Source organism: Paramormyrops kingsleyae, chromosome 6 (genome assembly GCF_048594095.1).
Source record: "Paramormyrops kingsleyae isolate MSU_618 chromosome 6, PKINGS_0.4, whole genome shotgun sequence".
Taxonomy (NCBI): domain Eukaryota; kingdom Metazoa; phylum Chordata; class Actinopteri; order Osteoglossiformes; family Mormyridae; genus Paramormyrops; species Paramormyrops kingsleyae.
Genome location: NC_132802.1, coordinates 29,655,509 through 29,784,044, shown reverse-complemented (window position 1 = coordinate 29,784,044; position 128,536 = coordinate 29,655,509). Strand labels below are relative to the sequence as shown.

Genomic DNA, 128,536 nt, shown 5'->3' with positions numbered 1-128,536 from the left:
TGACCTATATTGTACAATCAGTCCTCAAGTAGCTACGCAAGCAGCATTTGCACCTCCTGGGCTGTGAATTTGATTGAAGGTTGGGAAGTTGTCATGTTCTTTCCACATCTATATGGATCTGCATGGGTGCCCTGTGATGGCCTCCAATCTAGGGTTCGACAATGGGGGTGCACCCCTGCCACATACACTATATTGCCAAAAGTATTGGGACACCTGCCTTTACACACACATGAACTTTAATGACATCCCATTTTTAATACATAGGCTTTAATATGGAGTTGGCCCATCCTTTGCAGCTACTGTATAATGGCTTCAACTCTTTTGGGAAGGCTATCCACAAGGTTTAGGAGTGTGTTTATGGGAATTTTATGACCATTCTTCTTGGAGAGTGTTTGCGAGGTCAGCCACTGATGTTGGAACCTGTTCTATTGGGTTGAAGTCAGGGCTCTGTGAAGGCCAGTCAAGTTCCTCCACACCAGACTCGCTCATCCATGTCCTTATGGACTGGTGCACTGTTGCGCAGTCATGTTGCAACAGGAAGGGGTCATCCCCAAACTGTTCCCACAAAATTGGGAGCATGAAATTGACCAAAATGGCTTAGAATGCTGCAGCATTAAGTTTTCCTTACACTGGAACTAAGGGGCCAAGCACAACACTTGGCACAATCCAGTCAGGCAAGTGTCGTTCTCCTGGTAACCACCAAACCCAGACTCTTCCATCAGATTACCAGACAGAGGAATGTGACTTGTCACTCCAGAGAACACGTCTTCACTACTCTAGAGTCCAGTGGCGGTGTGATTTACACCACTGCATCCAAGACTTTGCATTGCACTTAGGGACGTAAGGCTTGAATGCAGCTGCTTGGCCATGGAAACCCATTCCATTAGGTTCTCTGTACACTGTTCTTGAGCTAATCTGAAGGCCAAACAAAGTTTGGAAGTCTGCAGCTATTGACTGCACACAGTTGGTGACTTCTGCACACTGTGCACCTCAGCATGCATTGTCCCTGCTCTGTGTTTTTACATGACCTACCACTTCGTGCTTGAGTTGTGGTTGTTCCCAATTGCTTCCACTTTGTTATAATACCACTAACAGTTGACTGTGAAATATTTAGTAGTGAGGAAATTTCATGAATAGACTTATTGCACAGGTGGCATCCTGTCACGGTACCACACTTGAATTCACTGAGCTCCTGAGAGTGACCCATTCTTTCGCAGATGTTTGTAGAAGCAGTCTGCATGCATAGGTGCTTGATATTATACACCTGCGGCAATGGAAGTGATTAGAACACCTGAATTTAATGATTTAGATGGGCATCTCAATACTTTTGGCATTATAGTGTATATTATACTGGGTATCACTGATGGTACCATAATTTGAGAACCACTACTTTAATTATTTTAACATATGTGGATTTTTATGTTGACAGGGTTACTGTGAGGGACCAAGCAGTAAGACAACACAAACACAGGAACTTAAAGAAATAGGGCTTTATTAACCCCCAAAATACAAACAATAACAAACTCAAGATCTTAATAACTGGGCCCATAAAAGAGGTCAACAAAAAATAAACAAAACTTAACATTACAAAGCAAAGTCTTAACTGAAACAAACTTACCTTCTAATAAAGAGACGAGGGAACATATATAGTGGTTTGGCCAAACCAATTGACACACAAAGGGGTAAACCAAATAATGACTACATATAATTAAACAAAGCAAAACACAACTAAACCCCAACTCCCCCCTCTTGCCATGGCAGCACATGGTTTGCTCCTGCTCCAGGGGTTGTCCTTTTGAGAGATCTCCGCCCTCAGCCGTACCTTTATGCTGCATAGAACAGACCATTCCCCCAACCAAAGTAACTGCAAACCAAATGATTGTCTAAATTAATCATTGCACACAACCCTACAATATCAAAATATACTACCAGAGCCACAAAAGGCAAGAATGAATCACTGTAAATAAAGCAAAAACATACATGCTTGCATCCTTAGTTGATTTATATTGTAGCCGTCACACACGCCCCCCCCCCCCCCCCCCCCCCTCCCACCTTCAGAACTCTCACTGGCACAGCGGGAGAGATAGTCTGCTATAATGTTATCCTTGCCTGGAATATGCTGAACATTGAAACAAAACGGTTGCAGTGCTAGATACCACCGGGTGATCCTTCCGTTGGTGTCCTTCATCTTATCCATCCACTGCAATGCTCTATGATCCGTTTCCAGGGTAAATTCTCTACCCAGGAGATAGTATCTGAAGGAGTCCAGGGCCCATTTTATGGCCAATGCCTCCTTCTCCACCGTCGAATATCGAACCTCCCTGGGGAACAACTTCCGGCTGATGTACCCCAAGGCTTTCTAATCCAGTTGGCCGGCATGACACTTCTGTGGAAGGTGATTTGGCAGAGATGTATGTATTCCTCAAACATCTGGATGGCTTCTTACATAAACTTTTCAGATGGTGGTTCGTTTCGGACAGTGTCTGGGGTCAGAGTTCTACTTCTAGCTTCTTGCAATGCCTTTCTGACTAGAATGGCACCCTAGTATTTAGCACTCGACTCCATCATGCCAAGTTAATTCTTGTCAGCACAGTTTGTTTTTGCAGTGATGTTGGTAAAAGCTTTCCTAAACTTCTTTGCCATCTCTGGGAAGAGTGCAGACACTAATTTCTCTTGCTCCTCTGTAAGTGTATACCTTCTCATACTTGATTTTCCTGCTTTGCCTGCTTTACTCCTATTAGAGTCTCCTCTCAGGCAAAGAAAGAAATGGTGGTCGGCAGAGCTCCCTTTCCTACAGTCCTGGTTCCTACACAGGTAAGTATCTTTACATTAATCATCTTCTCCATGGCATACTAACCTCTTGCATGCTCCTAGCTTTTCCACAGCATTCAGCTTTTCACCAGGATTAAAATCTTTGAATATCTTGCAAAAGAAAATCTTCTCTCTGTGCTTTTCGTCTCCACAGACAACACATCCACCTTTCCTTGTGGATCCTGTTGAGGCATATTTCTCTTCCAAATAAGCAGGCTTCTTGTCAGGCTATCCACTCACTCTAAGCTGCTCTAATTTCTCTAGAATTTCTTCTTGTGTTTTCAGGAACCCAAGAAGGCTATCAAAATGATTGTCTGGTGTAACACCATTTTCTGGATTGACCATAAATACAAGCTAATCTCTCTTCATGTTGTCTGGTAACTAGATTTGATCACCAGAGGATTCTTGATGTCTCCTGTGTTTCCAAGCTCTGTTAGATCACCCAGGGCTGTTCATACAGTTTGGGTCAAGTCAACGACATTCCTTGGCTGATTTGACTTTAAGGCAGGAATTTTCTCCAGATCCTTGATTATCTCCAGGGCGAATATAGACCTGTTTCCATATTTGTTCTCAAGCACTCTGAACGTGTCTTCAGCAGCGGGCCCGGACATAGGCATGGGCAAGGTGGGGCAATGCCCCCCTAAATGCTGTGACTGCCCCCCCAAACGTGAAGGCATGCAAAATTCCGAATTTCATAAAAACTTTAAGTAAAATGGTCAGAGCGCTCTCTGCTCGCTTTCAAACTAGCTACTGATTGGTAGATGTAGGGAGGGTGTGGCTACTCACTTCATTTGCTTGCTCGTCTCACTTGCTCACAGTCACGGCACGACAGAGCTCAAAACTCAAAAAAAAAAAAGACATCGTTCTAAATAACTTTTCTTTCGCGGTCTCTCACCGGAATTATTTAATTGCTATAACTCTGTTCTTCTTCTCTATCTTCTCTCTCTTTCTCCTCACTCATTTACAATTTGTTGAAGTGAATCAAGTAACGAGTCGACGATGCACAGATTTCTGGTTGCTAAAGCTAAACCTAGCAGTAGCAGCGGAGCTGCCAGCAGCAGTGGAGACAGAATCATTACCCGGTCCCGGCTCATCGGGTGGTACTGCTTGTGGACTCGCCACAAACCATTGTGCCCGGTCCAGTACCAGTACAAGTTTTTCTAGCTGCACAAGCACCACAGCCCCCGCTGCCCCCACCGTTCGCAGTCCAGTGGCCGCTGCGGATAATGTAGACATAGGCTTGAACACCATAGCACCGTCACAACCCATAGCTCTTGTTTTCCCCAAGCGTAATTTTGGTAAAAACGCACGCTCATTCTGCCCAGGCTGGTATCGCGGGAGACCATGGCTCGAATATTCAGCAAAGCTTGATGCGTGCTTTTGTTTCCCATGTCGTAAATTTGGCGGGAACAATGACAGGGATTTGGTTTTTACAAAACAAGGATTTAATAATTGGAAAACGGCATTGGAAAAGGACAAGGGACTCACAAAGCACGCATCAAGTCAATGCCACATAAAAAATGCAAAAGCCTGGTCTGAAATGTCCCAAAGAGAGGCCACAGGGGAAACTATTGGTAATTTATTAGGGCCAACACAAATGGAAAAAAATAGATATTATATAAAAACAATTGGAGAAGTAGTTCAGTTCCTAGCAGTAAATGAACTTCCACTTCGTGGCAGTGTGGAGAGCTCAAATGAAGATGATTTCTCTGCAGGACTGTTCTTAAAAATGGTTGACTACACACTAGCAAAGGACCCCAAATAAACAAACACATCCCACTAAATGCAAAATACACCTCTCACAACATACAAAACGAAATTATTGATACTCTGGCCAAAATGGTATTTAAAAAGATCAAAGATAATTATGACAAAGCAGATTACGCTGGGTTTTGCATTAAAAGTGATGGAACTAGGGACAGATGCAATGTGGAGAATCTGTCCGTCATGGTTAGATTTGTCTCTAAAGGCATTCCAGAGGAACACCTGATTGGTCTGCTTGACCTCAGTCAGTTAAATGCTGAATTTATTACCACCCAAATTCTTGAGCATCTTTCTGACTCAGGCTATAGAGCAGCTGAAATTAACAGTCAGTGCTATGATGGAGCTGCTGTCATGAGTGGAGTCAGGGGTGGGGTTCAGGCCTTATTGCAAAAGAAGGTAGGAAAGGATATTCCTTATATCCACTGCTATAACCACCAGCTGCACTTGGCAGTGGTCCATGCAATGCAAGCAGAGCCATGTGCAAAAACCTTTTTTGATCTATCAGGATCACTGCACTCATTTTTTCACCGTCATTATGTGTCACAGAACTATAATGTTCCCTCCCTTAAACGACTGTTGGAGATCAGGTGGACAAGCCATCATGATGTGACCAAGTGCCTTGTGGAGAATCAGGATGCTATTATGAGTATCCTGTCAGAAGTTGCAGAGGACAGAGCCGCTGCTATTGATATCTGTACAGAGGCATCAGGGTTATTGATAATGTTAAGGAGGCATAATTTCTTTGAAATAGGAAAATTTCTCCTAAAAGTTCTGGGTTCGTTGACGTCTGCAAATGTTATGCTGCAGGCTCATTCTGTTGACCTGTGCTGTGCTTCAGAAGTAGTCAGTGCATCTCTGCGGGCTTTGAAGCAGATGAGAGATGAGGAGAGCGAGGCATTAACCAGCATGCCTGCACCAGGTGCTAAAAGAAAGAGAACAATGAGCTCACTGCTCACAGATAGTGTCACTATGTCCACTGTAGGCCATGCAGACGACTCCATGACTCCTTGCCAGGCTCTGAAGAGAGCTCTTCTCAACATTTTGGACATAGCCATTGTAGAGATGGAGACAAGATTCTCCAAAAGTAATCTTGATCTCATGAAAGCAGTTAATTGCCTTCAACCTCAATCTCCCTCTTTTCTGGATGTTGCCATGTTAAGTCCTCTGCAAAAAATGGCGGGAAGTGACAGTGACAAACTTTCCAATGAGATTCTTGTAGCAAAAATAATGTTGGAAAAAGAATTTAAAAAGACTGATGATTATGGCAATGTAGAGTTTGTAGACCTCTCCACCGTTTGCAAATATCTACACGGTTATAAGAATGCCTTTCCTCAGCTCCATCGCATGTATGTGACCTCCCTTGTGATTGGAATATCATCTGCATCATGCGAGAGCTCTTTCTCCACTTTGTCTCGTGTTCTTACTCCCTTCCGCCGCACTATGCTACATGAAAGAAAAAGAAATTTAGTTATTCTGGCTCACGAGAAGGCCATAACCACAGGCCTAGATATGGATGCATTTGTTAGTCTTTTTGCACAGAAAAGCAGACGACTGATGCTTTAATGATTGTTATAAGCCATGCTGTGTACAGAACTAAGAAATAAAAACGACAAAAAATACACAAAAAAAGAAATAAAAAAATATATAAATTAAATAAAAGACAAAAAAATGAAAGGGTAGATAGATAGACAGACAGACAATCAGACAAAAGCAGACAGACAGACACATTTAAAAAGTAAAAAAAAAAAAAAAAAAAAAAAGAAAACATAAATGCAGCCTCAAAAGGGTGCAATGATTGCACCCTTTTGAGGCTGCATTTATGTTTTTTTTGTTTGTTTGTTTGTTTTTTTGCAATCCAGTGTCCTATTTGTGCCGGTCCCAAGCCTGGTTAAATGCAGAGGGTAGAGCATCAAACATAAAACCTGTAAGGCAAATCAAATGGATCAAATGAGAAGATAGAGATATGGATAGGGGGACTGATATGACGACAGCATAGTTAGTATAGTTTTCTTTGCATAGATGATTAGAGAAGCTCACCCACACTCGCCCCCCCCCCCCAATATTCTACATGCACCCCCTACTGGGGCTGGCTAAATCCGGCCCTGTTCAGCAGTATTGTAAGTAGACAACTGCAAGTCACTGTGTATTCTCTCATCAACAGTGTCCAGGAGCTGAAACTTTTTCTCCGTTCGGCTTCCCTGCCTTCCTAGACTCTCCCAATCTCTCTTACATCAATGGAAGTTCCTTTTCAATTCAGCAAACTTGGGTAGGCTGGTTAGTTTTACTCTCAGTATTGGCTGTAGATCTGGCACAGGCATCTCTGGCACTTTTCCTCTGCTTTCCTCTTCTGCAAGTCTTTGTGCTATAAGAAATTCTGCTCTTCTGGCTTCAAGGTTATTGCTGAGTGTTTTTAAATCCTTCACTCTACCACCTAGACTTGCCTTTTGTGCTACTGGAATCCATCTCCCAAACTGTTAGGCTTGCCAGCGCTTCTTGGATTAGTCTCTTCACACTATCCAACTGTAGCTCATAGCCATCTCTATGCACAGCAGAAATCGGTATTACACTAACTCTTTCACAGGCTGCCTCTGTTTCTTGAATCGCAGACTTCATCTCACCTTCCCCATATCTAGACCAGAGATTGGACTGGACTGTTTTCTGACTTCTTCCAGCCTTGCATCGCACTCAGCCATTGTTTTCTCAAGGTCCGCCTGCTGCTGCCTTGTCAGTTTAGCTTCCTCACCATCTTTTGTGTCAGTTTCAGTGTTTGCTAGTTGGCCAGTCCTGCATTCATCATTTGTTTTGCTGACATTTCTCACTAGAGAAATGAGCTTCCTGAACTCTTGTAGTTCACTCATGGTCATGTTTCCAGCGGCCCTTCTCAGGAAGTTGGCTTGCTTGGTGAAGGCGCTTTTAGCTAAGGTCCTTTCTTGCTTCAGCTGCTTCACTGTCTGTCCAAGAGTTTCCTCCTTCATTGTTACCTGTCACTTCTCCCTCTACGACAGTTTATCGACCTCTGCCACTGCCACGTTGGTTATCAGCTGTCCCGTTATGTTAGGTTTCAACAAGTCAGCTCTTGCCCAAACTTGAAAAACTGCCTGCTCAAGACTGAAGGACGCAAGGAACAACTCAATTATCTTCTTCAATTGGAATAGGTTAGGCTGAGATCCTTCAAAGATAAACAACAACAATATTGCTTCATTTTAAATGAACATTTTTTTAACTAAACATCTATTTTATTCATCAATATCCTGGTCGTCAATGTCACAAATAAAGTAAAAGTAGACTAATAAAGTCTAAGTAGTAAAAATTAGGAAGACACATTAAGTTTACTTATATACAGAAGCGACACAATATATTATGCCACTTCATTGAAATGAGCTATACTAACAATGCAAACAGTAGATGCTTTTCTACAACATAAACTGTGGTTTTTTTTAACACAATAATACAATGCAAATTGAGCCAATGGTCAATGCCCATAAGACTGTTACACTTTCATTCATAACACCATCAAACTAAACATCAAACTAAACAGTCATGTAGTTCAACATGAACAAGTAAACAAATGACAGTTGCCCTTTGATTCCAGGGGCAGTCCCCAGGGTTAGAGCCTCACTGCAACCTATGTGCTACATTAACCAGAATGGAAGACAGATGGTGGTTCTGATATCTCAAAGAATTCTGTTCCCTGTTGGTTCAGACTGTCATTGCGCTGCTGGATTTTGTTAATAGTAAATGGCAGTCGCATCTGAGCTGGATAAAAACAAAATGTGAACAACTTCCAACAAAATCCTACTCCGGCTGCAAGTATGGCAGGTTTATTTAAAAAAAGTACACTTTTTTTTTTTTAATTGTTTAATACATATTTTTATGTACATTGTTTTGAGTATTACATAAAGCTGAGAAATGTTTTGCAAATTACAGATATAAAAGTGCATGAAAGAAAGTAATTCTCCATTTACAGTATCCTACCAAAAGTATCATAGAGTATCAGGTCTGTTTTAGAAAATAACAGCATATTAAACACGTACAGCCCTGTTGGCATTTCTTTGGAGGTACTGACTGCTTCAATGAGCTATAGATAAGCTTCTACTCATTTCTGCAAGAAAGCCAATGACCCATTTCTTAAGGCATTAATAAATTTTAATAGTGAACATGGCAGAATAATTGTGCAATAATTGTGCTTTTATGAATTGCAAACATGAGCCTTTGGGCCAAGATTGGTGGCTTCCTCTTGGCCACTGTTACTGTTATCAGCAGAAAATATATTTACATATTTCATAGTCACATAGTTTTTGTACAGTTAGGGTGATGTTTTGATGCTCACAGTAGGATTTTGTAAATGTCCCATTTGTTTGTAATCTTTGGCTAATTTCTGTGGTTTTCCATGGCAAAAAAACCTGAATTATATGGCACTTTATAATTTGTTTATATAGATATGTGAACAATATAAAAGAAGCTGTGTGCTTTGGATGGCATTTCTATGAGCGAATCAGCAGCAGCCTGATTTTTTATTCGGCTGCTCCTTGCGCAATATCAATGGTGCTTCTTCCTTCTGATCCGTCTGCTGTTTGAGCATCCTGGAGGCACAGAAACACGAAGCGTGAGAGCAGAAAGTCCTTCCATATATGCTAACAGTCCTGCTGTAGCAGTATGCAAAATGCAAATAGACATTAGTCGTGGGGACACATTTGAATGCAAGAAAATTAAGTAGCATTCACATTCCAATCTCTATGGTGCAATAACAGTGACGCTGTAAGTAAAATTAGTGACGGTCATTTACAGTAATTATGGTTCCTAATCATAGATTTAGAGGGACATACCGGGCCAAAGTTTCCATCGAGAGCGCCACATTCTCTCCAGTGGCAACGCTACACTCCATGAACTTAATTCTGTGCTCCTTTAAAAGAAATAGATACCCAGTAAACAATGTCAGGACCTCATATTGCTCAATACACTGCAACGATATCATGAGACAACCCGACCAAAGAATGCGTGCTGCAGTCTGCCTTGCACAAGTACTTAGATCAGAAATAGTGTCCAAAATTAGCATTCATATGGTTACTATGGACAGTTCTGTGGGTTATTTGCTATGTGGTAATAAGATCTGTTATTTTCAGTGTGGCCTACAACCAATATTGGTTTCTGTTTCTCTTATGAAGAAGAAAAACTCAACAGTAAACAGCTTTCTGTCTGTAGTTCAGAGTCAGTTTTTTAATTAACACCATAACTGTTATTTTGTTGATATTTACTTAACGTACATAAAATATATTCAAAGTGCATATGTTAGGCACTTGTTATGGTGAGACTCAAAAGTGTGACATTTGAACTTATTTTACTGAAAAATGTAACCACCACAGAGGCAGAAGATACTCAAGTAGAACCAGCTAGCTCACGTAGGATAGGTTATGACTGTAAATATCCTCCTGAGACCCAAGGGAAAAAGTGTCCTTCAATTGTAGGTTATCTGTCTTTGGAGGAAATAAGACATCTTACAATTTAGATTTTTTCAAATTTATTCTTATTTTAATTTCACAGCATGTCCTCTTTAGTGCACAACAAGAATAAATATGTTTCCCAACATCAGCGAAAAAATAAATGTAAAAATACAATGTCCACTACAATGGACATAAATGAATAGGTCGGGTCTCAGGAGGATATGCTTAAAATGTAAATAACTCTCCAACACTTCTACTGCCCTTATTTTAGTAGTTCCTTGGTCAGTTCAATGGAAAATCAGTGGTCTGTCATCAGTCCTAATGACTAACCAAAAAAATAATTTTAAGTGTTTCTGGAAATACCCTACTGAATTTATATTGTTTAGGGAACAACGGGGCAGAAACTAATGAAATCACCTGTAAGCTTCTGTAAAAATAAAATAACCTTATTAAAAGTTTAGCAATAGTGATAATACTATGTAATATTCAGACATTAACCAAAGACTCTGTATACATGCTATGGTCTACAAAATCCAATAGCTGAAGTTGCCAGATGTTGAAAGATGTTAGTATGTCATCATACTAACCTTGGCTAATCTTTCCCCCTCATGGAGAGGGACTTCTCGTTTGAAGCTGTCATTTTTGTTGCCCAGCAACATAATGATGACATCATCTGTGGCTCCTTCCTGTTAGAGGCAAGATCGCCATAGATAAAAATATCACGCGAAAAAGCCTTTCTCACTTACTGTATACGTTTAAAGAGTCAGACCTGTTTACATGGTTTCAATTAACCTACATAAGAACATAATGTTCTTATGTTCTTAATTAACCTAAGGCATAAAAAGCTGAGGCTAAAACTGTCCTAAAAGACTTACTTTGTTACCCTGACCTTAGTTTGAAATGACTTTGCAAGATGAGTCATTTTAATCTTAATCAGAAATCATGCTGTATCAATTCCATTATGTACAATTTGCACATACATTGTTTTGCCAAAAGTATTGGGACACCTGCCTTTACACACAAACTTTAATGACATCCCATTCTTAATATATACATAATAAGGAGTTGGCCCACTCTTTGCAGCTATAACAGCTTCAACTCTTCTGGGAAGGCTGTCCACAAGGTTGAGGAGTGTGTTTATGGGGATTGTTGACCATTCTTCCAGGAGAGCATTTATGGGGTCAGGTACTGATGTTGGATGAGAAGGCCTGGCTCGCAGTCTCTGCTCTAATTCATCCCAAAGGTGTTCTATTGGGTTGAGGTCAAAGCTCTGTGCAGGCCAGTTAAGGGGCCAAGCCCAACCCCTAAAAAACAACCCCACACCATAATCTCCCCTCCTCCAAACTTTACACTTGGCACAATCTAGTCAGGCAAGTGTCGTTCTCCTAGAAACCGCCAAACCAAGTGATTTGTCACTCCAGAGAACATGTCTCCACTGCTCTAGAGTCCAGTGCTGGCGTGCTTTACACCACTGCATCTGACACTGTGCATTGCACTTGGTGATGTAAGGCTTGGATGGAGCTGCTCGGTCATGGAAACCCATTCTATGAAGTTCTCTAGGTTCCATTCTTTTGCAAATGTTTGTAGAAGCAGTCTGCATGCTTAGGTGCTTGATTTTATATACTTGTTGCTATGGAAGTGATAGGAGCATCTGAATTCATTTCAGATTTGGAGGGGTGTCCCAATACTTTTGGCAATATATTGTGTGTGTATACAAAACTTTTCTGATGCAGTTTAGGAAAAAAATGTATGTTTTTCAATGCAGAATAGCAGGATTCCTACTGGACTTTAAAACCTAGCAGCATTTTGATCAGTGTTCCGCTGTTTAATCATTATAGCTCCTGCTGAGAGCAGCTGTGTCCGGCTTCTGAAGAGATTAAGAGGGTCTGACAGAATGGCAGATACACTGGTATAAGGACACTACCTGAATGCAGGATATCCAGTATTGGACACTGTTGAAACTATCAATGCAAGTTATGTCGTACATGAGCAGCAGTCCCTGGGCTTTGCGTAAGATCTGTTTAGTGATGCTGTGGTACCTGAGGAGAACAACACATTGTAGCTGAAAGCATATATACACAAACACACAGTCGCCCCAACAGATGAAGTTATTCATGACTTGGCCTTGGATAATGGAATGGGAATACATTTGGAGTTCTCTGAAAGATTACAGAAATGCCCAGATAATGTGTAAGCCAAAAATATGGAAATGATTTGGATTGCATAAAATCATTTATATATATATGTATGTTGGACTATGGGATTTACATATCTTCGCTTGAGTGTGCCACACATCTTTGTCTCTGCAACCAGCCTCGCTCATGTGTCAGACCCATCTCTGTGACCGTGGAACCTCACATTTGTCACACTTGCTTTTCAACTTTTCAGTGCCATTAATTTCGCATTTTTAATAATGGGCCCAAGTATCATTTGCAAACCTTCTCATTCGTGTGGATCGTCTACCCCAGACCCTTGTGAATGTGAAGGGGTGGCTGTAATCTACCAAAATTATTAATACTGTATATGCAATTGATATTATGAACTTAAGTAGAAACTCTTACCTCTCCTGTCCAGCAGTGTCCCACAGCTGTAGAAGGACACGTCTACCATCCACCGCCAGAGACTGGATACAGCTGTCAAGACCTGACATGTACATACAAACACACTATATGGACAAAAGTACTGGGACACCTGGCTATTATAATTACAGATTCAAGAGGTTGGTTCTAAATGTCCTGGGTATGATATTAAACTGCATTCAACCCTGCAAGCGGGTGTCTTGTCTGGTGTCTCAGCGTATGCTCTGACCACGGTGAGTGATGTCTTGGGAAGGGAGACATTTTGCTTGCATCTTTGCTCAGTGGTTGATGGGTGCCCATAAGTGACACTCCCCTGGTCATCGGTGACTTTAATGCAACCACTGGCACTGACAGGGCTGGATATGAGGATTGTGTCGGTCCCCATGGGTCTGGTGACCGGGGTGGGAGTGGCTCCAATCATCTATGACCCATCACACCCTGAACTCCTCTCCTCTGGCAGATGATTCAGAAGTCTCCAGACCAGGACCAGTCCCCACAGGAAAAGTTCCTTCCCTCAAGCTATCACCCTTACAAACATCTAACCTGCAACATCAACCTACACCTGATTCCCTGACTGCTACACCCTGCTCCACTCACAACACACCATCAAACTGAATCTAAGACATCCCATACACTTTGCACTCTGTATGTCATTTGCACTTTATGTACACTGTCTGTCTGTAAATAAGACGTAAGGAGCATGTACTGATTACAATATTTTTAATACCTAATATTTTTGTCCATATGGTGCACGTACCAAAAAAGAAAAGCTACACACAAACAAGTATATATATGCAAACAGAGATAAACAAATTGGATACAGCTGAAATGACCATGAAATATTCGGTAATGCTTTGCATTAACTGTGCCTTCATAATGCTTTTATATTGCATTCATAAAACTTTCAGTGCACCTTTATAATGTATTCATGAAGTATTCATAAAACATTCATAAACATCATGTATGTATACCATAACATCCTAACATCCCTTAACAGCTGTAAAATACATTAATAACAAACATTATAATTGTATAATCATGTAATGTTTGTTATTAATGTATATTAAAGCTGTTAAGGGATGTTAGGATGTTAAGGTGTACTTGCATGCTGCTTATGAATGTTCTATGAATGCATTATGAAGGTGAACTGAATGTTCTATGAATGCATAATGAATGCATTATGAAGGTGCACTTAATGTAAAGTGTTATCAAATGTTCTATTATAATAAGTTACATTAGTACTTCTGATGGTACTTTTGGTCAGTGTTTTATCTTGAATTTATCTTTTAATTTTCCTAGATATTGGACTGTTGCAAAAATATTCAATCCAAACGTTCCTAGATCACAGAAACCTCAAGGTAGAGACCTACAGAGTGGTATCTTGTGACACTGGAGAATGCTACTCACCAATCGTGGCACAGTGGTCCAGGGTGAAATCCCCACTCTGGATGCGTTTCATGAAGGAGGTCTTGCCTACACTGCTGCTGCCAACCAGAACTATGTTGTATAGTAGGTCCGGGCCTGATATTGGTGGACTCCAGCTGCCTGTGGGGAGACAGCCAATAGCAAGCTGTCCGTTGTCCTCCGGCGTCACAACAATTCCTCCACCCATGGCCCTGAATCCCTCTTTCCCTTTATCTTCTCTATTTTTCTGTTCCTTTGCTTCCACCTCCCTTTCAGCCATCACATCTCCACTCATCTCCTGCTCTGCCTCCTCATAAATTCGTATGGCTTCCATTCTCAGCTCCTCTTCTCCACATACTTCCTCTGGTGTCATACTGTATCTTTCTGCCCCTTGCTCTCGTTTCGTCACTCCCTGTTTCTCCTTGTCCTCGCTATTCACATGTTGTATTAATGATATACCTTGTTTATTGCTAGATCTGGATGTATCATCTACTCCTGTCACGTCTGACCCTCTTTTGCCATATTCCACTAATTCTGTCAGCAATTGGTTATTATCTTTGCAAGCCTCATCTCTCCTTTCATTGTCTTTCTCTCCCTGTTCTGCAAGAAGCTCCCACTCCATAACATTCATGTCGCACTTGAGTTTCTCTTTCAAACTTTCACTATCCTCTGAGGAACCTGTACATGCTTGTTCACATTCTATTACATCACTGCCTTTGTCCTTTTGCTGCCCAACCTTTGTTTCTTTGGCCTTAATTGTCCCCTGAGCTGGTCCAACATGTAAACGTTCAGTCTTCATCTCTAACTCATCACCATGATATGCTAACAACTTTTCCTCATCTGTTGATATTTTTTGTTCTAGCTCCTCAAAACCATGACATTGGATGAACACAGGTGTCTCGTCCCATTTGTCATGGGGGCAGTCATTATTGTAATCTTCTAAACCCCTATCAATGTGAAGGCTTTCCTTTTCACTAAGCTTTAGTGCTATATCTCCCTGCGCTGACCCTCCTTCAAATGTGTCCCAATTCTTCCCATCACCTTTGTGCTGTCCTGCGGTACCACCTCTATGTTCTGTTTCCTCTTGAGTTATTGCTTCACTTAGCTTTTTGAACCCTGCTCCTTCATAATTATTCTGCCTTTCAGTCTTTTCTTTGTATTTCATCTCCATTGCTATCGTGTCCCTGCCCTGACTAGTCCCTCCATCCCATTCCGTGTCACTTTCCATACTTAACTGCACATGTTCTATAACAATATCCCTGCCTTTTTCACAACTTCCCTGCATTTGTATTCTATCTCCATCCATTTGAAATTCAGCATTCTGAATAACTTCAGGTCCCACAGCTGTCTCTGCCATAGCTTGACGACCTCTCATTTCACCCATTTCACGGACTATTGAATCTGTTTGTATTTCCATCCCTGTGCAAATTGTCTCATCATCATTATTCAGTATCTCAGGCACCCGGCTAGAGTCTTTGTTTGCTCCTCCCAGTACATCACTTCTGACCAGAACACTGTCATGACTTTGCTTTATAACATTTGCTTCTTGTTTTTCTCCATCCAGAATGACACATTCACTTAACTCATTGCTGTCTTTTTGATTTACAGCATTTGCTAAAGTGGATGGACATTGTCTGTTTTCCATGGTATTTCCAGTTGTTCCCTCTATAGTTTCTACATCTTGATGTTCTTTGTTATTTTCAAAAGTGTTTAAGTCTTCAGTTTCTTCCCTCAACTCTATTAGTCTAACTATATTCCTTTGCTCATCAGACTCTGTAACATCACCGTCTGACAAAATGCATTTCTTTTCTTGAATTTCCTTTAACTCATGATTATCTATGATAAAGTCAATGATTGTGTTTCCTTGGTCAGCAGCTTGTGGCATCTCTTGAATCTTTGCTATTTCCTGTGTTATTTCTACATTGTTATATTCTATATTATTTTCAGTTTCATCCTCCTCTGGTATGGGGTAAAGGTCATTAGCTAATTTCTGGCTGGTGTCCTTGTTTATTCCAAACTCGTCTGTCCTCCATCCTTTCCAATAAATAACATTGTCTATCTGGCTCCCCAGTTCACTTATTTCTCTGCACACTGTTGACCCCAGTTCAGCTTCATTTGTTTCATCCCAGATATCCCAACTCTCCTTCTTCTCATTACACCCAGAATAGAACTGCGGCTCCTTTAGCAGCTCACAGTCCCAGATCCACTCATTGTCCTCCACAACTGCCCTGGACGTGTGGGGGTCACATTCATTTTCAGATCCCTCCACCTCTCGAAGGTCATCAAATGTATCTCTTAGATGAGTCTTGTACCTGTATTGCAAGGTACATGGTAACATGCTGCATGGTAACTCTACCCCCACATACTCCTGGTTACGATCCAGCATCTCTAGCTCCTTGTCCAATTGTACCTCCTCATTGTCTTGGTCCATATCCAGCATCACTACCTCCACATACTCCTCGTCCTTTGATATTATCATTGCCTCCTCTCTCTGCTTGTCCTTGTATGTTATGTTTGCCTTTTCCCTCTCCAGGCATTTACCTAGGTTCTCTGCATCATTACTGTTCTGGTCCTCATGTTGTATATAGTCTTTATTCAATAACTCTGCCTCATAAAAGTCCTGACCTGGATTTATTATCACTGCCTCCTCAGTCTCCAGGTCCCTGTCTGGTATCACTATTTCCTCCCCATCTTGTTCCTCATCCAATACCCCCATGTCCTCTCCCTCCTGGTGCTTGCTCAGTATCTCTGCCTCCTCACCCTTCTGGTTGCTACTCTGTATCTGTACCTCATTACTGTTCCAGTCCTTATTCAGTAGATAAACCTCCGCACTGTCCTGGTCTGTATTCATTACGACTGCCTCCTCACTCTCCTGATCTTGAATTTGAATCGCTGCCTCCTCACTCTGCTGAGCCTGAATTAGTGACTCTGCCTCCTCACTCTGCTGAGCCTGAATTAGTGACTCTGCCTCCTCACTCTGCTGAGCCTGAATTAGTGACTCTGCCTCCTCACTCTGCTGAGCCTGAATTAGTGACTCTGCCTCCTCATTGCCCTGATCCGTTTTCAGCATCTCTGTCTCCTCACCCAGTGTGTCTGCGCTCAGTAAGCCTGTCACCTCTCTCTGCTTGTCCTTGTATGTTATGTTTGCCTTTTCCCTCTCCAGGCATTTACCTAGGTTCTCTGCATCATTACTGTTCTGGTCCTCATGTTGTATATAGTCTTTATTCAATAACTCTGCCTCATAAAAGTCCTGACCTGGATTTATTATCACTGCCTCCTCAGTCTCCAGGTCCCTGTCTGGTATCACTATTTCCTCCCCATCTTGTTCCTCATCCAATACCCCCATGTCCTCTCCCTCCTGGTGCTTGCTCAGTATCTCTGCCTCCTCACCCTTCTGGTTGCTACTCTGTATCTGTACCTCATTACTGTTCCAGTCCTTATTCAGTAGATAAACCTCCGCACTGTCCTGGTCTGTATTCATTACGACTGCCTCCTCACTCTCCTGATCTTGAATTTGAATCGCTGCCTCCTCACTCTGCTGAGCCTGAATTAGTGACTCTGCCTCCTCACTCTGCTGAGCCTGAATTAGTGACTCTGCCTCCTCACTCTGCTGAGCCTGAATTAGTGACTCTGCCTCCTCATTGCCCTGATCCGTTTTCAGCATCTCTGTCTCCTCACCCAGTGTGTCTGCGCTCAGTAAGCCTGTCACCTCTCTCTGCTTGTCCTTGTATGTTATGTTTGCCTTTTCCCTCTCCAGGTATTTACCTAGGTTCTCTGCATCATTACTGTTCTGGTCCTCATGTACCTCCACAGTCTCCTGTTCCTCATTTAGTACCTCTGCCCCCTCACTCTCTAGCTCCTTGTCCAGTTGTACCTCCTCATTGTCTTGGTCCATATCCAGCATCACTACCTCCACGTACTCCTGGTCCTTTGGTATTATCATTGCCTCCTCACTCTGCAAGTACCTCACCTCTATCTCTGATTCCTCACCACCCTTATCTGTATTCAGTGGCTCAAACTCGTTACCTTCTTGGTGCTTTTTCAGTATCTCTGCCTTCTCATTGTTCTGGTCTTTATTCAGTAACTCTACCTCCACACACTCCTGGTTGTCATTCAGTATCTCTGCATCTTCATTCTCCTTGTCTTTAAACTGTACCTCAGTCTCCATGTTTATGCATACTAAATCAGTCTCCTCTCTTACTTGATCCTTATGTATCTCTGCCTGCTTATTCTTCTGATCCAGAAACTCTGCCTCCTCATTGTCCTGGTCCTTGTTTAGCAGCTGTACCTCCACATGCTCCTCATCATATTTTAATCTGTCTGTCTCCTCACTCTCTGGGCCCTTGTCCAGTATGTCTCGCTTCTCACTGTCTTGTTCCTGATCCAGCATCTCTGCCTCCTCACCCTCCTGGTCCTGTTTTATTATCTCTAACTTCTTATTCATCTGGTCCATATTTAATAACTCTGCCTCATAAAAGTCCTGACCTGGATTTATTATCACTGCCTCCTCAGTCTCCAGGTCCCTGTCTGGTATCACTATTTCCTCACCATCTTGTTCCTCATCCAATACCCCCATGTCCTCTCCCTCCTGGTGCTTGCTCAGTATCTCTGCCTCCTCACCCTTCTGGTTGTTACTCTGTATCTGTACCTCATTACTGTTCCAGTCCTTATTCAGTAGATAAACCTCCGCACTGTCCTGGTCTGTATTCATTACCTCTGCCTCCTCACTCTCCTGATCTTGAATTAGAATTGCTGCCTCCTCACTCTGCTGAGCCTGAATTAGTGACTCTGCCTCCTCACTCTGCTGAGCCTGAATTAGTGACTCTGTCTCCTCACTCTGCTGAGCCTGAATTAGTGACTCTGCCTCCTCACTCTGCTGAGCCTGAATTAGTGACTCTGCCTCCTCACTCTGCTGAGCCTGAATTAGTGACTCTGTCTCCTCACTCTGCTGAGCCTGAATTAGTGACTCTGCCTCCTCATTGCCCTGATCCTTTTTCAGCATCTCTGTCTCCTCACCCAGTGTGTCTGCGCTCAGTAAGCCTGTCACCTCTCTCTGCTTTTCCTTGTATGATATGTTTGCCTTTTCCCTCTCCAGGTATTTACCTAGGTTCTCTCCATCATTACTGTTCTGGTCCTCATGTACCTCCACAGTCTCCTGTTCCTCATTTAGTACCTCTGCCCCCTCACTCTCTAGCTCCTTGTCCAGTTGTACCTCCTCATTGTCTTGGTCCATATCCAGCATTTCTGCCTCCTCACCCTCCTGGTCCTGTTTTATTATCTCTAACTTCTTACTCATCTGGTCCATATTCAATAACTCTGCCTCATAAAAGTCCTGACCTGGATTTATTATCACTGCCTCCTCAGTCTCCAGGTCCCTGTCTGGTATCACTTTTTCCTCACCATTTTGTTCCTCATCCAATACCCCCATGTCCTCTCCCTCCTGGTGCTTGCTCAATATCTCTGCCTCCTCACCCTGCTGGTTGTTACTCTGTATCTGTACCTCATTACTGTTCCAGTCCTTATTCAGTAGATAAACCTCCGCAATGTCCTGGTCTGTATTCATTACCTCTGCCTCCTCACTCTCCTGATCTTGAATTAGTGACTCTGCCTCCTCACTCTGCTGAGCCTGAATTAGTGACTCTGTCTCCTCACTCTGCTGAGCCTGAATTAGTGACTCTGCCTCCTCATTGCCCTGGTCCTTTTTCAGCATCTCTGTCTCCTCACCCAGTGTGTCTGCGCTCAGTAAGCCTGTCACCTCTCTCTGCTTGTCCTTGTATGTTATGTTTGCCTTTTCCCTCTCCAGGTATTTACCTAGGTTCTCTGCATCATTACTGTTCTGGTCCTCATGTACCTCCACAGACTCCTGTTCCTCATTTAGTAACTCTGCCCCCTCACTCTCTAGCTCCTTTTCCAATTGTACCTCCTCATTGTCTTGGTCCATATCCAGCATCACTACCTCCACGTACTCCTGGTCCTTTGGTATTATCATTGCCTCCTCACTCTGCAAGTACCTCACCTCTATCTCTGCTTCTTCACCATCCTTATCTGTATTCAGTGGCTCAAACTCATCACCTTCTTGGTGCTTTTTCAGTATCTCTGCCTTCTCATTGTTCTGGTCTTTATTCAGTAACTCTACCTCCACACACTCCTGGTTGTCATTCAGTGTTTCTGCCTCCTCACTCTCTATGTCTATGCTTGGTAAGGCAGTCTCCTCTCTTTCCTTATGTGTTATTTCTCCCTCTTTATTTTCCTGGTCCAGTATCTCTGCCTCCTCATTGTCCTCATCCTGTAGTCTCTCAGTTTCCTCACTCTCCTCTAGTTCCTCATTGTTTTGATCCTTATCCAGGATCTCTGCTTCTTCACTCTCCTTAACCAGATTAATTATCACTGCCTCATCATGATCCTGGTGCTTATTCAGTATCTCTGCCTCCTCACTGTCCTTGTGCATCACCTGTAGCTCACTCTCTATGTGTTTGTTCAGCAAATCTGTCTTTTTTCTATCCTGACCCAGGTTCTCTAGGTCATTACTGTTCTGGCTTTCATTCAGTATATGTACCTCCACATTTTGCTTATTCTGATTTATTACCTCTGCCTCCTCACTAGTCTGGTCTTTATCATTCTGCGTCATATTCATGATATGGGCTGCCACAGTCTCATTGTATTTACCCAGCACCTCTGTCTCCTTATTATACTGATCGTCGTACAATAACTGCACCTCCTCACCCTTCTGGCATTGATTCAGTATCTTGGCCTTCTCACCCTGCTGCTGCTTATTCAGCAACTGGCTCTCCATGTCACAGCCCAGTAAGCCTGTCTCTTCTCTGACCTGATCCTTACTCATTGTCTCTGTTGTGTCATTGTCCTCATCTTTATTCAGCAGCTTTACCTCCACACACTCTTGATCTTGATTTAGTATCTCTGCCTCCCCACTTGCCTGGTCCTTACTTACCATCCCTTCCTCATTATTGTTCTGGGTCATTGCCATGATACCTGCCTGCATAGCCCCATTGTATCTACTCGGTATCTCCCTTTCCTCCTTGCCCTGGTCTTTACACATCAGCTTTGCCTCTCCACTTTCCTGGTACATACTCAGTAGCTCTGCCTTCCTGTTCTGCTGGTCTTTACTTAATAACTCTGCATCCACACCATTTTGTTTTCTCTCTTCCTGGATGCTTGATACATTGTCCACTAACTGTTTGACTGACATAACTATTTCTTTTCCATGTGTCATTTCTCCTGATAGGTTTATAGTCATCCCCATATCCCGGTTTTGATTTGCTGAATCTTTTACCACACTCTCCTCATGCTCATTAAGTGGTTCTACCTCCTCACAGTATGTATCTTGATTCCCTTGCTCCTTATTGTCAAGTTCCTCACTCAGAATCTCTGCCTCCACTCCTTTCTCTTCCTTACTTAATAACTCTTCCTGCTTGCTTCCCTGGCTTTTAATCAATAGCTCCACCATAATATTTTCTTCATTTTCATTCAGTACCTTTATATGGTCATTGTCCTGGTTTTTATTTGCTAACTCTGCCCTCTCTATATCTCTGTCCTTATGCAGTAGACCTGCTTTCCCACTATCGTGGTCCTCATTCATTATCTCTGCCTCCTTACTTCCCTGACACTTCCTCAGTCCCTCTGCTTCATCACTGACCTGCTCCTCATCCAGTTCCTTGGACCACTCATTCTGCTGCTCCTGATTTAGAAACTGTGTGTCCTTCCTCTCCTGATCTTTATTCAACAGCTCTCCTTCCTCATTCATTAAATGGGTATTCTCAGGTTCATGACCGGTACTCAGCAATTCTTCCTTCTTAGCCTGGTAATCTTCACTTTTGGATTTTGCATTCGGACTTTCATTTTTTTTATGCCATGATTCTGCCTCTTCCCTCTCCTGCACCTTACTACCTGCCTCATTGGTTTTTTCCTCTTTTTCCCCTGCCTCTTCCCTCTCCTGCTCCTTACTCCCTGCTTCATCGGTTTCTTCTTGTTTTTCCCCTGCCATTTCCCTCTCCTGCTCCTTACTGCCTACCTCATTGGTTTCTTCCTCTTTTTCCCCTGCCATTTCCCTCTCTTGTTCCTTACTCCCTGCCTCATCGGTTTCTTCCTCTTTTTCCCCTGCTATTTCCCTCTCCTGCTCCTTACTCCCTACCTCATTGGTTTTTTCCTCTTTTTCCCCTGCCTCTTCCCTCTCCTGTTCTTTACTCCCTGCCTTATCAGTTTCTTCCTCTTTTCCCCCTGCCTCTTCCCTCTCCTGCTCCTTACTCCCTGCCTCATCGGTTTCTTCTTCTTTTTCCCCTGCCATTTCCCTCTCCTGTTCCTTACTCCCTGCCTCATCGGTTTCTTCCTCTTTTTCCCCTGCTATTTCCCTCTCCTGCTCCTTACTCCCTACCTCATTGGTTTTTTCCTCTTTTTCCCCTGCCTCTTCCCTCTCCTGCTCCTTACTCCCTGCCTCATCAGTTTCTTCCCCTGCCTCTTCCCTCTCCTGCTCCTTACTCCTTGCCTCATCGGTTTCTTCCTCTTTTCCCCCTGCCTCTTCCCTCTCCTGCTCCTTACTCCCTGCCAAATCGATTTCTTCCTCTTTTTCCCATGCCTCCTCACTCTCCTGTGTCTTACTCATTGACCCTGTATCCTCACTCCTGGCCTGGGTTCCCTTCTTCTCCCAGAGTGCCTGCCCCTCTCTCAAGTGGAGGTCGGCCTGACCAAGACCTGACCCAGTCAGGAGCTTCTCATTTATGGATGGTCTGACCCCAAAATCTGCTTTGCCTTGGACACCCGAGGTACTGCAGAGAGAAAGACAAGCATAAGTTTTGACTCCATTGGGAAATAGAAATATCCATCCATCCATTCATTAATCTATCCATCCATCTTCCCACCGCTTATCCAACTTATCCCAAGCAGCATAGGACACAAAACAAGGGTAAAGCCTTGGCTGGAATTCCAATGAGAAGCTGGTCATGGTGTGTTTGTGTGTGTGTGTGTGTGTGTGTGTGTGGGTTTGCATAGATCACATTTGAGGACCAAATTGTTCCCAAATTGTAGTAAAACCTGAAATTTCCCTACTTTTGGGGACATCTTTTGAGGTCCTCATTTGGATAACCTCAGTTTTATAAAAATCTGTGCAATCAAAAAAAGTAAAAATGCCAAAAGTCTTGTATTTGGGCTGGCTGTCACGCCCAGCTCGTCCGATCCTCGTGTGTGCCACGCCCCCCTCGTTACCTCGTGTTAATTCCCGATTGTGATCACCTGTGTCCTGTTCCTTTTGGCTAGTCTTGTGTATATTATTAGTCCACGTCTTCCTTTGTTTCCCAGATCCGTCATTGATGTTGTCTGCCATATTGTCCTGTCTGCTCCCCATTTAGATAGGAAGACCAACTTGTGTGTGTGGTACTCATTGGTATTCCAGCCTATTCAGACATCTGATTGGTTGGCCCCACCTTCTGTAGTTGCTTGAACCCACTTCATTTACTATCTGATTGGTTATCATTTTTTCTTCTGCCCTCAGAACATTTTTGTGTAAGTGCAGCTCCCATGAGCTTACATTAATCATTGCAGGTATGAACACAACCAATATTTCCTTTACTTATTTGTGAAAATATCATAATTAGAAACTAGACACAAATTCAAATTGTGCTGTAAATGAGCAAAACCGAAAATAGACCATTAATAAGCATGTAATATAAACATGCAAAAGTTAAAATGCAACCTTGTTTCATTTCCCTGCTTCATAAAAAGGATTGCCAGGGGCACGCATGAATTGTAATCCTTCTCTCTACTGTTAGCCACTTTGGATAAAAGCATCAGATGAATTAGTAAAATGTAAATGTAAATAAAAACAATGAATCAGCTGTAACATATCTGAATGTTAAATTCAGTCATGTCAGGGGATTTAAAGATGCATGAATGGGATATTTTTTGTATTCACATAATAAAACTATGATTTGTTGAAAGCTATACAAATATGTTAACACTATAATATTATGTATAGGACTTTTTAAACAAGGCCAATGACAATTTTACAAAATGTACCGCTAGCACCTTACACATGTCTAACCCACCCCCACCACAACACCCCCTTACCCCAAGCTGTGGGTTCCAGAATATTCCCTCTTGAATTGGAAATACTGTTCTTGCTTGCAGGATTCTGTTTTGTGCACAGAAGGGTGAAAGAACTGGCCTTTAGGTGCTGGGTCTCTATACTGTACTGGATTAAATAAATCAAGTTTCTCAAAGGTCACATACAAGTCCAAACAATGAGGGGTCTTACTTAATTAACCTTTGGGGGGGGGGGGGGTCTTAGGACCTGCATTGGATATGAAGGTGAACTATCTATGATGCTGTACAATAGTCTTAGGAAGTCAGCACAAAACACACATACAATATTGTGCAATAGTCTTAAGCAGTCAGCACACAACACACATACAGTATTGTGCAATAGTCTTAAGCAATTCATTAATTGAGCTGGTAGTGGATAGCAAATACTTTAAATTGCTGGGGTGCCTCTAGGGATAGGTATTGGAACCAAAGCAGTTTTTATCCATCTAACCAACAAGATATCTGTAATTTTTTGGAGAGCATTTCATGCTTATTTTATGTTGCGTATGACCATTTTTATGTAGCATTATGTGAGGGTGCTTAGGGGGATTAAACATAAGGAATATATGTGTGATTTTTGGAAGCTGTTCTTTTGTTTTTCACACGTGGCAAAGTGGCTCAGTGGGGAGCTTCACAGCTCGGTGGATTGGGCTTGGCGATCTCTACCAGGGCCAGCAGTACGAACTTTGTTTCATTTTTAATACTGGGGAAGGTGCCATTTTACCTTTTGTTAGCAACAAAGATTTCATTCATTGTTTTATGTTTGACTTACAAAACAAAAGGGAACTGAAGAAGCCAGAGGAAATTCTACGACAACACGGGGAGAACACTCAACACACATGGAACCATGGCAGAGACTCAAACCCAGTCCTTGAGGTGTGAGGGAACAGTGCTAACCACTGGACTACAGGAATGTATTTGGTAAATTGAAATAGACTTTTCCTAGTATGCTTGGACTGAAATTTCCAGGAACAGCAGGCTGTAGTGTATATTTTTCCAAATATTCTATTCTTATTTGGCACATATAATGGTGTTCATAAGCTCAGTATAGGTTTATCACTTGCCCACTGTTTTTCTAGCAATTGAGCAAATTGTACCATTTGCTACTCTGACACACTGAAGTTCCTGCTGCTAATCACTAGTGACTACCTGGGCATATGTCCACCACATTGATTAATAAAATGGTGAAGACTCACCGAGGCTTTCAGTGAGGTCCTGGTGAGTCACCAGGCCATCCTGGTCCCCATCCAGCTGCTGGAACACCTGGTGAACTTCCTCAATGCTGAGACCAAGCTCATGGCTCAGGCCCTGAAAGACAGCAGCTAATCATAAATCTAGAAGTGCTTGTTATAATATAATGTGCAATTAATAAAGATTTTTCCCCCGGTGATGCATGTTGTGAATGCCAAAGATGCCAAAGATGCATTTTACCATCTTTACACTGGCATAGCTCACACATATATAACCATAACTTTCATTTACGTGATTTACGTGAATATCAATGGTGCTCCATTTTAAGTACTGCAAGTAGCCTGCTATGAATTAAGCTGAGGCAATAGTTACAACACTGCAGCTGGAGTATATAGAACGATAAGATATGGTTGTACTGATGTGGGTTACTTATCGAAAGAGTTTTTATCGAGCTGTCTCATATATCAAAGTGAGTGAAATGATACAAAAAATAACCAGTTTGTAAAAGTTCCATTAGTCAAATAACAATACTAAAGCATCTTATACATAAAGCAATATCTAAACAATAATATTTTTCAGGTTTGTATCTAATTTTTGGTTTGTTCATCCATCCATCCATTAATCCATCTTCAAACTGCTTACATAGATCAAGCTTGAGGGGGTTCTTAGGTTTGTGCATCTTTCAAAGCATGATCAAAGATCAAAAAGTAATCATGGTTTCACAGCTGGTAGATAATTTAATGCTACATTAATAACAAATTATGCCTGTTTAGGTCCGAGGAGGACCTTTAGTGTTGGGTTCACGAGCAAAGTCCAAACTGATTCATTAAAAATATAAAAGAGAACAAACGGGTCAATAATAAAACAGTAATTAATGTACGTTTTCTAATGTAATCGATGTGTTTCCTAATGAGTAATATTCCATTACAATAATTCATTAAGTTTAAAAACACTGATGGTCAAAAACCCAATCAAGTTGTTATATATTAGCCTACTAGATCAGTACCTGCACATTTTCCCATGTGATGCAGCCCTTCTCCTCAACATCAGGCTGATGGAAAATTTCCTGCATCCTCTGCAGAAGGGCAGCAGTATTTATATGTGCCTCTGCAGTTCTGCCCTCAGGCTGCTCCAGGCCCAGGTCTCGCTTCCTCAGACTATCCTGTCCCTGGCGTCTGGATCCCATTTTTCTCCTCCTTGCTGCTGGCAGAAATGTGTCTTGCGACCCTGAACATTCCTGTTGTGTGGTAATGGCTAAGTTCTCGGGCCGCTGCAAATTTGGGATGACGCCCATGGAAGTAAGTGATTTGTCACTGCCACTTCCACTCTTCCTTTCTGCTTTCTCATTCCCACATTCTCTCTCTTCATTCTGCAATGATTTCATCACTTCATCAGTAGCAGATTCCTTATTGTCCATAGACATTGTTTCCACTTCAGTCTCTGCCATTTCCTGTATCTCCTTCTCTTTAAGCCTTTCCCTGCCTCTCCTGTGAGAGGTACCAAACTTTCTTCTTTTCTCACTCCTGCTGGATGCTCTGTCTGAGTAGTCCTCATGCTGTTCAAAGCCCTTTACAACATTAGTTGCTGTAGGATCCTCAGTTACACTCTGTTGGCTTTCAAAGTCTTCAGCTCCGCTGTTATCGTTTGTGATCTTGACTTCGTGCTTGCTTTTTGATGTCACCTCCGCCATACTGATTTTTGTTTCCTCTTTTGTCATCTCCATCACCACATTTATAACATTTTGCTTTACCTCTGTTGCCTTTTCCTCTTCTCTTTCCCCTTGTTGCTCACTGACTTCTAACCCATCTATGTTGCTGAACCCTGCACTCTTTTCTGTCTCCTTGTGTAGGCCCCTGACTCCCTTGCGAGAAGAGCCCATTTTTTTCCTTTTCTGCATACGGGTGGAATCTTTCTGAGAGCTCTCATCAGATTTTTGATTCATCTCCAATGACAGGGTATTGGTGGCAGTCCTGTCAGTTACTATTGGATCTACTGACACGTTATTGAAAGGATCATAAACGTAGCTAGAATCATCCTTATTGCAGTCTGTGGTTTCTGTTTTGGAGAATTCCTGAGAGACCGCTACACTTTCTTCCATTGCAATATTTGTCCCTTTCATTTTTATGTCTCCCTCTTCTGCTAACTTCCATTTATTCTCCTTGATTCCTCCTGCCATATTTACCTCTGGTTCTCCTTTGACCTCCTCTACTACCAGGGGAATTTGCTTCTCCTCTGCCATGCTTTTATCACCTTCCTGTATATCAAGTTCCTTTAATACCCCTGTGTCCCTCAGGATGGTGTTCAGTTTCTCAGTGATGGTCTCTTTCTCCTCTCTCTCCAGCTTCACATCTATCTTTTCCGCTCTTATTTCTTCTAATTCACTTCGATCATCACCTGCCCCTTTACTTCTGTTCTCCATTTTATTTTTTGTTGCATTCCCATGAGTCGATTCTGTCTTAATTTTTTTGCCTAAGTGTTCCCATTCTTGGGGTGCTATAAAATTTTGTAGAACTTCTGTAGATGGTGCTTCCATATGGGTTGAGTTGTAGAATGGGCTATTCTTGCAGGGTTCCAGCAGATCCTCAAATGGAGTGAACTTTACTTGTTCCTCTGGAATAAAGGTTTTGGATTCATCTTGAAATGAAAAACTCTCCACTGAGGGGTTCTCTAATGGTGAATTCCTCTCTCTTTCTGAGGCTGTAACTTCTTGCTCATACTTTTCCAAAGAAAATGACTCTAACATATTTAAGTCAATCTGCATCATCTGTGTTTGCCTCCAATTCTCTCCTGTTGCCTGTGCACCATCTCCTTCTTCCTCTTTTGTACTCTCTTTCTCATTGCTTGCACCTTCATACTTCATCACATTTACCTCCAGAATGACATCTGTTACACTCTCTTTCTCTGCCTCATCTCTTTGTCCTCCATCTGTTCCTTGGTTCTCTTGTGCCACATTGTCTTCTAATATGTGTGTTTCTCTAAGTCTGTGAGTCTCGTTGAATTCAAGAATTCTAGTTCCTGTTGTCTCCTCTGTCTCTCTGTCAAACATGCCGGTTCCCCCTAATCCTGGAGCTCTAATTTCTGTGACCACATCTGTTTCTCTTACCTCTGGTTTCATATTTTCCTCAGCTATGCCTGTGCCTCTTGATCTATCTATCTCCCTCCCTTCCGTGTCTACCGAAATGTCCTCAACAATATCTGTTGCTGTTGCTTCCTGTGTCTCCCTGTTGTCAACCATATCTGTGCCCAACAACCCTGATTTTGTATATTTCTCATTTGTTTCTCTTGTGCTTTTGTGTTTCTCCTGTTCTTTATCTCTACTGGTTCCCGTTAACGCCTCTGCCTCCTTGTTCTCCTCCATCTCCAGCGAACCTTCCTTTTTTACTTGTTCCATGTTAATATACTGTATCACATCAGGTCTGCTTTTCTCTTGTGAATCTTTGCCCTGTAGCACACATACGTCCACAGAGTCTCCAGGGCTTCTTAACATCTCCTCAGGTAAAATATCAATCTCTTGTTCCCTGTCACTTTTTATTTGTAAGGCATGCCCCCCCTTACGTGTAGAACCCATCTTCCTCTTTTTATGCTCAAAATGAGCCATTTCATGTTTGCTGTCCTCATGTAGAGTGCTTCTTTCTGATTTTGGCAGCTGTAGAGCAGCATCAACATGGCCCAGTTGACCACTGTCTGTTGATTGAAGTTGTCTGAGAAGCAGGTCCCTCTCATAGGTGTCCTCATCAGTAAGCTTCCCTTCTGATTGGTCTAAATTTATAATCAAGTTGCTTTCATTGGTTATGTGTGATTGTTTATTCTTTTGAGCTTCTTCACTGTACATACTTTGAGGGTAAAACTGAGAATCAGCTGATTTGTTCTCAATAGTGGATATGTCTAAAAAGTGGAATGCATGCTGTTTTCCTGTGATGGTAGATTCTTCCCTTCCTTCCAGACACTCACTTGCCTTTTGTGGCTCTGTGTGTAACTCTCCTAATGGTTGGGCTGTCGTGCTTACAGCCTGGTCATCCACTACATGCTTACCACCCTCATGCCATTCCTCTTTCTCTGCACCATCCCACCCTTCCCTTCTGTGTTCTTCCAAATCTGTGGGAAGCTTTCTGCGAGTGGACCCCATTTTCTTTTTTTTCTCCATCTTCTTAGATTCCAGGTGAGGTGTGCCAGCAGAGTAAGGGTCATGTGATGGGGCGAGTGCCAACAAAGATGCTGTTCTCTCCGACAGGGAACTTTCTTCTAGTTTATAGTCCACCTCTCGTTTCTCCCCTGTGGTCCTAGAGTTTTTCTCCATGGACCATGATGCTACCCCGATGGCCATTGATTCCTCCTCTGTAGACTTTGGTTCTTCCCCAGTGGTCTGTAATTCTTCTCTCATGGGTCTTGATTGCTCCTCCATAGGCTTTGGTTCTCCCCCTGTGGTCCATGATTCTTCTCCCATGGGTCTTGATTGCTCCTCCATAGGCTTTGGTTCTCCCCCTGTGGTTGCTGATTCATGTTCCAAGGTCCTTGATTCCTCCAGCAGGGTGGCAAAGACGTCTGCCTCTTTGTCCCTCATCTGGCTGCCCAGACCACGCAAATCTTTGCGGGTGGAGCCAATTCTCCGGGCTTTTCCTGACTTCTTGCTTGACATTGTAATTCACAGAAATTCCTGAAATTGGACACATTTGATCAGTTTCATTCAGATCTCCCACTTTAGTGTACCAAAGCAACTAATTACAAAGATTACTATTTTTACTATTCTGAATGACAAACAGGACAGATTAATCCTAGAGTTTTCTGTGGGTACAAATTCCATCCATCCATCAATTCAGCCACCTTCTAACTACATATCCAGATCATGGTCACTGGGGGTGGGAACCTGTCCCAGGCAGAATAGAACACAAAGCATGGTTGTACCTGAGATGAGATTGTTACATTTAAATGTAGCTTTTCCAAGTGTTGAAATTACAGAATTATTTTTCTTGTTAATACCTATACTCTGAAAGTTCATTTTAAATTAATAGTTAATATCTTTATATTTTCAAAGAAGATTAAGTCTCTTTCTGATAACCAGTCAGCTTTCTTGCATTATTTCCTGTATGGCTGAAAAAAAAAGTAGGCCAAAGTGGTTTCATATTAGCATATATCATCTTTCTGACAAGTGAGAAGTCTGCATAAGCATTGTTTTATCAACAAGTGTGCAAACATTCACTATGCTTACTTTTTTGTTTCCCAAATGCATGACCGTGTGAAGCAAATTTTGTGTCAGAATGTTAGGTTTGATGGTTTGCACTCGTTCATTTACCACAATATCCAGTTAGCAGTTTGCTTGTACAAACTGCAAAACAAGATTATTTACATGCACATAAGTGACAAATGCTGCCTGATGTTGCTGATAGTGTTAACCACATAATTTACTACATGGTGTATAATTTTTTTGCAAAGTGAAAAGATTTCCCAGCTAAACATCTATATTATAAATGTACTAAAACACTGTTTCTCACATCAAATTGCTTTTTTATGTCCAGTTCTATAAGTCACATGATATACCACACAGAGCTGGACAACAATGAAGTGTGCAAGGCTTCCTGGTGATATACTGTACCAGAAAAAGCTAGTTTCTGTTTGCATGCCTATCATCAGGCCCTCGGCATGGTTGACACACACTGCAGCAAAGGGTTTTTAGCTTATCGCCCGCGATCTGACAATCAAGAATACCTCATTAAAGAGCAGGGTGCCTATCCAAGTAAAATTAAGCTTCAGCAGTACTGAAGTAATCTTTTATTTTTAAATTATTATTATTTTAAAAGGTAAAAATAAATTATGTGACCTGGGACATGATTCGCCCTAGAAAAAAAGATGAAAACTGTAGCAAATTTTCCATGGCCATCATTTTAATGAAGTGGAGCACAGTAGCTTACAGTTGATGTTATCTGCACAATGATCACTACAAAATGAGACTGGACAAGGCCAGTGTCTTTAAACACAGGTCTCACAATATATTTAGAGACCTGTTAATAACAAAAGGTCTAGTTTGTCATTTTTTACTTTTACCAAATAGATAAATAGATTTGTCACATTATAGATGACCAACAATATGATGGTACTGTCTATAGACAATGTGAAAATGTGCTACAGAAATTCAGGCATCTTGTGTATGTGGTTGGATTTCTGCAGTGTTTCTGCAGTTTTTCACAGTTGGTAAGAAATGTGTAAAATAAATCTTATTTCATAACATCTTAATAATACGGTAGTACCAAGATGTATTTAGGTTGCACGGATTTCTTGGGCAGCCATGACAATTCTATAGATATTTCAGTTATCAAAAATAGAAGCCCAGTGCATTATTCATTAATTAACCTGAACAGTTCTGCATTACTCCTTACTAGATTTAATCAGTTACTAGTACAGTACAGATAAAATTAGACATAAAATAATACACCAGTTCAGCTGTTCAAAAATGGATATATGACCTATGCTTTTTGCATCTGAAAATGTTTGAGCCATATTAAAAATTGATTTCCAAGACATAATATTACTAATTTAGGAGCGTCGTGGGACAATTCTTGAATAGTTTTATTTTTATAAAATGTAGAAGAACAACGGAAAAATATTTTTCCTTCCAAAGAAAAGTTGTGCTAGTTTGCTAAACACCAATAGTATTTGGGGGAAGCTTAATTATGCTGGAAGATTAATGCTTCCTTTAGAACGACTGACCCCGTTCAACAAATTGTCCTGTCTCTCCGGTTGCTACAGAATATCCATTAAAGAATATGCAGTAAATACCCGAGATTATACATAATTTCCATGACTATTAAAAATCTTTACAAATAATTTAATCTTAATTAAATTTTACTTTAAATCATAACAGAAAAAGCCACCTGTCTATCTTGTATTGTACAGTCTTCAGCAGTACAACTGTAAGACATGCTTTGACATGCAGTTTTCAGTGTCCCTGCAACGTGCAGGTGTTCTGTGAAAGTCAGAAGCTTTTAAAGAAGCATCTGTAGGCTTCTTTAAAATCTTCGTACACAGCTGAATTTTCACTGTGATAATACTTTGCTATCCACACCTACTCTCACACACATACAGCAGAAAAAAAATGTCATTATGAATCGAACAATTCTGATATAGTGCCTTTCTGAAAATGATTGCCACAAAACACTTATCAATGTGTAACAGTATGGTATTTCGCATAAACATTAAACTTTGAATTACATCACGCCACTGCCAGACGTGTTTCAGTTGTGACCTAAGTTGACTGCAAATATTAAAAGATGAGACTGAGATAGACTCTTACCTTAAGTCGCGCAACCATTATGCATTCTGAAAAATTAAACCTTAATCGATTGTTGGCAGAACGTTCAGCACCCTGAACCTTCCTATTACTTCATGGCCTGCTTCATGACTTTTTTTCACCATACAAAAGTTTCCTTTGCCCATTACTATGACAACAGCTCAAGACTTCCTCCATGAACTCGTCAAAAAAAAAACTGTCAAAAAAGAACCGAGTTTATTAACTTCCTGTTTCTTGTAAACCAGCCACCAAACTGCACACTTGCTTAAAGTGATCAGAATTTTGACTGCTGAATTTAAGACAGCCACTGTTACCGAATATCTTTAATATGATCAGTCAAACGCAATGTCTTGTTTTGCAATCTAAAAGAAGACAACTAAACAGAAGATTTGCTCAGCTCTCCACAGGAAATGGAATGGCAGTTTAACACCTCAGTATGAAACACTCAGTATGAAAATAGGATTGTCTGTGCATGTGTAGGCCGATGGTTCTGCTTACTGCTGTACAATTTATCTTTAATCACCATATACAAATATCCCTTTACAGTTAATCTAACTACTGGTGTGCATATATTCTGGCATTATTGCTGCTTTGTAGCTAACGTGGTATTTACACGAAGCAGTTACGCAGTAGCAGTAAGAAACTAGTGTGCTCTCTAACTGTATCATCTCTGCCTGTTTAACCTAAACTACCATCTGAAAGGGGGGCCTGTGTTATATAATCTATGAGACTAGTTCTTAGTTTCTAGAAGGGCTTCTTTTGTTTACATTACAGGGCCCTGGTAGCAACAAATGTTCTGCTCTCTCGACATGATTACAAATTTTTACATTTATGGTAAATCGATACTTTTCAGTCCAGATATGCAAATTATTTGTAATTTAAAGATATTAGTGAGTGAATGGTACTTACATGACAAAACCTAAGCTTATTCTAGATATTATCTTCTGGATATCTTCCTTGCCATTGATGATACTGAGTTTTGTCACAGAAATTGCATAATTTTTCCTGTTATAATGGAACTGTGTAACTCAAACGAGTCTTTAATTGTCTTGGTTTAGATTGCAGAAAAAGATCATTTATAAGGCTATACCATGATTTCAAAGAAGAGATTTTGAATAAAACTGACTAAACTGTTTCAGTGTTACTCGGGACTTTCTGTTAGGAATTAAAATGTGGGAAATGAGGTAAACAATCATCAGTTTCTTTGAGTGTTGTACAAATCTGAACATATGCAGAAAATTACATTCCCGCCTCACAGATGAGAAAGGTTAATGGGGTCATTCAAACACTCATAGGAAACTGAATGGGTTATGTCTAAAGTGGGCATTTTGCATCACTGCAGTTCCTTTAAGGTGTATGACAAGGTTATTCTATTGTGATACTTAAAACAGGGGCATCTTATATGTTGACCACTAAGTGTCGTGCGTATTGCATGGATCTCTCTGTATAAGTTACCCAGTGCTATGCCGTTTATCTGTTGTGTAACTGCCCTGTACTACTGCCAGTATTGTTGTGTAACTGACATGAAATGTTGCAGTTTTGTACATTCCTCTTCAAGGATCGGTCATATTCACCTTTCAGCATGTTTCCCCACATTGCCTTTATGGTACAGAACCATTTGTTGCTAATTAAGGAGATTAATTTTGAGAAGTGTTAGGCACCTACACTTATGCTGAATACAGAGAAACACATTTCACTTGTTTTGGTGCTAGTACTGGAAAGAGTTTGGATAAGTAAGACACGGGTTATTTGTTTAATCTGTGGTGCTTTACCTTGTCATAGTGGCATGATGTGTGTTTTCTAGTGTTATGTGAGAAAAATTTTACTGGACCTAGATAGGGATCCCTTGTAGGAAAACCACAGAGATACTTACATGTAGTATACTATATTATACATGTTACTTCTTTAAGCAAACACAAAATACAATGACAAAGAAAAAAGCACATTTGAGACAATAGAAATATTTTAATTGCAATTTGCACAAACAGTGCTTAATAAATAATACATTTCATGATTTTGACATGAGCAAGTTTTATGTGCAAAATAATTGTATTTACATAGCAAGCTATAAGTGCAAAACGGAGTTACTTTTTTACGGGGAAATTGCATTACCAACTTCCTCTGATATGATCCTCTGCACTTCCTAAGACAGCAGGTGGCATCGCTCCCATCTAGCTGTATGTCAGATGTCTACAACTCCATTAATCAGGGCAGATACGGAGAATCCTTCTCAATGACCAAGCAGAGGGAAAATTATATTGGCACAATACAGGGGCATCAGAAGCATTTTGAATGTGGGTGGGGGGGACACTGGCATAAAACTAATAGTTTATGTTAAATGAGGGGGGGTCCAAACGCATAATTGTGAAATATGATTATGAAATTATGAAATTTGTCCCTCAAATTTAATGGTGGCGACGCCCATGGCGCAATAGGAATAAATAATGATTAAACAAAACATAAACAATGCATATTACGTTAATTGTGGAATCCTTCAAATAAACGATAAAGGAATAACGTGGATTACAGATAAACCATGATATATATATATATAGTTTGACAAATAGTCATCACAAAGTGTAATGCTGACAATATGGGCTTCAATGTAGCTACATTCAGTTTAACCCACCCTGAAGGTTGATCATCAGTGGTCAGAAACAGGGACAGAGCCTTTGGAGGGGCTAAAGCACTTTCGACGAAAAACTGAACTTGCCTTCTTTCTAGAATTGCATATACTGTATGTAGAACTGATATACAGCTACAGCTCAGACAGACCGAAAGGCTAAGTGCTACTCCAGGAATATACCCTATCTGTACTGAGACAACAAAAAGCCTGGTCAGTCCGACTTAGTAATGAACGGAGGTCCTTTTTGGCAAGGCAGACCCAGAGAAGAGGTGCCAGGACATCCTCTGCTAAAGCTGGGAAGAGATGTCAAAGGCTGAAATTGCTATTCAGTTTTCAGCAGCATCTGCAGGAAAATGACATTTCTGTAGTACCTACATGCCACTGTAAAATTCAGTGGAAGTTCTGTATATACCTTTGTGGTCACTGAATCTTTAACTGTTTTTTATGGAAATTCAGTTAAATAAATAGTTATAATTCAAGCAGCAATAACAAAATGATCCATCAAAAAAGGACTGATTGAGTCGGCCACTGTTTCAGTAGAATGACAGAGATACAAGTATACCACAACTGTAACTGCATATTAGAGTTTGTCTTGCAGGCTTTAGGAAATTGGACCTATAGTACCATCAGTGCTATACGGACAGCGTTTAAGGTCTGAATTATGACACTGCCATGAACCTGAAACACCATGTATCCTATTTAAACCCCAATTTAGAAAGTTGCCAAAGACAGATGTTTGTCCTTGATGGAGAGATCCATTTGTACTTTAAGCAAATATAAAGAGGTCTTTACAATTGGTGTGTACTTGAATAATTCAGTTAGCTTCCTGATTGTGTTAGTATGGACCCTGGCATGGTTGTCGCTGAGGCAGGAAGCGCTGCTTCTCCAGAAACATCCCGCTCTGCTCACTGCCCTGACTTCCTGGGCGTGGCCACCATACGGCGCTTAGACTTGTAGAAATCTAACGGAAACAGAAAGGAGTAGAGTTAATGCGCATGGCATTCTGAGACTGGGCCAGGACTTGAAGAGTACACCCATGACTTTAATAGTACATTTCAATACATTTCACAGAATTTAATTATCTAGAATTTTCAAATTGTGTGACCAGCAAATTTACAAATTTTTGTATCATCTACATGGTGATTTCAGTTACTACCAGGACTTAAAATGTCCATCTAATAAATGGGAAGTCAGCTTCCTCCACTGCTACATTCCTACACACCACGTCTCCATCCCAGTACAGCACCCACTCACATTGACCCTTCATCTGGCTGGATCACTTCTCCAAATGACGACACCACCTTCTTGACTGACTACACCCCACTCACATTATCCATCCGCTACACACCTGTAATGCTGCTCTGCTTCCTCTTCGTCTTGCCAGCCTGGTTCTTCTCGGGTGTCTGTTCCAGGGCCAGGGTCAGGGAGATGTACCTCTCTGGAGTGCGAGGTATGTTTTTCTTGCTGTTCAAGCCAGTTTCTTGGGGAATCTTGGATGGGCGGTACAGTAAGGGAAGCTTTGACCCTGAGACCCCCTCCCAGATGAAGTCACTCCCCTCCAAAGGAGTCTCAGTAAGGAAGTCAAAACCCCAGCGGTATCTAGCATCCTCCAGTTCCCTATTCAGGGCGTTCTGGTACTCCACTTGGAGCAGTTCATGGTCTACAGGCCCGAAAAGCCGCCGCCGTGCCCGTCCCTTCCCGTGAGCCACTGGGAAATTCTTCTCGTTCGACATGGATCTACACGAACATGAGAGAGAGAGCATTTTATTGTCATAAAACAAACAGTTTCGCTCTACAATGAAATTCTTACTTTGCACATCCTCCTTTCACCACAGAAAATAGAATAAGAATATAAATTTACATAAATACATAGCAAAGTCTACAGGCGGCAGCAGTAATATAAATTAAAAAAAATATAAGTAGAATAAAGTAAAAATAAAGCACAACAAAAACTAGACGGTTGAGTCAGACAAAGATCAAATAAACATCATAATTGTATGCAAAATACATTGTGGCTAAATATAATTATAACACAAGAGGACAAAAAATGTTAGGCAAGCTCAGTAAAGGTGTTTCAGATATTGTAATGTGTAGCTCAGAATATAGCCCACACCATATAAGCTACCATACGTTTCAATGTCTTTAATTTCTTTTTAATTAATTGATTAAATGCAATTTGATTTTAAATTGATCTGCTTTATTATGTTCATGTAAAGCACTTTAAATTAGCTCCCTGTATGAAATGTGCTGTACAAATAAGCTTGCCTAAGTCATTTCAGTTGTGTCCTAACCAAAGACCCTCTGTCCAGCAGTCCCAGCTGGAAATAAATGTAACATTCTCAGCCCAGAATCAATCTGAGCATGTCTGGGCAAGTACTTAACAGAATACATAAAAAACAGCCTCACTGACTCATAAGGCATACATAGGTACTAGGTGTAATGTTATGGCGACCACTAGTGGTGGATTTTTTTCTTCCATTTAGAACGTAAACATTTTGCACATTTATTGCTTTCATATTTAATAATTATAATAAATAAATTAAGTCCATTGACAAGAAGTTTAAACATATCTGCACATAACTTACTATAGACATCTTTTTTATTAAGTCTAATTTTTTTGACTGACTCATTCAGTTCCATTCTTGCAATTTTGCTGTTAATTGCAATTGTAGTCACTGGCTACCAAAGGGATGTTAAACACAAATGTTTGGTGTTTCGTGTTATTGCAAAGGTGTTACTAATTAAAAATCACCCAGTGAGACTGTTTGTCAATGAAGTCAGAACAGCTCTGTTAGAACTATAATTTGGCTTTCAATTACTACATGTTTTTTTTACTATGTTTACGTAAAACTATGTGATATATATGTATGTATATTTGTAAACAAATTAAGTAATAATGTTTCTTATTTAACCAATACATGTGCAATATTTTCACTGAATTAAGCAAAGCATCCCAAGAATTTCTGTGAACACTGTATATCTGACCATCAACCTATGGTATTTTTCCTCAATATGGTAACATAATTCTACATATTAAGATGCCATTGCTAAATATACTAGGAATTCATAACGCTGGTTGTCTCAAAACATAAAATATTCACATATAATTAAATGTATCAGTTAGTAACTCCTATATATAGGAGAGAGGTAAGGGATCATGTACTGATTATAGTGCATTGCTGCACCCACCACATGACAGACCACCTCAGGGAGGATAACCTGAATGCAGCCATGCAGTGGGTGATGCATCAACACTATAATAGCCCAAATACAACAGCATGAGTTTTTCCTGGTGGCCGGAGTGCCAGTCCTGCCACCAACCCCCAAGTTTCCCTGCAAGTTGGAGGATCTGCTTGCAAAGCTGGATGTAGATTAACATCATACCCAGGGTGAAGCAATTGCAGGTTAAAGGCCTTGCTCAAGGGCCCAACGGGATAGAATCACCCCAGATATTCACAAGATTTGAACCAGCAACCTTCTGAGTACTGGCACAGATCCTAAGCCTCAGCACCACCACTCCACCCTATGTCAATTCCTATATAGACATTTCAATATTTGCAAAACATAAAGTAAAATATCTCGATCAAATTGAGAACACTTTTATAGGCCTAATATTTGATGCAGATGTTTCATATTTTTCACACTGAGGTGTAAAAGGATTATATTAAAATCCTAGGTGTATTTTCAAACTTTACGATTCATATTGTTTAATTTCCTTTTTGTCGACATTGTTTCAGAGTACTGCAATGGGCTGCCCCCCCGTCCTGGGTTGTTGCCCGCCTCGTGCCCTCAGCTTCCGGGATAGGTGCTGGAACCCCCACGACCCAGAAGGATAATCGGTATGGCAAATGGATGGATGGATGTTTCAGAGTATGCTGGCAGATATCAGAAGACAGCCCAGGTCGCAACATTAAAGCTACGGCACATTTATGTAATTCAGCAAGCCCGGATAAACTACTTCAAGCTTAATGGAAAAGCTGACAAATTCACTGGCAGTCGGTGATGTAAAAATAATGGTGCAGAGTATGAGTGAAATATTTCAATAACTCCATAAAAGGAGTCAAATATAAGTGTTATTAAATATGCCGACAAAAATATACAGGTAATGGGAACAATACTCAGAATGTTGTATCTAACTGGACAGCGATGACATTCGTGAACATGTCTATGTAACATATTCATTATTCGTCCCATACATTAATTATTAATTAGATATTCAGTAGTCAGTGGTTTAGTATTGAGACATAACATATAAAGTCGATAGAATTAATAAATATGGATCAGTTAAACCACCACATTCAGGAAAATAATGTACGGTGTTTAATATTCTCCATCTCAATACCGATAAAGTAAAACAAAACTAAAGGGGCGTGGCAATGACACAAGCCGAAGCGGAGGGGCGGGTACGAATGCGGTGACGTATTCGGAACAGAGCACGTGAATACAGAGCTCGTGTCTGATAGAGAAGCACACAAACAAAATGCTATAAAGCCAAATAACATGCCAAGAAATGACTATTCCATTCATAATGAACAGTCCATAGTTATTTGTACTAACTTGTAAGTGTGATATAAGAAGCAGTTAATTACAAAGCATCTGGTCCTTACAAACCAATTTATATAAACACACATTAAAAAACAAATCATTGAAACCTGCCCACCAACAACAAAATCTTTACAGATTATACAAAACTCAAAAGTTTCAAAGAAAATAAACCGGCAAACTTACGTGCCCTGATCCAGTGAAGTCATCGACTGGTTATAGATTAATTAGTTTTGCTGGAAAAGAAGACCGGGTCTTCTATTATTACGTTGTACTTAGAAATATAGCAATGTATCTTAGAAGAAAACGGTCATATATATGTAATATGCGCAAACCAAGAGCGCCAATTAGCACCCAGTCTCAATATAAGACTAGGTTCTGTCGTTCGCGAAAAAATATGATGAACGTTTGCCGGCGCCGAGGAATTATAATGTCGGTGGGCGGGATGCCACGCGGCTCCTGCACGGGCGGAGCCTGAGCCGCAGATACGTGTGCTGGAGACCCAAGAAACACATGTGAATTTTCTTCCACGTTTTTCCCGCAGTCACCGAACCCGGGAAAGTTAAATATAGAACACCTATAAGTTTGTATAATTTATTGGTACATTAAATATATATTTATCTACATTATTTATTAAATAAAATATTTAATTAAGAATCACACACATACACCCCAAGTAGGCCTACTCTGCTGTTAAAATCATCATTAGCGGTGTATGGTGTTCATTCGCAAATTATTTTCTTACAAGTAGAACGTTTTATATATTTCTTCTCATAAATACATTCCGTATAATTCTCGCTATCGTGGTCGCAGGCGGCATTTGTAACCCTAATCTTACACACTACAGCGATTTACAGCATTGCTGTACCCGGAATGTCTAATGTTTCGGCGTGAAATTAAGATCTCAGCACTGCCAACTGACAAGTACTGTGACGTCGCACCTTTCTGTGCTCAATGCGGCGCCAAATTCTGAGATGGTTGCGTACTATAGGCGCACCGATTTGTACTTGGTAGCTATAGAAACAATCCCTCCACCCCCAGCAACTACGTCAATCGCTAAATTTCAGCAAAAAAGTGAGAAGCAGATCTGTGGTTCAGTTCTGTTACTATGTACCCATAGATATGCTATGTACCTATGAATTACTTACATCACTGATAGCCACAGACCACTCACAATCCGAGTTTGGCTCTCCAGTTAGGGGTGGTGCGAATTCACATTGGACATGGGGGCGGGAAGGTGCATATGATTGGATAAAATGAGCGGGTTGGTTAAGATGAGGAGGATTCAGGCGCGTAGTGGACACGGATTGGCTGTTTAGAGGGGGTGACCCAGCATTCCAAGCAGGTTCGGCGAAGCATGCGCGGAATTTGTATAAATTGGAGATGGAAATCCTCCCTTTCATTGTATCTGTTTTCGAGATTGATTGGTTTATCTCGGGGGTCTTTGGATATTTTCCATCGAGGGTTTAACTAGTCCCTTCTACGGTTTAAAATTTCTGTGTATGAATGAAAACTGCATCGGAAATACATATTTCATATTTGATGTAGTGTGAAATCATAGAAACGATATACGATGCATCCGTGGAATATACGAACATAGAACAATAACCCGTTTTAAACTGGCCAGCTATGAGCCCCGATCTCAATCGGTTCGAATAGCTTTGAATATTACTGAAATCTGGCATTACGAAAAGGAATTCTGCAGTTTCTGGCGGATTTAGGCATGGATAACATTGGCAGCCACCCAGAATGTTGCCGGGGCGGGACAGGCAGCCCGCACAAAAAAAAACGGTTGTGACATTTGCACGTCTCGCACGTCACACCGTGTGAGCTAATTAACCTTGACGGAGTGGGCGCCCTGATTTTAGTTCGTACGCCAGGCACCGGGCGGGACCGTGCTGACCTCGGGTCGCCCTACCGATGGCTTAGCAAGCAAGAGTGTGGGAAATCTCAGGAGTGCAGTTCTAACCTGGTAATACCAATGCAATTAATAAAATTAGTCTCAAAATAGTATGAGTTCTAAGTATCTTAATAAAAATGATGGTTCCTTGAAAACACAAGTTGTTGTTTTGTGGGGGAGGGTGTTTGTTGGCTTATATGGTGCCTTGACAAACATTCAAAACTTGGGAGAGAAATGCAACTGAAGAATGAGAATAACTACTAGCAGACAGTGACGAGAAAAATGTGGAGGCTATATAGGTTATTGCCAAGGATTATACAAATATTATGGAAGGGTGAAATCAATGATGCCGAAGATGCAACTTTATGAATGACCTAGTGATAAAGTCTGTGCATCATTCCTGAAGCTAACTGCAGTCACAGTAAGTGGACCATACCTAGAAATGCTGCCCCACTGACATCCCTGAATCAAACACCCAGCTAACGAACCCATAAAAATTAGAACTACCCGAAGGCGACAGGTCAGCAGCACATAAAATCTGGGAAGCATGAGATACATCTTGATGTACTTCTACATCAATATACACACACACACTTCGTAAAGGGAGATGCTGCACCCTCAAAAACACCAGATTTCTACAAACAAATTTAATTCAAAAGACAGGTGGAAAAGGGGAAAAAAATAAAAAAGGGGGGCATTTCACATCACACATGGCAATCCAAACATGCCAACAGTATCACCCTCCTTCAGGCATTTTACAGATCTCAATGTCCAGATGGGCACAGTGCTCATTGGACTATACAAGAACTAACACATTTGTACAAATCGGCATATTACTATCTTGCATACACTGTTGGAATTGGTCGCCTTGCACGTCACAGGAAAAACTGCTGAAAAGGGACATTTTAAAGAGCTCAAAGTCCATATAAATCTTAAAGTATGATCAAGCAAGTTCTTCAGACAATGCTTTCAGGTTCTTCTTACTCTGTCATTAGACCTGGAACGACTAAGAAAAAAAATTGATAGGTTAGTTCAGTACTGAAACTTACACACCGATTACCAGTTTATATGCACCACAAGTGAGATGCCATATCTCATGAATGATAGGTCTTAATTGGAACTGTGGTGGCATGGCTGATTAGCTTACAGCCAGCTAAATCTAACAGGAAAATCATAACAAGACTGCCTAATTCACGACACATCACTGCTAAAAGGACAGAACCAATGGAGCAAACCATTACCTGCGAGATCTGGAGAATGAGCGTGAAGGTTTGTGGTTCCTGTCACGAGAGAAGGACCTATCCCTCCTCCTGTCTCTGGAGAGAGATCTGCACAACAAATCCAAAATGCCTTAATGTAGGTGCAAATCCCGCCAAGCATAAGTTAAATTAAAGGCAAATTCTAAAAGCTTTAATAGGACGCATGGCTAAGCCAATGGGAACAAAACATGACTTACCGGCTGCGACTGCGACTGCCGCTCCTCCTACGTGGAGATCTGGGTGCAGGGAGAACAGAGGATGGAGAGAGATAGAGAGAGTATGTCAGAAATCACTGAAAACTTAGGGAAGGTTCTGAAAGGCAAGTGCTACTTCTGCAGACACCCCACAGGAGCTATCGCTTTTCCCCCCATCACCTGGGGAGGGTCCCTAGCGTCCCCATTAGGAGGCAGATGGTGGGGGGAAGCTCAAGCCCACACTTGGACAGAGGTGTTGCACGTCTCTGTAGAGAGACAATGCAAGGACAAGAACATGCTAAGGCACCAAGAGGAAGCCTGGACTCAACTGCTGTGGGGGAGGAGAGGGAATTTTATTGGAACTGCACGCATTTAATAAAAATGCAAATGCAGGCACACACTACCGAGGTGACTGGTGCTACTGAGGACCAGGCTCATACACCACTACACACATCCAGGTCCAGTCATACTAAATCATGGCCCAGACATTCTATTGGGCAACGAACATTAATTTTTCATCCATTTCTGTTCTAGGAGTTTAAAGGTGACAGCTCTCCAATGACATACCTACAATGATCTTTTCAACCGACTTGAATGTCATATCCTACAACGGGACCTGTTCACCTTTAAACTGACACACCTTCGAAGGTTTAAGCAAAAATCGGTTAACCTCATGAAGCAGCTTTTAAAATGAACCAGGAGTAAACTGTATGAAGCAGGGAAAAACTTACTAGTTTTTCTGGTTCTCAACAAGCTAGAAATGGCGAAGGAAAAGCAGACTGGAGGCCGGGAAGGCAGAGTATGCTGAAAGGATTTGCCAGATGTTGCAAGGTGTTTAGATGGTTGGCTGTTGGGGGCTGGCTGCGGATTTTTCCTGCTTTTATTGGTTAGCCGAGGGCTGCTGCTTGTAGGTTGTGTTGACATTGGGAACGTAAATAGCTGACTGGTCGGAAATATGAGGTAGGCCGCTGCCGATTTAAGGTTGGAGAGGACGCTGAGAACAGCATGGTCAGGAACCAATGGGCGGTGCAACCTGACGACTGGCCAGGCCTGGGTCATGTGACATGACACCAGCCAAGTTGATGGGGCACGCTGGTCACATGATGCTGAAAGAGGACTAGTTGACCAACTCAGAGGGTGCTGAGAAGAGGCATGGTGATGACTCTGCAACGGGGTTCGTTTTTATTAATATAGATTAAAAAGCAAACTTCATAATGAAACAAAGGCTAACAAGACATCCAGTGCACATTCTGAAAGAATCTGCCCCAAAGCAATAAATCTAGGCTCCAAGAAACGCAAACTAGCAACATACCGAATGGCCACAAGTTTTGATTCATTAGTTTAGGACTGCAGTGTATCCTGCAGTACCATCAGCAACAGCTCTAACCTGCTGCTTTTATAATGAGGGATGGGAGCAAAAAAGCTAATCCAAAACAAAAAGCACCACATCTGGTGTACGTGCAATGCCACAACTTTGCTAGCTGACAGTCAATACTACACATCATAAATGCAATAAAACCAGCACTATTCTGCAGCTATTCTTCACTTCCCAAAATATTCTGTGGATTCAGTAAAACCAGGCCTGTGGCTTAACAGGAAATGTGATCGCGGAACTCCACCTTGATTTTTTTAAAACTGCCAGGGAAAGTGACTAACAAGGACAAGATTTCAAAGCCACTTCTTACAAGTGGAAAAGACAAGGGCAGGTTTACCTCCTGCGTGCGGGGGGGCTGCGCCGACGGTAGTCATCCCGAGGTCGGCGGCTCCATGAAGGGGGCGGCCCCCTGTTCCAAGAACGTTTCTCTCCAGTGGACAGTTCCACCCGGACACGGCACCCGCAGAGCGTTCTGTGATTAAGACGACAGCCAACAAAGCACAGAACTTAGACTCCCTTTAAACCTACGCTGCACAACAATGGAAGCACTGGAAGAAGCAAACCATTTAAATGTACTTGAAACACCCAAGCTGAGAGCTACTAAACAATAACCAACGCCACAAGCAGCAATATGCGATTGCTCCATACCTTCCATTGAGCTCACGTACAGCATCTGTCGCATCACGGGGGTCCTCAAACTCCACAAAGGCAAAACCAGGGGGGTTCCTGGCTACCCACACACTGCGCAAGGGGCCATAGTACCCAAACGAACGCTCCAATTCAGTCTTGTTACCGCTGCTTCCCAAATTGCCTACATAGACTTTGCAGTCAAGAGGACAGTCCCTGTGCACACTGGGATCTGGAGGGCAGAGCAACACAGTGGAGGTTAATCTTAATACATTACAGTTAGAGAATAATAATAATAATAATAATAATAATAATAATAATAAATAATAATAATAATAATAATAATTAATAATAATAATTTATTAATAGGCACATCAAGGTCCGCGTTTGAGCCCCTACTGAAAGCCAGTAGCCGGATCACAATTAAGATGATAATTACCTCCCATTTCAACTGTCCGCAATGTCTTGAAGTTGGACCAACTGTAAGAGTGGAAGAAAACACATTGATTCATCACATATTTCAACAGACAAAACAAAGCACTTAGAAGAGAAAATCGTCAAATATTCTGAACAATCCAGACCGTACCAGCTGCACAACCACACTGTTTATCATTCAAAGAGCAGTGATTCAGTCTGGTAGGGTTAAAGCAACTAGACGTCACATGGAACACTGTTTTTAACACCTAACCTGATTGAGACAAACCGTTTTAGGCCAAGCAGTCCATTACTAATGTTGGTCCAATTACTAAATTCGAGTAGGAAAACAATGCAACTCGTGAGGATAGGCTCGGTGATAATTATACGCAAGCAAGACATCCAGTAGTCGGAGAAACCGTACTAGGATCTGTGACCTACGCATGCGTGCAGCTAAATTTGGGAGAATGGGGACCCAACGTGCTTAATAAACACCGCATATACGGAAAATGAAACGAAGCATGAAACATTACGGGATGGAAATGTAAAATCGGTTACGAGAGCCCTCAAACAGATGAATGTCCAATCCATGCTAATATTGCAATTACCCCCACAAACCATTAAGAAAATCGATCGGGGCCTTCACACAGATTTCTTGCTTGCATCCGTGCAGAGTATAAAAGTGTGATTTGCGACACAAGATGTTTACATGCAACTGATTGGTTACAATTTCAGCTACATCCGCTCTATTGAAAGACCCTGGACCAAAACGTCCACTAAGACACAGCCTTACTTAGCAGCCATCGCGAAACTCAAAATGGCGAAAGCATGCGAATGAGAACGATGTGCGGCGAGTGAGCTACCGCCATTTCTAAGCGACGCAATCCAGAATTCCACATAAATGTTTGGGGCTTATGTGAAAAGCCTAACGACAGAGATCAAGTCCAAATGCATTTGGATTAAATACCAATATCCACGTCATGGACAGCATGTGGAAACAACGGCTGCCGATCTCAAAACAATGAGTTTGTCCGATTCCCACCCCTATAAATATACCAACCTAAAAACAAAAAAATGCGTATGTACTCCTGATTATATAAATAGGGCCGTGCCTATTGGGAAATAAATGTAAAAATACCTTAAAGATTTTATTCGTGTAATAACGAAAACGTGTCCTTGCCTCGTCACCGCCTCCTTCGGTCTTCTCTCAGAAACGCAAAATGGCGTGATGCCGGACACCAGCTTTATACCAAGAGGAGCTGCCACTGCACGCTCTGCCTCTGACGTCACGGGCACGCTCCGCCACGACGGGAAATGTATCCGTGGAATCGGTTCCTGATTGCAACCTGAAATTATATTCTTACTTTTAAGACGTGTACACAACTAAAATACTGCAACTTACAAATGGAAGTCAAATAAATTACAGTTCTATACCATACTATTTAATACTTGTTTCAAATAAACAGACAGACCTGACGCTAGCCAGCTCTGCTGCGCAATATTCACGCCGTATCCCAGGGAAATTACCTTGTTACAGTCACAAGAAGTGTTTCATCCCCAAGAAGACCAAAATTACAGATTAAATGCTACTGCCTCAGAAGGCTCGCCTATTGAATGAGGGGAGTCAAATGTAATAAATTGTAATTGTGATTTAAAAAATTATGTTAAGTTTGCAGTGTGGTAAACGCATAGAACGGAGAATGTAAAAGAAATATACGCTTGGATATATAGCCCATCAACTCACGAAGGCGTATGCACACGTGCAAACATCTACGTTGGTTATTGATCATTCATTAGGCAAGATTAAATATTCCCGACAGCTGAGCTGGTTTTTGTTACGGCACTCTCGAGCCATGCTAAACGTTAAAAAATGTGCAGGCTACTTGCAGTTCATTTGAGTTTTACAATATTTTCCTACACGGAAGAGGCTGTCCCGGACCTGCCAGTTAACGCACTTGGCGCTGGAAGATTAAATGTTTTATTCATTGTAAAGTTTGACAATTTGCTGATGACTATTTACATAAGTCATGAAGCGTTTGCACTTGAAAAAAGATAAAGCATTTCTAATTTCTACAGCATTTCTGTATAGGTATTTGGTGAGGGACACGCATCCATTCTGAATAACAATTTTTTCCTATCGTTAACGGTAGGCGATTAATGAAAAAAACCCGAAATGGATATCCCTAGTTAAATGTAATATTTTTTGAGAATATCATTTCATATCGCAATCAGGAAACGATTACACGGACACATTTCCCGCTGCGCAAAAGCGCGCAACCACACCCTCCTCTACACGTACTTTTCCATACGTGCCATACGTACATGACGCAAACGTACCTTGACGTATGCTGCCTTTACTCGGAAGATCGGACTAGAGAGTTGGGAAAGTGGTTTAGTCAGAACCAGATGGAAGCGAATAGAAAGCTATATATTTTTTGTTTTACTGTTTTTTTTTTCGTTCCTCTAACGCCAAAACGCATTCATGGCATTAATTGAACTTTTCGTAATCCCTTGCTCAAACACCAGGTAGCTGACCAGCTACATATCAAATAATGAGACAAAAACCTAGCATTTTTCTCCACGGTACACCATTCAATAACAATCTCCTGAACATTAAAAACAATAAAGTGTTTTGCAATGACACGCTTCATAAAACGTACTGCTTTAAAAATTAAATAAATTTTAAAATTTCAATTTTAAATTTAAAAATAATTTGCCTTTCATAGTGGAGCTATCCATTGCCCCGGCCATGATTGTTGTAATGACACGCCACAAAGTCAGGACTTAAAGAAAATCCCGAGTTTCCCACTGGTAAATACGACTTTGTGGTGGCGTTCATCTCTTATCTCGTATTTACGATTTTTCCGACATGACTTGAAGAACACCAACAACAAAATCTTTACAGATTATACAAAACTTGCATACTTGCAATGTAACTTGTGAGATGGGGGAACATTTTACAAACATAATTATTCAAATAACTATACAGAAGGAATGAATTAAAATGCGCATTGCCCATTTTGGTCAGTGAATAAATAATGAAAAAATACCATTATTGTCCAAAATGACCCACGGGTCCGTGGTTATTTCCTGCCTTACAAACGTAGTTTTCGGGATAGGCCACCCTGTATAGGACAATAAAAAAAATGGATTGATGGATGGATGGACGGTTAATTAAGAATTTACAGATAACAGTGAGTGCAGTAGAAAAATTACACGATGTCAGGGTTGAATTTTAATTGGAAAAGAGGGTTTGTGCCGTTTCTTTAAAACGGGTCTGGCCATCGTGAATTAATTTCCTGTGTGTTCCAGGTGAGCCAATTTCTTTGTACAATCCAAAAACAAGTGGTTATATTAATTGTTCTCTCAACTATGTGTAATAGTGTTTCTTGCAATAATTGGAATCCTGCCAATGGTATCCCATCTTAGACCTTTTCCTGGGATATACTCAAAACAAGCCTGTGCAGCACAAGTGGTACTGGAAAATTAAAAGATGGATTCAGGTTTGCCAGCTCTCATGCATTTGGCGTGACACTGTTTTAGCTCACACAAGAAATCTTACAGCAAATCTATATTATTCCATTATAAACCTAATACAAGCTATGTACATCACTTCGAATTGAAAATCTCATGCCAGCCAGCTAACCAAAGTTGGCAACCTTGTGGATTACTGATTCTTGAAAGGAATCAGCCATATCTTCCTATGCTGTTAAATCAGTATCTACCTACAGACTTAAAGGTGCTGTTGTTTCTAGATGATACGTTAAGTGATCAGGGGCAATCTTATTAGGAAGACCCCATTATAAAAATTAATTGAAATAAATTATTTGATCTGGTTGGAAGAAAATGACTTTGACCTATAAAAATGTCCAAGAATAATCTCAAGTGGATGAACGGCCTACTTTCTGTACATGTTACCTTTCTGTAAAACAGAGGACAGATTACTACAATCACAGGAATCCCTGGAACAATCACATAAATGGGTCTCAGTAGTCATGATTACCCAGTGAAAGACACAGATCTGTATGGTGAATTTGGCATAGTGTAGCATCAGTATGAAAATCCATCCATATGACTTATCCAGTTAAATGACCAACATGACATATTTATTAAATGACTACAAAACTAGCTTGTTCTATGTTACTTTTCAAACACTGACATAGATTCAAGAGCTGGATGAACCAATTCATTCCTATCAATTCCAGATTCTTATGACAGGGCAGGGATCCCCAAATATTTTTCTCTGAGGGCCAAATTCCCATCAGCAACAGAAAGCTAAGCACCATGAAGAGATCTGTTATTTTCCCTCAAGGAAGACATTTCACATGATCCATTTCTACATTATTACTAATGGTATAAATGGAAGAAGTAAATTTGGATTTCTAGGCCAAATGATTCATCCATCCATTTTCTATACCCGCTTGTCCTATGCAGGGTTGTGGGGACCAGAACCTATCCCAGAAGCAAAGGGCTTAAGACCAATCCAAAACAGGACACCAATCCAAAACAGGACAGATCAAATAATATAATCCATCCATTTTATAACTACTTATTATGGTCTAGATCATGAGGGGGACTGGTGCATATTGCAGGAAATTGAAATTGTAATATACAAATTTGGGGTGGCATGGTGGTGCAGTGGTTAGCACTGTTGCCTCACACCTCTGGGACCAGCGTTTGAGTCTCCACCTGCGTTACATGTGTGTGGAGTTTGCACGTTCTCCCCATGTCGTTGTGGGGTTTCCTCCCGGTTCTCCGGTTTCCACCCAAAGACATGCTGAGGCTAATTGGAGTTACTAAATTGCCCATAGGTGTGCATGTGTAAGTGAATGGTGTGAGAGTGTGCCCTGCAATGGGCTAGCCCTCTGTCCTGGGTTGGGATAGGCTCCAGACCCGCCGCAACCCAGAAGGATAAGCGATTTGGAAAATGGATGGATGGATATACAAATTTGGATATTAAATTTTATATTTTCTCTTTTGTTTTCATATATGTCTAATGTGATACTTCACAAAGGTTTCCACAGTGACATAATATGCTGGAATAATATGATCCAGGAATCTTCATAGGCTGCTGGCTGAGGGACTAGAATACACCACAATTCAGGCAGATAGGTAAATCTTTGGAATGAGATCATTTACATACAGAGAAACTTGTTCTTACATTGTGGCTGGTGGATAAAAGCCTGGAAGGCATTGCCTGAATGGTTTGAAAATGTGGGCACGTTATCATTTGAATTATCTTAGGAGATTACCTTAGGCGTTGTATGTATGACAATACTAATGCAAATTTCCCTGAGACTGGATTTCATGGGAATTGAGACAGACTTTTTGTCTGAGGTGAGGGGCAACAGCCTCAAGTACTCTACAGCCAGAGTTAGAACTGTAATGTAGTTTAAACGAATTACTAAACAAAATTACAACACTGAGGGAACAGGGAGTAAGTACCATATTTAACAGTGCTGGGGGAATTTATAAAGCAACTTACTTAAGTAAAAATAAAAATCAACAGGCAAAAATTATTCTACAAATTTAAGTATTCCATTGGCCTTTCTACTTTTTAAAAGTAAGTATGCATAAGTACTGGCATAGAAATAGAATATTAAGTAAAATACTTGAACTTGTAGTCCCTGATGCAACTGTATAATATGGCATTAGGTGTCCACAGGGACGGATTATGGGTTGTGTGGGCCCCTGGGCAAAACGTTCGCGAGGCCCCCCCACCACAATTCAAGGACCCTTGGCAGCCAAACGCCCTCCCTCCATGTTTCCATCAGAGGCCCTATAGGGTCGGGGGCCCTTGTAGGCAGAGGATCAAAGAATGTAGGCCTTCTAAAATAGACAAATGAAAATACATTGTTGATAAGCGTTGCAAATTGTTTTAGGCTAGGGGCCCCACGGGCCCCCTGCACCCCAAGGGCCCCTGGGCAGCGGCCCCGCTGGCCCGGTCCGTAATCCGTCCCTGGGTGTCCATTTAACAAAATATTTTGTTAAATACAAAAGTCCAGGAATGATGGTGTTGTATTTTCCTATCTAAACATTTAAAACATGAAATCCTAATTTATAATAGTTCTTCGTTTCATATTATACCTATAGTTTATTTTTTTGTGTTGCAAATCACACTCGTATACATGGCAGGGATGCAAGCAGGAAATTTGCATGAAGGCCCAAATTATCACTGCCCAATCTACGGCTGTGCACCAGGTTTCATGCAGGTGTACAGTATGCAGCATTTCACAGTTAATGGCTTTCTGTATAGCTTTTTGTATTTTATACGTTAATGTCTTATATTTTGTTATATGCTTAATTGGAAAGGTTCTAAATAAAAGGAAAAAAAATGAAATATGAGTAAGCTCCTTTTATTTTTTGATTAAATAATTAAAAATGCAACAATGTGTCTTTCCATGTGGTCATTTTATATAAAACATTTATTCATTGAATTTGCAGACAATGTGCATGATATCATGATATGTATTGTCATCGAGATATGAGATTTTGGTCATAACGTAAAACCCTATATATGTGTGTCATTAAAACATCTGAGGATCACCACTTGCCATTTCCAGAGCCACTTTCCTTATTGAATCAAATGGTGTTGTACGTAGTACAAATCTTTTAACAATCTCTCCAATCAGAAACACGACGCCCAAAGGTTTCATCTTGCTTTTAAAAATGTTTCTAAGGGCTGACAGAATACGAAACCTCTGACGTCTACTCCCTGCTTCAAGTTGCTGGGCTTTAACCAAAAAAGCTCAGGAATCTCAGCATTATCTGTCCCATCAATACGTTTCTTTGTAGTCATCACATTAAAAAAAAAAAAATGTCATTGTAAAATGTAACTGTCAGCTTCGGGATGGAACGCGAGCACGGAAGCAGGCGAATGAAGCCAAAAGGTCCAGTGAAGGGTTTATTCGAGGCAAAAGGACAGGTGCAGACAACGACGGACCATACAACGGACACTACACAATGACAGATCTCGGGAATACAGACTGAGACTCGGACTAAATACACAAGACTAGGTAACAGAGAACGAGCTACAGGTGGGAACACTTAGGGCGAAACAGGAGGTAATGAGGTGGGCGTGGCACACATCGGGAGCGGACGGAGCGGGGCGTGACATAACCCCCCCCCAAAGGCACGCACACCGGGCGCGCCAGGGAGGAGGCGACGGACGGGACGAGGGAACAGGACCTGAAAGACAAAACAGAACGTCAACCAAACCCAGGGAACAGGACGGAGACGCAAAAGACGAACAGGGACGAAACGAAGGACAGGACCTGACAGAGAACAGGGAAGGCGGAGAGACAGACCCAGAAGGGAGACACAGGGGGAACACCCACAGGCGACACGAAAGGGCCAGGGGTGCCAAAAGGAGGGACAAAGGGACCAGAGGGAGAAACAGGCGGGACGAACGGCAAGGGAGGAGGAACAAGGGGAGCACGAAAAGGCCCAGGCGGGCGACGGGCAGCGGCCGGAAGGGCCGCAGGGGAGAGGGAGAAGGGAGCAGGAGGGGACCACCCAGGGACCAAGGGGACGGGACGAGGGAGTGACGGAGGGGACCAGGAGGGAGCAGGAGGGAACACCAGGGAAGGCAGGCAGGAGGGGGAAGCCGCGGCAGGCGGAGGCGCAGCCGCAGCCGGCGAAGGCGCCGTCCGACGCCAAGCCGGAGCAGGGGGGCCCGGAGGCGGCCGACCGGGAGCCGGAGGCGGGACCGAGGACCGGCACCCAGGGACCAGGGGGGGGCCCGGCGGCGACCGCCGACCCCGAGGCGCAGGACCCGCAGGCAGCCACCGAGCCAGAGCTAGGGGCCGAACGGGCGAGCCAGGGGGCATGGCGGGCGGGACCCAGGCCCGACGCCTGTGTCCCCGTCCCTTACGGGACACTGACAGGCGGGGTCCTGGGCGGTGCTGGTCTGGCCGGGGTAAGGGCGAGGGAGTCTCAAGGGAGGTCAGGTCTGGACAAACAAGTGTCTTGGCCTCTAAAGAGGCAACAGGCGGGGCAGCCGGAGCCTCAGGTGTGGCCGCAGGCAGAGCGGCGGCCTCAGGCGGGGCCACGGGCAGGACCGGAACGGCGGCCTCAGGCGGCGCCGTGGGCAGGACTGGAACGAAGGCCGGCTGGACAGGCGAGCAGGGCTGGGCCGGCTGGACAGGCGAGACGAGCAGGTCAGGTGAATCGGGCTCGGGTGTGCGGCCCGCAGGGGGCGCTTCATTGCGCGCCACCAGCACGCGGGCAGCAGGGGGCGTAACCGCGGCAACCTGAGGCAGTTCAGGTGCCGGTAGGACAGGTAGGTCAGATGCCGGCAGGACAGGCAGTTCAGGTGCCGGCAGGACAAACAATTCAGATGCCGGCAGGACAGGCAGTTCAGATGCTGGCAGGTTGGGCGCTGCCCTCCCGTGGCCAGCAGGGGGCGCTGCCGCGGGGCAGAACCCCCCCCCAAAGGCGCGCACTCCGGGCGCGCCAGACAGGGACACCCCGGCGGGCGCCACCAGCACGCGGCCAGCAGGGGGCGCCTCGGCGGACGCCACCGGCACGCGGCCAGCAGGGGGCGCCTCGGCGGGCGCAGCCTCCACGCGGCCAGCAGGGGGCGCCTCGGCGGGCGCTGTCACCCCGTGGCTAGCCACCGGGACTGTAGGCAAGCCAGGCAGGGCAAGCGGGTCCAATGGGACAGACGGGTCAGGCAGGTCAGGAGGTGCCGCTGACAAGGCGGCGGAAGCTGCAACAGGCGGTGCCGCAGGCAGAGCGGCGGTAGCCGCAGCAGGGTAGACAGGCAGGACGGGCGGTGCCGCTGACGAAGCGGCGGAAGCTGCAACAGGCGGTGCCGCAGGCAGAGCGGCGGCAGCTGCAGCAGGGAAGACAGGCAGGACTGGCGGGTCGAGCGGTGCTGCCGGCATCGCGGCGGCTGCAGCAGGCGGGGCTGTAGGCAGCTCAGCCGCGGGCAGATCGGCGGCGGCAGCAGGCAGCGCAGCCGTGGGCAGATCCGGAGCGGCGGCAGGCAGCGCAGCCGCGGGCAGATCGGCGGCGGCAGCAGGCAGCGCAGCCGCGGGCGGATCGGCGGCGGCAGCAGGCAGCGCAGCCGCAGGCGGATCGGCGGCGGCAGCAGGCAGCGCAGCCGCAGGCGGATCGGCGGAGGCAGCAGGCAGCGCAGCCGCAGGCGGATCGGCGGAGGCAGCAGGCAGGAGAGGCAAAGCCGCTGGCAGATCAGCGGCATCAGCAGCCGGCGGTGCCGCGGGCAGAGCAGCGGCATCAACAGCCGGCAGGTCCGGAGCGGCGGCAGGCAGCGCAGCCGCGGGCAAATCCGAAGCGGCGGCAGGCAGCGCAGCCGCAGGCGGATCGGCGGAGGCAGCAGGCAGGAAAGGCAGTGCTGCTGGCCGATCGGCGGAAGCTGCAGCAGGCGGTGCCGCAGTCAGAGCGGCGACATCAGCAGCCGGCGGTGCCGCGGGCAGAGCGGCGGCATCAACAGCCGGCAGGTCCGGATCGCACCGGTCCGGTGCAGGAAGGAGGGGTGCTGAGCGCGTATGCGCCCTCCCTTTCCGCGCTTCAGGAACCCGGGGACTGGCAGCGCTGCTCCATCTCCCGGAATAGCGCTCTGGCCAGGCATCCCCAGTCTCTAAAGGGGGCAGGTCCTCCGCGTCTTGGGGCCCACCTATCACCCAGGCGTCCTCCAAGGCGGGGAGAAGGGAGCACGCTCCCAAGAAGAGAGTCGGGGCGGCTTCTGCTGCCTTTCCCTTTCGCCTCTTCTTTTTCCTTCCGGATCCGGTAGGCAGCAGCGGGGTCGCATCAGCGGGTGGCGAGCGGCGCATCAGCCCGCTGTCTAGTTCCACCTGCCTTTGCAGGGCTGCAGCCGCTACCTCTCGAAGCTGATGGAGGTTTTCGCGCACCACGTCCGCTTGGTGCGCGTCGCCGGGGACAGATATCCCCTCCAGGATATCCCGGCTTCGGTGAGCTAACCGGAGAGCTGCGGGATCCTCTCGGATCTCGGGTTGGGTCAGCCAGTATAGGACCTCGTCTACCAAGCCGAGGTACTCTTCCTCGGCTAGGGGGGATCCTTTCTTCCGGAGATCTGTCATTCTGTCAGCTTCGGGATGGAACGCGAGCACGGAAGCAGGCGAATGAAGCCAAAAGGTCCAGTGAAGGGTTTATTCGAGGCAAAAGGACAGGTGCAGACAACGACGGACCATACAACGGACACTACACAATGACAGATCTCGGGAATACAGACTGAGACTCGGACTAAATACACAAGACTAGGTAACAGAGAACGAGCTACAGGTGGGAACACTTAGGGCGAAACAGGAGGTAATGAGGTGGGCGTGGCACACATCGGGAGCGGACGGAGCGGGGCGTGACAGTAACAGTGCTATGTTGAATATAAAGTAATGTTTGCTGTAAAATGTAGTAGATAAAAGTATCCACAGATACACCATATGGACAAAAGCATTGGCACCCCTGGCCATTACACCCACAGGAACCATTATAACATCCCATTATAAATCCATAGGCATCAGTATGGAGTTGGTCCCCCTTTGCAGCTATAACAGCTGCCACTCTTCTGGGGAGGCTTTCCACAGGATTTTGGATTGTGTCTGTGGGAGGTTCTGCCCATTCGTGCAGAAGAGCATTTGTGAGGTCTGGCACTGATGTTGGATGTGAAGGCCTGGCTCACAATCTCTGTCCCAAAGGTGTTTGGTGGGGTTGAGGTATGTGCTCTGTACGGGCCATTCAAGTTCATCCATACTAAACTCACCCAACCATGTCTCTATGGACCTTGTTTTGTGCACTGGGACACAGTCATACTGGAACAGAAAAGGGCCTTCCCCAACCCGTTCCCACAAAGTTGGAAAGCATATGTCTACACTGAAGCACAAAGAGTTCCCTGCACTGGAACTAAGGGGCCTAGCCCAACCCCTGAAAAACAACCCCATACCATTATCCCTCCTCCACCAAACTTTACAGTTGGCACAATGCAGCCAGGCAGGTAACGTTCTCCTGGCATCAGCCAAACCCATAGTAATCTATCAGACTGTCAGACAGAGAAACGTGCTTCATCGCCCCACAGACCATGTTTCCTCTGCTCCAGAGACCAGTGGTGGCTCGCTTTACAGCACTCCATCCAATTCTTAGCATTGTGCTTGGTGACGTGAGCTTTGTATGCAGATGCTCAGTCATTCTTCAGTCACAGCCAGCAAGTCTTCTCGTCCTTCGCTACGCACGCGATTTCAAGATCTGCCCGTCGCTATAGTATTTTAAAACAATGATGCTTAAAGGTATCAACATAATATGTAAAAATTAATTTGGTTAGAACAGAAATATTAATGTCTATCAATAGTCAAAGTAATTTATTTTCATGATTTAGGTGTAAGCAATATGCCTGTGCCGTCCGTATTAATCCAGTTGCGTGATTTTGATTAAAGTCGTGAGTTTAACACAAAGAAGCGAGTGCAAAATATAAATAAAAGCCTTTTTTCAGAGAAATAATATAAACATATAAAAGCAGTAAAGCAATTACTTTATTGGGAATTCCCCGAGGACTTAACACCATATAAGAACAAGCACAGCATAAAGTTAAAAAGCATGTAGGCCTATTATTTCTCATACCCTTTCGGGAAAACATGTGGACTGCAACACATTGCCATTGAAATATGTTATTAATGATTTGTTTTCATAAGTTAAAAGAACTTGTTTGTGGTCCTACCTAGTTTTATAGGCCTAATGCCTGATTCTAAACAATAGCTTGCTTTTGTTTGTTAAAATTGCAATCTGCTGAGTGCAATAGTTTTTTACTCTAAAAAGTGGTTGGTTTGCTATTTTCCATTACTGTTAGAAAAAGAAGAAACGTTGCCCATGATTTCGTCGTAAAATAAGCAACATAATACACCAGGGGAAAATACAGGTTCAAAAGAAATGCACATTATACCGAAACTGCTGTACATGGCTAAGCCTATTTTTTTAAAAACGTTTTGATACGAAAGGCGTGGTAAACAACCTGTGCTGATGGAAGTCGTTAACATCGTCAGTCATCTCTTAGCATTTCAATGAGTCTCGGTAGTTAACAGTTAACAATCTTCCCCATACATATGGGATTTAGGGTGTATAAGAGTGGTACGTGGAGTAGGGGATTTTTTTCTATGTAAGAAACTTGTTCTGTGATTAAAGAAAGGTTATTTTGACAGTTATTATGTTGTTTTGAAAATATTTCATGTCAAATGAATGTCAAAAACCTGTTGATTTTAGCCGATTTTAATCTACCGACATACAGGTTCGGCTCATTAATGCTATATTCTGCGTCTATTTGAAATCGATTATAACATGGCGTGTATGATGAGACTAACAAAGATATGACATTTGTAGAAAAAATAAAGCTTTCACTATTTAAAATGATTTATCGTTTGAACAGATAACGTTTCATGTGTTGAATTCGGTTGTGAACTGTCATGTCGTTCACACTTAATTACATTTCCTCAAAGCCTATTGCTTTTTATTACAATGAAAACTACTATAAGTACAATACACCTACTTGTGTGTAAATCCTAGATATAGAAGGACTCGGCTGCTGAGAAAAAACAAAACAACAAAACTTAAAACACATTTCAAAGTCCGTTGTGAAAACGTGTTTTCGATATGCGATTATGACGGATTTGTGTGATTTGTACGTGCTCATCGATTCCTAAATTATACTTGAAAACCCTCAAAAAAAGAATGGTGATGTAGGGTTTAGGCCCATTTATCAGTCAACATCGATCAAGATCGAAATATTTGGAGGGTTTCAATTATGAAAAATTAACTTAGTGTTGTTCAGACACTACATTGTATCAATTATGATTTCCTTTTGGTGAGAGGAATTTTTGTCACCATGTGTGTCGATAATCGCAAAGAAATTACAGAGTGAACCCTGGGCATTTCACCAAAAGAAACAGTACAAACCAATCTAACCTGTAATCATGTATTTCCCTTTCACAATAGTAGCCAGTGCTGCATAACTAAAAATAAAACGGCACACTGAGATCAGGAAAATTCATATTTTATTTAGAAAAATTAATAGCTGTTAAAATGCATAATTTGTGTGGGCAACTAAAAATAAACTACAGTAAAACTGAGTACTGTACACAAGGAAGTCTGCCCCAATAAGTTTACATAGGCCTACTATAGCAGAAAAACCACAGGATGTATGCTGTAAACTTCATTACTATAATTATACCTATAACAGACAACAAAATAAAACGCAGATTTCAAATTTATGGCAAAATACAAACTGTACCACAGAGATTCTATTCACGTATAAAATAAGCAAGATGAAGAAATTAATGACTTAAAGACTTTCGCGTAAATTAAGGGAAAGCTATACACAAATTACCGCTTTAACTACTTAAGAGTTAAAACAAGCGTGACACTAAAATCTGAGGCGCCTAAGATTACAAACATTATTTAACAGTAAGAGATGTACACCAGGCTCTGCTCAGCCGGTATTCTTAACTTCACACCGATAACTAAATTGAGACACAAGCGAACACCACTTTTTATTGTGTTTCCAACAGTTTCTGACTGGAACAGATTCAATTAGCACATTACTGGATTAATTAACGGTATCCGCAGTAGCAGACAGTCGCTGGCGTGACTGCCCAGGCACCCTTACCCGGAAGTGAGTAATTCGACGTGCCTGTTCTTAACTACGGAAACCGAGATAACCCAAGCCAGGCGCTGTTTCACTCCTTGTCATAAATGGAACAAATATTAAAATATGTTCGAAAAAATAGTTTGATAATACTACAGCGACGACTGCTCACTGCTGGGGAGCTATAGAGCTTCCAGTAGAGCCTTTCAATTGTCATTAATAGCCAGATTTTTTGGAAATTATCAAAAGAGGTGATGTTAAAAGCAAGACCGGCAGTAAAAGATCTCGTGCGTTTTTTGTCTTAACTGTAACAATTATATTAAGAAAGCATAAGTTTTAAATACTGACAAGGACACTTCTACAGTTAAGTATTTTTATTTCATGTATAGGTTTACATAAAATGTAATAGGCAGTATCATTATTAGCATTTATTATTTAATTATATAGACATCACAGTTTCCTTGTATTGATAACCAGTGACGGATTAACAAGTTTAGGGGCCTCTAGGCTACACCTTCTATAGGCCTTATTAAGTATTCTTAACTATAAAATCATTTCTACAAAGTCAAAGAAAATGTGACGCTATCAAACAAGAGCAATCACATCAGAAAAACAACCGGCAAACTTACACTTTCACATCAGTCATATATGCAGCAACCAGAAAAAGTGCAACTGAAACACATTGAATAAATGCATCTCAATAGCAGTAACCTTAAAACATTACACGCTGATCCAGTGCATGTCAACTGCATCCACAATGTGTACTCAAGTCACACTTGCCACAGATAGTATAGACCAGGGGTCTCCAACTCCGGTCCTGGAGAGCTACTATCCAGCCACACCTGTTCTCAGGTAAATACTAGGAGCAGGTTTGGCTCATGAGAAGTCAGGTAGGATAGAAAACCTACTGGATAGTAGCTCTCCAGGACCGGAGTTGGAGACCACTGGTATAGACCATAGACAACTTTTCAGAGAGGGGCAAATTCAAAAAGAATATGAAAAGAGCGCAACAAAAGAGATACATTTTGAATTGATCTCCCCATTAAGATTTAAGCAATCAACAACTTGTGAATAAATAACGGACCAGTAAAGGATAATTTCTAAAAAATAATTAAAAAAAAAAGCAAACTAGATGGCCAATAGGGGACTCCTGATCACTCCAGGCCCCTAGGCTGCAGCCTAGGCACGCCTGTTCATTAATCCGCCTCGGGTGCTACTTTTTGGTTTTGTAAATTAAGCACTTAAATTATAATTAATGAAATTGACAGTAAATAATAAAAATGGTCAATGAAGATGCATATAAGAGCTAAAGTAAACTACATGTAGCGGATCCTTCCTGTATCAACTACCCATTAGCTTCTTGCACATGGTTGAAAGTGTTTGGAGAAATTGAGGCCTGCTATTATTGGCACATATGCCCTTTACTCCATCATTTTTCAAGATAGGTTTGCTACTGAGATATTTTTATTTTTCCTTTTCTGTTTCACCTAATTCAGGGAAGTGGTGTTTTCATCTCGACCGCAGTCCTATTTGAGCTTTACTTGAGTCAGACTTTTTGTTTTATTTGAAGCTCCTGAAACAAACCATCACCCTACTCTCACAGTGGAGGCTGTTTTTTTCTGATCAGATTAGTACAGCACATTCTGTTCTGTTTCACTTCCTGATGGCTGCATAGCCCCACATGAACCCGCCCTCCTGTGCTGCTCTTCTCTCTCTCTCTCTCTCTCTCTCTCTCTCTCTCTCTCTAACCATGAACCAGAGGGAGACCACAGGAATAAATAAAAAGAGTTAATTTCTTGACTATATGTGGTGCAACAGCACCATGAATTGTGTGAATTACATTTGTATTCAGTGCTATACAATACTTTGCAGTGTAATTTTTTTATATATATATTTTGGTCTTTAGGTATATCTATCCCAGTCGTCTTTGCCCCTTGGGCGCCGAGAAAACTGAGATGTGATCCTTTGGCCCCAGTTAAATTTACAAGGTGGTCGCCTCTCCATCATCTGGATGACAGGCCAGCAAAGGGTTAGGGTTAGTTGTGAGTTGTGACTTTGGGAGATTTCGGCTACCCATCTGACCCCCAGGGTCGTACATTTAAAAATACATATAAATAAATGAAATGGTATATAAATAAATAAATGAAATGGCACTCACTAAAAGAAAGCAAAAGAAAAAAAAACATCAGATCCCCTGATGGCTCTGAGCAGGAGGCAGGGCCAGAGTTGCTTAATGACATAATTACGACAGTGACAGGGCGGATAAGCTGTGCCGGTTAGTTCCATAGATAGACGTAGTAAAGGAACACAATGTAACCAAGGTGAAATCTCATCTGCCTACACTAATCTGCGGGGAATGTGACTGGCCCACCCGAGAGGCTGCAGCAAACACCAGAAACTTGCTGGATGCACCAGCACAGGGCCACTTGTGTGCTCTTTCACAGTTTAACACACACTTGTACAAAATGTTCCTGCCTCTTTTTTTATCTTTCACAGGGCCGTCAGTATCTTTGATAGGTGTCCTGCTATGGCTAGAACAGCTGGGGTCCTTATGTTGGCTCAGTCATATATTTACATTATTGTAATAATACACTTTTTACAGTCCAGTATAATGCTATACATTGCTGGCACACTGGCACTATACTGTTAATATTCTTCTGTTCACTACTACAAACTAGTGCTACAATGCTGGTATTATTCTGGTATGTTACTGCTCTAATACTGTTACACATTGCAGCTTCATTGATACAAATGTTAAAATAAGTCTTTTAAACTGAACTGTCTGTTCTAGATATCTATGCATTTTGTCATTGATAAACAATACTGAATACATTTAAAAATAAAACTGAATTATTTTCAGCAAGCTGACAGTTATTTTTTTTTGCACATTTTTCACTTTACACATTTATTTTTAAACCCCAGATAAAATGATCTTCTTTCCTGCTTTTGTCATTAAGGAGAGGGAAAACAATTCAGTATGGTATAAATGGAGGCTTGTGTGAGTGTCCTGAAAGACACCAAATTATGTTTTTCCCACAGGATTATAACACGTAGGCTCAGAAATTGAAGGGGATATTGACACTAACTTATTCTTATCAAGTCTGTTAATGTGACTATAAGTCCTATAGCTGCTTTCATCCTACCGCCTTCTCAAGTGAAATTTTGGAACAATCAGCATCTGTAACCATTTATTCAATGCCGGGGTGCTGCCAGACCGGAAGCCTGAAAGAGCTTGTTGGACTGAAGGTCTTCAGCTTTCAAACTGGACCTCAGGCCATCATGGGTGCACATACACATAAGGGCAATTTAGAGTCATCAGTTTACTCAAACTGCATGTTTTCAGCCAGAGAGAACAGGGAAACTTGATATATATGGAGCCAGGATAGGACTCAATCCCACAAGCCTGGAGGAGTAAGGCCACAGTGTTACCAAGTGCCATGTTAGTCACATCTATACATGGACAAGTAGGTTTTAGATCAAACTGATTATGTAGCACTGCCATCATTCTTGCATGAGGTTCATTACACAGTTGTGAATGTAATGTAAGTTTTACAATTAATTTACTCAGCAGACACTTCCACCCAAAGCAGCATATAACTGAAAGCAGGGTCAGCCAGTCCCTGGAGCAACTGGGGAGTAAAGGTCGTGTCCGGGGGCCCAATGGTGAAACTACTCTGCTGATTGTGGGATTTCAGCCAGCAGCCTTCTGATCATGTACACTGTGGCCTAACCCACTGAGTCCCCCCCCCCAGTATCTTAACCCACTGAGCCCCCCCCCCCCCCCAGTATCCTAACCCACTGAGCCCCCCCCCCAGCATCCTAACCCACTGAGCCCCCCCCCAGCATCCTAACCCACTGAGCCCCCCCCCAGCATCCTAACCCACTGAGCCCCCCCCTAGCATCCTAACCCACTGAGCCCCCCCCAGCATCCTAACCCACTGAGCCCCCCCCAGCATCCTAACCCCCTGAGCCCCCCCCCCCCAGCATCCTAACCCACTGAGCCCCCCCCCAGCATCCTAACCCACTGAGCCCCCCCCCTAGCATCCTAACCCACTGAGCCCCCCCCAGCATCCTAACCCACTGAGCCCCCCCCAGCATCCTAACCCACTGAGCCCCCCCCCCAGCATCCTAACCCACTGAGCCCCCCCCAGCATCCTAACCCACTGAACCCCCCCCCCAGCATCCTAACCCACTGAGCCCCCCCCAGCATCCTAACCCACTGAGCCCCCCCCAGCATCCTAACCCACTGAGCCCCCCCCTAGCATCCTAACCCACTGAGCCCCCCCCCCAGCATTCTAACCCACTGAGCCCCCCACCATCCTAACCCACTGAGCCCCCCCCAGTATCCTAACCCACTGAGCCCCCCCCACCATCCTAACCCACTGAGCCCCCCCCCAGCATCCTAACCCACTGAGCCCCCCCCAGCATCCTAACCCACTGAGCCCCCCCTAGCATCCTAACCCACTGAGCCCCCAGCATCCTAACCCACTGAGCCCCCCACCATCCTAACCCACTGAGCCCCCCAGCATCCTAACCCACTGAGCCCCCCCAGCATCCTAACCCACTCAGCCTCACCCCCCCCCAGCATCCTAACAAACTGAGCCACACACTACACCCAAATTTTAAACCAGAATAAAAAAATATACCATACATTAATGAAATGTATCAGTAAAGTCTCACCAAGATGGAGAACAGCACCAAGTGATGGTATGAGGGAATGGAGACTGGAGTGCAAACAGGTTCAACAAATGTAAGAGGGTGTAATGGTAACACTCCTTCACTGGCCACGAGAGAAAACAATGCTATATAGTGTTTGGTAGAGTATTAAACTGAGTGTTATTGTAGCCAGACTTCTCTGTGTTCCCCCAATCTCGCAGGTATCTTTATGATTGTCTTTCCATTAACATATTTGTAATGGAATGCTTCAGGTTTGGTGACTTTGCTTACCTAGGGAAGGCATGCTATTGTATGATCTTCTGGGTAATTTTCCCAAAACTTGCATGGCTTTCAGTTTCTGTGGGATATTTCTGGCCTCAAAGTCTATCCCCGACTGGCCCCTTTGCTTAATCATAGCCTTCTCCAATTAATGTGTGTGTGTGTGTGTGTGTGGATTAAGTTTATAATACTTTGTGGGGACCAAATGTCTCCCACAGTGTAATAAAAACCCGTTTTTTGACAATGTGGGGACCATTTTTAGGCTCCCCACAAAGATCTTTGAAAAAAATAAAATAACAAAAAAATAAATATGCCAAAAGTCTCGTATTTTGTTAGGCTAGGACTGGGTACAGGTTAAGGTTGTCATGTTGTGATTAGAGTTTTCCCCAAAGAAATTAATGGAGAGTCCCCACAAAACATGTAATTATAAACCTGTGTGTATGTGTGTGTGTGTATGTGTCATTTCAGCCCATTCCCACAACTAAGCATAAGGTTCTCTGGGCTTTCCTCCTGCCAGGTGGAACCACACCAAGTAGAAATGTACTTCCACGTCTGTGGGTGGCCTTGCATTTCCCCAGATTGTCATTACCAGCTCCCAGATAAAACCTATACACCGATAAAACAAAGGAGTGCACATGTTTACCCGAAAAGCTGCTGTCCCTTTTGAAAGCTGAAGAGGTGCATGAGCATGAGTCAATGTGAAATCACATTATCAGGTTACACAGTCTTTTCATATGTTAGCTGCCCAATTGGTAAACACACAAGTGATGTAAGTATATTTCCTGCATCTGAATGCCTGTAAAAGCAATACGTTTGGTGTTAGTCAGAAAGCTCTCATTGTGTATTCAGGTGTCAGGTGTGTGCGCACAGACGTTGCTGTTGTTCACTCTCTTGTACCAGATAAGGTACTTCTGCCTCTATTGTATTTATTGTTATGTTTCAAGTGTTTCCAATAAACTATGCCTCTGAAAAATGACATATTTGGACTGCAGGAAACAAAGTCGAGTGATGTGAACTGTACAGTATATACAGGCACCATGTGTACTGTGTGTAATAGGAGAAAGATGTGTACTTTTTGTAGAGGAGGAATGGGGGATGATGAAGTTAAGATGTCCAGTGTAGTTCTTTCAACCTCTTATACTTGTCAGGGTTGAGGGAGAACCTGAGGCCTCTCCCAGCCAGAAAGATTACACCCTGCACAGGATGCAGCACCATAATTCCCATGTGAAATCCACATGTATTACCCCATGTGGTACATTCCACCAAAAAAAAATGTACATTTTCCAGTTATATTTTGAGTGAAGTGTTTCTCAATGGTTTCCCTATTGGGATTTTGTACACATCTCATTATTAGATTCTGTCAAAAATGGTTTCCAGGAGGTTTTTACCCAAAGCTACTGCCAAAGGACAGTTATTGTTTATTGTTTATAATCAGCTGCATAGAGGACAGATCAGACCTTCAATTTATGTCACTGAAGGCTGATTAGGTTTCTCAAGGTTGTGATGGAACAGTGTGACAATTTGCATTTCCATTTATATCTCAAGACCTCAAGAGAGCTGAATACATCTGGACAGAACATAACCAACCAGTTACCACCTCTAAAGGTATCATAAATGTGCCATGTTCTTATAACACCATATAAATACCAAAATTAAGTGACCTGCTTGCAGGTATTCAGATAGTTTGATAGCAGCTGTTGTGAGTTGTAGGCTAAATGGTAACTGGATTCAAGCTGACTGACCATGCTACATGTAGCAATAGCTGAATATAAATGGGTTAGGTTTTGGTTTAAACACATTAATGTCTGTATTGTTATTTTCAATTTTATTAGAAAAAATACAAAATGACAACGCAAGCCAAGCACAAGCTTGTCCTTCTTCGTTGTGAGTGCTGCATCAAAGCAGTGTGAAAAGTGCGTGAAAACACACACTGAAGCTGCAGGTTCTGTCTCACTATAAAATCAGAATGAGTCATATCTGAGACTTTACCTTTCCTCATTATTAAATTACCTATCCGAGGGACTTCATGCTGGGCAGCGAGGTAGCTAAGTGGTTTAATACCTGCTCCCAGCTGTATTTGTGCAAAAATGTATGGTCAGATGAACTGCTATCTCTAAATTACCTATAGTGTCATTGTGTGTGTTCCATGCATAGCGTGCCTTGTCTTGAGCCCTGCCGTTTCTGGATTTGGTTCCAAGCCCACTTCAGCTTCGTTCTGTGTAAGTGGTTGTACAAAATGGATGTATGATTAAATATCCAGTTAGTTTAACCCAGGGCTCATAAAATAACCTGTAGCAAACAGGAAGTCACTTTGTTTTGTTACTTAAAAGTAGATTGTTATCATGGACTGTGAAATTTGCCTTGTCAGTTTCTGACATTATCTTGTACATGTGGTCTGCTGTCACATGCCCCTTATCTAAACAGTACAGCTCTGATTATATGTTTATTAATTTAGCAGGGACATTTTTTTCCAAAGCAACATACAACTGAGAAAGCAGGGTCAGTCAGTCCCTACAGCAACTGGGGTTAAGGATTTTGCTCTATGGGGCTTTTTGGTGATCCTACTGATCACAGGATTTGAACAGGCAACCATCTGATTGTAGACACAGAGTCCAAACCCACAAAACCACACACTACTACTAGCATTTGTATCAAACTATGAGCATGTTTGGTTTACACTGTGTATCACCTGGACACTAAATCAAAGATATGGGGAGCTAATGAGTCACTACTGGGGGGAAAGAGGATGGTAGACCCCCTTAATATATTTGCCTGGGCAGGGAATGAATAGAATTTACTGAACAAGGGGGGTTGTGATCGACTAGGAATGTCTTAAAGAGCAACCATTGGACTAAATTAAACTTACATACAGCTGATTATCACTGCCACTATAGACTTTGTCATAACTTCTTTATAAACATATGATGGGTCCCACTGTTGATACGGTATTTCATGAACACTGTCACATAAGTGTCTAGATAGAAATGTGAAAGCACTCCACACAGCTTCATGTCTGTGACTGAACGATCAGAGAAGCATATTCGCTGCAGCACTACACAGTTGCTTCCTGGTGCTAAAGGGGCTGGGTTTAGAAATACATGCAACACAGTCTGTGCCCATGTCTGGAAAGATTCTGATGGTCTGATGCAGCCACAGGTGACGTCTTTGGCCTGATTGTTTAAACAGCACAATCTGCCAATCACGAGGAAGTGTGGTGGTCTCATGATGCAATAATGATTCATATTCCAAGACAAAAAAAAATTAGATGTACATTTTGTTTGTGCTGCTCTCATGTGACTGACAGGCAGGATAACTAATGATGTTGGCCTTGGTTACATTCATCCATTGAACATGCAAACTCAACACACATGGAGCTGGGGGCAGCAATCAAAACTATAGTCTTGAAAATGTAAGGCTGTAGTTAGGGGATGCGTTGGTTGTGACTCAAAATGTTGCTTTGCTTTCAAAAACTAAATACATTTTATAGCTATAGAGTCAGAAGATTGTAGCTATCTAGCTGGTTAGCAGAACAAGCTTGTTCAGTAGCTCCTAAATAAGAAACATGCTTATTTCATATCTAGTGTGGTGACTTTTTGTCAGACCTCCCAGACCTCAGGGGCCCCATGCCAATGTGTGGTTTGTGGTGGTGAACACCACTGCTTGCTACAGTAGTACCCACTGAGCTACCATTTTCATTTCTGTTCTTGTTTTACTCATTATTTTTTAACTCGTATCAATGTACTGTTAGACTTGGAGCGATAATCTTTAAAAGGAGAAGTGTGTTTGATGTGGAAACTGCATAGCACTGAAAGTAAATCCTACTGTGTTTCATCCAGGAATGAGAACTTAAGTGTGTGGTTTTGTAACAGACGGTGTGCAGAACATGGTGTTTTGTTCTTCTGGACTCACAAATGTTTTGGTCCAGGCTGGCAGTGCCAGATCACAGCCTCAGGGATGGCGGAACAACTTGCTCAGATCTGAGTGGGCTCAGCCAGAACAAACTGTACTGACCCCCAACGGCCCACACTTTAACCCATCTTGAACCTTCTCAGTTTGGGTAGCATCTTTATATTTCCAGACTTCATTCCTTGTATTAAGAATGTGGTTCCACGCTGCCAGCCAACAAAAAGATGAAATACACCTTGAAATGCAAAATCGTAACCTTAAAGGAGGTGATTAATATATGGATGCCATTTTGGAATGGTGCTCTTATAGCTAAATGCATTTCAGGTCACAGACTACATGAGCTTATCTGGTGGCTACAGTCCCCTGTGAGATAGGGGCTAGAGTCCTCTGTGACATAAGGGCTACAGTCCCCTGTGAGGTAGGGGCTAGAGTCCCCTGTGAGGTAGGGGCTAGAGTCCCCTGTGACGTAAGGGCTAGAGTCCCATGTGAGGTTGGGGTTATAATCCCTGGTGAGGTAGGGGCTATAGTCCCTGGTGAGGTAGGGACTAGAATCCCTGGTGAGATAGGGGCTCGGGAGCCCGGTGAGGTAGGGACTGGAATTCATAATGAGGTAGGGGCTAGAGCAGGGGTAGCCAATCTTATTCGCAAAGGGCCGGTGTGTATGCAGGTTTTTGGGATAACCTGTAGGTCAGCTGTTCAAACCCAGGTGTAAGGACTCTTCAGCCAATCAGTCCTCTAATTAGTAATCTAATTAGGGAGTTGCAGCGAAAACCCGCATACACACCGGCCCTGTGCGGATAAGATTGGCCACCCCTGGGCTAGAGTCCCCAGTGAGTTGGGGGCTTGAGTCCCCGGTGAGGGAAGGGCTAGAGTCTCCAGTGAGATAGGGGATAGAGTCCCATGTGAGGTTGGAGCTACAATCCCCGGTGAGACTGGGGCTAGAGTCCCCAGTGAGGAAGGGGCTAGACTCCCCAGTGAGGTAGGGGCTAGAGTCTCACAGGAGACTCTAGCCCCTACCTCACAGGGGACTCAAGCCCCTACCTCACAGGGGACTGTAGCCCCTACCTCACTGGGGACTCTAGCCCCTACATCACAGGGGACTCTAGCTGCTACCTCACTGGGGAGACTAGCCCCTACCTCACATGTGACTCTAGCCCCTACCTCACCAGGGACACAAGCCCTTACCTCACCGGGGACTCTAGCCCCTACCTCACAGGGAACCCTGGCCCCAACGTCACCGGGGACTCTAGTCCTTACATCACAGGGGACTCTAGCCCCTACCTCATCAGGGATTCTAGCCCCTACCTCACAGGGGACTCTAGCCCCTACGTCACAGGAGACTCTAGCCCCTACCTCACTGGGGACTCTAGCCCCAGCCCCACCGGGGATTCTAGCCGCTACCTCACAAGGGACCCTATCCCCAACTTCACAAGGGACTCTAGCCCCTACCTCACCGGGGACTCTAGCCCCTACCTCCTCTGGGGGTGATTCCCCCCACATATTCTCCAAAATCAATTAATAAAATTACCTGATTATGGATTGTGTAGATTATTATATGCAATATAATGTAATAAGATACATTTATTATACCCACTTGAGTCATGCCATGATTGTGCTGATCCTTTTATGTACCACGCCCCCGCATCTACCCCATGTGGAATCCCCGTGTTACCAGCTGTTTCTAGTTGTGTTAATCATTGTTACGTACATAAGTGAGTTTCTGTGAGTCTTTCCCCAGTCGGGTCATTAATGTTTTCCTGTCCTACATGCGGCTCTATGTTCCTAATCATAATTTACCCGTAATAGACCCGTGTTCACCCGACTCCTCAATTCCTGTGCCTGCTTCTCTGCTCTGTGCCAGCGCACAGGTAGAGACACTTGTCCCATGCAGGGTCAGAACACCAATCCATTGTGTCACGCCCAGCTCCGTCCGATCCTTGTGTGTGCCACGCCACCTCATTACCTCATGTCAATTCCTGGTTTTGATCAACTGTGTCCTGTTATTTCTGGCTAGTCTTATGTATTTAGTCCGCGTCTGAGTATGTCTCGTCAGATCCGTCATTGTAGTGTCAGTGGATGTCCGTACCCGTCAACCCCCCGTCTGCAAATAAACCCTGTTTGCCTGACTTCATGGCTCCGCTCACCTGCTGTCCGGCTCGCCCGCCCCGCGATTCCTGACAGAATGACGGATCTCCACAGCACACCTCAGCAGATCGCGGACCAACGCCTTGATCTGCTCAATGAGGTAATTTACTGGCTGTCCCAACCAGAGATCCAGGAGGACCCTGTAGCACGGGACTTAGCCAGCCGGAGCGGGACCCTCCTGGAGGAGATCACCCTGCTCACGGAAGCGCACATCTTCACAGACGTGCGCGAAATTCTCAGGCAGTTGCACGAGAGGGTAACGGAGAGGCGGCTCCAGCCACTCACCCTCTCCGCGACAGCCCTAACTCAACCCAGCCAAAGCCGGAGAAAAAAGAAGAGGCGTAAGGAGAGGGCACCGGAAGCCGAACCTGCGATCTTCCTGAGGGCATGCTCTCTCTCTCCAACTTCTCTCTTCATCACCCCGGAAGGCACCGACACGGAGGTACCTTCGCAGGCAGCTTCCCCCTTCCGGGGAACGCAGCTAGCCCTTAAAGGGGCCGAGGCCGTCTGGGATACGATACCCCGGATCCCCAAGACCCTTAAAGGGGCAACGCCTATCCGCCCGGCACCGATCCTGGCGCCTATCCTTGATGTGCCCGTCACTTCTGACCTGCCTGCGGCTCCGGCTGCACCGCCTGCTGCAGCTGCCGCCGCACTGCCCTCGGCACCGCCTGTTGCAGCTGCCGTCGCCTCTCTGCCCGAGCCGCGCACGAGGCCACTGCTGCTGCGCCTCCTGCTGCCGCGCACGAGGCTCCTACTACAGCTGCTGCCGCCGCACTGCTCGCGGCACCGCCTGCTACAGCTGCTGCGGCACCCCCTGCTGGCCACGTGAAGGCGGAGCCCGCCGAGGCGCCCCCTGCTGGCCACGTGTTGCCGGCGCCCGCCGAGGCGCCCCCTGCTGGCCGCACACCCAAGGAGCCTGCCGAGGTGCCCCCTCCTGATCTGCCTGTCTCGCCTGTCCTGACGGCGCCTGATCTGCCTGTTTCGCCTGTCCTGCCGGTGCCTGATCTGCCTGCGGCCCTCCTGCCTGATGCCGCCGCTCAGCCCGCAGCCCCGCCTGCTGCCGCGTATGAGGCTCCTGATGGAGCAGTTGCGGCTGCGGCGCTCCCTGCTGGCCAAGTGTCGGCGGCGCCTGCCGAGGCGCCCCCTGCTGGCCAAGTGTTGGCGGCGCCTGCCGAGGCGCCCCCTGCTGATCGCACGCCCGCGGCCCTGCCTGAGGCCGCCTCTCTGCCCGTCCAGCCCGGCTTTTCTGTCCTGCCCGTCCAGCTCAGCTCTTCTGTCCTGCCCACCGCACCCGCGGCCCTGGCTGCACCGCCTGTGGCCATGCCTGCTGCCTCACTGCAGGCCCTGACTCCAGTTCCCCAAGCCCTGGTCCCAGTCCCCGAGGAGGTCCCAGACAATCCAACCACCGCTCCTTCCTCCCTGGAAGGGGAGGAGCTCGAGTGGGACCCCTTGGGGTCCTCCCTAATGACTCCCTTGCCATTGTCCTGCGACTCTGGGTCGGCCGTCGCCTGCGGGTCCCCCTCCGACGCCTCGTCACCTGGCCTCCGTCCCGCCTCCGACTCCTCGTCGGTCGCCTGCGGGTTCCCCTGCTCCAGCGCGTCGCTGGACGGCGCCTTTGCCTGCTGTGGCTGCGCCGTCGCTTGCTGCGGCTTCCCCCTCCTCCTTGCCTTCGCTGGTGCCCCCTCTGACTCCCTCCTTGTCCCCTTCATCTGTCCCTCAGCCTGTCTCCTTGCCCCCTGTGTGGTCCCCTCCTGCTCCTGCCTTCCTGTCGCCTGCAGCCCCTCCAGCCGCTGCCCGTCACCCGTCTGGGCTCCCTCGGGCTCCCTTTTGTCCCCCTTCCGTTCCTGTCGTGTCTCCTCCGTTCTCTCCTCGTCCCTTTGTCCCTCCTGTCTCTGCTCCTCGTCCCCCTCTGGTTCCTTCGTTCACTCCTGGCCCTTTTGTTCCGCCTGTCGGTGTTCCCTCGGTGTCTCCCTTTCTGGTCTGTCTGTCCGCGTTCCCCGTCCTTTGTCAGGTTTTGCCTTGGTTTTTGCCCCTTTGCTTGTTTTGTGTTTCTGTTCTGTTCCTGGTCCCTCGTTGATGTTTTTGCTCTTGTTTTCCAGGTCCTGTTTCCCCGGTCTTGTCTCGTCCGTCGCCTCCCCTGAGGCACGCCCGGAGTGCGCACCTTTAGGGGGGGGTTCTGTCACACCCAGCTCCGTCCGATCCTTGTGTGTGCCACGCCCCCTCCTTACCTCGTGTCAATTCCTGGTTGTGATCACCTGTTATTTCTGGCTAGTCTTATGTATTTAGTCCGTGTCTGAGTATGTCTCGTCAGATCCATCATTGTAGTGTCAGTGGATGTCCGTACCCGCCAACCCCCCGTCTGCAAATAAACCCTGTTTGCCTGACTTCACGGCTCCGCTCACCTGCTTTCCGGCTCGCCTGCCCCACGATTCCTGACACATTGCAGTTATTTTTATATGACACGTTATATCAAAGGCAACAAAGATTTCTGTTATTTACAACATATGTAATTTTCACACATCATTGAAAATACAACATAGAGTCTAAGCAAGCTATATTCCCCTACATAGGTTGCATGGAGTTAAATTAGAAAATGATTGTTCCCTAAAGTACAGTGTATAACCATCTGAACATTGTGGCATTTTCATTTTATGAATTTCTTTCATTTTTGATTTAACAAAATTATGCATTACACAATACATAAACAAATTCAGAAAATATTCTGGAAACGGAACCTCAAAAATTCCTCAGTCCCACTTGCAAAATAAATGTCATAATAAACTGATAAACAAATTTATATACTATACACAACATTACACATTACCAGTGTACTTAGAAATTCAAAAATGTAGGTTATTAATTGGTTTAGAGAACTAAATAAATGATTTTCCCCAACTTGGTCACGAGTTCTATATATAACATAAATGCTGCTGGATTATATGGTTTACTACCAAAACATTACAGAGAAATCTGCCTTTTATTTTTAAAAATACTTTGCATAAAAATCTACATACAAGTTAATTTTTGAATCCCTATTTCCAACATTTTTAAATAGTAGCAGATAAGACAGACTCAATCACGTGTATCGTCCTATCACTTCCCATTGGGGAAGTGATAGGACGTCATGTAACATCCATGATGTTACATGACGCAGTAATATATTATTGTTTCTGTTGTTTATTTTCCTAAATTCAGTTTGGTAAGTAATGTTCTCTTCTCAAATTCTCCCACAAACACCCACATCTCCATGAGAAGAAATACATTACAGATCCCATCTGGCTCTTCCCAGAAACCTTGTCCCATCAGAATAACTGATGCCCTTCAATAAAAATACTTAACTATAGTTTTAGTATTTTTATTGCTCAGGTTAATTTCAGTATTACTTTAAAAAGTGCAGACAACTAGCAATGGATCTCGTGTATAAACTCCATCAGAGTAGACATACGCTTCCCTCTCCATCAACCCTTGCCAGTACCTATGAAGCTGGGTTACCTCGAAACATTGAATGTTTAATTTTTCCTCCTGCTGTTTCCCTTCAGAAATCACACTCTGCCACTTCCACGTACACAGGAATTCTTTAGTATTTGCATATCCTGTCTTGCTCTCTTTTGAGATATAGACACACACAAAAGTAAAACAAAGCTTGAGGTCAGAATGCATGGTCAGTCATTTATCTAGCACCATTAGAGCATTTTTTAGGGGGGTTGGTGGTTAAGGGCCTTGCTTCAGGGCCCAACTCTGATGTGACTATTCTGCTGACTACGGGATTTAAACCAGCAAACTTCCGATCACAATCACCAAGGCCTAACCTGCTGACCACACACTGCCCTCACCATGTTTTGCAATACAAACACTGACCACAGGAGAAATGAGGCAAGGAATGTGTACAGGCAGGGAATGTGTACAGCAAGGCAGCGTAAGGTACAATGAATAAAACTCAGATTGGCTGTAATAAGGTGGAAATCCCCATTCCAGAGGCTATGAGAAACAGTGTGCCTTTCTTTCTGTGGCTCTAACACAGAACAGTGCCTAAACAGAGCCCTACAGTGACTCACATCATCCAGGTCAACACTTTGCACTGGTGGAGTGAGTGTGGGCGCGTTGTCCTCACTGGCCAGTGTATGGAAAACACATAAAAAGCCAGAGCCTGGTCAGGGTGAGGTGCACCTGTGTCAAGCAATGATTAGCTAAACCCCGAACTGAATCCATACAAAGTATTATTTTCAACAGTCTTATATTCCTGTCTTAATGTAATATTTACTTTGAAGGACAAATGAATTAACTCCTAGTTAATAGTAACATGGACATTAAAACATACGAAAAAACACAGGATGTGTTCTGATGTTGAAATCCATCCACATAAAATGCAAAATTTTGTAATATAAATGGGATATTACAGCTATATACTGTGCCTTTGTACGTGGATAGAGGCACAATAAAATTTTACCGTGTTGTCAGCCACACACAAAGCATATATCCTCAAAAATATAGAAATCACTTAAAAAAAAAACTCTTTCATGTCTTTTTTAAAACCCTGTGATGTATTTTTCCACCCAGATTAAACTAATAAAAATGGTGCATCACGGTAAATGTCAGAGAGGACTAATAAGTAATAGTAGTAGGCCTACATATAATTTTCATAAGCAAACTTACATGACATTGTCAAATGAAATATTAAGTAACACAACTTGGAATCCTATTGCTTCCATTAAAAACTCATATAATGATCATTTCCATCTGTTTCGGTGTAACAAAACAGCGCTGCCCTAAATTTCAACACGTTCACCACAACAACCCGGAAAGGTACAACGCGTCACACACTCCGTGCCTTGCTCAGTACAAACATCATGTAAAGTGCACAGAGATTACTTGTGATGATGGCCTGATACCGCGTGTGCGCTCAGGCCTCTATTAAAAAAATATCCCTGTTGTCCTCGTTGACAAGCCCTAACTAGTTTTATCTGGGTATTTTTAGAAAATATAAGACATTATTTTGGTGCTATCGCGCCTTGTATACTGTAGCTCGCGCTTAATGTAAGGGACATCCACTTGCTCGGTAATGTTACACGGCAGACGCGACTTCAATGTAATAGTTAATGTAAGTAATAGTCGTTTAGACCTATGAACGGATAGCCGTCTGAAGCATATTATGACAAATCCCGTCAGATAAGCGGGTCCAAAATAGTTTGAGTGCCTAATGGATGAGATGTAAATAAATGCAACAAGTTACTTTTACGCAGTTCTCTAGACTAATATAACTATTCGTTGTTATACTTTTCTATACTATAATTGTACACACACGCAAATACACACACAGAGAGAAATACACACACACACACACACACACATATATAGTGTGTGTAAAAATAAATTTTAAAAAAATAAATCCGAATGCAGGAATAGCCTATATTCTTACCTCAATATTATTTCACAGCGAAGCGAGTGTCATAGTTTGAGTCCCTTATAATTAGTTTCCCTTCTTATATTTTAAGGATTTCAAGTTTTCAGGTAGCATGTTATCCCCAAACCTGGTGTCATTAGGTTTATGCCAACGCATGTTGCGCTGAAAACTACGCGGTAAGCACGAAAATGAAAGGGGAATTGTTCAGCCAAGCAGTTTTAAAGACATTATCAGCACATTAAATCGCAAGAATATTCCTAAGACAGCAAACACTTTGCTTAAGGAATAGAAACAATTATGTTACCCTAAATAATTCCAGTAATGAACAGTTCAGTTACTTGAAATACGAATCTACTACCAATACTAGATATAATTAGTTGTTTGTAAAATATATCATAATCCATTTGTCAGTGATACATGAACATAAGGCGCGCATACCTACGTGAATTAAGAAAAGTGAAAAGAAAAATACTATACGCATGAACGAGATTCATTTAGCGTCTTCGTCTAACATGTTTGGTTAAAATGACTTTTTTAACCGGCGCATCGAAGCAAGAATATTCTTCCCCAGAATAACTCAAATAAGTTACATGCGCGTAATTAAAACATTCTCTTGCCGGTCAATATTAGTCAACTTCTGATTTGTATAGGTTGTTGTGTGCGCGCTCAGTTCTATGAAAGGATGTCTTGGTATTCATTTCGGTTCCTTGATACCGTTTTATAATTAAAACCAATTTACTTCACCATATAGTGCGAACGGTAATTTGTTTTTATAATTGATCGTGTTCGGCGAATCTCTGTACTTATTTGACTATTTGCCTTCTGTGGCTGTCATTATGTCCCGAGTAGGAAAATAAATTCAAGAGTGTTCGAAGAATGTATAACCATTGTCGCGGTTTAAAATTGCGAGCGTGGATGAATAGCACGGGACATAAATGGTTATATAAACAATAAAAGCCTGCAGCAATACGCACAGGCGTGCATTTGCAAAGGCGAGCCCGGGTCTGCTGTGTACGCACGCCTGTGTGTGACCGCGCCTGAGTCGGCGCGGAAAGAGTTACGGGTCAGGGTGTCTGCTAGAACACAGTGTTCCCATCTGAGCAGCTACAGTACAGCCGGTACATTGTGTTACTTTGTGGCTGCTTTCCAAGACCTGCCCTTAATTTTTACACAATCGCCCTCCCCCATGCTCTTTCCCCGCCTTCTCCGTCTCTCTCTCTCTCTCTGTCGATCCTACTCCGGGTCCCTCTCCGGCGTGTGCTTTGAGCTGGCGTGTTGATCGCCTTAATGCCGGGCTTGTACGTACAGTACCGCCAGCAGAACATTCAGTACCTTAACGCTGCGAGGTCGCCTTCAGTTCTCGGCGTCGTTCTGTCAGCGGAGCACAGATACCGCGCCGGCGAGACTCGCTCAAGTGAAGGGGAGAAAAACAGAAAACTAAAATAAGAGGGAGAAACAATTTAAAAGAACAAAGCGTGTAAGTTAATGATGAATGTATCGTGTGTTTTAATCTTCCTTCATGTGGGCAAGAGTTGTCCGTGTTAGATAGCGGTGTCGTTTATATTTAGGAAGTATGTTATTCTCGCAAGTGGTTTTTGTCATTGCTCTTCTTAACAAATAGAATAGCCTATACTGTAGTTAAATAACCACTTGTCAAATTAATAGCCTACTTCTAGTTCATTCAAATTTCACTTAAGATATATGAAAAAAACCAAAATATAGTTATTTTCACTTTAAAATTTTCAAAAATAATTACATTTAACGCGATAACTAATTATTTTGTGGTGAAAATTCTGTAATAACCAGTTTGCAGCTGTTTTTTTGTGTTGCTTTTGGAATCGGGGACATCGATCAGTATAAAATGTATGCGCGTGTAAAGCCCTATATACATTTCTCCGGTGTCCTCATAATGTTATATGAACTCAGTAGGCATCTGAATTGGTGTTCATTGCTTATTTGACATGTATGGACATTCGTGTTTGAAATTTTGATACACGATATCGTACATTTCACGAGGTCTTATTAAGTGCCTTTAATTATATACGAAGAGGCATATTCTCGTTTGTCACCATTTTCTACGTTATACACCCTAAAACTGACACAGGAAGCAATACGAAGTCAAGCCTTATGTTGATGCCAGTGTAAGATTTATCAATGGAGCTATGACAACCTACAGTTGTCATACGGTTAGTTTGCATGGGTGTAATAAATGAGTAGATAAGGAATCGTGTGTTATACATTTAATGTAAATTAATTGTCATATACAGTACTTAATTTTAATATTCATGCATTTAATAAATAATAAAATAATGCTAACATGCAGCTTATTTTAATGAAAATAACTTAAATTACAAATACTACTAAAAAAATGATAAACAAAAGTAAACATGAAGTTTAAACCCTTAACTTGCGCATTTACAATGACTGTGTTTGTCATCTTCATCTTACCCCATAATTTCCTGATTGATCTTCAGTGAAAGTTAAACACTTTTATTTATGAAAATGCTTCCTAGAGTTAAACGTGAAAGATGAGTTGGGGTCACCCACATATCCATGACCAGTTAACACGGCAGCAAATCTCTGGTGTGGTACTGTGCTGTAACTCTAGACGAGGATTCAGCTATAGTGGTTTAGTATGTGGGTGATGAGCACAGAAGTGAAATCAATTATCATATAGAGAATTGGGATGATACCAGCAAATAGTCATATGTATTTACATGCTTACATACCAACACACACATATGCACATACTCACACATAGATGTAGATACAAACGTGTTGGCATTCCCATAAAGATTCACAGATAAAGACATGCTCTTAAAACACATATACTGTACATGCACTCACGATTCATGAGTGTGTAGTGAGGGATTATGTCGATAGATCTGAACCCAGGCGAAAAAGGCCGTCTGTAAATTCATGCACACATTTACATCGAGATGCGTCCATACACATTAATACAGTGACACATATACACACTCGCTCATACACTTTCACTTTGACACACACACACAGATGCAATTTTTGCCAGCACACTGAGCTACGGCACTGAACTTTACACACTGAAATACGAAGGCATGTTCACTTTCTGTGTTTGTGTGAGTGCTTATGAAATGATTATAAGTACCATAGTGATACTTTTAATAATGAATTATAAATATGTCAATAGTAATACTTTTATTAATATATAATTGAGACAACAATCATACTTATTTAACTTTTTTAATTAAGCCTTTCCTATTTTTTCGAACCAATCATTCTGGAATCATTTGAACAAGATGCTGTGTCACAGGACTTGTAAACATGATGCTTGAAGAAAGCGAGGAGGTCACTTATGGCACAGAGGTGCCTTTGTCACAGAGAGACCTGCGTCTTGCATCTTGGCATGTTTTGGGGAGGGTTTCTGTCAGTTGCAGCTGATACAGCAGTACGTGGGTTTGGGATCGCTGGCGAAGACTGTCTCGTGCCAGCAACTCTGAAGCTGAAGGAACACGATGTTCCAGGATGCTCACACATGCACACACACACACACACACACACACACGCATGCAGACAGTCTCTCACACTGTCGTACTCTCAGGTGCATTTATATGCCTTATATTCACACACATGATTTCTTACATGTGCATCCTTACTTGCACAAATGTACAGGTTGTATGTGGACGGAGAGAGAGAGAGCAATTTGGTATTATGCATTTAGCCTGCTATTTTTGCCTGAGGGCACTCAATATCAGAAAACAGAGTTCTAATGTATTTCTATTAAGGTAAAATATTCATTATCGAATGAATAACAAGATGTGTTTGTCTCCTGTTATAATTGACGAGACAAGAGAAAGTAATAAATAAATGATGTTGATTTTTTTCATATTTGTGAGAAGGTACACAGCTGTTTGTCTTAATAAAATGAGAATGATTACATGTTAATCCGCTGTTACAAAATTAAACACTCACTCCATTAATTGCTCATTCCATTATTATTTTTATTTACTTGCTCATCTGTTCCATCACATCTCACCTCTTCATTCTTATCGACTCGTTTATTGGATTCTTGCAAGCAGTTATTCTCATTTGTCAGCTGAAAACCAAAGCATGTGTAGGTAGTAATAGATGATGTGTAGCAGAGTGTAGTGAAGTACACCGTGTTCTAATTTATATTTCTCCACTCGTCTACTTAATTCCATCATATCAGATGGGAGTGTAGGGCAAAGAAGTGAAATTGAGTTTTCTGGCAATTGTTACATTAAAAAAATTTGTTGGCTTGTTCAATTTAACAATAATTTCCCATTTCTTTAATCCTACAATTATTTATGTCCTGCATGCAGGCATTTCAATACTGAACAACTTTTTAAATGAAAGTACCTGGTTTCAAATATGTGCAATTTTGAGTGTGATCGTTCCTCAGGAAATACACACTGAACACAGGAAGATGCAGGAAGATGACGATATGAATACCACAGGAGGGAAGAGACAGGGAGTTTAGATATGGTACAAGAGACATGAAGCCTGCCAAAGCTGTGGTGCAATCTCATCATGTTGTCAACTGTCCTTATGAAGATGTCCTTAAAATGTCAGTCAAATTAATAAATAAGATTATCCAACCAACGTACAACTGACCAAAATCATCAGCACATTCTGCTTTGATTGTACTTGTGTAGTTCGAGAATCAAGGTTCAAACACCTCGTTCAGTAGGCATCAGTGAGATTACTTTTCTCTTTCTGTAATATTGCATCTAAGTACTGTGCAAATGTTCCATGATCTATTTAAAATTTGCAGTTGTCTATTAAGCACACAACCACTTCACACTCTGTATACAAATAGAGCTTTTGTATTCAGCTGTTTGGGATTGTAAATGCAGTAACTGTCTACCAAATTAGACATAGTCCAGCTACACTTTATTAATTTTGCAAAATTTAAACATTTTTCAGCTGCCTGGGATGGGCTCCAGGATGCTTGGATTGATGGCTGAATGGATGGATGGATGAACACCTTCCTATGATGACTTCCCTATGTATTTGTTGACCAATTTAATATCTCTCCATCCATCCATCCATCCTCTATCCTCCTTACCCAGTATAGGTTCAGGGGGAACCTTACAGGTAGCACAGGACACAAGGCGAGGGACCCCGTCCATCACGGGACACACAAAGACACTTGCATAGGCAAACATACATACTTTTGGTTATTTGGAGATGCTGACTTACCTGATTTCATGTCTTTGGACAGAGGGAGGAAATGTATACAACCTTTAAGGATTAAACCCCCAACCCCGGGGGGGGGGGGGGGGGGGGGGGGGGGTGTAGGGGGTGTCAGGCAATAGTGCAGCCCACTGAGCCACTTTCCAACCTGAGCATAATATTATGTGCAATAAAACAATCAAATGAAGACGCTAATGAATTATGATAACCGTTTGATAAAGAAAGTCATTCTAACCAAGGCAATTGCTATACACACACTTTGAAACACTTAACATGAAATTAAGACATCATTTTTTTAATTCTACCTTTAAACATTTATTATTTAATCATAAAATCTCATCCAGTCCATACCCCAGCCTTGTGCCCTGTGCTGCCCCCCCCCCCATGAACCCTGACCCGGGTCCATCAATCAATCCATCCATCGTCAAGTCAATGACTCATCAATGAAGTCTATACATTATAGCCATCATTCTCTGAACTGAGTGGTTAAATTTATAGGTAACCAAGAAAAATACCTTGAATCTTCTTTGAGAGACCATGGTATACATGTTAATCAGGAGTACCATATGGCACAGTGTTGTGTGGCATATTTCTGGCATGTCTGTGTGCATTTATATAAATGGTGTGGTTTATATAAGCACTACAATCACACTGGCAAAATTGGTTCTTACTTGTGAAACTACATTCAGGTGTAAATAGAAAAACAGCAAAATCTGGTTAGTACAACTATCTGGAAGGTTAGTCTTTGGTTTGACGCTATACAGGCATAGTTCCAGTGTTTTGGTCCCCTTTAGGTGACCGCATGAGCATTCATTCCCAGTGTTGATTTTCTTTTGGAAAACGTATGACTTGTTCTTATGTTATAATAAGCACCTCTTGGCTATTATCCATGCCGCCTTTTTAATTTTTGTTGTTACATTGACTTATCAGTGTTTAATACCTACATATATTGTTTCATTGTGTGCTAACTATAAAGGTTATTTGATGCTTATCTTTTGAATTTCTGACATGATGCAATTTTAGCGCAAAGAGCTCCTAAGTCCTTTTTGCTAACACCAAGCAGAGTGGATGATGAGCCTGTGTTTTCTTGCCGACATGCCTCTCCACATTATGATTAGGGTGAGCCTTTAAAAACGAAAAACATTAATATTGATTGTTTCCCTGAAGTCAATTAGAATTGGAAAGGATTATACTTACCTGTAGAAGGTAATGTCTAAAGAGAGCAATCCAAGGCTTTAATGTTGAATCTTATTCCCGCATGACTTGCCATCAGTTGATGGGAGCCTGCTTTGGATTACTTGCTGTGTGGCCTCATCCTCAGTTTTGCTTGCTTCTCTTTGTCTGCTTCGCAAGATGTGAGAATACGTTAACTGTAAAATGCTGCCTGGCAGACAGTTGTACTCTGGATTAAAGTGACAATACGGATCATTCCAGCATGTTTGTTTTGACTTGCACTGCATGCCACATCACACCAGTTAGGAGAGTTTATATGAGTGATGCAGGTGCCATATGCTCCTGCTGTTTCCATCAGTGCACTTCAGATTGCAGGCTGCGCTGGTCTGCTCTTTCATAAATGTGCTGTGCACCATCATGCCCAGATCTAGACTAGTTTGGGGCGGAGCTGAGACTGTGTCCTGGCCTAAGTGGCCCCAGTGTCCCACTGTTACAGTGGAATGTGAGAAGATGAACTTGGTTTCCGGTCAGAGGTCAGGCGAGTTTAGAGCTGGGAGGCTGTGGTTTTTGCAAGTACTCTATGCTGTGGATTATGGATAAAATAGAATTACTGGTTTCTCATGTTACCCAGCTGCAGTGTGTACTACAGGAGTAGAACGTTACATGAACATCGCAGAGCCAAACCTGCACTGTTTCTCTCTAGAACATGAAATCCATAGGGGCCCCACAGGGTAACAACGCAGAGATCGGGAAACTAGCCTCGTTGAGAACTTGTACTGCATGATAAAATGCTGCTTTTATGTCAGCATGGTTGGGTTAATTGACCATTTATCTGTCCATTGGTTTCCCCTTTTTTCTTTGAATCAAATCAAACCAAATCAAATTTTATTTCTCAGTGAAGTACAATTTCAGCAGAATTTCACGTCTGTCAATGTCAAATGCGTTACGTATTTGGAAAACCGCAAAAAAAAAAAAACCACAAAACAACGTTTATAAAACTGAAAATTGTTCCCTGACCCCCTCAAAGCAGATGACCAAAGAGTACACCTGGAAAATAGCTGCTATAGAAGTGAAAATAAGAAATTAAATTGTACATTCTATATCAAAATGCCTTGGAACACATAATGAGGTAATCACATACTGTGTTATGGTGAGAGTCCAGACTGCTTGGGTTGCTCTGCGGCCTACACTCATCTTTGGCTTAGCAGCTTCTGCTACAGATGGCACTAAATAGGTATGATTTGCTCTGTCCTAATATAATTTAGGCTGTTAGGGAAGAAGAGAAATAGCAATGTAAGGTTTGAGGCTTTACAGGACAGAAATATTTCCTCTGGTAAATTTGATGAGTAGCCAGTACAGTGGGTAAATGTGGGACTTATGTGTATTAGTTCCAGAAAGAAGTGTTGTACCAACTAGAGATTTCACTGGGAACATTAGTGAAACCCAGTACCAGAGTATTGTAAATAATGGAGTTGATAACCTACAATAAACTGTCATTAAGTATTAAAAAGCAGAAGCTTTTATTTGTTTGTGGAAGAGTTTAAAGGTGTAGTTAAAAGGTGCTTAGAGCAAGAGGAGCAAGGTGAAAAAATGTGGTGTCCTGAAGGAGTTTTAGGTGTGTGCATATACATGGATGAGTACACAGGAAACTTGTGTTCATGTGCACATAGGTGAGATGACTACTGACAGTGAACTCTCCATGGACGACCAGTCTCTGGCCGACTTCTGTGCCAAACATGGTGTAGATATCACACCCAATAAAGACAGAGGTGTGTGTAAGGTATGTATCTGTATATCATTTGACTATTGATTCTTTTGGCCTCAAAATTAGTGTCTCATTATTCATTCTTTAAATTTGAAATAGCCAACTCACAATACAGCTCTTATACTTCTGAATCGTTGAATTTACCAATGTACTGGACTTGAAATATGAATGCTGCAGGCGGAATTTACTGTTCAGTTGAATGTATTATGCTACTCTGGATACGTGTCAATAAAATGTAACTGCAATGAAATTAAAGTATATTTTAAAAGACAGAACCGCAGGTCTCCTAAGATGTGAGTTGTATCCTATTGGTGAATGCCAGCTTTTTCCCAGAGAGGATTGAGTGTTTCAATCATTTGTTCCCATGATAAGCTGTCTTGGGTCCTCTGAGGATCAATAAGGATGAATCACAAACAAAAGAAGAACTTCAGTCATTTATTTGGATTAGAACATGATGGCTTAGACTTGATGATGGGTGTATTAGAGTATGTCCACAGCTGTCTCACTTAAAAAGGGCTTTTTCATTTGATCACTCCAGGTGGTAAAGTGGCAGGGTGTGGATACAGAGAAGCCTATGATTGGGGATAAAGTATACGTGCACTATACTGGCAAGCTGTTGAATGGGAAGAAGTTTGACTCCAGCATGGACCGTAAGGAGCCCTTCACCTTTAACCTGGGCAAAGGTACTTAACAGCTGCTGTTTTTTTACACACTACAGGAGAACTCAGCTTCTCGTAAGCCTTTCACTATGATGCTGAAAGTCAGGTTAGCTGTGAAACCTACTGCTATGCCTATATAGTACATCAAGTACTTTCCCAAAACTACATATTCTTGAAAGTAAATGTAACATTGATATTTTAGTGCATGCTGTGTCACTCATGTAGACACCTGTCATCTAGTGGCATACTGGAGATTGTCTCCCGTGTGGTAGACATAGGGGTTGAGAATCGAGGCAGGATAAAAAAATGTGTTTCTTCTTGTGTGACTAGGTCAGGTGATCAAGGCCTGGGACATTGGTGTGGCCACCATGCAGAGGGGAGAGGTGTGCTGGTTCCTCTGCAAGCCGGAGTATGCCTATGGGACGGCTGGTAGTCCCCCCAAGATCCCCCCGAACTCGGCCCTGCTCTTCGAGGTTGGTGTTTCCATAGGTCTCCCAAAGGGCTTTCTCAGTCATAGAAACCATGCTAACTGAGTTGCCAACGCCTATCTGAATCTTACCACTTCAGCCTGTAGGTTTCATGACATTAACAATCTCAGCATCAAATGTAAGTTTCCACAATTTCTTGGAGAAACCCAGATCTGCAGCTGCTTGTTGTCTAGTGCATTTCTTCTCCAGCTTGAAATTGAAGGAATATTAATGTAGTCGTATGTCAGGACAGTGATAAAAATCTGCAATAATTGACAGACATTTCAAAACTAGATTTTAATTAATTTTGGTTCCTGAATTGTGGACCATTATTTGATAATGCAGGTCAGATTCAGATCCAGAGTATTACGATGATATCACACTGTTCATTACTTTAGCCTAGAACCAAGAATTCATAAGAAACTGAGGCTGAAAATGTGAAAAGAGAGGGTTACCTTTTTTTAAAAAAAAAAAATAATCTTAATATAGGTACAGTATGTTGTTTGAAAGTTGAGTGCATGAATTGAAAGCAGTAGAACACAACCAGCAATACCTCAGATAATCCTGACAATTCACAATGTACAGTACTGTGCAAAAGTCTTAGTAAGTCAAAGGAAATGTATCTGTATAATTAGTGCTCAGGACATATGCAAATTAAGAGCAACACAATAAAAGCTAACACAACATTTTTTCAGTACTACAAAAAGTCCCTGATATCGTGTCGGACAGCTAGAAGAACATCACTTCGGTTCCCAAACCTCTCCTCTGGCCAGCTCATCCCCTTCATGTATTCATTACATTTCACAACCAGCTCACTTAATTAATTTAATTAGTTTAAAAAGTCAGTGAGGTATTGAGTAGCCGTGGTATGTTAGTGGTTGAGTCAGAAAACGCATGGGTGTATTGGATGGTTGCTGCAAATGCTGGGGTGGCTTTAGCTGAGGTCTGAAATGGGTACGCTGACGCACTTCGACCAACATAATATCATAGATTCACACCAATTAGAATATTTAACCATCATTTCCTTTGACTGCCTAAGACTTCTGTGCAGTACTGTATCTAACAGTTTTTTTTCATGACTACATATATTTCTAATAGAGACCAGAACAATGTTGTCTCATAATGAAGAGAGCAGGTGAGTTTTCCCTGATATCCGGGGCGGCTCTTCCCATGTTGCCCTAACCCTACTATCGTCTGCCTCAGGTAGAGTTGCTGAACTTCAAAGGTGAGGAACTGACGGAAGATGGGGGCATCGTCCGGAGGATAAAAGTCAAAGGGGAGGGTTTCAGCAACCCGAACGAGGGGGCCACCGTCAGTGGTGAGTGCAGCTAAAGTGGGTGGCAGATTGCCCAGGTGTCGAGGCATGAGTGTGCTGCCGGCTTCCAGCTACGTAGCTCGGCCAGACTCACATTCAAAGAGTGTAAACATGTCTGCCTAATTCTGGTGGCCTTGGCTTTGTTAGATATGAGGCGCTGGCAAGCAGAGGCCTCGTGCCCCCAAGCCCACTCTCAGGCGCAGCCTTTGTTTGCAAACCTCAGTCCCTGTCCTGCCCTGTCCTTCCTCCCTGAACTTCCATCCTTTCCTGTCTCTCTCTGTCTCTTCCCCATTGTCCCTTCCTTCCTGTCCCAGCCTGGATTCCATGTCCCCAGCAATCTGTGCAGGGTGTTAAAATATCAAATGTTTTCTCCGGCAGAGAAGTGAAAGTGCTGGATCATGCTGTCCTTCAGAGTGTATGAATGACAGTGCACGTTTTCTTTATGATTCATTTATGATTCATTTAATTTTTTTGTTGATTAATTTTATTTATTATTAATTTACTACACTGCTTACTTTATAACTTGTTTTTAAATGCACCTGAGTATACGTTTAAGCCCCAGCCCTCTTTGTCTGCCTCCATCAGTGCACATACAGGGCAGCTGTAATGGACGGGTCTTTGATAAGCGGGATGTGTGCTTTGTGGTGGGCGAGGCGGAGGACGTGAGTGTTCCCCTGGGTGTGGATCGCGCCATGGAGAAGATGCAGAAGGGGGAGTGCTGCCTCTTATACCTAAAACCCAAGTCAGTCCCACCTCCCCGTTTACAGTTCAAACAGATAAAATAACTTAGCTTTTCTCAATGATTTCCTTAGATGTTTAAGTCTAGTGGGTAAACTTGAGGACAGTTTTTTGCATAAAGAACAGTCAGTGTTGTTCCATGCAGTGTTAATGGCTTCATGATAAGTGATTGAAATATGTTTCCTGGTTAGTTTGTGTTTAATGTGAGACCAAATATTCTCTATAGGGTTCAGATCTGGACTAGTTTTGTGTTTGGCCCATTTGCTTTTGCCCAGGAGTGTAGAAATGGTATAACCGTGTTTCTTGGTCCGGCCCATAGTGATTTCAGGATGTGGTGATTAAGCTCCCCATTTTCCCTCACCCTTTTTCAGATACGGTTTTGGGAAAGAAGGCAGGCCGAAGATGGACGTCGGGCCGAACGCCGAGCTGGTGTATGAAGTGACACTGAAGAGCTTTGAAAAGGTGAGACTTGGGGCTTTATTTTGATGACCTAATGCATAGCATAAAGTGCAAAGTGGAACTAAAGTTTATGGGCGTGTCCATATCCCTTTCAATATTTCGATGGCAGAAAAACCAGACTTTGCATCAGTGGAAGGTGCAAAAAGGTTGTCCTATTGCAACAAGCAATGAACCAATGAAAATGGCGCGTCACCTCACCTTAAAAAGGCAGCGGTGCATGATCTATGGCGGATTGCTATTACAGTGGCACGTTTGCCCGGCAAGTCAGATCGCAGATTTCGGCCGAGGACACAGATGTGCGTGAAGCGAAAATGTGTGAACACGTCATCTACGGGTGCACCACTGTTCCACCTAAACCTTTCAAGCCTGACAATGCGCCCGACCACGCCTCATTTAAAAAACATCACTCCTACGAGCAGAACGCAGACGCAAAATCATTTACTATTTTGATGAAATGCGTGCATGGCGTGAAAATGAGCGATGCGCTGGTACAAAACTCTGGTGCGTTCCTCTTTGCACAGATGGAAAATAAAGCCCTTGGTGAAGATTGTGGGGCCTAGAATGACAATGATTGTGACACATGATATTAGTAAAGTCATAAAAACTGGCAACATAGGGTACAAGGAAGGGGTACAACCTGGACAGGATGCCAGTCCATCACAGGATATATTCACACACTCTCACCAAATCACACACGACAGGCCAGTTAGCCTTAAGGCATGTCTTTGGACTGCAGGAAGAAACCCTTCTAACATGGGCAGAACTTGCAAACTTCATGCAAGCTGAGTGAAGGCTTATTTAAGCCCCTTATTCTACAGCAGCAGTGCTACCCATCAAACTACCATTCACTTGGAGTGCCACTCCAGTGCATTTTTTTCAGTTATTAATGATGTTATTTTCAATTCAGGTGAACTGTTGGCTGTTTTTAACTGGTAGCTAAAAAATTTAAGGATATAAAAATAGGTGATGGATGGAGCAATGTTTATAAACAAAATGTAATTTTTCATTACTGTGAAACCAAAATATGGTCCTTTCCGACATTTCTCCTCAGTCAAAAAATGCTTTCATAAAACAAATTACGAGATATATAGGTAGTGATGCAGTCAAGACCACCTAAACTGAAACCAAGTCATTACCAAGACCAGAGTGTATCAAGATTGAGACAAGGACAGGGCCAAGTCAGGGTGAGACTGGGATAAGATCAAGACCAAGGCAGGGCTAGACCGAGTCATGTTCAGAAACAGACTGATGTTTGAGTTTACATAACACAACACGCTATCAAATGTTGAGCACAGGCACCATCTTGGGACTAAGAGACCAAGACCGCAAAAAAGTGGTCTCAAGACCAATCTCGAGTACTACAACACTGTCTATAGGTAGTATAATGGAAGCTGATAAATACAGAGATTGTGCAAGATCTGTAAATTTTATTATAAGAAAAAAGCACTAAAATAATGCTTTAGTCAGACGAGTGAAGTGGCTAAAGGTAGAAACATAAACTAGATAGCAGTGTAATTACAAGCAGACAACATAATGTGAAGAACAGTCACTTAGCATCAGAAATTAAAACTATTAAGTGTAGGAGATGTAAGTGTTGTACTGCTAGCCATTACAGATTTTTCTGCATCGTATAACACTAGTATAGGCAGTCTCCAGGTTATGAATGAGTTCTGTTCCCTAAATCTGTCTTTAAGTCGAATTTGTAAGTAAGTCAGAATTAGAATAATACAGTACATAAAAAGTAACATTATACAGAAATTGTCACGCCCCGCTCCGTCCGCTCCCGATGTGTGCCACGCCCACCTCACTACCTCCTGTTTTCGCCCTGATTGTTCTCACCTGTGGCTCGTTCTCCGTGGCATGTCTTGTGTATTTAGTCTTCGTTTGAGTCTGTCTTCGCCAGACTCACCATTGATGTTGTCTATCGTGCTTCCCCGGTCCCGTTACCCCAATAAATCCCCTTCGTTCCTGAAGTCCTGGCTCCGATCGTTTGCTTACCTGCACCGCTCGCCCACGATCGTGACAGAAATAATAAAAGAAATTACATAGAGTACTGTACTGTCTGTTGAGTCGACACAACGCTGAAGCTGTGCAATGTTTTCTCGAGCGTCACAAAGTTGTGCGTGCGTTCATTATTTCGAACCATTGTATTCAACCCAGATTTTTAATATAATATGCTTTACGGCAGTCCATTCATAAGTATGAGTTGTCTGTAAGTGGGACGTTCTTAACCTGGGGACTGCCTGTAGTGCTGTAGCTCTCGAGACCGGTCTTGGTCTCGAGACCAATTTTTTGTGGTCTCGGTCTTGTCTTGGTCTCAGGCATAGCGGTCTCGATGGGATGGGGAAAAAAAGAGAAAACAGCACATCCTCACAGAACAGTATCATTATTTATTACGCGCCTCAATTCAAATGCAACCAGTCAGATGCATCTATTTTAAAAGCGTTACATTTTATACATTTTCTCAATGGACACTGCCAGTGCTTCACAGTCCACACACATCATACACATCGCATCATAGCGAAGTCGGCAAAGAAATGTCCGAAAATGTCCACGAAGTCTATAGCATAGTTATAATTCAAATAAATTAGGTATTTTACATTGATTAGAAAGCACGGTCTTGAAGGTGCAAGTCAATCGGGAGGCTCATTCTCTTCAATTCAAAGCAAAGGATCATTACATAGCTGTATTCATAGGTTACCCGAGGCCTCTGAACCTGATATAAGAGACTTAATATGAACATCTTTCTGGTACATCCCATCTCTTTCCCTTGACGAGGTCTGATAAAATGGTTATAGGAGAGGATTGCTGAGAATATTATTTTCCATCAGGTCTCCTAACTATGACAAATCTGGGAGATTTTAAATGAGAGACATATGGACATATGGACAATATAATTGAAAAGATAACATGAATTTGATTTAACGAGTAATGACACTTTACAGCAATGCCTTTTTTCTCTACAGTTGATCTGAGTAATGTGATGTAGCCCTAGTCTGTTTTAGGTCTTGGTCTTGGTCTCGCCTTAGTGTGTCTTGGTCTTGGTCTTGGACTTGGTCTTGGTACCCTCAAGTCTCGGCAGTGTCTTGGTCTTGATATCCTCCGGTCTCGGCAATGTCTTGGTCTCGGTTTAGGCGGTCTTGACTACAACACTAACTGCCTGTATAGATTATATACATGTGTGAGAATGACTTTGACTTTGAGGCAGCACTGTGAGCAGAGCCGTATCCACTCCTATTAATACGAAAAACCATTCCTATTAATATACAAGTGTGTACAGTTTAAAACATACAGGACTATGGTTTCAAGCAAGTGTACTCAAACTTTTGACTGCCATTGTATCTGATCTTCACAGTCAGAACAGTATATAAAACAAAATTATACAGAAATCATATGCAAATAATCTACTTTGTCACTGTGTATTAAAGAACATATATCTAGCATTCAATACTCTTGTGGGGAAAAAAATAACTGAAGGTTCATTCCCTCATCTCAGTGAGTAGGGTAATTCGAATCTGGTGCACCAATGCATTTGTTTATTATTAGGTCATCAGCAGCAGCATTTACATCATTATAAATGCAGTTTGTTCTTAAGGACTCAGGTTTTTGACCAGAAAAAATAACTTTGTGATAGTCTTAAAAAAGGAATGTGATTTGCTTATCACTCTGGGAAGGGCTCCAAAGCCATTTCCAAGCAATATGAGGTACATCATTACATGACAACAAAGATCATCAACAAATGGAGGCTGATCAAGACTTGCTAAATCTACCCAGCAATGTCTGTCCTAAAAAATTCTCTCCAACATCTGGGCCGGTATGCATAAAACTTCCTAAGAATGGTCTTAAGAATGGTTGTACACTTGGACTTTTTGCTAAATCTAGCAAAAAGTAGGACCTAAGAGCATTGTATAAAGCTGCTAAAAGTAACTTTCAGCAAAGTCTAAGCCCAATTCCTAAGTGCTGACGGAGCCAGCATTTAAGTGTCGTGAAATGAGGACTACAAATAAAATCCCGCCTTAAACCAACGAAGACTAAATACACAAGACATGCCACGGAGAACGAGCCACAGGTGAGAACAATCAGGGCGAAAACAGGAGGTAGTGAGGTGGGCGTGGCACACATCGGGAGCGGACGGAGCGGGGCGTGACAATTTCTGTATAATGTTACTTTTTATGTACTGTATTATTCTAATTCTGACTTACTTACAAATTCGACTTAAAGACAGATTTAGGGAACAGAACTCATTCATAACCTGGAGACTGCCTATACTAGTGTTATACGATGCAGAAAAATCTGTAATGGCTAGCAGTACAACACTTACATCTCCTACACTTAATAGTTTTAATTTCTGATGCTAAGTGACAAACTGTTCTTCACATTATGTTGTCTGCTTGTAATTACACTGCTATCTAGTTTATGTTTCTACCTTTAGCCATTCAACCAGAGTTCAACCAATAGAGGAGCTTCACGGTGAATATATTAGTGACATTAAACCGTTAATGTAGAGCTTTATACAACATATCTTTCTGTGATCATACCTTTAATTGGTTGTACGAAAATCTACCTAGCACACCACCAATCAATTTCCACTAATAGATGTTATATAAATTATGGGTCAAACGCAAAACTCATAGCAAGACATTGGATTCTAAAAGAAAACCAAACTGGATGACAAACAAAACGGTTCTTTTAGCACAGTTGGTGCTTAAATGTAAGGAGGTAGTGCGAGGAAAGTTTGGTCCAGCTGTTACAAGCATGGACAAAAAAAAGCTTAGGAGGCTATTGCAAGCTCCGTAAATGCTGTGTTACCTCGGACAAGGCGTTCAGCAGAGGAATGTGAAAAAAGGTGGTATAATGTTCTATCGACCTTGCGAAAGGAAATCACAGTTTATAAAGCAAGCATGCAATCTACAGGTTTGTGTCATTACTTATATTGCTCTTATGACCTTTGCTATAATAGATGATGATGATGATAATAATAATTATTATTATATTTTTCCAGTTGCCAAAAACGTAGCATCATTATCACCTTCAGTTCAACTGTAAGTGCATTTTTAGGTGATGTAGGAGATTGTATCTGGTTCCTAATTAGGTCGGTAACAAAAATAATGCCCTCACGATCAAGCCTGTATCTTTTTATCAACTTGTTATCATCGTAAATCCGCTGTACGTCCTTTCTTTGACGGAAAGTGCGCGGTCTCCGTCTGGGTGCGCGTAGTGCAGCTGCCATCATTCAACTCCTAACTGGCTTAGGAGTCCTCTCCAGCTCTCTTAAATAATTTAGGAGCTGAGACCAAGTCTTAACACTTAAGAATGTTTATACATGCCACTTATTCTTAAGTCTGGGAGTAGGAGCAAAATCGCGTCACTCTTAGAATTGTGACGCATTTAAGAGTGAAATTTTACTCTGAGAAGTTTTATGCATACTGGCCCTGATTTTGTGGTTCTGAGAAATCTGAAATGGTCCCAAGACTACATCCAGATATTTACAGGCGTCTCTTGTTATGGGTAAATGTCAGAGTTCATGAGACACTGTCAAGAGAAGAAGAATGGCTTTCATAGGAGGATTACAAGAAGAACACTGATGCACATTTTAAGTTTGCAAAATAGTATTTGAATGAATGACAAGGCTCTTGGAACAATGTGCTCTGGACAAATGTGGGGTTGTGTGGCTATAATGCAAAACATTATGTTCAGAGTGGGTGAGGGTCTGTTGTGTTGCCTTGGGACCTGGCACTTTGCTATCATTGAGTTACACCTAATTTACAACATAAATTCCATCATATTAAATATCCTCATAGTTAATAAGTGTAGCAGAAAATTGTATAATTGTATCAAGACCCAGAAAACTATGAAGAAGGCAAAAATTCAAGAAATTAAAATGTTATTCAAGTGCAAAGTAATTCACTGGGAAAGAGAACTGTACTGTAGCGGTGTTCAGTGGGGGATGGGAGAGGCAGAAGCGCGAGTCTGCCAGAACAATGGCAGCTACCTGCATCACTCATGAGCAGGAACCACCTGACATGGCTCCTGGGATCACATTCCTGCAGGTTTTATGTCTGACAGTAACTGGTAACATGGGTCATGCACAAGGAAGCCCAACAATTATATGCTTCCTACTCAGGAATTCTCATTCAACTTCTGACACTAATGTAACAAATCCACCAGAGGGCAGCCCATGATTAGACTCAGGAAATAAAACAGTGACCACTACCATGTGATCAACAGGATAAGACATCAATAGGATAAGGGATAAACTATTAATACAAATATATATTCATAATTACACAGTTTGAAAGTAGTCAACAAAGAAATAGCATGCTATGGATTTATAAACTGTAGAAAATCATGCATACAATTCAAGGTAATAATACTGCATGAGGGAAGTACAAAACAGTACTAAGCCCAGTACAACTCCAGAACAACCCAGTTGAAGAATAGGTTAACAGCACTAAATCTTTTCAGCAACTAACGCTGATCTCATGACTCAAGAACACAGAGCCACAAATGGGAATTAGTTGGGAATTAGTTTCATTTGGGAATTAGTCTAATAATACTAGAAGGTGATGAGGGTTTGGCATCATAATCTTTAACACTGTAGTAGAGTTAATGCTGATGCTAGATAAAATTGTTCAAATACTCTCTAGTTAGTCGAGCTGAATGTCTCCCCTTATTTTCCTGGAATCTAATACTATGTATAGAGGGGGCAAATATGAATACAATACCCTCTGAAAAAACCAAAAGTAGTTAAAAACTTGCTACAGTGGATATAAAAAATGTACATACACCTGTTAAAATGGCAGGTCTTGTGTAAAAAAATAAATAAACCACAACAAATCATTTCAAAACTTTTCTCATGTTTATTGTACAATTCAATTGAAAAAGAAACAAATGTGTTAGGGGGAAAATATAAAATGTACAATAAGCTGGTTGCATAAGTGTGCACAACCATAAACTAATACTTTGTTGAAGCACCTTTTGATTTAATTACAGCATTCAGTCTTTTTGGGTACACACCTGCCATCAACTAAAGTAACTGATTAACCCCAAATAAAGTTTGGCTGTCCTTGTTGGATATTCCTGACATTTATTCAGCTGTATCCTACAGCAAAAGTCATGGTTCCAGAGAGCTTACAAAGCATCAAAGGGATTTCATTTTTGAAAGGTATCAGTCAAGAGAAGGGAAAAAAATCCGTTTGATTTAATTTGGTTTCTTTGTTTTACATCACAAAACTTGGCATTTTTACAAGGATGTGTACACTTTTTATATCCACTGTAGCTTGTTTCTTGATTTTGTCATGCTTGCCCACAGGCCAAGGAACCCTGGGAAATGGACTTAAAGGAGAAGCTGGAACTGGCTGTGCTTGTGAAGCAGAAAGGAACGCAGTACTTCAAGGTATTTTGGAGTTCCAAGGGCCTGTGCGGTGAACACACTGTGTCCGGAAACTTCCCTCCAAGCCTAGAACATTAAAATCAACATCTTCCCTACAGAGGATTTTTTCAGATATGAATTCCCTGCAGACTTTGACTGTGTGATACCCAGCTACAGATTCTCTATTTCTGAAAGCCATAAATCACTCAGAAACAGATCAGTGATGTCCTTATGTTTTACGTGTGTGTGCGTGTGTGTCTTAGGCGGCCTGCTACCCTCAGGCAGTGATCCAGTACCAGCGCATTGTGTGCTGGTTGGAGATGGAGTGCGGTCTGGGGGCGGAGCAGCAGCAGTCTGTGAAAACACTACTTTTGGTGGCTCAGCTAAACCTTGCGCTGTGTCACCTGCGGCTGCGTGAATATGCGCAGGCTGTGGAGAACTGCAACAAGGTACGGGGCTCACACACACACCTGAGTGCATGTGCTTGTCTGTGCGCGCATGGTCTCCTGTGTGTTCGTGTGCAACTGTGTGGCGTGTGTGTAAATGTACATGTGTTATGATTTGTTTTGATTGGATCGGTGAACAGAACCATGAATCACATGGATGGGAAAAGAGAGCAGGCAGTCCGTCTCGGCCAGGGATTGGAGATGAATTTAGCAAAATGGAGGGGGACAGGAAAACAAGAGAGAGCTGATTTGATTTCAGCACAAGGGGGAAAACACAGGAAAGTAAAATGAGTAATAAAAGAGGCATCAGGAGTCTGGGCATGTGGTCTCAGGACCAAAGAAAAAGCAGTGGTCCTTTTTATGTGGTTAGTAATTAACCACAAGCAAATAAGTTAAGGTTAGTGCTGCTTGCTGGATTTTAAGTTACTGTTTAATTATCATTTGATTTGCATCTGCAGTCTCAGCAGAAGCTAGTTCCTAGATGGACCTAGGATCTAACTTCATTTTTTTAGCGTGTTATATAACTTAAATTTTGCAAAAGGTGCACACTTTAGTCAGACACTGATAAAGAATGTGTTTCTTTTTAATTATTATTTTTTGCGTTAATGTAAAATTTTAAACCTTGACTTATGTTGGTCAAAAAAAATTACATTTGTATTTTTCTTTTTATGAATCTGTGTGTGTATGTGTGTGTGTGTGATCCAGATATACCTTACCAAATGGGGGGACCAAAAATCCCCACAACGTGATGAATACCTTTTTTTTACCCTATGTTATCTAGCAAGTTTCCTGAGGGAAAACTAAATTCTAAATATCCGTGACTGCAAAAAACTAAAAATGAAAAAAAAATAACTCCTGAATTTTGTTTGGTTACTGGGCTGGGATCCAGTTAAGGTTGTCATAGTTAGCATTAGCATTTTTCCCAGAGGAATGTTACAGGTGTGTGCATGCACTGATCTGCCCATGCTTATTTACTTATCAGGTGATTGAGTTGGATGAGAGGAATGAGAAGGCATTGTACCGCCGTGGGGAAGCCCGGCTGCTGCGTAACGAGTTCAGCCTGGCGATGGATGACTTCCAGCAGGTCCTGGAGGTAAACCCCTCCAACCGTGCTGCACGCGGCCAGATCTGCATCTGCCAGCGCAAGATCCGAGAGCACCACGAGCGCGACAAGAAGATCTATGCCAACATGTTCCAGAAGTTCGCCGAGCATGATGCCAAGGTGGGCCGAGTCCTCCCTAGCATTCATCCAAACAGAATGCAGAACTGTTTACATGCAACAGTGTGTTTTATAACCTCTTTTCATCCCAATTGGATTGGTTAAGCAATTACACTTGACATTTATAATAACGTTTGCATACAGAGTGTTTTGTATCATACTTTAATGCTTCTTAGGAGTCTACCTTCCCAGAACTGTTGGGAAATGCCTTTTTTTGGGAATTGGAGACCAAAAATGTCACAGCTTGTTTGTTAGATGAGCCTGCAGCAGTAATTGCTGTTTTCCTAATTTGGTAATGTGTAATGATCTGGTTCTTGCAAGGCCTCCATTAAGTACAAGCATAAGGTTGGTTCCCTGAAAGAACTAATTCTAATTGTGCCCCAAGGCTATTCTTTGTGTTTGTTGAATATAATTATAATTATGTCTGAAACGCATCTGCAATAACGCCACTAAAGCTTACATTTCACCAACTGCAGCACTTTACAAATCGCCTAATAATATATCCGAGTAAATCTGCAATGGTTTTAAATTGTCACCAATTTGTTTTTATATCGTATGTTTTATAATGAGGTGGGAGAATGGTTGTTTTTTCCCTTTTATAATACAGTCAGCCTCTTGTCATTCAAAGCCCTGGTTGGACTATTGACAGCTGATGCTGATGCTTATGTGCTAAATTGTATTTTTTGTGTCTCAGACAGATAAATATGTACTTTCAGGCTTTTTAAAGTGTTAGTGGACACACTTCAGTAGGTCATAGTCTTTAACAAGATGTGCTGTATCTCAGTATTAGTGAAGTGAAAGGGATTAGATGTGTCCACTGCATTTAACCTACATCTCACACTTGCATGCAGGGGGCAGCTAATCCATCACCCAGGGAGCAGCACTTCATGGTACTTTGCTGGGAGGTGATTCAAACCAGCACTCTTTCAAATATAAGTGTGCCTTCCTAACCATTAGGCCACTTCTGCCTATCATCTGAGGTCTATCTACCATTAGAGATCCGTTTCTCCATCGTGCATAATGACTTATCCTGGAGCAGGCAGGGGACACTGTAGACAGTTTGTCAGTACATCGTGGGGCACAATTAGATGACGCATAATGATTGCAAATAGATGTGCAATAATTACAGGTGGTTACAAGACCTGCATGGTTCACAGTTGATAAAACCTATTGTCATTTCAAGAGTACAGATTTGTCCCTTTGCTTATCACTGGTGCTGTACCTTCAAGGGTCTGCCAGTTGTACCCTTAGCTGTAGCTAACTCATTCTGTACCTTTTACGGTACAGAAATGGACAATGAGGAAAATGTACCATTTTCCTCATGTACCAGTTTGTACCATTGGGGGTACATTAATGTTGTATGTACCTTGGGGAGTGAATCTTTGTACCTTAAAATGTACAGCATTGTAAGGCACATCCTCAGTGACAAGCGAAGGTACAAACTAATTTAAAAAAAGAGAGGAAAAAAAAGAAAAAGCAAAGTGGGCAGTGGTGGCTTATTGGTTAGGGAAGTGGACTTGTAATTGAAAGATTGTTGGTTCGAGTCCCTGACCAGCAAGGCACCACTGAGGTACCCTGAGCAAGGTACCGTCCCCAAGCACTGCTCCCCGGGTGCTGAATTAGCTGCCCCCTGCTATGTCACGACATCACATATGGGTTAAATGCAGAGGACACGTTTCGTTGTTGTGTGCTGTGGTGTGTCAACAATGATCACTAATTAAACTGGTACCCTTTTTTCTGAGAGAGTAGGAGAAAAACACAAACTCCTAAGGTTTCAACTGAGGGAAACAAAACAATATTCCAAACTGTTTTTACTTCTAAGACTTATGTGTCACACAAAGGAAGAGGTTAATGTCAGTGTAAGGACATTACAGATTCAATTAATGTAGTGTGTCTTTAACTGTAAATGGTGAAGTATGTAATAAGGCACATACTAAAGGAAGTAGGTAAGGCATAGATCTTATATGTAGTTATCAGCTAGCAGTAATCTGGAAGTCTATAGATACTTGTCTCACCTATTAGGATGCAGGGATATAAATGAGTGTGGGAGTAGGGACAGACTTCCTTTAGACTGGCTTTGCATTGAAAATGTTCTACAAGGTGGCTAAGCATGAGCATCAGAAATTAAATCTCGACTGTGTTGGGGAGTTAGACTGACTGCACAAAGGAGAGGAGGGTTGTGAGAGCGAGTAGCACAGTGCTGGGTGTTATGGGATGGCGGGCAGGGAAGGAGTGGGGCTATCAGCTAGATGGTGAGAAGGTGCCTGCTTTGGTGGATTTAGTGAATGGTAAGATGGCCTCATCTGGGGAGTAAGGGCTGAGGAGAGTGTAAGTAAAATGTGACACAAATGCGTCGCAGTGACTTAATGGTACAGAATGTCAAATTGAAGAAAATGATGAGAGGCAGTGCGCAGACCATAGGCTGCTTAACTGAAGTTTTTGGAAGTCAACCTGCACGTACTGCACTTTCCCATCACGGACAAAACTGCTGCCTAATACATTATTAGCCTCCCATTAGGTGGAACATTCACATTAATTGTGGCTAATCTTTGTGGCCTGATCCTGCCCCCTCTAGGCCAGGAAACTGAAGAGGAAAGATGAGAGCGACACGCCCGAAGAAAGCGATCTTGGAGCCAAGAAGCAATGTCCGAGTGAGGACCATCCCTGAGTATCGCCCCCTGCAGGCCAGGGGGAACTGAACCAGAAACTGGACAGGGAGGCTGGCCTCCTCTACCTCTCCACAACCTCAGCAGAAAGAACCATCAGGGGAAAGAGAGGCAGGGAAGGGAATAACACCCTGGTCTCGTTCTCTCCCTGCCTCTCACCCCAAAGAATCGCACACAAACCACACAACCATTTTCACCATGCCCCGAGTCCCCACAGAGCTACCTGCAGAAGGCCTTTCTCCGTCTCCCGTACCGATTGCTGTCACTGTTATTGAGTCTCATTGTTGTTGTAAATTTTTTATTTTTTTTTGCCCTTTATTTGCATTGTTTAACCAGGGCGGGACTTCCAGCTGACAGAATAGACAGGCAGATGTAACAAAACCCAGCCCTGCTCCTGGTTTCAATAGCCCTGTTGATGTCAGTCTCGGACCAATGTTCTTTCTGCTTTGGCAGACTTGCACTCTTCCTCTTGGTCCTTGTCATTCTCAGAGGAAGGTGGAAGAAGGACACGGCACAGCTGGTTCTGTCAGGGCTGCCCGCTTTCTGTGTCTCTCTGTGTGCCTATGTGTCTCTGTGTGCATGTCTTCATTGGGGAGATGCAGCAGTTGATGAGGGGGTGGCCCCCATTTTTTTTCCTCCTTTCTGCCAGCAACAAGATGATTTCACAATTTTTCTGACCACTGTTTCAGAGAGGTGTGCATTTCGTTCATTTTATATAGGAGCAGGACAAACTACAAAGCTTTAGCCACCAGTCAGGGGTAGCCACTCAGATCCGCACAGCTGCTGCTGTCATGAGGAAAGCTGCACATGTTCCCTCTTCACATCCAACAGCAAACTCCACCCCACATGTGTTCCTTTCACCTGTTTTGTCATTTCCATATTGCGTTTAATGTCTGTAGCTTTGGTTTACATAACTACGAAGCATTCTCAAGTTTTGGGATAAGAGCTGTGCCGGTCCTTCACTAATTTAACCTGCTTCTCACTACCTACCAGTGCCATAAGACCCACCAGTGGTGTCTTGTATTTACAAGTAAGGAGACATCTGCTCAACTTGCTTGTGGCCATCAGCTTCTGTGATCAATATGAATTATGGTCGGGTTGTCCGTCTGTCCTTTTTATAGCCAGGTGGTTGGGGGTTGGTGGTGGTAGAGCAGGGGGCTCTGTTTCTTCAGCTAGAAGAACCAGTGACACGCAGACATGTCTTGCATGAGAGCCTGATAATACAAAGTGAAGAATCAAAGCTGCATGTACTCAGTACATGTAATCAGTTCCTACCCTTGTTCTTTTCTTTGGTCCACGTCGTGTCCAGTTTCCACAATAATTTTTTGATCGATTAATGTTGGGTTCTGTTGGTATCGGGAGCACGTGCCTCACCCTCCAACTCCATATGATACCACCACCAATGCTAGAAGGCCTGCAAACCCCCCCCCCCCCCCCACTGCGTACACACATCGAGCAGATGCAGCAAGAAGTCAACCCCTGTACCTAAAGAGGACAATCGAAGTACTGTTTATCATTGTACTGTAGCCTTTGGCTGTTGTTACCATTCTGTACTCGAAATGCAGAAGCACTGCCATCGTTGTCTCCCGCCCTGGAGTATGGCGTGGTGCCGCACAGGTTAACCAAACGGCTGCACGTGCAGACCATGCCGCTGTCTCAGCGCGGCCCCCCAGCTGGGATTCCACTGAACAGCTGCGGGCAGGTGGGAGGCGCATTTTGCAGCAGAGATTTCAGGCCAGAACTTTGCATGTCTGGACATATTGTGCGACATTTCTGTTTGAGGCCACAAGATGGGTTCTTCGTTCTGTCAGTACCTTATCGAACTTGAGTTCCTTTGCAATATATTTTAATGTATTTATCTTTACTTAAGGCAATCCGTGCCATGTCTATGAAGATGAGACCTACTTGCCTGTAAGTGTTTGGAGTCTAGAGAGATACCTATTTCCATTGGTTGTACAGTAAAAGCTTAGCATTAGTGAAACTGAGCAGTACAGGGACAGACCTGTGAGTTAACAGCCCAACAAAACAACAACAGTGACTGAGGTATTGTGCCTCAACCGCAAGATGTAACTCAACACTTTCTTTTGCTTCTGTGGAGGAATTCGTCCGAAGAAAATTATTCTCATTTTTATTTGGGAAAAAGATACTTGATTTAAAAATATATATTTCTTGCATAAATTCATCTTTGTCGTTCTTGTTCCTGGAAATATTTATTTTGACTGGTTTAAGAATGGAGCCTCTTGTGACTGGAGAATACAGGACACGCAGATGATGTGCAAACAATAAATGATTTATTTATTTAGTTCTGTCAGTGATAAGGAAATGAAATCAACAACGGAGAAGTAAAACTTCAGAATTATAGGAATACCAATATTCACTCTGTCCCTAATTCTCCTTCTGTATGCTTTCAGTCCTTCTTTCTCAAAAGTTCTCTCATCCTGTTGCTACTGCTGTTTCTGCCTTTTCCCTGGAGAAAAACAATGAAAAAGAGACAAAAGGAGCATCCTGCAGGTGACGCCATGCTTCTCAGTGGTGCTTTCAAGATTTCTAATCTACCTCCAGTTAGAGGTGTTGTCACATGATGAGGGCGATGCAGATCAGTGTTGCACCCCCTGCAGTTTATGATATTGTTATGTTTGTGGCATTAGAAAGCTGGCTTAAAGGCCATCCTGCATAAAATAGTCCAAACAAGTCCAAACAAACAAAAAACACCTATATGACCAACAAACGTGATTCTTCTACGATTACCTAATAAGGGCATGTCCTGATTTTCCAGGGAATGGACAAGTATGTACAAAAATGTGCAACAATTAGGTAATAAATTACACATTTTTTTGACAATACAAATGCTATACATTCTTTGCATTTTTGAGGCAATGCTTGCTATATGGAACAAATGCCTATACTGTAATTATGCCAGGGATGTTTGGTGACAAGTAAGCCAAAAGGCAAAGTAAATATGACATCCATAATAAGGTCATTGGGTGGTAACAATTTTAAAAATATATCTTTTCACTACCCATAAAGCTACAGCATAAGAACATGGATGTAAAATCGTGTGACACCCGAACTCCTGAAACACAGTAGGACAGATGGGGGCATCTGTGAGCTCATTTACTTTACAATTATCCTTGCTGATCCAACTACTATTGGCTTCAGCTCAGACACTGAATTAGCTCACTGGTACCATGTAAACGACACCACTGTGGTCAAAGACATAGGGTACGTTCGAAACTGCATTCTTGCTTGCTATGTAGTATGCGAAATATAGCATGCAACATGAGCAGCATGTCTGAATCCTCAGTATGGGTCAGACAGTAAGCAAACAGTACTCAGATGGCATACTACATTCTGCAAAATGTCCCAGAAGGCCACTGGAGCTGCAACCAGAGAATAAGAATGTTACTTGCTAAGAAATGTTCGTCAAGATGGTGGACGAAGTGCTGCCTCTATACAAATTTAAGTACAATACCCAGCTGCATAAGTTGACTCGAACACGTATTTCTTTTTCATTTACTTGTTTTTATCCGTTTTTAACATTCGCAAGGGTCTAGCTTCGTCACTGGTAAACATCTGGGTCAGGTAATATACAAGATGACAGACACAATGTATCCGAAAGCATGCATACTGTTCTCTTGCATAGATACAGTACATACTGCATTAATGGTTGAGTAGTAGGGTTCTGATGATACTCAGTACATACTGTGCAAGTATGCAATTTCGGCGGCACCCATAGTCTTGCATACCGGGGATAATGTGGAAGCCGACTTGGGCTGTCTATAATCAGAGAAATATTCGTCTTTGATCTTCTGTAGTCATTTTTCCTATGTTGTTTTAGGTAACATTTGTTTGTTTTGAAAACTGAAAACTATCTGAACAATTTGTCGCTCTTCAGGCATTATGGATGGTGAACATATAAAGCCACATACTGAACTCCTGTGTTAAGACACACATTCTCTGAAAAAAAGCAAGGTAAGACATTCTGAAGCGTGGAGTGCATGCAAAAGCCAGGTACAGCATTGCTACGGATTAACCTTTGCCATGTTCAAGTCTGGGGCGCTGGGCTGGTTAGACATCCGTAGTTGGTAGGGTGGGTCGATACAATGGCATGACTGGGTAGACCAACCAGAGAGCAGGTCTGACATGCCAGCCCCACGTGTCAGGCTCCTGCTCTCAAAAAAAAAAAAACATACAGAGGTAGATATCCCACATGCTTGACACAAGTAACATGGAGAGCACCATTTCTGTTGTTTTTCACTACGTAATGACCAAATTACTTTTCTGGCTTCTCTGCTGAAAATTAAATCGACTAGCTTATATTCATAAATGCCACACCATCACAGGTGGCCGAAGTATGATAATGATGATTGGACCAATTTTTATTAGAAAATATTATCACCATGTTATGATTACAGTATAATTAATATACTAAAAACTATAAATAAATGAATAAACGTCTTTCTCTAAAAAAGTGTATTATGACAAAAGGCAGATAAGTGGGGTTGAGTTTGCGAGATAGTGTGGCCAGACCCCTGAATCAATCATCACCTAGAACAATGGCTGTTTCAATGTTTGCTAAAAGGCATGGAGTTAGTGAGCCATGAATAACAACACAAGGAGCAAACTTCTGTCAAGACTATTCGTTTAGGTTTTTTGTTTTTTGTGAACATTGGTGGTCAGCGGACTGAACAGCCCTGTGCTTTTCTGTGCATCACACCTACTGACGAAGTTGTCCATAGTTACATCCCGGCAACATCAATTGAGTGATCCCTGGTCCACGACACTTCAGTGTCAGAGCAGTGTAAAAGTCCAGTTTCTTAACAATATTAGTCCAACAAATAAAATGCAGCATTTGGCCACCTTGCTTCCTCAAAGGTGGCGACGTCAGTGCAGAGCCATGACCTAGACTGCTGCCTAGACTGCTGCCTAGACTGCTGCCTAGACTGCCAGGGGAAGGCTATACTGCCCCAATGTCTCGCAGGTACAATCCAGGGAGCTTTCCAGGTTGGTACGGAGTGGGGAAGAGTGTCTCCTTCTGTGCACGTGTGAGGGGGAGGTCCTCAGCTGACGTGCAGAGGGCACGGAGTCGCTGGGATAAAGAAAGGAAACCGTCAGCATCAGAGGTTACTGAATGAGGAGCCTGTCAGTGGTGCAAGACGTACAGTATATGCAGACTGCAGGTGGACCATGAGGTCATGAAGCAGTCCAAGGTGGAGAGCAGCCTGCAAGATCTTTACCAAAGCTCATTATAAATCTTTGTAAATAATAATTAAAGGACCTTTATGGATGATTTCACTATTTATTTCATTGCACTGATGATTTTTTTCCTTGCCAGTTTGTTCATGTTTATAGCTAATTGAACATCAATACATTAAGGCAGGCCGCACAAAAGCATCACACAAAGCGTAACAATGACCTGTACAAATTACTATTTTCCTCCCGCAGCTGTATTCTCTACAGACCAGTCTGTTGCAATGTTGATAGTCAAACTTTTGTAAGGCTGTGCAAGTTCTAGTTCTACCCATTTTCAATTACTAAAGTAGTTTTATAAACGGGAATTGAAACCCATCAAACCATCTATGAACTCCAACAAACTAAAAAATATTTCATAGATTAGTCACTAAGTTAAGAGAAGACTGCAGTGTTATCCAGCTAGTAGCTATCTAGGTTCAATTTACATGTATTGAGTTAATAGTTTAGTGTATAATGTATTTACCTACTTTAGTGGCTATTCAATAACTATTTTTAAAAAATGGGGCTGGTACCAGAAGAACACGGGTCATACTCATACTGCACCATGATTGAAGAAAGAATGAAAATCCCTGTTGGGTGTGCAAATGATCGTACCTGCCGTATTGATCCAGGGGTGATGGCCATGACATATACCATCCAGAAAGGTACTATGAGTGTAGAAGAAAGGGTGAAGAACCAACCAATGGCGTAGCCCCACCAGGGGTACTCATAAACATTGTTGAATTTGAGGGGGGTGTACTTGATCAGGGAGAAGATGAAGGTGCCCTAAAAGACAGAAATGAAGGGAGACAGAATGGTAATAATTATGCAGCAGGGCTCAGGGTAACACTGATGGTGATGTCATGGATTTCTAGTTTTGGGATGAGCAAACAATGTCCACCTGGACACCAAATGGAGTGGATATCAGGTGCTGTGGGTGTGTGTGTGCATTCACAGCTCCATTCCCAGCTATGCAAATACTCACAGCACAGATAAGTGGGGTAACATAACGCCAGAAGTATTTAATCAGAGGCAGTGGCTGATAACCAATCATATCCTCAATGTTGTTGTATAATCGATTTGCACCTGTCAAGAAAAGACAAAGCCACAAAGTCAACAACTCAGGGCAACTGCAGGAAAACATCAGAAGTTACTTTAAGGGGTAAGAGTCTTAAAATGGTAATTTGTCTCATTTGTATCAGGGATATGGGTCCCTTTTTATTCTTAGCTTACCATACACCCATCCGATACATATTGACTGAAGGATGGCAAAAATCAGCAGGGCCATTCCACTGCAGGCATAGTAATCAAACAACTGGAAAATGTACAAGCCACCCTATGGGCAAGAGGTACGAATATTAATAAACAACAGATGACGGTGGACACTTGCAAAGAAGTTTTCTCAGCTCCAAGCAGGTCACTCAGGTTCAATAGGTCCTATAAACTTTTGGAAGAGGTACTATAGACCTCTACAGATGACCTCTCACCTCTGTGACCATAACCAGGCCAATGAGGAAACATCCCACACTTATAATTAGGAGAAGGAGTTTTCGACGGTGTCCAACTTGGAAGAAGGCAGGGTACATGTCCGAAATGGAAGTAACGAGAGCCTCTAGACCTACAAACTAAGAAGTAGTATGTTAATCAAATAAATACAGAATGTTCATTTGTGAGATTAAAGAAGGGAGAACAAACAAGCACAAACATACATTATGCTTACTTGGGTTGAATATTGGGAAACCGGACTTATTGATGTCCTAACAATGCCTCACCTGACTGTCCAAGCCCAGCAAGATGATCATGACAAAGAAGAAGATAGCCCATAGCTGGGGAAAGGGCATCATGGCGACTGCTCGAGGGTACGCAATGAATGCCAACCCAGGACCTGTGGGGAAAATGCATTGCAGAAGAGATTACAGTGTGCATACAATGTCTGAGCACTGGTTCTGACTTCAGCATGCTGTACCTGACTCAGCCACCATGGAGATGTCCACTCCCTGTTCATACGCCATGAAGCCCAGCACTGAGAAGATGGCAAAACCAGCCACAAAGCTGGTGGTGCTGTTCAGAAGGCACAGGTATATACAGTCCCTGCAACAAAAGATACTCTCTTCAATCACTAGTCAGAAGCTAGAAGCTTTGATGTTAGGAAGCTCAAGGGAACCTGAGTTGTGCCAGGGGTGCAATAGGGGCATGGATACCTGGCAGCTTCATGGAACCACACTTCTCAGGGGCCCTTGAATAACTAAAGTTAATGTACAGAGGAGCTGGGGTGGGGGTGGGGGGGGGCAAGTAACATTTTGCAAGGGGGCTCAGAATTTATAGCTTACACCCTGGGCTGTAGATACATACGGCATATAAGAATAATGATGTTGCCAAATTGTCCTTCATTAACTACTGCACACTCCCTCCCTTCCATATTCCCTGCTGCATACTCCCTCCCTTCTATACTCCCTGCTGCACACTCCCTCCCTTCCATACTCCCTGCTGCACACTCCCTCCCTTCTATACTCCCTGCTGCACACTCCCTCCCTTCTATACTCCACTTTGTACACTCCCTCCTTTCTATACTCCCTGCTACACACTCCCTCCTTCCTATACTCCCTGCTGCAAACTCCCTCCCTTCTATACTCCCTGTTGTACACTCCCTCACTTCCATACTCCCTGCTGCACACTCCCTCCCTTCCATACTCCCGCTGCACACTCCCTTCCTTCCATACTTCCTTCTGCACACTCCCTTACTTCCATATTCCCTGCTGCAAACTCCTTCCTTTCCCCACTGCACACTCGCTTCCTGCCATACTTCCTGCTGCAAACTCCCTCCTTTCCATACTCCATACTGCAAACTCCCTCCTTTCCATACTCCACGCTGCACTCACTTGTAGCAGTTGTTGTTGTACTTGTTGTAACTCCCCAGGGCTGTCAGGCAGCCTATGCAGATAGCATAGGAATAAAATATCTGTGTCCCAGCATCCATCCATACCTAAGGCCCAACAAAAAGTTCGGGTTTTATCAAGCATGCTAAGTCAAATTGATGCAATCAGTTACATTGCACAAAAGAGCCACATATACCAAGGAGGAGTACCTGCAGCAGTAAAAAATATTAAGAATGGCAAGTATAAAGAGTCTGTTTTCTCAAAGCTGGAATAATATTAGACAATTACTTCTGCTCATACTCCTCTGTCTTGGTATCAGCACAATCACATTATACTGTACACTGGAGATGAACACAGAACAGTGTCACATATGAAGACCAGAGTCTTTCTGTGATGGCTCCAGTACAGACTTGAACAATAATAAATTAAACACATTTAAAATAGTTTAAATGTGTAATCTGTGTAAATGTGTGCATTTGTGTAATTTATTTATTTTATTTATATAGCTTAAGCTCTAAAAATGTAACGCTTTCAATGTATAATCATTTAGCAATCCACTATTGTATCACAGTGATGATTTTGGTATACATTAGTTCTATCTACCAGTACCTGAGGGTCTGTGAGTCGGGCAGGATCAGGGTAGAGGTAGAATATGATGCCATCTTTTGCTCCAGGAAGTGTGAGCCCCCGAATCAGCAGCACCACCAGCATCACGTAGGGGAAGGTGACTGTGAAGTACACCACCTGAAGAACAGGAACTGATCCTTAAGTACAGTGTTTTGGACAGATTCCTAGTAGGAATGTCCAGTTGGGGATGCAGGGAGGGGGGGGGGGGTGAGATCCCTCACCTTTCCAGTAGACTTCACACCCTTCCAGATGCAGAAGTAGCAGATGATCCAGGACAGCAGGAGACACAAAGCCAGCTCCCATTTTATCACCCCAAGGTTATGGACACTGTCTGTGATGTTCAGCACTCGTCTCCTGGAACAGAAAATGTCAGGATTTGGCAAACAATTTTATCTGCACTCTGACATTCATGTTAGTTTCCCTTCCTACACAGAAATGAGACAGAAGAACAATGCACACTGTGACCCCACAATTTCCTAGCCACAGCCCTGGTACCTCTATGACCTTCCACTTATCGGTGGTCTCTCTGTTGACATTATAAGCACAGCCACTCGGCATGTCAGTTTGTGTGGCTGTGGCTGGAGATGCGAAGCCTCTTTGAACTCACTCCCAAAACTCCCGCACTGGTGACGTAGCGTTCTCGGCAAATGTCCAGTTTTTCGATATGTTTTTCAGTTCAAAATCAACACAGGTGGCTGAAAGTGTCAGATAGAAAACAGGAAAAGTTATTGCTATGGTTAACAATGCCTTCCATTTTCTGTGGCACTAGTACCGTTATACTGTTCTGAAAGGCTCCAAGAAGAATGAGCTACCAGGATTTCCTGTGTTCCACTTGTAGTGTTTCAATAATGATGTAGCACCAGTGTTTTTAATACCTGTGTTCCAGAAGTTTCCACAGGTGGACCAGGGGAGTGTAGAACTGAAGGAAGAGAAGAGGTAGAAGAAAGCCCAGGCCAAAATAATGATGTAGTAGATACTGGAGTACAAAACCACTACTTGACTCCCATAGCCTAATCCTGTGGATGGTGGAGAAAAACACACATGCCTAAGCACAGAGATGTGGGTAGGTGAACATATACAAAGTATGTAAGGAACACCTTCATTGGTACATTAATCTAAATTTTTACTGCACTACCTTCATAGACCATACACAGGTTTCTAGAACCTTGGAATGATACTACGTTTGAATAAAAAGCATATAAATGAATTAAAATCAGTACATAACACTAATATTTCAATTCATGTATTCATGTCATTCATAAATTATTAATATAAATTGAATGGCTATAAACAACTATAAAAGCGAATGCTAGAAAACTGGATCTAAGTTCACCATAAAACTCTTCAAGATCTAGCGCTCGTTGGTATGTCAGGGCAGGCAGAGAGGGCTAGATTCTATTATTTGGGGAGCTCATCTGTCAGAAGCCCCTTTAAGATTTCAGTTTTGCAACAAACAAAATCATCCACTGGTTTTGGTTACCCTAAATATTTACCCTCAAACAGGGGGCAGATCTTTCTCCAGCAGGTGACGCACCCCTGGCTGGTGTACTGGCCCAGGGAGGTCTCCAGCAGGAAGAGGGGGATGCCGCAGGTGAACAGGAACAGAACGTATGGGATGAAAAATGCCCCTGGGAAGAATGAGGTTATAGGAGCATTCAGCTTATATTACACAACGAGTTAATTAATTGTCAGGCTGTAAGAGTTTGGGTTGGATGACAAACTGTGCTGAGGAAGGCACTGGCCTTCTATTACTTATGCTGTGTTGGACAGATAGCATAACAATCTCTTGAAGACACTTTTTCTGGCCTTAATGGTCCTTAAGCCTGTCCTTCTTCATATCTTTTAAAGTCTTCAATGGACTTACACTAATTTGATTGACTGATCTCATCTTACTGCTCAATCCCTTTGTTCACAAGATGCAAGGATGCAAATGCAATGCAACGATAGGGACCAAATCAGTGCCAATCAGCCCCCCCCCCCCACCCCCTCTCCAAAACACCCACATTGCTTGGAACTTGGTCCCTACTCTCCATACCCAAATCTATGCCCTTCAGGGTTTGCTGTTGCAAACATAATACAAAAAGTAGCAGGCCTCATAGCTGATCTGCTTTTGGAAATAATCCTTCTCATATTCAAAATGTAAGTGGTATTTACAGTAAACAGTAGAAAATGGTTTCCAAGCAAATCTGTCAGGGCTGGCTGCCTCCTTCCCCTTTCATATGATCAGCAGTTCAATGCCATGATTCGGCAGGAGAACCACCCTCATTGCAACTTATACCCTGTGCGACCTAACTTTTCCTTTTGTTGTCATGGATTAGCCCACCATCGTTATTCTTTACTGCAACACTGTAATTTATTGACACTTCTGTAAAATACAATGATTAACATATGAAATATTTATCCATTCTTCCTCCTGTCTCTTCTGACTTATTTTTGGTTGGATTCTGGTCCAAGCCCACATACTACCAGCAAAACCTAGTTCACACTACACTCTAAAGAAATATGACCAATTAAGATAATATTGTTAATGTGATGTTATCCCCATCAATCCGAGTGTTCTACCTTCACCAGAACCACACCATCTCTCATATGTTCTTTATTTGTGATCTTCACAATTATGATACTCTGAGGAAAAAATGTATATATCTACATGGTGTTGAAGACAGTAACCATGTTCTTTGGGGTTCCTGCTTACCTCCTCCATTCTTGTAGCACAGGTATGGGAACCTCCACACATTTCCCAGGCCGATGATCTGTCCCGCCACAGCCAGCAGGAACTCCAGTTTGGTGGCCCACTGGCCCCGCGCCTGGGGACTGGGAGAGGGAGGCGCCAAGCTGCTATCTTGGTCGGCCAGTTTGAACTGCAGGTGCAGCTTGCACTTTTTCTTCATATTCCTGAGGACAACAGCCATGTACACCTATGATGCGGAATTTCACTTATCATATTGTGGGCACAAAGGTTGCCGTTCAAATGTACTAGATTCGACCTGCTAAGACTCATGGTTTGCTTGAAGATGTTTTAAGACCCTTTTTTCTGTACAGATTAGTCAATTAACTGGAAATATTGAAACTTACTAAAAGTCTGCATTGCTTTGAGCGGCTAATTAATTGTGCCATGCAAAAAATGAATGTAATTCACTTAAGTAACACTAGTGTTGTTGTACTTCTGCTTTCAAAATTACTCTGCATGGTAACATTACAGTACATACGTCATAATTGTAAAAAGGACATTTATTATTCAAGCAGTCTATGGTCTGAATGCACATTTCTGCTGAAAACTGCCGGTAGCTGTTTTTAGCTGGTCATAGATGGTCATGTAACAATCTTTGCTGCTCATTGATAGTCTAGCTGGGAGGGTTCAAACCATAATGCGGAAACATACACTGTACCGTAAGCAGGGCAACAATCATATTTTGGTCAACCAGCTTGACCACTTAAGCTGGTCAAACTGGTTTTTCAGGAAGAATGGCAATGGTACACAGGTGATCCTCGACCCAATTTAGTGGGGCTTCAGCCCCCCTTTTTTGTGTCAGCCCCCCGGGAAAATAGTTTTTCTTAAATCATTTAGGAATTTGTCCTGTATTTTATATAGTACCACAGCTCAGCAAACTTTATCGTGGCGGATCACCTGGAATTGCCCCTGGACAGCACATACTTTTTTGTCCTAAATTTTGGCCTTATTGTACAGTTTTAACTTCATATGTGTTACACTGATTAAAGTTTTGTCAGTCGTTAGCCAATTATTATATTATATTATATTTTATATTATATAAGAAATGCATATTGAAATATAATGTACACAATAGTACAAATTTCATTTATTTGGTGTTGCCAAATGCAGTTTTATTAACAATACTCCACTTTAATAAGAAAATACTATTATTCAAATGTAGTAACTATGTAAACTGATAGTGTGTTGTGCTTAAAGCTTCACAGTTTAAAATAAACACCCTTTCACCTACTTTCCTATTCATGTCCATCTGCTTTATTTATGACCACTATGACTATTATCCCTATAAGGGTGACAAGTTAGCTTTTAATGTGGTAAGAACTTCAAAATAAAAGTACAGAATGACCTTTAAAGATAATTTGACGAATGTATAAATGTATTACGTAACAAGAATGTTTAAATGTCATGATGAATTTAATATTTCACCGGAGAAGTTGCTGATTTTGCAATCATTTACAGGCACTCCTAGCAGCTCTGCCATAGAAAGATCACAGCCCCAGATGACTGAATACTGTGGTGGTTTGATCTGATCAGCAACAGGGGCAAAACCTCTGAACCTACGGCTAAGACATTGCTTAGGACTGGTGCCAGCTGGCTCAATACAAAAACAGTTGGTCACTGTCCAGTGGGTTCACCAGCTCAAAGTTCACAGAGAAATCCTTGAGAGATGCTTCAGAGATCTTCTGAAAAGCTATTCCAGGGCTGGACTATTGCTCTCTACAACCTGTAACACATACAGATCAGCACTACCAGCTCAATTCATACTGGGGTCTACATTTATTTGAGGGTCAACAAAAGGACTGATTGCCAGCCAACACAGAGAGATACTGAAATTCCACATGGTGGTCCCAGCAGAGTGTGAGAGTAGGCAGGCACAGTCAGCTTTGTGTTATAATTTGGCTCTCAATGTTGCCTTTGTACACACAAGTAGAAGCAGGCACATGCATGGGCAAAGACTTTATCTCACCCATGTAGATTAGAAATATAAATAATGAGAATAATTTGTGTTTAACTCTATGTATAGCCATTTATGTTTGGATACAGCTATCTTAAAATTAATGTTGGCATTGTGCTGAGTGGATTGTCAGGTAACCAATTAACACTACAGAACCAGGGGTCGTGGATTTGAATTCTGCTTAGCTAACATCTGCCCAAGATGTCTCTTGTGGAAGTCAGTCCATCATGCTGCAGCTCATCCATGAGGTCAGCCTCTAATTAATGAACAGCGGAAGTCCTCCATATTAACCAGAAGTACAAAATAACTAGATTGAGGAGTGGGAACTATAACAAGTCAGCTTGCAAGATCCAAACAACATCCATCCCTTTTCCCAAACCACTTACCCTATTCAGGGTCGTGGGGGGCCTGGAGCCTATCCCAGAGACTATGGGCACATGGCAGGGAACAACTCAGGATGGGGCGCCAACCCACTGCAGGATACACTCACATACCGTTCACTCACACATGCACACCTATGGGCAATTAGCCTTAGCACGATGACACAGGGAGAACATGCAAACTCCACACACATGGAGCCATGGTGGAGACTCAAATCCAGCACCCACAGGGCAGAGCGACAGCGTTAACCACTGCACTACCATGCAGCCCGCTACAAAAACATGCTGTACTTAAATGTAATAAAAAATTATACGGTTACAAGTACTTTTATGAACTTTTGGGTTGAATGACATTTAGGCAGCTGTTGAAAACTTTTCAGAATTTTTTTTTTACACAAATCTAAATAAATCAGGTACTTTTGCCTAAATAAAGATAAAAGATGTGATGAGGGTTGAATATAATGATACATCTTTAAATGGTTTATAATAACAGTGATGTCATTAGTTCATGACCTTCTTGGCAAACCCCCGCATTATTGCATTTCTGGAGTGAAAGTAATTCCTACAATCTGAAATCATGTCACATTCATGTAGCTTAGAGCTGCCTACCAGTCAAACTGTTGATACCAAAAACTGCTTTTCTAGAAACCACACAAATGACTACAAACTGGCTGCATTTAACATCTGAACACACAGCTGTATGGCTGCTGAGGGAGGAAGATGCACATGTTCCGGCAACAGAAGTGCTTCTAAGCTTGTGAACTTTAGCCTACATTTTACTAACAGGAACTGTGCAAAAAAACACAGCAGCCACTGAAGCAGAGAAGAGAGGGTCCCCCAGAGCTTGTTTTTGTGGCAGCCTTTTCTAGCTAGAAGAGCTCCCATAAAAGGTGAGGAACGATAGTCAAAATAACTGAGGAAGACACCAGCTAACCGTAAGAAGAGTGCGATCAGAAAGTGAAATAACAGTCTGGGTACCTTCAAGAGGCAGCTTATGTGGAGTGCGGAGCTTGGTTTGCTGCGGCATTAAAGTCGAGACGAATGTAGAGTCTCTCTTTCTCTCTGCTCCTCGTCTCCCGTCTCACTCCCTCCAGCAGCCGGAGTGTCCATGTGGGAGCTAGTAAGAGCTGTTTTTGTGCTGAGCCCAAAGGGCAGGGCAACGCAGCCAGCCAATGCTCCTTCAGCATGAGTAGGAGGAGGGGCAGCCCGCCCCCCTGCCGCAGGACTTGTTTGCATTTTGAAAGAGTGGCCTTACTTTTCTCATACAACACAAAGAACCCCTCATTAAAACTCCATAAGCATTAATGTTTACACTTTATATACAGGGACCCTTTGTGACAACTTATGTGGCCACCAGGGTAAAAAAAGAAATGAGAAGTGCACGTCTGGGCAAAGTGACTTTGGAAGTACCGTAGACATAAGAAAGTTTAAAAGCCAGCTCCTTACAGCAAAAGCCAGGCAGGGAAGAACGAGATGATCTGAAACTTTTGGGGAGTGTTTCACATGCTGGACCGTCACCTTACTGGGCACAAGGGGTTAAACCTGATGTAGTTCACAGGCAGCAGAGATGGATGCTGTCAGACTAGACTGGGAAGGTTGGAGCCGAGTGTCACTGACAGGGGCACACAGGCTGGGGGGGTGGACATTGCCTAAGCACCTGGCCCAAACAATCGAAAGGGCCTCCCTTTTGACCTCCTGAGTGGCCCTTTTTGGTCACAAACAATCATGCTAACTTTCCTGAGGGGGACTAATCCCCTACATAGCCCCAGGCACTGGAGTGCTACAGCTGTGTCAGGAAAATGTTCAGCCTTTCAAAGAAGCATGAGTTGTTTACATTAAAATCCCGTCCCTTTTCTAAAAAGAAAAGTCGTCTTGTGTGCAATTCACTATCATGCCTTCCGATAGGCTTCTGTAGAAATATCTGGATATGCAAACAGGAAAAAAATGCTTAAAAAGATTTGGTTAAAAATGCCAGCTAAATGAATAACGATGTGAATAAAATTAGCAACATTACGTACAAGAACATATGTCAAAATGCCAGAGATGGACAAAAAAACATCAAAATGTATTCTGATACAAAATACCCCACTTGCAAGTGTATGAGAATAAACTACTACAAAATACAGCTATCAACAAATTATCAAAATAAACTGCAATATTTTGTATTTTATATACAAATACAAAAATACATTTCACATACTTCTATATGAACCTGTTCATTCACAAGCACATGCACACTAATAAAATCAAATTATTGTGTTAGTCCGACTCAAACCAGACTTTTAAAGTACATGTTAACTTGTTAGTGTGATTGAAATCATACTAAATCACATTTCTCAAAGTCAGACTTAAATACCCAGGGTTTACTCCTGCATGTATACGTTCAATCGACCTCGAACTGGCCTAGGTGTTCTGCACATGCCCCACAGTTCCAACCCCCATCCCCCCGGGCTTTGACCCGGAAGTAACAGAAAAACTGTGGAGTATAACTGAGGGCATACAGTTTAAAGTTTTACCTCTGCTGTGACAATCACAATCATTTTCATCCTTGCTGTTTAAATCACTCCTAGGCAGGTTCGTGAGAAATTTGTTAACTCCTTTAATGTCTCATAAATACCCCAAGATTTATTAAAACAAAATCACATTGCATTATTTGAAATTATTCCAGCACCTTGCTGTCATGGTATATTATACAGAATACTTTATTTTTTGTTATGCCAGAATTATGTGTCCTGGGTATGACGTTAAATTGCATCCGGTCCTGCAAGCGGTCCTCCAACTGAAGGAAAAAAATTTGGGGGTTGGTGGTGGGATTGGCACTCCAGCCACTGTAAAACAACTCACAACAGCTGGGAATAAACAGGCACGATACCCTTATGCTCTCCGTGGGAGTACCTCGGCTGCAGTTGCCCACAGGAAGGCTGCACGCACCATGAAGGCGATGGGGGAAAGCCTTCGGGAGCCCCATCTCTGGAGAAAAAATCGTCGCAGAGCTAATAGGGTCAGGCCTGTTGGGGATTGGGGCTGGTGTGGTGCTGAGGCGTCGTCAGGCTGCATGGCTGCACTTGGGTCCCAGTTTGTGGCGGCCCATCCAGGTAGGTGCGTGGAATGTCTTGTCTCTCCGGCACGTTGGCCATCTTCCTCTGCTCTCGGGGGAGCTTCGTAAACTCCGCATTTCGGTGGCAGCACTCTCTGAGGTACGCAGACTGGGGAGAGGTCAGATCTCTGTAGGTGGGTACACCTACTTTTGCTCTGGTCGGTCTCATGGCTGCCATACTCAAGGAGTAGCTGTTGCTGTAGCAGATCGGCTCCTTCCGATGGTGTCACTACTTTCAATGAGCGTATTATGAGACTCAAGCTAAGGCACTCCTTGGGTGTGTTGCCTGTTGTCTCACAGTATGCTCTGACTGCGGTGAGTGATGTCTTGTTGAGGGAGACATTTTACTCATAACTTTGCTTGGTGGGTGATGGGTGCCCAGGAGGTGACACTCTTCTGGTCATGGATGACTTGCGATAACATTGTGACCGCTGGGCCTGACAAACCTGGCTATGAGGATTGTGTCAGTCCCCATGGGCCTGGAGACCAGGGTGAGAGTGGCTCCATGTTCCTTGACTTTGCAAAAGATCAGGGGCTGCAGGTCACTGGATCCTGGGTCCAATGCCCTGAGCTGCATTGTTGGACTTGGTACTCCAATACTTGTGGTGTGGCAAAGGAGATCGATTAAATCTTCGTAGGCAGACACTGGAGGCTCCTGCAGAACTGCAGGGTCTACAGAAGTGCCCAGTATGTGAATTCTAACCACAGACTTATTGTTGCTACTCTGAAGATTCAGCTTAGATCCAGTAGCCTACCACCTACAAGGAGAATGAGGCTGGAGCTGGCCAGACTCCAAGATCAAGCTGTTTCTGATGAGTCTGCACGCAGTTTGTTTGAGGAATTTGCAGACTTGGGTGTGACTGCTGACACTAATGTGATGTGGGATACCTTCTGTGAAAAGACCCAGAAGGTTGCTGTTGCCAGTGTTCCCAGAGGGAGCTGTTTCATTTCGCAGGGCACCCAGTATATTATTGAAAGGAGTCGCAGCGCATGACTTGGTGGCACCTCCAGTCTGTACCAGGAAAAGAGGAGAATGGCTGTGAGGGCACTGAGGACAGAGAAGGAGGCGTTTGTTAGACGAATCTGTGAGCAGGTGACACATCATCTGTGGTCTAGTGACCCACATCCTGCTTACAGAGGAATCAAAGCATTATGCACATCAGAATCTGTTCCTTCGGAGACTTGCAGTCAGGGCAGATGATGGAATGGTCCTTATGGATGACACTGCAATTGTGACCTGCTGGGCCGGCTACTTTGAGCAGTTGTTTAAAGCTGACCCTCCAGCTAGGACGTTGGATATCTCTGGGTCCATGGTTCTTGAGGCTGATCCTCCAATCAGCTGTGAACCACCCAGTCTCACTGAGATTGCATGGGTGGTGAATCAGTTGGGGGCAGGGGTATCCGGATCAATAAACTGATTGCCCTCTCGTGCATGTATACTGAGCCAAGGACAGTAGTCCATTTAAATGGCGTAGTCGAGCTATAACCACAGTTCAACTTAGCTTTGCATGTAAACGTACTGATTCAAATGGCCAAGCACAACAGCAACATTTTTTCACTGCTTAACGAGAGACAACATAAATGTAAAACCAAGCAAAAGAACAAATTTTCTGAAGTGTCGAATATATCCCAGCTACTTATGTGACCACCCAGATAATGGTATGTCAGAAATATGAAAATAAATAATAATAACAAACTCAGAATGATGCAAATAACACAAAACAAATTTAAGATGAAAAATGACAAACGCAATTTCAGCACCTCACTCAGCAACATCTTAAAAACCATAAACACAAACAGGTTTGACACAAGTGATCAAGTATCGGCACTAATGACCATTCATTAAAATGTCAGAAATACATATTTTAAATACATATTTTAATTACATGTATCAGAAATACTGCCCATTCCTGCCAAATGCTGTATTTGCTTTTTGCCCCTGCATTGGCAGCTGTCATTTCTTTGGCTTTTAAGTGAAATGCATGTTCAGTTCTCCCACATACAGTTGTGACAGTTTCTCACATATCCCAAATGCTTAGTGCTCTGAAACTTGGTGCATGGTGGTATTATTGACCACATCATCCTTATGTACACTGATCAGCAATAACATTAAAACAACCTGCTTAATATTGTGTAAGTCCCCGTCATTCTGCCAAAACAACTCTAACCCATCGATGCATGGACTCCACAAGACCTCTGAAGGTGTCCTGTGGTATCTGGCACCAAGATGTTAGCAGCAAATCCTTTAATCCTGTAAATTGCAAGGTGGGGCCTCCATGGATCGGACTTGTTTGTCCAGCACATCCCACAGATGCTCGATTGGATTGAGATCTGGGGAATTTGGAGGCCAAATGAACACCTTGAACTCTTTTTCATGTTCCTCAAACCATTCCTGAATAATTTTTGAAGTGTGGCACGACGTATTATCCTGCTGAAAGAGGCCACTGCCATTGGGGTATAACGTTGCCAGAAGGAGTGTACTCGGTCTACAGCAATGTTCATTATGTAGGTGATACATGTCAAAGTAACATCCACATGAATGCCAGGACCTAAGGTTTACCAACAGAACATTGCCCAAAGCATCATGCTGCCTCTGTCAGCTTGCCTTCTTCTCATTATGCCTCCCTCTCTTACTAGGTAAACAACTCACATACACCTGGCCATCCACATGTAACAAAATGTAACTCATCAAACTAGGCCACCTTCTTCCATTGCTCCATGGTCCAGATCTGATGCTCACATGCCCAATGTAGGTTCAGCATAAGCACTCTGACTGGTCTGTGTCTAAGCATCCCTGTATTCAGTAAGTTGTGATGCATTGTGTGTTCTGACACCTTTCTATCATAGCCAGCATTACCTTTTTCAACAATTTGTGCAATAAGAACTCTTCTATTTCAAGAATACTGGACCAGATGGGCTAATCTTCACTCGCCACATGCATCAATAAGCCTTTGGGTGCCTGTAACCCCGTTGCTGGTTCACCAGTTTAGTCACTCAGATCTTTATGCTTTGCCCATTATTCCTACTTCTGTCAGAACCACTGGGAGCACAGCGGGGAGACAAGCACTGGAGTCCAGGCGTAGGGGTAAAACTCGGGGTTTATTGATGGGGTGACACAATTGGAAACACAGCAAACACTAGCGAGGTAGAGACGTTAATGACAAGACTGGGGAAAGACTAACTGGGAAGCACTTAAATACACTGACTCAATTAAATAAGACTAGGTACAGTTGGTAATCAAGAGGATTCCATACGAGGTTAACGAGGGGATGTGGCACACAGGAGGAGTGGCATGATCGGGACATGACAACTTCCAACGCATCAACTTCTGTTCACTTGCCTAATATATAATGATAACCTTGACAGGTGCCATTGTAACCAGATAATCAAGAAATTCACTTATTCACTTCACATCTCAATGGTTTTAATGTTATGGCTCCACCCATCCATTCATTATCTGCCACTAATCCAAGAAAAGGTAGTGGGGGCAGCAGTCCAAGCAGGAATCCCCAGTTCCACATTTCACCAACCACTTCCCCCAGGTCCACCGGGGGAATACCAAGGCGTGTCCTGTGTCTGCCCTGGGGCCTCCTCTCAATGGAACATGCTCAAGGCACCTCCCCAGGGAGTTGTCCAGGTGGCATCTTTTATAGATACCTGAACCACTTCAGCAGGATTCTTTCGATGCAGAGGAGCAGTGGCTCTACTTTGAGCTCCTCCTGAATGTATGAGTTCCTCTCCCAATGTCTAAGGCTGAGCCCAGCCATCCTCTGGAGGGAACTCATTTCTACCCAGAGTTCATAACCATTGGTGAGGGTAGGAACGTAAATCAATAGATCAGTCTTCCAGCTCTAGTTCCTCTAAGGATGGCGTATCAGTGGGTTTCAGGATGTCCTTGAAATACTCTTTCCACTGCTTAACTAAATCCTCATTTGAGGTCAACAGCTCTCAATCCTTGCTGCAATCAGCATGGGTAAAGCACTGCTTCCCCTTCCTAAGTCACCTGACAGTTTGCCAGAATCTTTTTGAGGCCGACTAAAAACCCATTTTCCATGTGATTTTGCTTCAGCAACTACCAAAGCTGCATTCCGCTTGGCCTACCGGTATCTGTTAGCTGCTTCAGGAGTTGATCAAGCTTGGAAGGCCTCTCTCTTCAGTCTGGCAGCTCCCTTTACTGCTGGTGTCCACCACCGGGCTTGGGGATTGCCACTGTGACAGACACCAACCACCTTATGGCCACAGCTCCACATGGCTGCTTCTGCATTGGAGCCCCAGAACATGGCCCATTCTGGCTCAATGTCCCCTTACTCCCTCAGGATGCAGGATAAGTTGTGCCAGAGGTACAAGTTGCAGATTTCCTGGACAGAGGCCTCTGCCAGATGCTCCCAGTGCATACAGGCCCTGTTCAGGGCTCCAACAGTGACGTGGAGCCACCATGACTATTTCTAATAACAGATATTCACTATATATTCTAAGGCATTTTATTTTAAAAATAATAATAATAACTGATTTGTAAAATCATGCAAAATGCAGCACGGATCTGGACAATTTTAAATCTGCTTACTCACGGAAATGCTATTTAGACTCCCAGTGTTGGAGCACCATTTCTGGAAGACTGACTCCCAGCAATGAAGCAGCGAGTCCCAGTGCAGAAACTCTGAGTCTGAACTGAAGTACTAACTCATTGCATGCGCACAGGAACCTTACAGTTCATCAACATGTTCTATCTCAGGCAGTGACAGCTGGAGCAATATATACCTATACACCGCTGAGCATTACAACCACCCACACATAAAGCGAATAATGTTTACTATCTAGTAAAATCGGTGCTTGTCAAGGTCTGAGGTATATTGGACATTCGGTGTTCATAGTTGAAATATAGTAATATGTTCACACATTCCATTTCTGCTGATGTGCCTTTTCTTTTGCCATTATGAAACAGTACTTTTTTACTTAGAAAAAAACAGATTTTCAGTTCACTCATATTTACTGTACATTAAGGTCATTTAGATAGTTATCAGTAAAAAGCCCTCTGGCATCCCCACTCCTGTACTGACACAGTTGCTGTTATCGACATGCTGTACACATCTGGTTTCAGTCTAGTTGTTGTTTTTAACAGTGTTGCACAATGTTCAGCTTAGGTATGGAATTTCGAAATGAACTCCCATTCTTCCTCACGTCCCTGGTGGCCAGAAACTGCCATCAGCATGTTACGATGTATGTGCAGACACACGCCTAGTCACACGCTGAGAACATTGTGGGTCACTTTGCGTGTCAGTGTCCTGGGATGAGCTAGCGTCCACTCAGCATTAAGCCTCTAGCCCCTGGGTCAGCATCACCCTGGCTGCAAATGCATTCATACAGGTTTTACTTGAAATGGCTAATTTTCATATTTTGGTCAAATTCTTTTACAATCATTTACTCAGTACTGATTGTCCATCTCAGGACCAGTCATTGTCCTGTCCTGTTTCTCACCCCTTTCCTAATGCTTGAGCTCTGAGTGTTAAGTGCTAATAGCCCTCACTTGAGTCTTCTTGCTTCTAGCCCCAGTGATTAGTTAATTGTTATGGTCTGCACCTGCCCCACATCTAGCCCTTGTTTTGAGGGTATATATGCGCTTACCCTTGCCCCACTCCTTTATCGGTCATTGTGGATGTAGATGTGCTGCAGGCCTTGACCCCATTTGTTGTTACCTATGTTGTGTGCCCAGTGAGTGTTCAGTTTTACCTCATCCATAGGTGTTTATTTGGCCCTTGTCCCTTTTGTTTTATCCTCCATGCTTCTGGTTTTGACCCCTCGTGGTCTTTTGGGTTTTCTGGTTCTCCTTGTGTCTCCTTTTGAGGGTAGAAACTACATATGTGCCACTCCTCCATCTGCTCATCATGGTGGGACAGCCCTAGTACCGCCAGGTACTATATTAGCTTTATCTGCTTTCACAGCTGGTGCTGTGACCTCATGTCTTCAAATCAGAATCCAAATTTTATTCGAGAGAAGTACAAGGAATTTCTTTTGGTGCAGGTGGTGTCATGGCTTGAGCAAATTAAACATATGAATAAAAATCTAAATGTAAAAATGTAAAAACGATAAATAGAATAAGGCAAAAAAATAGGTCTTTTTCAGAACCTATGCAATGATATAGATAAATAAAGAAATAAATAAATGAATGAATAAATGTAATGTGCAAACAGTTTTGATATGGTGCAAACAAGTCTATAAGGGTATGAAACTTATACAGTGGGTAGTTAAATTATGAAACTGGGTTCTTATTTAGATGGGAAGAAGCTGTTAAGGTGATGGTTCAGGGCTCTTATTCTCTGACTTTGCTAGGATGGAAGAATCTGGAAAAGGGAGGGGCCAGGATGCAGGGGGTCAGACATGTTTTTTTTGGCTCTGCTCCTCATCCTAAATGAGTACAGGACTTCAAGTGGAGGGAGCTGACAGCCAATGATCTTCTCCACACATCACACAATACCAGGCAGGCAGACAAGGTGCTGCAAGATGACTATTGGCGGCATAGTCCTTTTTTTTCTCAAATCTTGCGTAAAAGTTGTTTAGCTGGTTTGGCAATGAAGGTTCTGCTTCAGTGATTGGCAGCTTTGGTTTAAAATTGATGGTGTGAATATTCCTGTAGTTTGTCCCTATATATGTGCACCACAGCTTTGACTGCCTTACTGAGGGCCTGCTTGGCCTTTTTGTTTTCTTCTTTGTCGCCATTCCTGTGGGCCTCTTCTCTGCTGAAGAAGTGTCTCCCCAACTCAGGTGTAAATCAAGGTTTGTTGTTATTGTATTTATATATGAACTTTGTTGGAATACAAGCCTCTTCACATAGCTGATGTAGGAGGTGACTGCTTCAGCTTAAGCAGCCAGGTTGCTGTTGATGGATTTAAATATTTCCCAGTCAGTGGAGCATAAATAGTCCTTCAGAGCATATGTGGCTGCAGTGGACCATGTTTTCACAAGTTTGATTTTGGGTTATGCAGCTTCGAACTTCCGTATGTAAGAGGGGATGAGGTGGATGAGTGAGTAGTCTCAGTTGCCCACACCCATTCTGTGTCACATCCCACATCGTATGGGTTTCCTACAGGTAGTTCATCCCATCTAGAGCACGTTTTTAAATTTGAAATGTCTCTAAATTGCTGCTAGTTTGTGACTGTGTGCAAGTGTTGGCATCCTCTATTCCTCCTCCTTTTGTCCTGTGTCTCCTGGGATGTTCTGCGCTCATCAGCACCTCATACTGTTATAATGGCATGGAGGATATATGGAGATGGAGCTGTTTTCATTCCCATATTTAAGCACTCCTGCTTCTGACTGTTTTTGGATAAGTAGCTGAAATAAGGGCACGCAGACAGCAGTATGGTTTACCACTGTTCACACTTCTGAACCTACTGACTAGCTTTTTTTTGTTGGGCTGAAAGTGACTTTTTGAGTGGGAGCCCAGAAACAACAAACCCACCATTGAACACACACTACTGTAAATTTACAGACATCAGTTCACAATGATTTAGACCCTGGCAAGAAACCAACACAAACACATGAAGAAACTAGGAATGCAGAAATAGAAATTAAACCCCAACTTTGGTTATGTGAAACTAAACCATGCTGCCCCTCCCTCTTTACAAAAATGATCCTCAGAAACATTACCAGATAATATCTCTAATCATATTTCTTATAACTTCTCAACTCATTCTACTTTTCCTCTGCATCACATAATTTCTTTTTGTCACCTCACTTTTGCACTTTTGTTTCATGGTGTGGGCTGAAGGTTAGCCACAGGGGGAGAACGAAGCCATAAAGAAGCGTTTGTAAGAAAGCAGATCTGTCACCAAATGATTCAGCAAAGCAGTGTTCACATTAATTCTAAAACTGTCATTTAATTTACGAGTGAATTAAAACATATTTTCCGGCATGTAAACATTTCAGACTGGGGCGGGGAGGTTTGACCGGTCCTAGTAGGTTTAGCATGAACGTTGGATATTGAAAAGAGACAAATGGAGCACTTTCAAACTTTCAGGCAGCACCCCCCCCCCCCCCCAAAAAAAAAACTACTGAAGAATTCTCAAAACTGTTCACAAATGTCTCAGATATATAGAGGATTGCTGATGTTTTCTGTCAGTGTCTGTACCGTCCTCCCCTGCCGTTCAGCCCCAGTGTGCCCAAGTCCCTGTTACCTGGACCGCCGCATAGCTCAGTGGGTTGAGCGTGCAGACCTGAGACTATAAACTCATTGGACATGAGGTTGTGTGAGTGGATTTAAGTATGTATATATGAGCGGTTTTATTCTTAGTGTTTGTTAGGTTCCCTGGTTCCTGGTCTTGTTAATTTTAAGTTATTTCACCTGTTTTTTGTTGTTCCATGGCCTGGTTGATTAGTTGCCTTTGCTCATTGCCTCATTCAGTCATTGTGTGACACTTCTATGTTATGTTGCTCTGTATGTTGCTCCAAGACACATTGGACCTGCACAGTGTGAACTGAGGCCATTCCTGCCAGTCTGCTGGACTTGCATCGGAGATGGTGATGTCATCGAGGAAGGTGGGCGCTTCTGTAGACTCTGGCCGCCCTCGGCTGGGAGGAGGTGTGTCGCGGTTTAGAAACCCAGCTGGCCCATAAGCGCTGCCAGCTGCAGGAAGCGGGGGCTGCAGTGCAGGACCAAACGCAGGTGTGCCTCACTCTGGAGGCCCAGCTGACAGCAGACCTCCACAAGCAGTGGGAAGAGACTACCTGTGTTGCAGTGCGGGAGCAACTGTGCAGGGCTGCCTGACCCTGCAAGCAAGAGGCCCTGTGGCAGGACCAGCCTGCCACACAACATCAGGGCCTCACTATGAGGGGTATAAAGAAGGGCTGGGGCCGGGAGGAGGCAGCACAGCCGGCAGTCACCAGCTGCTCTGTCCCCTGGCTGTCCCCAGAGAAGGGGGCCTGGCAGTATACGTCAATGGGTGTACCATGTATGTACCTTACAATTTGGCGTCTGACCTCCTTGTGTTTCTGCTATTGTGTTGGGTTCAGTGCTCATTGGGTGCCTGTTATAGTCCTTATAAGGGCTGTAATAAGAGTGCATTCTTCCTGGCAAGCAAGTCTCCTTGTCCTTTGCTGCTCTTGCAGTACCTCCGTCTGCTTGATGCTACACTATTCCATGATTAGGGCAGGAAATGACAAGCCAAATGCATGGATGATGCTTGCTCCTGAATTTTGACAAAAAAGATAAAACAAAGTTAAAGTAAAACTGCATACAAATAAAATGCTATTGTCTTCTCCTTCACACACACACACATATACACACAGTTTTGCTATTATATAGTGCAGATGCTATGAGCAAATGTTTCTATACCCTCAAAACCAAAGGCATGAATGTGCCCTTTCATGTTCTGCATGGAACTGTATTCTAAAATATTTTCTCTGGCCAGCTCTTTGTTTTTAGTGTGACAGAGAGGCACCTGGGGGAAGGGTGGAGGTTGTTTTGATGGAGTTGATGACATTTATGGCAGTATTCTTTACAAAGCACCTGTCCAATAAATGAGATAAAATGTAGGATATGTTATTTTTATTGATCATGAATGAGCATATACCCATCAGCCTCTTAATCTCACGCAGCTACACTAGTGATAGAGGTAAACAAGTGTTAATAGCAGCCAGAACTATTACTGATAGCAGCTCAGATACTCATGAATCCAGTTTCCCTGCATGCTTCAGCAAACCCAGCACATGAGGGAACACTTGAGGTGGGGGGTGGCTCAGAAAGCTGGGACCAAATGGTTATTGTAATCAAATGGTCACTAGTTCTAATTCCAGGGCCACTGAGCTCCAGCTCCAGGGGCACTGCACTGCACACTGGCTGACCCTGTGCTGTGACCCCCAAGCTTGCTCTCATTTGTCTATCATGGGAAGAAAGATGGGACAGGTGAAAAGAGAATTCCCCCAAGGATGGTTTATTTTTTCTGTTTCTGTTGGGCTCATTTTTTTTCTGTCACAAGGTGACAATCCTCTGATCGTGGGTATTTATTGAGGAAGGACAGCACAAAAGACAATGTTACATGTGAAAACAATGCAACCGTTTTGAGTTTGCACACGGAACTTGGGTGTGACTGCAGATTCTAATGTGATGTGGGATACCTTCTGTTACAAGACCCTGAAGGTTGATGTGTTGGTGTTGCTGGTGTTCACAGAAGGAGGTGTTTCATCTTGCAGGGCACCCTGGATATTATGGAGAGGAGTCGCAGTGCACGACTTGGTGGCAAATCCAGTCTGTAGCCGTCTGAGGAGGACGGCTATGAAGGCTCAGAGGGCAGATAAGGAGGTGTTTGTTAGAGGAATCTGTGAGCAGGTCTACTGACCCATGTCCTGCTTACAGAGGAATCGAAGCTTTATTTACATCTGAATCTGTTACTTGTTACTTGGAGATTTGCAGTCAGGGCAGGTGATGGAACGGTCCTTACAGATGACATTGCAGTCATCTGCTGAGATTGTACAGGTGGTGAATCAGCTGGGGGTAGGGAAGGCCACAGGGATCTGTGGTATCTGGGGTGAACATCTTCAGGCTGGTGTGTAAGGCTGTCCTCCTGGCATTGCAGGCAATCTTTGCTTCCATTGGGGACACAGGCATCATCCCAACTGACTAGATAGCGGGACTTGTTGTCCCTATTTGGAAAGGGAAGGGTGATTGCCTGGACTGCAACAACCACAGGGGGATAACACTGCTCTCACTGCCAGGTAAGAACCTTGCTTGGGTCATCCTTAACAGCATCTGTGATCACTTGTTCCCCTACCAGCAACTGGAGCAGTCTGGTTTTATGCCTAAGAAGTCTACCATCAACCACATCCTGACACTGAAGGTTCTTATCGAGTGCAAATGCGAATAATGGCAGTAGTTCTTTGCAGCCTTTGTCGATTTTCATAAAGCGTTTGACTCAGTTGATTGAGATGCTCTGTGGGACATCCTGAGAGTTCACGGTTCAAGTTGCTGGACCTCATGGCCGGTCTGTACACTGGTACTGTGAGTGCTGTGCAGAGTGGAGGGAGAACCTCCACCTTCTTCCCAGTTGATTCTGGAGTTCGCCAGGGGTGTGTTCTTGCTCCTAGTCTGTTTAATGCTTTCATGGACTGGGTGTTGGGTACAGATGTGGGGTGCAGCAGCTGTGGGGCATCTGGTTTACTGATTTACTGTTCTTGACTTTGCTGACAATGCTGTGATCTTCATGGAGTCAATGGAGGCTCTGATCGGGAGTCTCAAGAGACTGAGTGAGGAGTCTGAATGTCTGGGATTGTGAGTGTCCTGGATAAAAACCAAGATCCAAGGACTTTAACGACTTCTTGGGCACAGCCATCAAGTAGTGTGTCTGTCTGTAGGGAGAGTGTCAAACACGTCGAGAGGTTCAGTTACCTCGGTAGTGACATTCATGTCTCTGGTGACTTCCTACAAAGTCAGCAGATGGATTGGGAGAGATTGGGGGGTCATGAGGTCACTGGAAAGGTGTGTGTGGTGCTCCTGATACCTTTGGAAGAGGACAAAGGTGTAAGTCTTTAGAGTTCTGGTGCTTCCTGTCTTGCTATACGACTCTGAGACATGAACGCTATCTATTGAGCTGGCATCTTGAGGCTCGGATGTAGCAGCATTCTCCCCTGGGCAGGGAACTGGAGGCTTGGGTACGGCGCCGGCCTCCCCTGGGCAGGAATCTGGAGGATCAGCACAGCAGGTGAGGCCACCCCCGGGCATGAATCTAGGTCGGAAGAGCACACCACCTCCTGGAGAAGGTTCCACAATATGCTTTCCACTTCCTGGCAGTCAGACCAGTGAGAAAGCAGGGACATCCTATCCCTGACCTCCTTGATGCGGATGGCAACCCTTGACTGGCCGGGTTCTTCAGGACTGTCAGGAACAGTCCTGGGAGGAAGGACAACTCTCTGTCCTGGACACCTGAAACTGGCAACTCCGGTGAGCCAAAGTCCTCATCAAGGATTGGAACAGGGGAAACAGGCTCCTCACCAGAGTCAGAGACTGAAGAGGGGGTGAGGAATACAGATCCCAGCCTGACCATGGACTTGTAGCCTTGGAATGTCGTTGTGGTTAGTACGTTTCATTATGGTAGGAATCTTCTAGGTTATGAGCTCTATATTGTGCTAAACCACATTCATGTATGCAAAAGTTCACATAATCTAGATGACTGTTGACAGTTCTGCATTTTAAAAACATTTGACCTTGACCAACACTTAGCTGTTTAAAAACATACCTCTGAATCAGGGGTGCACTAATTTCTCGGGGACCCTAGGCTGACATGGGTAGGGGCCATCTGGGCAATTTTTTTCGAAATAGAAACAAGAGGAATTTAAAAACAATGGATTGATGTAATAATATTCTGTAGGGTGCCAGCAGTTATACTTGTTACAGTAGGGCATGACGAAGGAGAGATGAGTCACGTAGCAGGTCGAACAATAACTGGGTTTTATTTAACAGAACAGAAAGGGATAAAACTGAATACAAGGGGACCATGAACAAAACAAAACTAATAAAACAGAAATCAAGGCGGGGTGGTACACAGAAAAACTAACAAACTAACAAGAAACAACAATCCAAAAGATACAACTAACAAATGCATAGCAACAACAAAAAAACAGACAGGGAAACAGCCTCAATGCACCAACAAGGAACAGAACAAAAGCAGGCACTTAAATACAC

The 128,536-nt window shown here is 42.9% G+C and overlaps 5 protein-coding genes and 1 long non-coding RNA gene across 9 annotated transcripts; 1 reads left to right on the top strand and 5 right to left on the bottom strand.

Annotated features, from left to right (window-relative positions):
- Positions 1 to 8,380: 8,380 nt before the first annotated feature.
- LOC111844718 (uncharacterized) lies at positions 8,381 to 29,918 on the bottom strand. The gene is made up of 10 exons (XM_072713261.1): positions 29,289 to 29,918; positions 26,289 to 27,173; positions 25,288 to 25,399; positions 24,077 to 24,140; positions 14,003 to 22,779; positions 12,578 to 12,659; positions 11,941 to 12,055; positions 10,604 to 10,702; positions 9,402 to 9,478; positions 8,381 to 9,158 (listed from the first exon to the last, which is right to left on the bottom strand). The coding sequence occupies exons 1-10, from the start codon at positions 29,916 to 29,918 to the stop codon at positions 9,071 to 9,073; spliced, it is 10,929 nt and encodes a 3,642-aa protein (XP_072569362.1). The 3' UTR covers positions 8,381 to 9,070.
- A 4,591-nt stretch (positions 29,919 to 34,509) lies between these two features.
- LOC111844683 (cyclin-dependent kinase inhibitor 1-like) lies at positions 34,510 to 40,930 on the bottom strand. Its single transcript, XM_023813373.2, has 4 exons — positions 40,881 to 40,930; positions 39,919 to 39,968; positions 36,539 to 36,927; positions 34,510 to 36,151 (listed from the first exon to the last, which is right to left on the bottom strand). The coding sequence occupies exons 2-4, from the start codon at positions 39,939 to 39,941 to the stop codon at positions 36,096 to 36,098; spliced, it is 468 nt and encodes a 155-aa protein (XP_023669141.1). The 5' UTR covers positions 39,942 to 39,968; positions 40,881 to 40,930; the 3' UTR covers positions 34,510 to 36,095.
- Positions 40,931 to 42,264: 1,334 nt separating this feature from the next.
- LOC111844735 (serine/arginine-rich splicing factor 3-like) lies at positions 42,265 to 48,616 on the bottom strand. 4 transcript variants are annotated; one of them, XM_072713007.1, is made up of 9 exons: positions 48,552 to 48,569; positions 47,839 to 47,872; positions 46,640 to 46,847; positions 45,527 to 45,567; positions 45,109 to 45,319; positions 44,798 to 44,932; positions 43,089 to 43,127; positions 42,874 to 42,960; positions 42,265 to 42,638 (listed from the first exon to the last, which is right to left on the bottom strand). In XM_072713007.1, exons 1-9 carry the CDS (start codon positions 48,552 to 48,554, stop codon positions 42,602 to 42,604), a joined length of 795 nt encoding a protein of 264 aa, XP_072569108.1. In that variant the 5' UTR covers positions 48,555 to 48,569; the 3' UTR covers positions 42,265 to 42,601. The 4 variants fall into 4 exon arrangements, with proteins under 4 accessions (XP_072569108.1, XP_072569109.1, XP_023669241.1 ...); XM_072713008.1 differs by having other exon boundaries at positions 46,682 to 46,847; XM_023813473.2 differs by lacking the exon at positions 47,839 to 47,872 and having other exon boundaries at positions 48,552 to 48,616.
- Positions 48,617 to 52,391: 3,775 nt separating this feature from the next.
- Positions 52,392 to 76,597, bottom strand: LOC140591685 (uncharacterized). Its single transcript, XR_011991964.1, has 2 exons — positions 75,513 to 76,597; positions 52,392 to 52,689 (listed from the first exon to the last, which is right to left on the bottom strand). It is a non-coding gene; the product is annotated as an uncharacterized lncRNA (long non-coding RNA).
- Positions 76,598 to 76,725: 128 nt separating this feature from the next.
- Positions 76,726 to 101,150, top strand: fkbp5 (FKBP prolyl isomerase 5). The gene is made up of 11 exons (XM_023813454.2): positions 76,726 to 76,974; positions 83,537 to 83,646; positions 84,170 to 84,314; positions 84,621 to 84,763; positions 85,961 to 86,075; positions 86,658 to 86,814; positions 87,182 to 87,272; positions 94,582 to 94,665; positions 94,905 to 95,090; positions 96,070 to 96,309; positions 98,882 to 101,150. The coding sequence occupies exons 2-11, from the start codon at positions 83,542 to 83,544 to the stop codon at positions 98,972 to 98,974; spliced, it is 1,359 nt and encodes a 452-aa protein (XP_023669222.1). The 5' UTR covers positions 76,726 to 76,974; positions 83,537 to 83,541; the 3' UTR covers positions 98,975 to 101,150.
- A 91-nt stretch (positions 101,151 to 101,241) lies between these two features.
- On the bottom strand, positions 101,242 to 113,903 carry LOC111844726 (sodium- and chloride-dependent GABA transporter 2-like). The gene is made up of 15 exons (XM_023813453.2): positions 113,751 to 113,903; positions 110,403 to 110,602; positions 109,201 to 109,335; positions 108,583 to 108,723; positions 108,315 to 108,402; positions 107,929 to 108,061; positions 107,690 to 107,824; positions 107,084 to 107,187; positions 106,171 to 106,295; positions 105,977 to 106,089; positions 105,692 to 105,829; positions 105,438 to 105,540; positions 105,190 to 105,290; positions 104,820 to 104,990; positions 101,242 to 104,061 (listed from the first exon to the last, which is right to left on the bottom strand). Exons 2-15 carry the CDS (start codon positions 110,596 to 110,598, stop codon positions 103,930 to 103,932), a joined length of 1,815 nt encoding a protein of 604 aa, XP_023669221.2. The 5' UTR covers positions 110,599 to 110,602; positions 113,751 to 113,903; the 3' UTR covers positions 101,242 to 103,929.
- Between the last annotated feature and the right edge of the window lie 14,633 nt (positions 113,904 to 128,536).

Bases quoted from the DNA above. Each gene is read 5' to 3' on its own strand.
- fkbp5 (XM_023813454.2), top strand. From the start codon at position 83,542: ATGACTACTGACAGTGAACTCTCCATGGACGACCAGTCTCTGGCCGAC. The intron at 86,076-86,657 runs GTGAGTGCAGCT...TGCCTCCATCAG, and splicing joins CGAGGGGGCCACCGTCAGTG to TGCACATACAGGGCAGCTGT. The intron at 96,310-98,881 runs GTGGGCCGAGTC...TGCCCCCTCTAG, and splicing joins TCGCCGAGCATGATGCCAAG to GCCAGGAAACTGAAGAGGAA.
- LOC111844726 (XM_023813453.2), bottom strand. From the start codon at position 110,598: ATGAAGAAAAAGTGCAAGCTGCACCTGCAGTTCAAACTGGCCGACCAA. The intron at 105,830-105,976 runs GTGAGGCATTGT...ACTACTTCTTAG, and splicing joins TGCTGGGCTTGGACAGTCAG to TTTGTAGGTCTAGAGGCTCT. The intron at 104,991-105,189 runs GTGAGTATTTGC...TCTGTCTTTTAG, and splicing joins TTACCCCACTTATCTGTGCT to GGCACCTTCATCTTCTCCCT.
- LOC111844735 (XM_072713007.1), bottom strand. The intron at 46,848-47,838 runs GTACGTTTGCGT...ATATAATTTCAG, and splicing joins TAAAGGCAGCATACGTCAAG to GTTGCAATCAGGAACCGATT. The intron at 44,933-45,108 runs GTATGGAGCAAT...TCTTAATCACAG, and splicing joins GTACGTGAGCTCAATGGAAG to AACGCTCTGCGGGTGCCGTG.
- LOC111844718 (XM_072713261.1), bottom strand. From the start codon at position 29,918: ATGTCAAGCAAGAAGTCAGGAAAAGCCCGGAGAATTGGCTCCACCCGC. The intron at 12,056-12,577 runs GTAAGAGTTTCT...TGTTCTCCTCAG, and splicing joins GACACTGCTGGACAGGAGAG to GTACCACAGCATCACTAAAC. The intron at 9,479-10,603 runs GTTAGTATGATG...TTTCTTTTAAAG, and splicing joins AGGGGGAAAGATTAGCCAAG to GAGCACAGAATTAAGTTCAT.
- LOC111844683 (XM_023813373.2), bottom strand. From the start codon at position 39,941: ATGACTTCACTGGATCAGGGCAC. The intron at 36,928-39,918 runs GTAAGTTTGCCG...ATGTTCGTGTAG, and splicing joins ACTTCACTGGATCAGGGCAC to ATCCATGTCGAACGAGAAGA. The intron at 36,152-36,538 runs GTGTGTAGCGGA...TGTTTCCGTTAG, and splicing joins GAAGCAGAGCAGCATTACAG to ATTTCTACAAGTCTAAGCGC.